Source organism: Tenrec ecaudatus, chromosome 14, assembly GCF_050624435.1.
Source record: "Tenrec ecaudatus isolate mTenEca1 chromosome 14, mTenEca1.hap1, whole genome shotgun sequence".
NCBI lineage: Eukaryota > Metazoa > Chordata > Mammalia > Afrosoricida > Tenrecidae > Tenrec > Tenrec ecaudatus.
Genome location: NC_134543.1, coordinates 8821734 through 8963951, shown reverse-complemented (window position 1 = coordinate 8963951; position 142218 = coordinate 8821734). Strand labels below are relative to the sequence as shown.

The 142218-nt window shown below is 54.5% G+C and overlaps 1 protein-coding gene across 2 annotated transcripts; it reads right to left on the bottom strand.

Annotated features, from left to right (window-relative positions):
- Nucleotides 1–39452: 39452 nt before the first annotated feature.
- On the bottom strand, nt 39453–122556 carry SYNE3 (spectrin repeat containing nuclear envelope family member 3). Of its 2 annotated transcripts, none has more exons than XM_075530538.1 (18): nt 122374–122556; nt 80235–80383; nt 76534–76706; nt 73842–74151; nt 70642–70803; nt 68261–68608; nt 66779–66915; nt 63398–63572; nt 60963–61145; nt 57716–57859; nt 55490–55624; nt 52136–52297; nt 51348–51520; nt 50905–51034; nt 47682–47876; nt 46559–46777; nt 45433–45471; nt 39453–44885 (listed from the first exon to the last, which is right to left on the bottom strand). In XM_075530538.1, the coding sequence occupies exons 2-18, from the start codon at nt 80376–80378 to the stop codon at nt 44676–44678; spliced, it is 3039 nt and encodes a 1012-aa protein (XP_075386653.1). In that variant the 5' UTR covers nt 80379–80383; nt 122374–122556; the 3' UTR covers nt 39453–44675. The 2 variants fall into 2 exon arrangements, with proteins under 2 accessions (XP_075386653.1, XP_075386652.1); XM_075530537.1 differs by lacking the exon at nt 122374–122556 and adding an exon at nt 99136–99494.
- Between the last annotated feature and the right edge of the window lie 19662 nt (nt 122557–142218).

Genomic DNA, 142218 nt, shown 5'->3' with positions numbered 1-142218 from the left:
CCTGCTCCCATAAAGATGCACAGTCTCGGGAGCCCTGAGGAGCAGGTCTACGCTGTCCTACAGGGTGTTATTATGCATCAGAATCAACTCAATGGCATGGGCTTGCTTTTCAGCAGCGTCCGCTTGCCTATTAAGTTGTGGCCCCTTGAGTCAGTTCTAACCAAATTGTACAAGCTCTGAAGATTTTCCTCAAATACGTCTCGTCAGGTACGATGGAGTCAGTTCTGATGCACAGTGATGCTATGTACAACAGAACGAGATTTCGCTTGGGTGGTCCTGCGCCATCCCCACATCATACGTAGGTGTGAGCCCACTGCTGCCGCCACCGTGTCAATCCGTCTCATCAAGGGTGTGCCTCTTTTTCGCCGCTCCTCTCCTTTACCAAGCATTTATTCAATACAGCCAATTCTTCCCATGGACTTCGTGTTATGGGGTGAGTATCTGAGACCATGCAGGCCATCAGAAGTGAGTGGGAGTCTTATCTAACCATTTACTCTCATCAGACAGTGGACAGGGTGGGGTGACAAGATCTGACCCCCTTAGGGTGCAGCTTTGGGGAAGATGGGGATGACTCACCTGTCTTGCATGAAACTTAATCTCCAACGGACCAAGCATTGCCCAGCTGCCCAGGGAACACCAGACACCTGCAGCTCTGGCCTTGGACTTGAATCTGCTGCGCAAACCTGCCTGCCTTCTCCACCCCTCCCCGGAAGACTTGCTAGAAAGTCGATCAGGGCGGGGGAGTCACTAGACCTGGGTGTTTTCAGGAATTATCTGCAACTCCCTCCAAAGGGATGCTCTTCAACGGACAGGGACAGGATTAGGGAATGACAGTCCTACACATGTGAGAATCCGGGTGTGGAACTTGATCCGAGGGAGAGCTGCCTTGCTGGGCAGAGAGCAGCTCGGCAACTGTAATGAGCGGGGAGGTGTTCTCACAGAGCAGTATGCTGCTCGTCCATTGACCAACGGCTCATCCATCCATTCACGCACATGTATTCATTCAACTGCTCACCCACTGAATGTTTCCTGAGGACCTGTGCTGAGCCAGACACTGAGGTTGCTAAGGTGAATCATGTGTGTGTGTGCGCGTGTGTGTGTGCTTAGCTGCATCTTGCCTGCTCAGTACCCACTCTCCACCCTGCCAAAGTACCCTGACTCTATTTAGGGGACAACCCACCCCAATGGATAGTCTTGGTAGGACTGCCGTCACGTGTCCCTATCCTCGTGGGGCCAATTAGAAGCCTTGTCCTCTGGAATTTGAACTTTGGATTCCCACATCCAGTCTCTCCCCAAGGGACTTCCAGCTGCAAGGTGGCTGGGTTTTGAGAAAACATTCCAAGACCCACCCAAGGGGCCCACCCTTTGACCTAGGCCTGCAGTTGTCAGTAGGTTCTGACTCACAGGGAAGACACTGCCCGGTACTCACACCGCCCTGCTGAGCTCCCAAGACTGATGTGGGCATCAGGGGCCACATGGCAAGGTGGGGGAGGGGGTGTAAACCTGATGGGTTTGTAAACCTGTGGTTGAGACTCCCGTGGAGGAAGCCCCATCCGGGCCAGCCACTGCCTGTATCTTCCTCTCCTACAACCCCTGCCGGGCAGATAGCATATTCCTAACCAAACTCCCTGCCATCAAGTCAAAGCTGACTCATGACTCATGGTGACCCCCTGTGGGTTTCTGAGACTGTAACTGTTGACGGCAGTGGAAAGCCCAGCCTTTCTCCCATGGAGCTGCTCATGGTGGTTTCGAACCACTGACCATGAGGATCACAGCCCAACATGTAAGCACTACACCACCAGGGTTCCTCAGGCAGGTGTCATTACAGGGAGGAATCAAATGCAGCAGGATGACTGGTCTTGTCCAAGCCACTTCCTCCAAGGCCCAAACCAAACTCCCTGCCACTGAGTCGCCACCAACTCATAGTGACCCTGTAGGTCAGGGCAGAACTGCCCCCGTGGATTTCCAACACCGTAACTCTCTATGGGAATAAAATGCCTCTTCGTTGTCCCTCGGTGCGGCTGGGGGTTTCAAACTGCCAACCTTGTGGTTAGCAGCCCAACATGCTACCAGGATTCCTTAGTCACTTCCTGGTAAGTGGAAACTGGAATCGCACACAGGCCCGTGGGCCTCGATGTCTGTCTCGCTGTTCTTCGTTGCCCATAACAGCCAGGAGGGGCCAAAGATCCCTCTGGCTGAATACGAGGAGACGCTAAATGAACAGCAGGTTAAGGGGCAGCCTGCATGCCTGTAGGAGGCTTCTGGACCGTGGAGCACTCGATGGCCCTCTCATTGCTCTGGATTAACTGACTTCCCTGTGGGCTAGAAGTACACCTTCCAGGCTAGTGGCTTCAGGACACCTTGGGATGTGGATCAGTAGGTCTTACTCTCTGGCTTTAAGCACCCGGCCATATTCCCATCAGGATGCCCACCTTCCTCCTTCCCCACCCCTATCTCTCCCTCTCTGTCCAGGTGGCGCTGGAGGTCAGGCTTTGGGCTGCTAACGGCAAGGCCCGCAATTCAAACCTATGAGCCGCTCCCCGGGAGAAAGGCAAGGCTGTCTGCTCCAGTCGAGGTTTACGTTCTCAGACACCCTCTATCGTCTCTAGGGTCACTAGGAGTCTCACTCGGCTCGATGGCCTTCCTTTGCAGGGAGTCCCGGTGGCACGGTAGGTTAAGCACCCGTGGGCTGCAGAGCCGACCACTCCAGAGGGCTTTCCAGGCTGTGAACCGTGCAGAGGCATTAAGTCACCTGCTGTCTCCCCAGCCCCTACCCCCCTGCGTGGGCAGGCACCACCACCCTCCTGTAGCCATGAGAACCACAACCTGCTTGGGAGAAGCTCAGTGCTGAAAGAAGAAGACTCTCAAGATGGGCCCACACAGGGCTGCAGCAGTGGGCTCAGGCAGCCCAATGGGGCTGGAGGGGTAGGGGCCGTGGGGGGGCGTGGCGTGAGACCAGGCAGTGTTTCCTCCTGTTGCACCTGTGACCAGGAGCCCTGGCAGGGTTATGAGGCTGCGATCTGCAAGGTCAGCAGTTGGAAACCACCAGCCGCTCCTCCGAAGAAAGACGGAGCTTTCCACTCCCATAGAGTCCCAGTCTCAGAAACCCATAGGGGACAGGTCTACCCCGTCCTGCAGGGTCATTATGGGTTGGAACTGACTCCATGACTGAGGCTTTAAAAAGTTTTTTTAAATACCTCCCCATGACTTGGAATGGGCAGCACCTACCAACACTGACACCAGTCGGCAGTCCCAGGCATGGCCCCTGGCTTCTAGACCATGTGCATGTATTCGTTGGCGTGTCTGTGGCTCTTCGCGGGCCCACTTCCCTCCCCGCGTCCAGTGCCCGGCACCATGGTTGGCCCTCTCCACAGGCCCGGAAGCGTCTGTCCTCCGGGAAACAAACGCTCCAGGGAATGGGTTTTGGCAAACGCTCACCGGCCAGTGAACATTGGCTGCAGTTGGAGGTCGCTGTGCCGCTGGTCCGGAGTGCCTGGGTCACTTACGCCCCATGAAGAAGTTTCTCTAAGTCCCCACTGCCATCGGGTGTGGTGGACAAGCCCCCGCAGGGGCTGGGGTCTGTGGCTGCGGAGGAAGGCCGGCGCCACCCCCACCCTCCCAGGAGTGACCTTGGCCGCACAGCCCCCTCCCAGGCGTGACCTTGGCCTCTGGCGGCCCCGGACTCGGGCTGAGCGCAGACAATGCCCCCACAGTGCGCCCGCTGGGCCGCTGGACGCTCTGCTTAGCCGAGCGGCTGCGCCGGGGGCGGGTCGGCTGGAGCCGCGCTATGAGGACGCTTTGTTCAGGGGCTCCGCCGCCCTCGCAAATATGTAACCCTGGTCGTGGAAAAAAACACAAAAACAACAAAAAACCTGCCCAGCAGCCCGGACCAGACCACTGCTGCGAAGAGGAGGAGGAGGAGGAGGAGGAGGAGAGGGAGCTGGGGACTGACCTCTGCTGGGAAGAAGGGACCTGGCAGGACTGTGGGGAGGGGCGGGCGCCTCCCAGCGACCAAGGAGTCCCTCTCCTCGTCCCAGAGCTCAGAGCCCTCATTCGGTCGGGGAAACTGAGGCTCAGGTCAGAGAGTTTGGCCAACGCCTCCCGGCGAGGGGGACAAAGCCAGCAAACCAGAGCTGCCGGGTCCCTTCGACTCAGGGCGCCCCGTGAGTCGCAGAGCAGTACTGCACCATAGGCTGCACGCTCTAGGGAAGCAGGCCGCCAGTCCTTTCTTCTGCGGTTCTCCCGCATGGGTTTGAACTCGCCACCTCCAGCTTAGAAAACCCACTGCCACGGAGGCTTCTCCAGCTCATCGAGACCCTCTAGGACAGAGTACAACTACCCCATAGGTTATTCCAAGCTGTCATCTTCGCTGAAGCAGACCAACCCCTCTGTCACCAACCTCGGGCCTTTGGGGGAGCAGCTGCGTGCCTCACCACTGGTGCCAGCCACGCTCCTTGCTGGGAAGACAAAACCCCACAAACTCACCCCTCTGAGCCCGTGCCGACTCACTCACGGTGACCCTATAGGACAGGGTAGAACTGCTCCTCTGAGTCTCTGAGACTGTCACTCTTTACTGGAGTAGAAGGCCCATCTTTCTCCCCAAGAGGTTTTGAACTGCTGCCCAACATGTAATCACTATGCCACCAGAGCGCCCAAATTAATGTTTCCCCAAGCAGGAGACACTGCCCTCCCTTGCAGGGGAGGCTGAAGGCTGGATGCTGGAATGAATCAGGAGGGATGTAAAAAGCAGATAGTTGCACTTTTTAATTGCCTGGGGGCCGGGGAGAAGGCGTGAGGGGCAGGTCGGCCAACTAAGCTTGGGGACAGGAAGGAGCTGGAGGCCCAGGAGCAGCAGAGGTGGCGTTAGATTAGAGACCAAGGGTCATTTTGTGTGCGCTGGGAAAGAGGTCCCTGGTGTTTTTCTTGGGAGCTCCACGGGAGGTGGGCTGTGGAACGGGAAGAATGTGGGCTTAGCATTCCTTCACCTTCAGATCTTACCGCCTGGCTGGGTTTCCTGGAGCTCGGTGACCCAGGGCAGGCCAGCCAACCTCTCAGGATTCAGCTAGGAACAGTGCCTACCTGACAAGTGGCTTTGAGAGTTAAATAAATAGGAGGGGGGTGGGGTGGGGGGCGTCTCAGCCAATAGTTTTTGCTGATGTCTAGGTCACCCAGGGACCCTCAGGGCCATGCCATCCTCCTGGCATCTCCACCTCTGGGCTTGGGGTCCCCGTCTGTGAGGTGGCACGAGGTGGAGGGTTTGGGCTTCAGCGGGGCTCTTATCTGGTCACTACGGACATCAAGACACCAAGCCTAAACCTGCAGCCATCGAGTTGATCCTGACTTGTGGGGACCACATACAAGGCGCCCTGGTGGCATAGTGGGTGATGTGTTGTTGCTAACTGTAAGGTCAGCCATTCAAACCCACCCGCGACCCTGTGGGAGAAAGAGGAGGCTTTCTACTCCCAGAATGGTTTACAGCCTCAGCCACCTGAAGGGACAGTTCTACTCTAGCAGGGTCGCTAACCACAACGCCGCAGGTCAAACCCACCAGCTGATCCTTGTAAGAAAGATGAAGCTGTCTGCTATTGTAAGATGACAGCCTGGGAAAGCCTGCCGAGAGTCGCGATGAGTCGAAATGGACTAGCTGGCAGGGTGCTTTGTTTTGCTGTTTCATTGGGAGAAGGGTTGTGGGTGCCTTAAAGGTTCTGTAGCAGTATCCTTGGCCCCTCCACTAGATGACACCGGTGGCAGCTCGTCCAACTTCCATCTGTGACAACCAAAAATGTCCCTGGAGTGGTGGGGACAAAGGTGGGGAGACACCAAATAAACCGGGTGTCAGAGTTGACCCTGCCTCACAGTGCCCCAGGTGTATCGGCACAGAACTTCACTCTGGAGCGTCCTTTGCAGTAGAGGATTCTCAGGATGCAGATCACCAGGCATTTCCACTGCGTCACCTCTAGATGGGTGCACACCACAACTGAGTGCATACCATTCAGGGCCCCCATGGGGGACCCCCTAGTCCTATGTTCTCTCCCTGTCAGTGTGGGAAAGGAGAAACAGCTGTCCCTACTTTGTGCCCAGTACCTGCTGCCAGCTCTGCAGGCTCTCGCCCTGGGGTGGGGAGCGCCCACTCCAGAAAAGGCCCCGTCCTACCAATGTCCACCGAGCACCTTCGTCTCAGCCCCTAGTGGGTCCTGGGGCCCAGGTTGGAGGTCACCTTCTACACCCTCCAGGCCATCTCCTCTGGTCTCCCAACCACTCTTGGAGGTGATGTTTATCAGCGAGGTGCCTGAAGCTCAGCCAGAGATGGGCATGACCTGCCTGAGGTCCTACCGTGACCTGACCTCTCCCCACAGGGCCCCAGAGCATCAAGGTGCTGGTGACCGGTGTGTTGGCCAAAGAAGTCGCAGGTCCCAGAGGAGAGGTGGCCCTGCTGGAGCAACATGGGGGAGGATCCGGGACTCCCTGGATGGGAGCAGGAGAGGAGCCCAGCTTTCTGCCCATGTGACTTCGGGACTCTTCCCTTCTCTGGGCCTCATCCTTGGTGTCTGGACGACGGAGTGATTTTACAAACCCCAAAGTTGCCTGTGTGTTTCGCTCAGGTAGCAGTGAAGGCTCCTGGCACATAGTGGGTACTTAGCAAACAGCAGCTGAAATGGTGCAAGTCTCCAGGTGGGTGTAAACTGGACTGGAGGCTAGAGTCCACCCCGAAGTACCATGGAATAAAGGCCCAGCAATTTTCTGGAAAACAACAAATGCACCAATGGCCACTTAAAACCCTGCAGGGCTTAATTGTAGCCTGGAACACACAGATCACCGGGAGTCCCGGGGGGCTTGACAGCAAGTGGGTGCTTTAGTACATGGCTGTCAGGAGACTTAGCTCGGCCTGGGCGGCTGGCTCTACAAAAAGCCAGGCTTCCCCAGCCCCCCTGAGCCTGGAGGTGCCTGGCCAGGTGTACACCCTGAGCCAGGTGGCTAAGCTGTGCTCCTGGGACAGGGACATTGCCCCCTGGTGGACAGTCTGCAGAATCAGGGCACCTAGACACCGCAGCACCACCGGGCAGCTGCTGGGCCTGCCTGGCACCTTGGGAGCCAACTTGACAGCTACCCCAGCTAAGGAGCCTCTCACGAAGCTCCTAGCTCTGAGGCTGACCACTCCCCAAGGGGCTCCCTCTGTGCTGGCCTGAGGAGGCCATCCTGCCAAGAAGGGCTGTCCGCACTTCAACTGGGTACCTTCTTCTGCTTATCCAGCCGTGGTGGTTGGAGATCAGTCATCTTAACTAGACACTCCAGGGTAATGGTAGGGGCAGAGCTCAACCTATCAATTGTGTCGCAGTCTGATAACCTCTCCTGGGCACCATCAGCCTTTTTGTATAGGAGAGTGAGACCTGGGACAGGTGGTTCCTCGTTGACTCTTCACCTTCTCCCAGGGCTGCATCTTGGGTCTGGCTCCTCAATCCCCTGTCACGTTGCCCGCCTGGTGATCCCAGGAGCCATCAGTGGACTGTCAACAGCGGATTCATTCTGCTTAGAACTTCTGCATCCACCAGCCTGTCCCCCTGCTGTTCCTGCTTGGTCATCCTGATCTGGTTCTGTAGCTCTCTTGTTGTGTCTCCCGCTGACTCCCGGGACTGGTGGCAGACTACCCTGTCTTCATCCAGACTGGACTTAGCTGTTCCTACAAGTGTGGGAACCATTTCTTGGTAACAATCTCTTCCTGGATACAACACATAGACACGTCCCTGGTTTTGTTTCACCAGAGAACTCGATCTAACGCACCAGCCCAACTCTCGCATCAGGCCTCTGAGGAAAGAGGGCAAGCTGGTTTGTCTCTGAAACCTACCAGGCCGGGGGCTGAGTGAGGGTGACAGGCAGAGCAGCGCCCTTGTCCTGACCCAGCTGCCTGACTGGGCTGTGCCTGCTGCTGGGCTTCCTGCCTTCAAAATCCCTCCAGAAAGATGGAGACCAGCTGCGTCCAAATGTCCAGTGTTTAACCACTACGGAGCTCAGTGGCCTCCCAGGTAGTCCAGTTGTCTCCTGTCCTCTGGTGGAGCCTGCCTCTCGGCAACACTGTGTACGGAGAACATAGCACGGCCCGGCCCTGCGCCATCCGCGTGACTGTTCGTATGTTGAAGTCCCCGGCTATGCTGAGCGAACCCACGGTCCACCCCAATATTCTTTCCATCTTTTTTATCAGCAGCTTTGTGGCGATGTCATCCACGTTCCAGACCATTCACCCACCAGCCGGGCACAAGCCAATGTTTTAAAGCTATAGTCACAGTGCTGGACAACCATCACCACCATTCCCTTAAGACCAGCACTGTGTTCTCTGTAAGGAACCCCAAGACGTAGTGCTTCTCACTGCAAAGGCAGTGGTTCAGAATCACCAACTGCTCCAAGGGGACAAGATGAGGTGCTCGAGCACGCCCCCCGGGAGGAGTGGCAGCCTCAGAAACCCACAGGGGCGGTTCTCCCCCGTCTGATAGGGTTCACGGTGAGTTGGTCTCGACTCCATGGCCGTGATCTGTGAGGTTGTAGTCTCTGTGGTCTTCCTTGTCTTGGTGTAGTCCGAGTGCGTCCCTGAAACCTTACCATCCTGTGTGGCCCTGCTGGCACTTGAAATACTGGGGGTGGGGTGTCTGCCTCTGGTAGCACAGCACAGGAAAACTGCCTTGGCGTGTCCCCTGGGGTGAGGGGGTGGGGGGGCTTCCTCTGGGGTGGCCATGTGCCCAGGTGGGAAGCGGTGGCATCCTCTTAAGCAGTTTCATAAACCAGGTGAATATGGTCCTGGGGCCGGGGGACTGGGCTCTGCCCCTCGTGGCCAAGAGGACTACACTGGGCCTCATGAGCCTGCTGGGGTGCTCTGGCCAGGGGCTGCCCCTGGAGACACCAGCTCCGATTTGCAGCAAAAGTTTGGGCTGCTAAGTTTGGGGGTCTCTGGTTGGTGCCCGGGGTTAATATGCTCAGCTGCCAACTGGAGGCGTGGGAATGGGAATCCTCAGCAGATGGACCTGACAGTCCTGTCCAAACGAGCAGCCACTGACACGTGCCACCCCCCACCCTGTGGGGCACAGCTCTCCCCTGAGCCCTACGGGGTCCCCAGGAGCTGGAGTCCACTCAGTGTGAGTTTGGAAACAGGGGGACAGGAGATCAGGGGACCAGTAGCCTCCGTGAACGTCCTGCCAGCCTCTGCTGCTTGGTGGGTGTGCCCGGTGGAGGGTTCGCTCCGTCTTGGCCCTCGCTCAGATCTGTGACTAGGTCCCGCATGTGAGTGTGTCCTCACTGGATCGTGGGGGCTTATTCAGCCCAATGTAGGTGGGAGGCACCCATCCAGATGCAGGACGCATTCGGTCAGTGCGGTTGGCTTGCTTCTGACTCACAGAGACCGGGTGCACAGCATAACAAAGCATCGCCCGGTCCACGCCGCCCTCTCACCACCCTGATGTTCGAGCCCACGGTTGCAGCGACCGTGTCAGCCCATCTTGAGGCGCTTACTTTCTCTGGCCCTCTGCTCTATCAACCACGAGGCCCTTCCCCAGGGACTGCTCTCTCCGGACAACGTGTCCCAAGGACGGAGCACTGCTCCTGCTCTGCACCCATTCCCTCTGTCCTCTGAAGGGCCCCACCCACGTTCACAGAAACTCAGCCACTTCCATGAAGACAGAAGCCCCTGGCGCCCCCTACCGCCCACCCCTGGTAACTGCTAACCGGCTGTTCTCTGCTGCAGGGTGTAACCTCAAACACTGGGTGGGCTACCTGGGGGTGGGGGCCGGATTCCAACTCTCCCTGTGGCTAGTTGGCGAGAGCAGTCCACATGAGTACAGCGAGCCACCAAGAAACCCCAAGGGGCAGATCTGCTCTGTCGCACGGGGTCCTCGTGAATCTGAATTGGCCCCCAAGGACAGACACTTGCCTATTTCATTCCGGGGAGGTTGTACTGTATTTGCCCCTTTTGTAAGTTTCGCTCAGTCCATCCCTGTGGTGGCGTTGTGGGAATGGTCAGCAGTTCTAAGCCACCAGCCGCTCTGCAGGAGAGAGACAGGGCTTTTGACTCCCGTCAGGAGTCACGGTCTCAGAAACCCATCGGGGCAGTTCCACCCTGTCCTACAGGTCGCTGTGAGTTGGCATCGACTCTATGGCCGTGTGTTTGGCTCTGTGGGGACACCTGGATGGCTAGGTGCTGCTTCGTGGCATGTGGGCACCACGTCCATTCAGCTGGTGGGCTTCTCGGCTTTGTCCACAGCTCGACCTTTGTCATAAGGGCTGCCTCGAGCCCTGGTGTTCCCTTCTATGCTGGACAACACAAGGTATGCACTGCCTTGAAGAAGCCAGGCCACTGCGTGGCTGGAGTGTGGGGAACTGGACCAGGGAAGCTCCAGGGCCTGTCAGATGCCAGGATGACCCTCTACTCCCAGCAAGAGAACGGACCTCGTTTTTCCCTCTGCCACTCACCTGCCCCAGTGCCAGGGGAGATGCCTTGATGACATCAAAGCTCTGCCCTCATTTCCTCTCCCTCTCTCTTTTGCCCTCATCCATGGTCTCCGCTTTCTGATTGCCCTCAGGACTCAATATCCCACAAAAGACAGGGCAGCCCGCCTGACAGAGGATGCTCCCAGTCTGCCTGAGACAATGGCCTGTGAGCGGGAGCGTCCCCCTTCTGTGACATGACCACTGCTGAAACATGGTGAAGCAAGATGACCTCCTTGCAGGCAGAGTCGGTGAGAGAGGCTTCTCTCTACTGATCTGGCTGCTAGTTCTGACCAGCACAGCCCCTCCATCCCCAAGCCTTCTGGGTCCCTGTGGCAGCAGTGGGGACAGCTGGGCTCAGTGACCAGAGAGCAGGATCCCACACATTTCTGCTCTTTGACACAACCAGCCCCAAACCTCCCAGAGCCCCAAGGAGCACTGTGCCCATCAGCGCTCTGTGTGTGTCTGCAGAAGGGCTGGGGGGCGGGGGAGGGGGGGAGGGAGAACGCGCCTGCCTGCAGAAGACCAGGAGATTTGCCAGTATGGGGACAGTGGCCCCAGGAATTGGGGACACAGGGTTGAAATGACATTCTCCAGCCTCTGGTCAAGGCAGCAGGGTCTCCACTTTGGTGCCTCTCTGTCGGGGACATCTGTTTTCTTATTTCTCCCTTTGACCTGGGAGAGGCAGGCCTGGGGCTCTGAGGCAAGCCAGACAGTGACAGATAGATGCTGTGGCCTTTCCCCACATGGACTGGCTTCCCACACCTCCTAGGCTCTGGCTAAGGCCTCTCCATGTTGGCATGGCCGGGTCCCTCAGCAGGGCCATGGAGGTGCAGTGAAGGGCAGGGCGGGCTGAGCCGCAGTCTGCCAGATAACCCCCCACCCACCACTGCTGTGAAGTCCACTGATTCAGAGAGACACTGAGGAGCTCTGGTGGTGCTGAGGGGTCCCTGTTGGGCTGCTAACTACAAGGCCTGAAGTTCAAAACCACCAGCTGCTCCTCAGGAGAAAGAGGTGGCTTTCTACTCCTATAGAGACTTCAAGTCCCAGAAACCCACAGGGGCAGTTCTGCCCAGTCCTAGAAGGTCACTACCAATCAGAGCCAACTCGATAGTCAGGCTCCCTGCCCCCATGGGTTTCTGGGACTGCACAACTCGACGTGGTAGAAAGCCTCAACTTCCTGCTGCCAGCCTATTGTTACTAGCCCCGTGGTTAGCCAGTTGTGCTGCCAGGACTCTTTCCCCTGTAAAAACTCACTGCCAAGTCCCTGCCATCAAGGCAGCCCTGTGGAACAGAGTATCACCGTCCCGGTGGGTTTCCCACACCAGAACTCTGCAGGAGTGGAAAGCCTGCTCCTTCTCCCATGGACCAGCTGGTGGTTTCGAGCTGCTGGCCTCGTGTTTAGCAGCCCACAGCATCGCCTGTGGCCCCACCAGGGCTCCAAACCCTTTGGCTTGTCCTGGCAAAGTCGGCACACTTGTGGCCTAGGCACCTATGCCAGGTGGAAGGAGCAACAGCTTTGGAGCTCCGGGTTCAAGTCCCAGATGAGCCACTGGCTGGTCAATGGGCCTCTGAAAGCTCCTATGAAATGAGAGAATTATAACTTCCCCGTGGGTGACGTGAGGTTTACAATGATTGTATGTATGTATCTATCTGGATTACTCCAATGTGTAACCACTATTCCACCCGGGCTCCATGGATAGATAGATGATAAATAGATAGATAGATAAAAGAAATTCATATCAAGAGAGTGGCTCACACAGTTGTAAAAATGTGTAAGTCCAGCCTGGTTCAAGTGCGTGGGTCAGATATTGGAGGCTTTTCCTGATGAAGCAGGAAGACCATGCTGGTGTGTGAAGATGCGGATGAATCCGTGGGTCCGCGGGTGAGATAGCAGGCTCTGATGACTCCCAGGATCAGCAGACAATGTGGCAGGCCATGGCTCAGGTCCACAAAAGGCCGAGGCTGGCTAACCAGCTGCAGGACCCAGACCAGCAAGAGGAAGAAGCATGCCACCACATCCACTTATGGATGAAGCAGTCCCCACCCCACCCCGCCGTCCCCCCAAGGAAACATCATCAGACTGTGGCCTGAGGGACTGTGTGCTCTTCCCACCACCCCTTGGCTGCTTGCCAAACTCTCTGCCAGCGAGCCCATGCTGACTCATCACGACCCTGTAGGACAGAGCCGAACGGCCCCTGTGGGCTCCCAAGGCTGTGACTCTTTGCAGGAGTGGAATGCCCTATCTTTCTCCTGCCGAGAGGCTGGTGGTTTCAAACTTCTGACCTTGTGGTGAGCAGCCCCACACGTAACCAGGACACCCCCAGGGCTCCTTGGCAGCTCCAGGTGCAGCATAATGTAAACGCAGTCTTGGCGAGGAAGGCTGTGGAAAGGTTTGAAGTGAGAAAGAGGAGTGACCGGATATTCTGGGGGTGGGGTGTGTGTGTGTGGCACGTTCCTTTGTCGTTGACGCAGCAGAGAGGGCTTCAGCATGTAGAAAACACGGGCTGGAAACACGTGCTTTGCGCGTGTGCCTGCGCCACGCCTCCTGCTCAGACCCAGGAAAACGGCGATCTGCTTAGGTGAACGAGCTGTGAGTTTGGGGGGCCCTGGGGTGCTGCCGGATGTGGAAAACCTGGCCAGAGGGACTCCCTGTGCCAGCAGGGCCCTCCACGGTGGACAGGGTTCAGTGGAGCCTGCTGACTGGGACCCACTAGGAACATGGGACAATAAAAACGTACAGATCACACAGAAAACTCTGCGACCAGGTGCTGGAGTTTTCTCGTGATGGGCCATCAGCCCAGTGCTGAGCCACAGCGTCCCATGCACAGCAGAATGAGGCACTGCCCGGTGCTGCCGTCCTCGCCATCAGGAAGTGTTGTTGCTAGGTGCTGCGGGGTCGGTTCTGGCCACAGAGACAGATGCACGACAGACAGACCTAGTGCTGCGCCGTCCTCACCTCACCGTTTCTGCAGCCACCGTGCCGGCCCATCATCCCTCAAGGGCCTTCCTCCTTCTCCAAGCCGCTGTCCTTTACCGAGCATGAGGGCCTTCTCCAGGGACTGGTCTCCCGACCGCCCGTCCATATATGCACCTGCTCTGTTCTTCTTTGAGACAGATGGCAGACCGTGTATTCTGCTGTCTCCACCGGCAGCGTCATGCAAAGGTACCGGTTGTTCTTCAGTCTTCCATATTCAGTGGCCTAGTTTGATGAGAGCACATCAGTGACGGTGACCCTGGTGCCCACACGGGCAGTGTCCTCAGAGTGAACACAACTAACAGAAAGAGCAATGTCTTCTTGGCCCCTCCTTACTTCATGGGTTCCATGAAGTCTCTGACTTCCCGTCATCTTATGTTTGTGCACGTGTCAGTTTTCCTCTGGAAGCAATCCCGTGGCCACCGGTCTTATGAACATGTCTCTGTCACTTCCCTAAGTCTCAACAATCAACCAAGCACCCAGCCGTGACTGCCTGCGTAGCCCATGCCAATCTCCATGGTGTCAATAGTCCCACCACGACCGATGGCTAGCTACCCAGGCAAGTGGCATGAGTCAGCAAGGAGCTGGAAAGAGATGCCCAGGGACAGACACGTCACGGCCCTACTGACCCCACACAGGCACTCTGACTAGAAATAAATACCCTTATTTGTCCCTTTGTAACAACCAAGCGTAGTGGAATTAGGACGTGAAGAACAGCCAGCAGTTAACATCTCCGTTCTTAATGAATGTATCCAATCCCAGCTCATCTATGTTCTGGGCTTGACCATCGCTACATCCCTGGAAACTTACCAGCTGGCTGTCACGAGGCTGCTTGGTGCCAAAGGGCATCCTCTCGGGAACGGGAACAGAGGCATCCTTACTATTTTGCAGAGGTTGGGGTCCGGAGCAGGGCTTGTGATGAATGAAAGGACATTGGTGGCGGTGGCATCAGTGTGGAGAGGGGCTGACTCCAAGAGACCCTGCAGGACGGAGTGGAACGGCCCCATAGGCGTGCCTAGGCTGCTATCTTTATGGGAGGAAGGACTTTGGGTTTTTTGGTGGGATTCCATGGGATCTCCAGGTCTTTCTGCCTGTGGCACCCCGGGGGCCTCACCATTAGCAGTGGAGCGCTGTAACCACCGCACCACTGGGATCTGTGTCACCCATGGGCTCCCATTTCTTCAGATTCTAGAGCCTGGTCTCCCAGCTCTCAACCTGCTGTGAAGACTGCCCAAAGGGGTGTGGCTGGGGGTCGTGCCCCTCCCCCCGGCACCCCTAGGCGGCTGGATTCCTTCTTCGCAGGCCTGGGGGTTGGCAAAGGGGAATGGACTGGCTTCATTCTCTAGAGCTGCACAAGGGGCTGGCTTTAACCAGCCGACATGTATTCCCTCGTGCGGAGTGGAGACCCGAAGCCTATCTGTAGACACTGGGCATCCCCTTTCAGAAGGTTGTGGGGAGGAGACGACCCAGTCAGGGTGCAGTGCAGCACCAAGGAAACATACGTTACTCTAGTTCTCTAATCCTTCCTCCCCTACCGCCCCGCTATCATGACCCCAACTCTACTTTACAGCCCTGGCTAGATCAGAGCATGTACACAGGTACAGATGAGAGCTGGAAACACAAGATAGATAAACCCCTCAGGACCAATGAGAGTAGCGATACTAGGAGGGTAAGGGGAGGGTGGGGGGAGAAAGGGGGAACTGATCACAATGATTTACATATTACAGCCCGCCCCTCCCCCCGGGAGACAGACAACAGAAAAATGGGTGAAGGGAGACATCGGTCAGTGTAAGACATGAAAAAATAATAATTTATAAATTATCAAGGGTTCAGGAGGGGGGAAGGGTGGAGGTGGGAGGGGGAGAATGAGGAGCTGATACCAAGGGCTCAAGTGGAAAGCAAATGTTTTGAGAATGATGATGGCAACAAACGTACAAATGTGCTCGACACACTGGATGCGTGTGTGGATTGTGATAAGAGCTGTATGAGCCCCCAATGAAATGATTTTGAAAAAGAAAGAAATGTATTACCTCGCAGTTTGCAGCTTCGGCTCCGCTGCGGGAGGACTTTCTGCCCCAGTCTGCACGCCCTGTGGGCACATTCCATGCACTCCGGCCACGTGCGTCCTGTACGAGGCAAATGGCCTTCCTCACGTGAAAGCTGGCCGGCCACCTGCTAGGCCTTCTGAGCACGATCATGTGGTGTCATCAGGTGCCATCGAGTCCGCCCCGCCCCATAGCAACCACGCACACACAGGAGACCCAGCCAGTCCAGTGCCATCCTCACCATTGTTCCTGTACTTGCGCCTGCCCAGCACGATCATACTAAAGTCACTGATGTGCACACACGCATCCAGGTACTGGTGTGCGTATAGGAGGGGTACGTGTATACGTATAGGAGGGGCTCCATGGGAAAATGGACTTAAAAGATAAGAGAATTCCACCCCCACCCCCACGAGCTTTGTGAAGCCCTCCCCCACCCTCATATTCCCAGGTGGTGCAAAGATAGAATGCATTCAGGTGCTAACGGAAAGGTTGGTCTTTTGAGTCTACCTTGGAGGACAGGCCTGGCAATCCGTGCCCCCCCCCCCCAAAAAAAATTCAGCCATCCAGGACCCAATGGGGCACAGACCTGCTCTGGACCCCTGCCCACAGGCCCCATGCTGTGAGCTCAAACCCTCACGATCAATGCCCTGTTACACTTGAATTCCAAAGTGAACACCGTTCAGGCTCTGCAGGCCCCATGCGGCATTTGTGCCTCTGAGCACTTCCGGGCAGAAGGGCGGGGCCCAGTGCACCCACATCTCTGTGCACACACAAGGACACAGACCCTCCACTCCCCTCGGTCGCTGCGCTCCATTGGGTCCCCAAGGTGCCCTTAGGTTGGCTGTACAGCCAGTGGGGCCTGGGGTTCCTTCCTGGGGTCCGTCCTGCATTTCCTTCAGAACCTCCAGTGACCAGGTGGGCTTTCCTGTTCCCGAAGCCCATGGAGTTTATAGCTCGGGGTCTGGCCCAGCAGCCAGCTCTGCCTCCCTGTCCCCGAAGGCGTCTCCAGGACTTTATGGCCGTGGCCTGGTGGTGGTGGGCTTTCTCTGGAGCAGGCCTCTTCCATCTTCCCTCAGGCTCCCCAGCAGCTCATATCCGGTTTACAGCCATGGCAGGGCTGAGGTGGCCTTCAGGGGGATATGCTGAGCTTTTTATTGGCATCTCCTGGAAGCAAGGGCTGTGGGGGTTCTGGGCCCTCCGGAGAATCTGGTTTCTGCCTGTTTGGCTTGGCAGCACCTCGGCCAGGCCCGTGCTGATCCTGCCCTCACGTTGGGGTTTTGTGGCCCGTCGGTGGTAGCGAGGGCAGCCGTTTCCTGTGGCTGCCAGTGGCACACAGACAGAGCTTTGTGGCGGGCGGGCGGGCAGGCGGCAGGTGGAGTGGAAAGAGTTCAGGCCCCTTCTGTGCACAGGGGAAACGCTCTGGAGGCTGAAGACGTTAAAGTACACAATCCCCACCCCCCAAACGGGCTATGTCTTGGAACCTGACCTGCCTCTTGAGGGGGCAGGCTGGCTGTCTCGCCATTATAGCCCACCCCTCGGGGGTCCTAGAGAGGAAAGGGGCTGGCGGAGGCAGGTGGGCTTCAGATTCTGCGAGGGGATTGGCATTTTAAAATCCCCCGTGGAGGTTAACTTCACGCTCTGTCTGGAGGTCCAAATGGCCAGGGTGTCCCGTGCACTTGAGACAGGGCTGGCAGCTGTGTAGGGAGTGAGTGCTGGACCTAAGGGTCTTCCCTGGCCAAACTATGACCCTCCCCAACGTAGGGACCAATAGTTGGTTCCCGAACCAACTAACTCCCAGGGACCCCGTGTGTGCTAAGAACCGCTGCACTGTCTCCAAGGCTGAAATTCTCAAGCAGACCACCAGGCCTTTCTTCCGAGGTACGCCTAGGGCGGCACGAATGTCCACTTGTTCCATTAGTAGCTTAACTCTAACCATCCGCACTGCCCAGGGACTCTGCCGTCCGTGGAGAAGGACATCATGCTTGGTGAAGTGGAGGGGTGGGAGAAAGGAAGGCCCGCATGGAGACGGATCGGCGCAGTGGCTGCAACAGTGCGTGCAACTAGAAGAGCAATTGTGAGGACCACGTGGCACGGCTGGGGGCGCGGGCGGCTGGTCTTGGTTCTGTTGCATGCACATCTGCTATGGGAACTGGCTCGATGGCACCCGGACAACAACATTAGCTCCAGGTTGGTTCTGGAGCGGTCCAGCTGCTGGAATCGGTGATACCGGAGAAGAGACAAAGGGGTGGCCTACAGGGGCAGGCGTGGCTGAGAGAGCGGGGTGGGGCACGAAACTTTTCTCCTTCCTGCCTACCACCATTATTTGTGGAGCACTTGCTCTGCACAAGGTGCCCTGGTCGTGTAGCGGGTCAGGCACTGGGCTGTGAACCTCAAGGTTAGCAGCTGGAATTCTCCAGCCACTCCTTGGGAGAAAGAAGTCCTGTTGCTCCCGTAAAGATTTAGGGTCTCAGGAAGCCTAAGGGGCCATCTTACTCTGATCTATAGTCTCTATAGGATGGAGGGCTCACTTGACCGCCTCGGCAAAACCAGACCAGACCAGATCATACCACTGTCTGCTAGATTAATTCAATTCCAATTAATTCAACATCCCCTGGTCATGGGTGGGGGAGAAGCCAGCGGGTGGATGTTCTTTGGGGCAGAGCCCATGGGGCATGTTGGACGATTCTCAGGGGGTCCCAGGAGCTTGACCCCCCACTTCCAGTAGCAGCAATGTCCCTGGGGCACATAGTATTGGGGAGGGATATCGAACACACCATGTGCTAGAAGAAATACAACCAGAAGGTTCCTGAAAATTGGGACTGGTGAGGCCGTGTCTACCTTAGTTTGGACATTATCAGGAGGGCCAGTCTGGAGAAAGATAGCATGCTTGGCCATGTAGAGGGTCAGCAAAAAAGAGGAAGACCCTGAACGAGATGGACTGACAGAACGGCTCACTAATGGGCTCAAACATAGGAACAATTATGAAGAGGGTGCAGGACTGGGCAAGGAGCCAGGTGGCACTGTGGTTATCTGTTATGCTCGTGACTGCCAGGTCAGCAGTTCAAACCAACAGCCACTCCACAAGAGAAAGATGGGGCTTTCTACTGCTGTAAAGGGTTGCACTCTGGGAAATCCACAGGAGCAGGTCCACACTGCCCTACAGGGTCGCTATGAGTCTGCATCGACTCACTGGCAGTGAGTTGAAACCGGACCAGCAGAGTTTCGCTATGTTGTGCCCGGGGTCCTTATGGGTTGGAAGTGATTTGGAAGCATCTACTGCCAACAACAAATACTTAGGAATGGCATTGCTGGGTCATATGCGAGTCCGTTACCAAACAATGTTCCATAGAGGCTGTCCCATTGCAAGTCCCACTCTATGAGCATTCCAGTCCCTCTACATCCATAGTAGCACTTGCTGTGATCAGAAATTTTAGTTTCAGCTGTTCTAAGGAGTGTATAGTGGTATCTCATCTTTAATGGCTGTGTGTGTGTGTGTGTGTGTGTGTGTGTGAGAGAGAGAGAGAGAGAGAGAGAGAGAGAGATCTGTCTGAATTTTTGGCCCAGTTTTTAAAAATGGGTTGTTTATTTCCTTTTATCTGTATATTTGAGTTGTAGAAGTTCTGTGTTCGGGGTGCGTGCATTGCAAATGTCTCCTCCCCATCTGTGCCTTGCCTTTTCAATTTGTCAGTAGTACCATTTTGTTTACCTTCGATTTTATTTATTTGGGCTTTCTCATCTTTACAAAAGTAGTAATAATAAGGTTCTTTTTTTGACATCTTAATAGCTTTCTGAGCTATAACTTGCATTGAGTTGATTCTGACTCATAGCGACCCCATAGGACGGGGTAGAATCGCCCCTGTGGTTTCCGAGACTGTAAATCTGTACAGGAGTAGAAAGCCTCGTCTTTCTCCTGAGGAGCGTCTGGTGGTTTAGAACTGCTGACCTTGAAGTTACCAGCTCAACTCATAACCACTGCATCCCCAGGGTTTCGTTAGTCTATTTTCTTCCAACATCTTTAATTTGCTTTTTCTTTAAAAAGAAAACTAAATAGTCTTTTGAAGTGTAATTTACATGCCGTATATTTCACTTAATTTGAGGTGCATGTTAATGGTACCTTTTAAGAAGCAGAAGGCTTTAATTTAGTGAGGTCCAACGGAGCAATATTTCCTGAGAGGGTGGGTACATTTTCTATGTCCTGTCTAAGAAACTCTTTTCTACCCCAAGATCACAAGGATTTTCTTAGTGTTTTCTTCTAGATGTTTGATCATTTTAGCTTTTACATTTAGGGATATGATTTATTGTGAGTTAACTTTGTATGGGGTGACAGGCATTGTTTCTAATGCAAAAAATACCTCGTGAGTTCATCCTGATGGTTTTAATTCAAAGCAGGATGGCAGGGTTGGTTTGTTTTTTTTTATTACATGGCTGATTCTCTGTGTAATCTGTATCCTTTTTCTTCCTCACTGGACATCCTGGTCCTCAAGGACAAGAGGGGATGTTAGAATCAAAATATTCCACAATTGCTCAGTGTATAGTCACCTCAAGTTAATCATATTAATACTCCCACCACCAATTATGATGGCTGAAAATAGTTTAAAGCATTTTAGCATGCGTTTCCCTCTTCCTTCCCTGCACATTTTTGTTGTTGTTGGACTCTGTGTTAGTCTGGGTTGACTTGAGTAACAAATCCAGAGTCACTCATATATGTATAAGAGCGAATCGTATCAAAAAGTTATTATGCACCTATAAAACATCCCAATCCAGATCAAGCCCTCGTGTGTACCTTAACTAAGTTATTCTGTGACGTACATGTTTGCGGTCTTAAAAACAGATGACTCAGATTTCTTCACCTTATAAGTCATGTTCCCTCTCCCTAAAGCCTGTGGTCTTAGTAGACGATGTCTCAGTGCTGGCTACTCTCAGTCAGTACTCAGATATATCACGTTTTCTTGTACTATGTAGCTTCAAACCTTTGATTTGTCACCGACACATTCTTGAGTTATTGATTTCATATCTGTTCTATTCCTTCACTTTGATTTTCTTTGGTGATCTCGCCCCTTACCCAGAGCGTGGCTATTCTCTGCCTACTTTCAATATTTTCACTTTTAAAAAAACTTAAAAAAAGTTTTATGTTTGAAATTTACTTGCTTTTCCACTTCTTTCTCTCTTAAGGCACTTTCTGTTGTATTATTTGCTATCGTCTTTCTTTCCATTTTGTCTTCAGTGTTTTTTTTAAATGGCCTTCTCTGCTAGTTCTAGTTTTCTAACACTATATTTTTTATTGGCATATGCTTCACCTATCATCCAATGCAAACACTTGATTCTATTAAGAAGATTGTGTAAGCACCACCACAATCAATTGCAGAATCGCTGCCTTTGGTACTCGCTGTCCTTAGTCCCTCATTGCCCGCCCGCCCTGCCCAGCCTCCCCTGCCAAGCCCCGGGGCAATCATCAAGCCGGTTGCTGCCCAGAGCTCCGACCTATCTTGGCCTCGATACGCAGGAAATCATAGAAAACACTGACAGGAAGCAGGCAAACAGAATTTTAAAACCTCAACGACTAGACAAAAGAGAAAAATCTCCTTGAATAAGAAACATAAGATATTAGAAACAGAAACAAATTTAAGATGAGTTGAAAGGGAACTGCAATGATAAGGCATCGCATTTTAATTCAACTGCATCTGCCATGTTGACGTTACAGTGTTCTGTCGAACAGCAGGCGACTCACATCCCTCGAGCGGGGTCAGAGATTCACCTTGAACCGTGTCACCGCATGCCCTTTGTGTTGTCTTACACCCTTTGTGTATGTGCCGCTTTCCTAATGACACTGTGTGTGTGTGTGTGTGTGTGTGTGTGTGTGTGTGAAGAGGTTTCATTTGAGATCATTTGATCATTTTCATCATTCGGTGTTTCTGATATGCTTTCACTCTCTATAGGGATGACGTGGCCCTTCCTATTTTCTGATTAGAACTTGGTAGCCGTGTTAGTCTAGGCAGACTGGAGAAACAAATCCACAGAAACTCACATGACAAGACAGAGTTTTATATAAAGGGTAAGTGCACATCGAGAAAGCATCCCAACCCAGTGCTGCCCAAGCCCCTAAGTCCAACATTAGCCCATGTGTCTGACACCAATCTACAAAGTCCTCCTCCATCTCACAAAATACATGCAATGATGCCGACTGCAGGAGGAAAGCTGAATCAGTGAACATGTAAGCATCTCAGCACTGGCAGGGGTCTCCACATGGCTGCCCCAGCACCCATGGCAGCATCGGGGTAGGTCCAAGTGGCTTCTCCTCAGGGATGTCTTGCAGGAAGTGAGCCTTGCCAGCTGAAGCAGGGAACTGGCTAAGGCAGCTGCACTCTGGTCTGACCATCAGAAAGCAAGAGACCCGAGAACTAGAAAGGCGAGGCCCACTGAGCCATTTATCTCCCCGCCCTTCAGTTAATCCCACATGTGTGTATCAGCCAGGCTGACACGATAATCCTTAACTACCTCAGAGTGGACTTTTCCAGCCACTTTCCTCTGGTTCATTTTTATAATTATGTTTTCCTGCACTTAGACAAGAAACCTGGTCTAGATCATCTTTCTAATTCTCAGGGCGTCTGAGAGGGTGCCTGCCTGGCTGAGTTTGCTGACCCTGTTGCCCCACTTCTTGCTGGCTTTCTCTCTTTTCCCATCAGTTCAACGATTCCACCACGACACAGCTTTGATTGTATGTCTAGCAGTTTCTCTCGCGCGACCTGCTCTTGACTGCTGGAGCTGTTGAGACCTCTGAATCGGAGTCCTTCCTAGGGAGTAGGTAGTTTCATTTCTGCAGGCACGGTGCCTACAGTGTGGCTGAGGTGGGCTGTGTTTCCTACATGTGTAGATAAAGGTGGCAGCCGCTTCATTGTGTGTGTGTGTGTGTGTGTGTGTGTGTGTGTGTGTGTGTGTGTGTGTAGAAATGAGAAGAAAACAGAGCCACAGCAGGGAGACAAGAGACTCTTTTCCTGCTCGCAGGGACGCTACAGTACAGAGTAGACACTCCCACCCCCGCCCAGGGGGCTCCTGAGATGGGAAATCTTCACAGGGGTAGAAAGCCTCCTCTTCCTCCCCGGAAGCAGATGGTGGTTTCCAACTGCCCACCTGGAGAGTAACAGTCCTCCCCTCTGCCACCAGGGCTCAGAGTTGACTTGATGGCAGCTAAGTTTGGCTTCGGGATTGTCTGAAAACTGGGACCATTTAGGAGTTTCCACCGATGTAGGGGCGAACACGCATCACGATTCTAAAATGTTAGGAAAACGGAGGTTGATGCTTCCGATTATGTTCGCAGTTAGCTTACTAGTAATTCGCTGACTGGGCCAGTAACGGGCGAGGGTCTGCCCCGGCGTCGTGGATGGACACGGTGGCTGCATCGATGGACTCAACAGAAGAACCGCATGAGGCTGGTACAGGGCTGGGCAGTGCTTCCTGCTCTTGGCCACACGCTGCTGAGGTTGGAACCGCCTCCACTGCACCCAACACGAGAATCATCTGCCACGAGTCAGGGCGGCAAGGCAGACAGACAGTGTCTGCTCAGAGGTTCCCGCCCCCTTTTTATGTTCCCCAGCCTGCGAAGTCACCATGTCCTTTGTCCCTGAGAGCAGGGGTCCAGGGAGACCCTGAGCCCTTGTTGAAGGGAGACTGCGCTGTCAGACACACGACGGAATCGAACCGAGCAGAACTGGGCGCTCGCAGCTCTGGTTCCTGGCTTTGTTCTCTGGGATTCAAATCAGCTTTGAGCTTCTGAGGAGGCTGATGAGGCAGCGCAGTGAGGACTTCATACGGCACAGACCTCTGCCCTTTGGAGCCCGGAGCCCGAGTGTATTAGATTCTGCCCTCAAGCAAACGTATCTGTGGTCTCCAAACCGACCCAGCTCTGGATCCCGACTCCGTGGGGAAGTGTGCTAGGTGAGGTCAGAGGGCCACTGTCGTTGCTCCAGCGAAAGGTGAGGTGTCGCTAGAGAGCATGCTGGCAGCGGTTTACAGCTGCGCAGGATGAGCGTCTTCGAGCTCATGTGCCCATGATTAGTGGCACAGAAATTCCAGGATCCGGTGGTTTGTCTGTCCGTGTTCTCTGAGTGGTTCGTGTCCCCCGAGTTGGTTTTGTTCAGCTCCATCTCAGCACCTGGCACCCAGCTGCATGTAGGCTACAGGAGGAGGGCCACATGCACTGGCCGGGCTACACCCACCAGGTCGGCAACTCGAAATCACCAGCTCGAGGCTCTTTGGGAGAAAGACGAGACTTTCCCCGAAAGGCTTAGTCTCGGGAACCCACAGGTTTCTCTGTTCTATAGGGTCCCAGTGAGTCAGAATGGACTTCATGGCAGTAAGGGTTTTTGGTTTGGTCTTAGTGACAGGGATTCCTGGTAGCGCAGTGGGTTAAGTGTCGGGCTGCTCACTGAAACGTGGCCTGTTCGCGACCACCAGGTGCTTCTGTAGATGCACAGCCCCATAAATCCTACAGCTCTACAGGAAAAAGCAGAACTGCTTTGTGGATTTTTCTGGGAGCAGACAGACTCGATCATCATTTTTCTCCCTCTGAGCAGCTGGTGGGTTCGAACCACCAACCTGGCGGTTAGCAACCCCAAACTTACCCATCGCCCCGAGTAGGCTGTCCTGTTGGCCACTACAAGCTGGCGTGCACTTGGCAGCACTGGGTTTGGTCTTGGTGACTTAGGGTCGTCATGACAAAAGAATGCCCAAGAGGGGCGCTTTAAGGAACAGATCGTTATTTTCTCACAGTTCTGAGACAACGCAGGCAGATCAGTCTGCGAGCCTCTCCTAGTGTCTGCTTTGATGAAGTGAGAGTATCTTTCAGTGGCGTGTGTGTGTGTATGTGTGTGCGTGTGTGTTCTGTTCTGCGCTATTCATCAGGCACCTCTCAGAAGTGACCAGGCTTGGGACTTCCCTGCTTTGGTAGGTCCTCCGTCACATCCCCAAGGAAAAGGCTTTTATTTCCCCAAAGGGTCACATTTGTGGATACACCAGTGGGGACCAACCCACATTAACACATGTTTTTGGGGGGCACAGTTCAGTCTGCGGAGCCGGCCTGGGCAAGACCTTCACACACACCGAGCTTCCTTCATCCCTCACAGCAACCCCAGGAAGGCCCGCACGCAGGTGAGGGACGGCGCTCGGGCGGTCTCCGAGGCTGGAGAAGGTGAAGCCTGCACTCGCAGTGGGCCTCTGGGCAGGGGCAGCCGCATCGGGCCTTGCGAGTGCAGGTCGCGTGACATGACAGGTTGGGCCTTTTGGCCTGGAGCGCCTAAACAAGGGTCTTTCTCACACGGCAACGTTGTGTTGTGGCGAGAATGCCGTTGCTGTTGGTAGAGGCCATTGAGCCCATTCTGACTGGGCCACCCGGGCCAGTCCGGGCATCCTGATCACTGCTCCTCCATTTGAGCCCACGGTTGCAGCCGCTGCACCCACCCATCCACCTCACCGAGGGTCTCCCTCTGCTGCAGACCCTCCACTTTGTCAAGACTGGCACCCTTCTCCAGAGACGGGTTATTCCTGATGACCTGTCCAAAGTGGTAAAACGACACACACCCGAACACTGTCCAAATTCGCACTTACAATTCAACGGCGTGGCTGACGAGTTTGGGTGGTGTCCCTATCATGCTGACTTTCTTCAATATATTCCACCCCTGTTGGGCTGCTAACCTCAAGATCAGCGGGTCGAATCCACCAGCCGCTCCATGGGAGGAAGACGAGTCTTTCTAGTCCCTTAGAGAGTTACAGTCTCAGCCACCAGGAGGGGCCTTCTTCTCCGTCCCAGAGGGTCGCTCCGAGTTGGCATCGACTTGATGGCAGGGAGTTTGAGTTTGAAATTAGCATAAGCTCAGTGTCATATAATGACCCGTATATTTATATGTATTTCTTAACACTATCATATGCCAATATGGGCAAACACACGCCCAAAAATACTGATGGTGACCCTCAAAAAAAAAAACAACAAACCAACTCACTGTCATTGAGCCGATGCTGACTCATGGAAACCCCACACTACTGGACAGGGCAGAGCTGCCTCTGTGGGTCTCGGAGGCGGTAACTCCTTACTGGAGTGCGTTGCCCCGTCTTCCTCCCTCAGGGCGGCTGGTGAGGTCTGGGAGTGCTCTCAAGGTTCCGTTAGGTCTGTCACCAACCAGGAAGCCCAGGAGCTGCCAGGCGCAGAGCCTGTACTGCAGCTTCATCATGCAGACATTTATTCCCCTTGACGGGAGTGGAAAGACTTACCTTTCTCCCCAGGGGTGGCTGGTGGTTTTGAACCATTGATCTTGTGGTTAGCAGCCCAATGCGTAACCACTACACCACAGGGTTCCCTGAACTCAGTGATGCGGCTCCATTTTCAGGCAAACAATAGACAGTCTACATGAGGAAGAGCAGTATTAGCGGGGTTCATCTTCATCTGCAAGCTCGGTGGAAGCCGGGTCTGTGTCCTACCAGCATGCAAGGCTCAATCATTGGCTTCGTGTGATGTGTGCTGGGCAGGAGTCAAACCCAGACCTTCCGCATGGAAGGTGAGGATACCACCTCTGACCCACCACTGCCCTCTCTGGTCCGGAACGCCAGGCTTCCTGGTCACATGGGTGAGGGGAGATAGCAGCTTACTTCAACCGGGGACCTGAGTCAAGGTTCCACATTTACCTCCCATCCACTGCCTCTCATCATGTCCTGGTGGAAATCCACTTTCAGCTCTGCATCACACTCAATGGAGGGGAGAGTCACATTCCCAGAAGACACTGGGAGTCCAGCCTGATAGGACCAGCCCAGCGGGCCCACGGCCTTCCCCTCTCGTTATTACCAGGTGCTACCAAATCTACTTCGACCCACAGCTACCCTGTGTGGCCACGTGAGATGCCCTGTAGTTATCTAGTCTGTGAGCGGGCGATGACCAGCCGGGAGTGCTGGGATTGAACCACCAATTCTTGATTGGCAACTGAGGGCTTAACCATGGTACCACCAAAGACCTCCCCATACAGCCTCAGCAAAACCCCATCCCAAGCTAGGCCCCAGGGAACTGAGCTGCTCAGGCCCACAAGTCGCCTGCCTGTCCCCAGCCTCTGTTCTAATCCGGCTCTCCACGGTTCTCTGGTTGCCATGGGCCTGCTCCTTGCGTCAGGCACTTTGACTGTCAGAGGCGGCGGCGGAAGGATAGTTTTATTTTTGGACATGGGTCACAGAATCTCTGTGTCTGCTGCCAGCTTCGCCCCCGCACAGGGGCTCCAGGGAGTTGGGCCTCCGGGCTGCCTGGGAACTGAATGGCTATGGCAGGAAGTGGGTGGGAGGCTGTCTGTGGGCGCTGAACACCGAGTCCTGGGGCAGAGCCTCTTGGTGCCGCGGCAGAAGATGGGATGGCATTGGTCTCGGCGAGTGGCCAGGCTGGCATGGCAGGCACCCCCAACTGCAGGGGCTGGGCGGGTGGCCAGCTGGTTAGAGAGAACGTGCCAAAGTGGACAGAGAATACGTGTCCAGACCCGGAGTCAGGATTTCAACAGAGGGAATAGGGTGGCCGGGGCTGGGAGACAGAGCAGGGGGCCTCAGGAGTGAATTCCCTAGGGTCTAGGGACAGCAGAGCTCAGAAGAGAGCCCTCCCATGAGGGCCTGGACAGCCCAGCAAGAACAAAGCTTCCAGCAGAGGTTCTCTGTCTGACCACCGTTGACCTGAGGCTGCTCCCGGTTGCGGGGCGGCTGTCCCCTGCACTGCGTCATGATGAGTGGCATCCCTGCGGGCCGGCCACTAGACGCCAGCCCCATGCCCTTCCTACGTTGCAACATCACCAACGGTCCTGGGAGGGGCTGGGAGGAGGGCTGTCTGTGGAGACTGCGCAGGGCTGGGGCTCCAAGGGCAGACTGTCATGGTTAGGTGCGGTCATGTCAGCTCCTACTGGTGCGTCCCCCGTGCACAACCAAACCAAGCACTGCCGCCCTCGCCAGCCTCACGCTTCCTACCTTGGAGTCCACTGTTGCAGCCACCCTGTCAGTCCATGTCATGGAGGGTCTGCCTCCATTTTTTTTTCTTTTGGCTGACCCTCTCTGCGTGACCACGCGTGACCCCCTTCTCCAGGGACTGGTGTCTCCTGACAACATGTCCAAAGTCAAAACCCAACACAACAACACTCCAACTCACTGCCACGAGGTGGTGCTGACCCACAGAGCCCTGCAGGACAGGGTAGACCTGCCCTTGTGGGGTTCTGAGACTGTCACTCTTTATGGGAGTAGAGAGCCCATCTTTCTCCTGAGGAGCGGCTGGTGGTTTCAAACTGCTCGCCAGGGCTCCTTGAGTCGAAAGCACGGGATTATGAATCCCCTATCCTTGCCTTCAAAGAGCACACAGGCCGGACTTCATTCGAGAGAACTGGAGACTGAACAGGCGCGAGGCTTGGAAGGCACACTCGGTGGCTGGAGAATGAAACAGTGATCTGATGACTAGGAAAAATGGTGACTTCTCGGCGTTCCTTGCACTGTCCAGGGCAGCGGTTCTCAACCTGTGGGTCATGACCCCTTTGGGGGTTGAACGACCCTTTCACGGGGGCTGCCTGATTCATCACAGTAGCAAAATGACAGTTTTGAAGTAGCAATGAAAATAATTTGATGGTTGGGGGTCACCACAACATGAGGAATTGTATGAAAGGGTTGTGGCCTTAGGAGGGTTGGGAACCGCTGGGCTAGGGTCTTGGGTGGCCAGCCACAAACGTTCCTGGAAGGAAAGGTATTGGGAGGATATAGTAAAAAGAAGTAAAAGCAAAACAGAGGAGGTCAGAGGATCTCGCTTACAAGTGACAGGCACCGAGCCAGCCTCAGCTTCCCAATCTGTACAACGAGATTAGTCATACTGCCTGCCTCAGGGAGATACACTGGGTGTGGTCATGGGTGCTGTTCTTAGGGGCAAGGAGTTGGTTCTGACCCATAGCAACCTTCTGCACAGCAGACACAAGCACTGCCCGGTCCTGCGCCCTCTTCACAGCTGTTCTCATGTTCAAGTTCATTGTTGCCACCGCCGTGTCCATCCACCTTGCTGAGGGCCTTCCTCTCTTGTGATGCCCCCGCACTTGACCCAACATGAAGTCCTCTCCTGACACATGTGCTTTGGATACGAAGTCTCCCCATCCTTGCCTGCCAGGAGCATTCTGGCCGCACTTGTTCCAAGACTGATCTGTTGGGTCTTTTGGCAGTCCGCGGTACGGCAATGTTCTCCAGCACCGTCACTCAAATGCATCCATTTGTCTTTGTCCTCCGTGTTCACTGTTGTCAGATGCTGTCCTGTTGGTTCCGACCCACAGCGACCTTATGCACAGCAGACGGAAACACTGGGCCGTCCTCACCATTGTTCCTGTGCCCAAGGCCCTCGTTACAGCCACTGTGTCCATCCCTCTCCTCGAGGGCTTTCTTTCCTCTCCTTCGCTGCCCTTCTCCTTTCCCCCAAGTGATGTCCTTCTCTAGGGACTGGTCTTGCCCGCCACCTTGTCCAAAGTAGGTAAGACGTCTTGTCTCCCTTGCCTCTGAGGAGCACGCTAGCCCTACTTCTTCCAAGACAAAGTAAAGTCCAGGGCACGTTCAATACTCCTCGCCAGCACCGCAATTCACATGCATCGGCTCTTCTTCATCGGGACTTTACAAAGAGCGATCACCTTTGCCAGTGACTGGTCTCTCCCAACAACATGTCTAAAGTTCATGGGACAATCAATGTCAGTAAATATCACAGGCCACCCAAGCCAACCCACCGTCACTGAGTGGACTCTGACTCACAGTGACCACATGGAGGGCTTCCAAGGCTGGAGCTCTTCATGGGCATGATCAGTTTCATCACGCTCCTTAGGAGCAGCTGGTGGGTTCGAACTGCCGACCTTGTGGTGAGGCCCAATGCCCAACCTACAGCGCCGCAGCTTCAGGAAGCCTGGTGGACAAAAACACCCCAGGTGGACACAGCCTCCAGCCACTGTGCAGAGCCGGCTGCCTTCCTTCTCTTTGGGCTTCCAAGAGGGAACCAAGTCTGGACAAGGCGTGCAGGTCATGCAGAGGGCAGCTCAAAGCACGCCTGAGCCCGGCTGTGGGGGGAACCCCACCACCTCCTCTCACCTCGGACAGGGGGCCCTCGGGCTCCAAGGGCTTGTGAGAGTAAAACAAAAAACCAAACTCACTGCCATTGAGTCGATGCTGACTCAGACCCTACAGAACAGGGAAGAGCTGTCCCTGTGGGTTCAGAAACTGTCACTCTTTATGGGAGTTGAAGGCTGCATCTTTCCCTTGAGGAGTGGCTGGTGGTTTCAGGCAGCTAACTCATGGTTAGCTGCCCAACATGTGACCCACGATGTCACAGGGGCTCGTGGGTGATGGTAAGGCGGTGAGATTGTTAAGGTCAGGGCCATTAGTGGTCAAGGGCTGTGGGTGGGAACCTGGGCTTCTTGTCACTCGGGAGTCTTGGGGTGGGGGGTGGGGGTGGGGGGCAGGGGGGAGACCTGATGGACGGCCACCTTGGAATGTGCCTGCCATGGATGCTGTGTCCCCCGGGCAGATGTGAGAGTGGCGCCCAGGTGCGGTGTTGGCTTCAAGCTGGCGCCATATTGACTCTGGACTCGGAATTGTTATTTGAAGGGCAGTGCGGGTGGCAGTTAAACATTTATGCTCTGACTTAACGACTCTTTCCATTTTAGCCGGCTTCATGGGTCACCTCTGCCCGCAGCAGGCCCCGGCCTCAGGTGCCCCCAGAACAACTTCTCGGGAGGCCCTGGGGGGAAGCTGCTAGAATGTTGGGCTCAGAGCAGAGAGCTGTGCAGACACATTCCTCAGCGTGGCGCTGGCTCTTGGTGACTGGCTGAGAGCCTGGCCTTTGATGACATGGCTTCCGGTGCTGGCTCTACCTCCAAGGGACAGGCTACATGTCTCTGCGCCCCCCTCTGCTTGCCTGTGAGACCTTGAGACTCTCTTCCCTGGAGGCAGGGGCCTGCTGGGAACTGCAGTGATAGGAGTGGGAGTGGGTCCCCATCGTGACAGCGAGCAGGGGGTCCCGGGAGACCTGACACCCATGCAGACACCCAACGGCTCTGTGATTCTTTCCGGAGTAAATGCAGTTGAGGCTCCGGGCTATTTTGGCAGGCTCTCGGTGGGCTTCATCGAGTGGTGTTGGGCAGAACCATGGGTGCTTATGAAGTGTGCCGTCCCGAGCCTACTTCGGAGAAAGTCCTGAGTAAGGCTCATCTCTGGATCCGTTAACTATCATGACAGTGTGTGGCAAACTGTCCCCAGATTGGGTGCCTAAACAAGTCCTGTAGCCTGAGTCCTGAGATCCTCGCTGTTCACAATATAAACGGCTCCCCACTCCCCCACCCCCTTGCTAAGGCTGTGGCAACCTAGAGAGCATGGAGGGTGGGGCCTCCGTGACTCGGGGTGCAGCAGGAGAACTAGAGCGTGTGTTTCTCCTCTGCACTACGTCCGTCCCTGATGATGGGCGTCTCTCTTCGCACCGCCTGAGCCTGGTACCCAGAAGAAAATGTCTGGTACGTGGGCACCCTACTGAACCGATGGAACGCTCCAGAAGCAGGAAGACTGGGTTCCAACGTGAATCCTCATGCTCAGATCCTGTGACACTCTGCTCTGGTGAGCTCCTCCTTAAAGGGCCCTGGGCTTATCTAGGGGCTGAGCTGTGGAAAACTCACAAAACAAAACACAACCCACGTTTCCGTCGAGTCAACTCGGACTACTGCAGTGGGCAGCAGTGCCTGTGAGTTCCTGAGACAATTCCTCTTTACAGAATTAGAAAGTTCAGTCTTTTACCTGTCGGGGATGAATGGATGGGTGGTTGCATGGCTGGTGACTGGATGGATGGATGGATGGATGGATGGATGGATGGATGGATAGATGGTTGGATCAGTTGGTGAGTGGGTAGGTGGATGGGTGGACAGATGAGTGGGTGAATGGATGGGTGAAGGGATGGTCAGATGGAGTGGGTGGGTCGATGAGTGAGCAGTGGGCACAAGTGGATGGATATATGAGTGGGTAGGTGATGATCAGTTGAGTGGACAGGTGGGTGGGTGGGTGGATGGATGAATGGGTGACTGGGTGAACTGGTGGATGAGTGGGAAGATAGATGAGTAGGTGGGTGGGTAGATGAGTAAGTGGTGGGTGGATAAGTTGGTGATTGGGTGGATTGGTGGATGAGTGGGTGGGTGGATAGATTGATGAGCGGGTGACTGGGTGGACTGGTGGATGAGTGGGTGTGTGGGTAGATGGACACACAGGAAGTCCCGTCTCCTCTAGGTTAGCGTTTCCCACAGGGGCATAGCACCCTGCAGGGGCGGCACTGGCACCATCCAGGGTGCTACAAAAGCAGATACCCACACTTGATCTGGGTTATGGGTAGAGTATGAGAATTTTTAATTGCTGAGGGGTGGGGGGGGAGAGTAATTTTTTTCCCCTGAAAAGGAGGTGGTCATCCGTGTAAGTGTCGGAGCCTCTGCTCTAGGTTCTTGCAATTACAAAGCATCTCTGCCATCGCTCCCCTCCCCCACCCCCTACACCGAACACCCACCTCCCAGAGCTGTCATGTCCTCCCTCCTCCACCAGCACGATGAAGCTTCTCACCTAGCTTCATGAATGAGAGCCTGTTCCTTTTTCAGTCCTCCCTCGGAACCAGTTAGGAGGAAGTAAGTATACCACTTAATCCTAGCAATGTCAATCAGGGAAACTTAAACAAAGAGATCTGTTCCGCTTTTCTTTGTTGGCACAATGGAGAGCGTGAAATATTGAACAGCGAGCGTGGTGATGAGTAACAGATGGGAAAGACGCCGCCCGTCAGAGCCTCTTGCTCGGTAAATGCCCTGCCTTCTACCTACCGACAGTGAAAGCTAGATAGCCACTCAGAAATGAACACAGCTGAATGGAGCTCCAGGCCGCAGGAGCTCTGGGAATGCCACAGCATCACCCACGGTGACGTTGGGATCAAGTCCTCAACCGCCCGGTGACATTACCATTGTGAGCCAGTACCCAGGGGAAAGGTGTGGCACGGAGAAGTACACAGAGTCGTGGTGCCCCAAGAGTGGGGGATTCTCCGCCATGTCAGGGGATGGTTGCCTATGATCAAGAACGGATGGCGTTGAAGGGAGCCGTCCTGCACCTCTGAAAGCACTGCTCAGAGACAAGGCTCCGGGACCTGGGATGAGGTGCACCGGGTCCAACCCAGGGGACTTGCAATCGATGGATAGGGAAGACCACAGAGGAATGGAGACATCTGAACTATGGGGCTGGCAAAGCCTATTAAACTTGCCACAGACTGCCAGAATCAACAGATCTTTCTGGGAGGAAGTACAGCCAGAACGTGTGCTCTGTAGGATCAGGCATGGCAAGACTTCATGCGTCTCACATACTTTGGCCATGTTATCAGTGGGGAGCAATTCCTAGAGGAGGACACCATGTTGGTCAACCCACAGAGGTTCGGCAGTAGTGACTTTTATGGGGCACTTAGATGCCCACTTGGGGTGGCTGCTGGGTTTGAACTGCCAACCTCTGCTTAGAAGCCAGGTGTGAACCACTGTGCAATCAGGGGTCCTTAGCTCCCTGACACCCCAGAATAAAACTCTCTCTCCTTGAACCAGGGAGAGTATATTCTGTGGTTTGTCTCTGAACCTTGACTGATACTAGAATCTCCCTTCAACAAGTATCCCAAGAGGACACCCCAGATCCATAGGGGACACTCCAGGTCCCTAGAGGGCACCCCAGCATAATCACAGGACAGGGTAGCCAGTGATGTGGGATGCAAGTAAGCCTCCCAGAGAACAGGTGCTCAGACGGCTAAAGGGAGACGCTTTTTCAGAACCAAGGCGTGCCGGTGGCGTCGTGGGTGACGAGTTGGCCTGTGGGTTAGTCCGGTTAGACTAGAGGGACAAATTCATAGACATGCATGTGTGTGTCAGAAAGAGTTTTGCACAAAGAACAATTGTGCATTAAGAAAACATCCCAGCCCAGTCCAGCTCAAGTCCATATGCCCGATATTAGCCCACATGTCTGATACCAATCTAGAAAGTCCTCTTCAGACTCACGAAACACATGCAATGACACTGAATGTAGGAAGATCTCAGTGCTGGCGTGGGTCTCCATGTGGCTCCTCCAGCTCCAAGGCAGCTCTGACTCCACCAGTGTAGCTCCATGTGGCTTGTCAACAGGAACGTCTCCACAGCAGGAAAGGGAAAGTAGAGAGAGACCGGGTCTGGCCTCCAGTGAGCTATTTATCTCCGTTGTGCCTACAATGAGGTAATCAAACTGCGACCTGATGGACAGGCTAGCCTGCACCGCTTCACTCAAGTTGACAGGAGGTTGTGTAACAGACACCAGCTTATAACCACAAGGTCTACGGTTCATACCCACCAGCCACTCTGTGAAAGAATGACGAAGCTTTCTGCTCTCACAGAGTTGCAGTCTCAGAAACCTGCAGGGCAGTTCTACTCTGTCCTACAGGGTGGCTGTGAGTTGGAACACACTCAATGGCAGTGGGTTTGTTACATATAAATATACTTTAGATGCACAGGTACATACATATACATCTCTCGCACACACACACATACACACACACACACACACACACACACACGAGGGGGCTTGGAAACCTTCATGGAAAAATGAGCTGAAAGAGCATGGCATATCTCCACAAATGTTCAGAAGTGCCTCCCATCTACTTCCTGTTTCTTTTGGTCACCCCATCCCCTCATTCCGAAATAAAAGGGGTTCAATACTTCACACATGCTCTGCGTCTCAGGCTGGGCTGGCTCGTGGGTGGGCTGTTGGGAACAATTTCCCTGGACGTCACCCGACAGAGGAGCCCTCTGCAGAGATGCCGGAGGGAGAAGGCCCCGGCGCAGACCCAGTTGGCCTGGCAGGGGGACTAGGATGCGTGCCAGTGTGCAACAGTGCTGGGAATCCCCTGCCACGCCAGCCTCCCAGCCCGCAGAGGCCCGAGCCCTGCAGCCTAATCCAGGGAAGCAGGGCAGAGAAAGGGCAGGTGCTGGGGAAATAGGGGCCCCGCAGGCGAGATGGTGACAGAGGAGGCCGCCAAGGCCACGCAGCTGAATAACATTGTCGCCCAGGGCTTCAACAAGATGATGAATCTCTCCAATTAAATGCGTCACCTTTGGGCTGCAAAGCCAAGGATGGAAACAGAGGTATGATAATTACTTCCATAGGATGCCTGCTTGTGAAGAAGGGGGAAAAAAACCCAACACGACATAGGCCTAAACGTGAAATTAACCACCGAGCCAGCCCAGGAGGAGGGTGGGAGAGCCACAAAGACCCCGACCCATGGCAGGTCTGCTCAGTGTCCTGCTTCCAGGGAGGTGAGTCCCCTGAAAGGCGCTAGACCAAAATGAAGATGACGGGACCCAGCAGTCCTGCCGAGACGGCTTCCACGCCGCCGCCCTTCTCGACTCAGAGCCTGCGGAACGAACCTGCACAGGACCACGTGCGGTTCACGTGAATGGCACCCGACACACCTACACATGACACGGATTAAGGCTTTTGAGAGGCAGTTACACCAGAGTAACACCACCACTGGTTTCAGACACACACAGACCAAAACCAAACTCACAGCCATCGGGTCTCTTCCGACTCATAGTGATCCTATGGGACAGGGTAGAACTTCCCGGGGTGGGGGTGGGGGGCGTTCTGTAACCCTTTACAGGAGTATACATCCTACAAGGGGGCAGGGGAGTGGTAAGGGACTAGGGGCCACTCATGGGCTGCTGACTGAAAGGTCGGCAGTTCGGAACTACAAAACTACCAGCTGCTCCAAAGGCAGGCAGACAGGCTTTCTACATTGTTTTGTAATCATCTTATTGGAGGCTCTCTCAGCTCTTATCGCAATAATCCATCCATCCATTTTGTCAAGCACACATTTTCTTTCTACTTGAGCCCCTTGGTCAGCTCATTCCCCCCCCCCCTCTTTCTCCTCCTGTAAAAAGTCACAGTCCTGGAAACCCACAGGAAAGTTCTACCCTGTCCTATAGGGTCGCTGTGAGTCAGCATCGACTCAATGGCAGTGAGTTTGTTTCTGTGGTTGTTGGTTGGTTGGGTTTTGTCTTCCTTTACAGAATAGTCTCTATTTGGGGGACAATTCATGAGAAGGAGCCCAGGATCTGCCAGGGTTCCCCGGAGGCCACTGAGTACTGTCCTAAGACTGTAACTGGAGTCCCCCTACAAACAGGGAATGAGCTAGCTGTCAGTGCCTACGCAGAAAGAACTGGCAATGTCCTTCTGGAAGATCAGCCAGTGGAAATCCCATGGGCACCGCTCCTTTGTCATGCCTGAGGGCAGCCTGAGTCAGGGACAACCTGGCAGGAGAGAACTGGGTTTTAAACACTCGGACCGAGAAGTGCTTTGCGTCTCCCTTCCTCTGCCATTCCTTGCAGTGAAAGTCAGACTCCCTTGGAAGAGTAGCAAATGCAGTGAGGTACTCACTCCCTACCCTAGCAAACCAGACTGTGGATGTGCGGTCAGCAGAGGCCAAAAACCACCAAACTTACTCCCATCAAGTTGATGCCGACTCACAGTGACCCCGTAGGCCAGGGGAGAACTGCCCTGTGGGTTTCAGAGACTGTCACTCTTTATGGAAGTAGAAAGCCTCATCTTTCTCCTTTGGAGTAACTGGTAGTTTCAAACTGCTGACCTTGTGGTTAGCAGCCCAATGTTTAACCACTACGTCACCAGGGCTCCTCTGGGCAAGACAGGGTCATCGGTAAGAGAACCTTCTTGAAATAAAGGAAAGAACTAGGAGGCAAAGGGAATTTATAGAGATCTAAATTCAGGAGTGTACATATGTAAATTTATTTATATATGACGATGGGGAAATAGATCTATGTACATATATTTATAGGTGTAGTATTATGGAAGGAGATGGACATTGGGCCTCTACCCAAGTACTTCCTCAAAGCAAGAACACTTTGCTCTAATAACCTGGAATTCCCCGATGCTTACCTTCCCAACACGATCACTGAAGACAAAAAGGGTACATAAGCAAATGTGGTGAAGAAAGCTGATGGTGCTCGGCTATCAAAAGATATAGCATCTGGGGTCTTAAAAGCTTGAAGGTAAACAAGTGGCCATCTAGCTGAGAAGCAACAAAGTCCACATGGAAGAAGCACACCAGCCTGTGTGATCACGAGGTTTTGATGGGATCCTATAGAACAGGGTACCCCAGAACAAAAAATCATGTCAATGTGAATTGTGGCGAGTACGGAGTGGAGACTCAAAGCCAACCTGCAGGTAACTGGACATCCCCTTCAAAAGGGTCGTGGAGAGGAAACGGGCCAGTCAGGGTACAGTACAGCATTGATGAAACTTACAGCTTTCCTCTGGTTCTTTAATGCTTCCTACCCACCCACCCCCACTATCATGACCCTAATTCTACCTTACAAATCTGGCTAGACCAGAGCATGTACATGGGTACAGATAAGAGCTGGAAACACAGGGAATACAGGACAGATAAACTCCTTGAGACCAATATTGAGAGTAACCATACCAGGAAGGTATGGGTAAGGTGGGGAGGGGGGCGTGCAGAGGGAAACCAATCATAATGACCTACATATAACCTCCTCCCAGGGGGATGGACAGCAGATAAGTGAGTAAAGGGAGACATCGGTCAGTGCAAGACATGAAAAAAAATAAGAATTTATAAATTATCAAGGGTTTGGGAGGAAGGGAGGGGAAAAATAAGGAGCCAATACTAAGGGCTCAAGTAGAAAGAAAATGTTTTGAGAATGATGATGGCAACAAATGTACAAATGTGCTTGACACAATGGATGTATGTATGGATTGTGATAAGAGTTGTAGGAGCCCCCAATAAAATGATTTATTATAAAGAGAGAGAGAGAGAGAGAAACTTCTTGAACTGGCAATGAGTTCTGGTTTCATTTCTCAGCTCCTTGGACCACTGAACAAGCAGGAAGGCACCCCCTTTGTCTGGCAGTTAAAGGGTGTCCCCCGCCTTCTCGCCTGCAGCTTCCAGTATACCAGATCCCCAACAACAACAACAAACATTTGTTAGACAAACTCCCACCTTAAGGTTTTCATGGAGGAGCTGTGAGTGAAGGAGGCTGACAGTGCAGGTTTATCTCCCGGTGCCTTGGTGTATTTGAGGAGCCCTGGCTGCTAAGGGGTTACCGGATGGGCTGCTTACAGGAAGGTCAGTAGTACGAAACCACCAGCTGCTCCATGGAAAAAGTAGGCTTCCTACTCCTGTCAAGTTACAGTCTTGGAAACACACAGCCGGTTCTATCTTGTCCTGCAGGATTGCTGTGAGCCAGTATCACTCGATGAGAGGGAGTGAGTTTGAGTTTGAGGCTCAAACTGTGGATGGTGTGCTGCCTGCCAAGCCCAAGGTCACCAGCTTGCATCCATCAGCCGCTCCGTGGGAGTGGGATGAGGCTCTCTATTCTTGTAAACATGTACAGCCTGCGATAGTGACATCATCTCTTGTCAACTTGAGGGGATTAAGTGTAAAGGGGTGGGGTCTACCCTGGCAGGTTATCGTCTGATGACGCCTCCTTGTGGACATGGCCTTCTCATGAGGGCTCTGGGAACACTTTGTCTCTCTCTCTGCCTTCATCTTCCTGTTGACAAGCCACACGGAGACTTGCTGAGCCCTGTAAGAGTATCTCTCCATGCTTTCCCTTCCTGCTGTGGAGTCACTCTCAGAGAGCTGGAGGAGCCATGTGGAGTCCCATGCCAGCGCTGAGATGCTTCCATGGCCACTGGATCCACAAGACTTTTCACCCACCGGCCTGTGATCTACGGTGTCATTGCATGCGCTGCATGATTCTTTAGAAGAATTTATAGGTTGGTCTTGGACATATGGGCTAATATGGGAATTATGGACTTGATCTGAACTGGGCTGGAATTTTTTTTTTAAAACATACAATCGCTCTTTGATATAAAGCTCTCTCTTATACATACATGAGTGTCTCTGGATTTATTTCTCTCGTCAACCCAGCCTAACACAGAGCCTTAGAAACACCACCGGAAGTTCTACCCTATCCGATAGGGTCGCTATGAGTCAGAATTGACTGGATGCAGTATAGTTGGTACAATGAAGGTGCTCAGCTGCTGCTGGGAAAGGTTGGAGATTAGAGTTCTCTACAAGGCGCCTTGGAAGAAAGACCTGGAGAACAGTGTGGGGAAATCACCCCCAGTAACCGGACGGCGCACAGTCCTGCTCTGACTCACCGGGGCTTGACGCCCTGAAGGCTCAGCTCTCCCTCAGAGGACAAGGCTGACAAGGTCTGGGAGCCCCTGGGGATGTTCCGAAGTGGCCGCCGCGCGACCTTGCTGTCGTCATGCACTGAGAACCCCCATTCGTCGTTCCCAGGAAATCCAGCAAACACCTGTGGGTCGGTTGGTCTCCGCACTTTGGGCATGTAATCTCGCGAGACTTGGTTTCCTGCGCTTTGGGCATGTCATCTCGCGAGAGCTGGTCTCCTGCCCTTTGGGTATATCATCTCGCGAGACCCGTCCCTGGTGATCAAAGGAAAGAGGCCGCCCGCTGCCCGGTGAAGACTTGGTGTTGCAGAAGCCCCTGAGGCAGTTCTGCTCTGTGCTCTCACGTGGCTGTGGGTCAGAACTGACTCATGGCAGCGGGATGAGTCCCTGGAAAAGGAACCTTCGAGGACGTGGACTGGCAGGCACAGTGGTCTGCAACCACGGGGGCGGGCGGCTGGCACGGGACCGGGCAATGTTCCATCCTGTTGTCCTGAGTCGGCCCCAACTGCACGGCACCTCACAAACACCACCTGCCCTGAGCTTGGCCCGCCCCCGGGACAAACGGGTTTCTGGTTCCACCGGGATGATGGTAAAGAAGGCTGCCCGGCACACGCCAACCTGCCGGGGTTGTGCCCCTTCCAACCAGCGCCTCTCCTTCAAAAGAAGAATTTTCACACCATGCCACGTTTTATAGACCAAAATATAGATATTTTTTATTTCCAAACATAAAGCAAATGCATTTTTACAAAACTACAGGAAGAAGACAACTACGGAAACATTTCCCGGCATTGTTCATTACTTCCCATGGGGCCAGCAGGGGATGAGGAGACTCCGTGTCTCCTGTACAAATGGCACTGAGGCCAGCTGCAGAGAGGGTGGCAGCCACCAAGTCATCTGTCTGGTGGCTCTGGGCTTGACGGGACTCGAGATAAGACACATGTGGGTTGGGAGAGTCGCCTGTGCTCTCCGCCTTCCCTGGGAGCTCAATTGATTGACAAGGCATGCCTCGCTGTCACACATCCTGTGACAAACCAGGGGGTAGGGGCCCCTGTGCCCGCTGCGCCCAGCGTTGAACGTCTGGGGCAACAAAGCCAGTCTGCTTTTGATCCCAGAAAGCACCTGTGTGTGTGTGCGCTCGCGCACACACACACAAATAATGAACATACATAATATGCACATATACACAGGTGCATATGCACATGCTCACGCTATCAATGTGCACATACACTCACGGTAACATACATACACATGCATGCACACACATCCACATATGCACAACTATACACACACCCTAACACAGACACACACACTGATGCACCGTAGCCTGGTTCATCCGGATGAACCTGCCCATCTCTGTCCAGGTTAATAGCTACCAGGTTGGCAGCCTGGGAGGCAAGCACAGAGCAAACTGGCAGGTTGGCTCAGGTGAGCCTGGTCTTCTGGTGGTGGGCGTGTAGGGTTGAGTCTCCAGGTGGGCCCTGAGGAGGCCATGCCTACAGCTGAGGGGAGACTGGGGATGGGGGAAACACCAGACTTCTCACCTGGCTTCTGGGTGCCCCTCACTCCCCACAGGTGGGATAAGTTGCTGCATTGTGGGACAGCAGCCCTCTCATCATGAGAAGGTTGATCTTCGGACTTGAAGTCAGGTAGAAAACATCCATTGTCCCTGATTCTGCCCCCTCAAATGCAGGGCAAGCCCGCTTCCTTGCAAACAATTCTGATTCAGTGTGAACCAACCAGCCGGGGCCGACCTGCCCCCTGAGCTTCCCAGACTGCCACTTCAGTTTCCCTTGGAGCAGCTGGTGTGTTTGATCCGCCAATCTTAGGGTTGGCAGCTGAGTGCTTTTCTCACACCTTACCCCCAAACCCAACCCACTGCCATCGAATCAGTTCCAACTTAGGGCTACGCTATCCAGGGTTTCTAGGACTGTCCATCTGGAAGTGAGCAGACAGCCTCATCTTCCTCCCAGGGAGGGGATGGTGGGTTTGAACTGCTGGCCTCTCTGTTAACTTCTTAGGTGCTCAGTAAATGCTACCAGCGTCAAAACACACACACACACACACACCATCCACACACAAGCAAGAGAGATCTGGGCAGGTTTAGGACCCATGGAGCTGAGCAGAAATTAGCTGCCTCTGCTTCTACCCTGAGATAAAGAGGGCCCTCATTTCCAGGCCAGCCCCAGACTTTTCCAGACAGATGGTGGAGGCTGAGGCCCGGCTGGCCCCGCCTTCCAGGCAAGGAAGAAGGCCAAGAGGCCCCCCAGTAAATCCCATAAGAGCCGGGTTCCTGGGTCCAGCGCTGCCCACTGTGTTGTGGGCTGGAGATGTCAGTGAGGGACACAGTTGCATATGTAAAAACTCACCATACCCACACAGTCCTACCATGTGCACACAGGCATGCACACTGTTCACATGCACATGCACCCCCATATGCACACACCCTTGAGCACACACAGGCTCACACGCAGCCCTGTCCACAAAGCCAGACCCTCCTCTGTCTCCTTCAGCAAGTGGGTGTCTGTCTGTTATTCCTGGGGCTAAGGGGGCCCAGAAAGGAGGCAAGCGCCTACCTCCACTCCCTCCCTGACACTCCCTCCTGGCCGTGACAGCCTTCAAGGGTGGTGGAAGTGGAAGAGGCCCCAGCAGAGGTGAGTGAGGAGACCCTTGGAGAGGAAACCCTGAAACCTTTTTCCCTGCCCAGGAAGGCCACACCACCCCTGCTATCCCCCCCCACCCCAGCTTCCAAAACAGCAGTAGCCTCAGGTCCCCCAAGGACAGAAAGGCCAGCAAAGCAGCTGGAAAGTTCCACATGGTGGCAAAAAGAACCTGAACTCAGCCCCCACTTCCCCTACCCCCCACCTCCGCTCCCATTCAAGTTCCAGTGGCCCCACTCTGACTGCTGATGGTTGTTAGGCAGCCGCTCAGCCACACCATGCTTCTGCAAACAAGGTCAGGGCTCGGCAGCTGTGCTGTTGGAAGGAGTGACCAATTCGTTCCGCAAGAGGGACAGAAAGGCCGTCCTACATCCCAAGGAGAGGACCTGCTGTCCCTGTGAACCCAAGTTCCTCCCAGAGCTGAGGTCTCACCTCAAGGAGCTCCAGGCCTGTCTGAACAAGGAGCTTGAGTACCAAGCCCTAACCAGTGATGATGTTACCATGACAACCAACAGGCTCAACGTGTTGGTGTACCAGGGTCAGGACTTAAACCCAATGGGCTAGCCAAACCAGGCCCATGCCCAAGCCAGGAAAAGGGCCAGATAGGAAGAGGCCCTGCCTACCGGGTCCAAAGAGACTCCACACTCAATGCCATTGAGTTGATGCCAACTCATAGTGACCTAACAGGACAGAGTCAAACCACCCCTGTGAGTTTCTGGGAGTAGAAAGGACCCGCTTTCTCCCAAGGAGTGGCTGGTGGTCTGGAACTTCAGACCTTGCAGATCGCAGCCCAACCTGTAAGCCACTACCAGGGCTCTTGCCTCCCAGGTCAGGGCAGGAAAATGGCCCTTTACCTGACAAGCCAGGTTGGTGTCTGTCTGCCGTGATGTTGTACTGGCACAGGAGCAAGACTCCCACTGTGGGCCAGTCTCATGCCCCAGCCTGCAGGGTGGGCAGGATTAGGGACCTGCCCCATCTCTGGATGCAAAGCTTCCCCAGCCCCCTTCCTCAGTGCTGCCCAGGGAGGGGTGTCCTTGGATCCCCGATCCCCACCCAGGACAGCACTGTGCCCAGGAGATTGAAGAGGTCATGTAGGGACCCACTGCTTTAGAGTCTATGTGGGGCAGCCGGTTTCAGAAACCCCCTTCGCCTCTGGGAGCACAGGGGAGTCCCCTGCCCTGGGTACAAAGCCCTGCAGAGGGGTGGAGGTGCCTACCCCCATAGCTACCCCAAAGACTAAGAGAGTGACTGGGCTCCTGGTGGCTGCCCTTCTCTGCAGAGGAGCAGTCCCTTGGAGACTGACAGAGACAAGCCCGGGAGCCCCTCTTGCCCGAGCACTGGCCAGAAACCTGTCCCCAGGGTTGGCAGCCATTCTGCCCCAGGCATGGGCTGTGGAGTCAGACAAGCTCCGTTCACACCCACCGCTGCCACAGGCCATTCTCTCCAAGCCTCCCTTTCTTGGCACAGAGCAATACCAAACCCAGGCTCGTGGGGGAAGAGATGAAACATGGCTTCTAGAGTGATTGTCAGGGGCTGGCTGACTCCCACAGAGGCCAGGGACAGGCAGGCTCTGCCCCAGCCCACAGAGCTCCCTTGCCTCCAGCACCTCCCTGGATTTCCTGGCCGTCCCCTGGCCACTCCCCACCCCACCCATCTTTTCTGTAGAAAAAGAGGGACCACCAGTAGCGACACTGTGTGTCTCTCCCTCTCCCTCCTCCTTGCCCAGTTAGCTTTCTTCTCTTTCTCTGCTCAGTCTCCCTCCTTCCTTCCTGCTCTGTCCATCACCTTCTCTCTCTCTTGCTCTCCCTCTTTCTGTTACTCTCTCCTTTCTCCCTGCCCCATCTGCCACCTTCTCTATCTCTCTCACACTGGTGTGTGCCCACATACCTGCACACGAATACACACAGCTGGGCACATTTCTGTCCTCCACTATGAGGCCACTCTCACTCCCCTGGACAGAAGAGCCACCTGTGGGGTCCCCGACGCACTGCCGGCCTTCAGTGGTGGCGGCCTCAGGGCTGGAGCAGAAACCGTGAGACTCCCCTCCTGCGTCCGCTCAAGCAAAGGCAAAGGTTAGTTAGGTGGGAAAGCACCTGCAGGCGGACTGTGAGATTCCGACTGTATTTATAAAAAAGCCATGAAAATAGCAATTTTCTTTGGTAAAAAACACAGGTATGCAAACAAGCAGAATCCAGGGCTTAAAAAGACACAGACACTCTCTTCCTACCTGCCAACCACAGTCCCTGGTCCCCAACACGGGGCCCAGGTGGCATGTAGCACGGATGCTGATGAGCTAGTGACATGGGGGGGGGGGGTGCCACATGCGGTCCAGGTGACCGAGCTGGGTCCTGGCCTTGCTGCCTCTGGCCATGTTGCTGTGACGAAGCTACTTCCCTGATTTGGCCCTGCCGGGCCTCAGCGCTCCCCTCTGAGAAGTGGGTGGATGGTAGTGGGAACACAGAGCTCTGAGGGGGCCTAGGCCTGTGCAGGGTCTCCCTCTGCCCTTCCAGGATTCCCCAAGCCTGAGCCCAGTGCCCTCTGGCCCACTGAATACCCAGAGGGCGGCAGGTGGACCAAGGGCAGGGCCCTGGGGACCTCTTGGGCTTCCATTTTCCCTCTGTGTCTGTATTGCTTTCATTCCCAAGTTCAGGACCGGCACTGGGGAGACCTTCCGCTCTCTCTTTTGTAGCTGAACAGACAAAACCCCTTGGTACAGAGGGACACTCAGGCCCCGTTTTTAAGGGAACACAGTGCTGATGGAGGGGCATGTCCAGTCGCAAAGTTTTCCGGCACCATCTTAGAATTCCCTGGCAAAGGGGAGTCCTGCTCCTGCTCTCAGATCCCAGGGAGCGTGAGCCCAGTTTCTAGGTGGTGGATGGAGGGCCAGGGGCCGGGTTCCGAAACCAGGGTGGCCCTCCGTGTGAGATGTCATCCTTGCTGATTTCTGGGATGGCTTGCAGACCACGGCAGAGAGGCTGTAACGCCGCAGGATTTCCCCGATGACGGAAACACAAGCACTGGGCATTTACAGATGGAGCCGCTAGCTCCCAGTCCTGCGCTTGGTTCTGCAGCCTCCCCACACAGTTGCTCAGTATAAAGAGACCAAGATGACCCGGCACAAACAAACGAAGCTGGTTCTTGGAACATGGTCACGGTACACCTCCTGTGCTCTGGTCTTCCCCGGACTCCAGCTCCCTGGGCATCCTCTGCAGAGGCCCAGGGCTGTCGGGGAGGCTGGAGAGGGCAGTCACCTGAGTGGTCCGGGGGCTAGATGGGCGGGGGCCCATTGTGGCGCAGCATGAGCTTGAAGGAGCGGGCGAAGTTATTGGCCAGGAAGCAGCTGCGGGTGTCCTCCCCGACAGGCAGCAGGAGCAGCAGCAGCAGCAGGAGCAGCAGCAGCCCCTGCAGAGGGAGCGCCACGCAGCACACCTTCCGCAGGAGGGCGCAGAGGCCTCGCCGCCGCCTACCACGCCGAGCCTGCCAACCAAAGTGAGGGCTGTGAATGGGTGCAGGGGCACTGGAGTAGGACAGGATTGGGACAAGGACAGGGGCCGGAGCAGCTGGGCGTCAGGGCTGACTCTTGGAGCCCACCCAGCTCCGTTTTCCTGCCTGTGCAGCGGGGCCAGGGCAGGTATTCAGAAGACCCAGGCTGGGCCGCCCGAGGATGAGGCAGACAAGGAGGGGGTGTGATGGGCCCCCACATGCTGCTGGCTCTGAGGACCACTCGGGCCCAGGTGAGGCTCTGGTCTGTTCTGCTGAAGGCCACTGACAGGCAGACAGGGCTCCACAGCGACATTCTAGCCACATGAGCACATGCCACCATTTCCCCACCTGCCCCCCACACTGGGACTCCTCCAGAGCACAAGGGCCTCTGGCCTGGCACAGGACAGCCCAGAACCGGTCCCCCCCCCAACCCCCCTACTACACATGCCTCAGACTTCACGAACCTTCCAACAAGCCCCCAGCGCCATAGGCCCCCAGCCCACCGGCCTCCCTGCCCTCTAGCCAAAGGCAGACAGCCTACCTTTTGGAATTCACTCAGCTCCCCAGGAGGACCCTGGGCCTATTATTTTGGGAAAGGAGAGAGAGGAGAAGGGGGAAAAAAAGTTAACTGAGTGAAACTTAAATTCCCACAGAGCCTGCAACAGAACATTCATCTCCTCGGGGGAGTGTTTCTCTAAAAGTTCTGGTCATCTGGACAGGCTGAGCCAGCAGGTGATTCGTTTTAATGAGCTTTTTAACACACTCCCTGCCCAGGTGGGAGTCTGAGCGGCAGGAAGGCCTCCCCCTCCCAGTCGTCTGAGGCCCAGGGGCTGGCTGGGGCTGTGCTGGCCTCTAGTGGTCAGTGTGGCTATTGCAGGCTCAGGAGAACCTGGGTTCTCAAGCTGGGCCCCTGGGGCAGGAAGAACGGAACGCTCCCAGAAGGAGGCCGCCTGGTCCACTGGACTAACGACAAATCAATCACCCCCGTGCCTCAGTTTCCCCTAACAGGGAGCAATAATAGAATCTCCCTGACAGGGCTTTTGTAAAGACTCAGCCCCTATGAGAGGCTCAAGCATCCCCTCCCTGCCAGTGAGACCCAGACTCGATTTTACCAGCGCCGAGCCTCGGCTGCCCCCTGCACTGGGCTGATGGTCAGAAAGTCCCAACCCCTTGCACTTCAACGACTACTGTTGTCCTCACGGGGGGTCAACCTCATGGGGTGTATAAAAGCCAGCCAACCCCAACTGTGGAGCCTGTGCTGACCCCTGATGGCCCCGGGCACCAGCGTGGTGTTTCTTAGCTGTGCTCTTTGTTGAAACAGAATGCCCGGCCTTTTCTCCATGGTGCCACTGGGTGGCTTCGAACCGCCAACCCTCAGGTCAATGGTTGTTAGCTGCTCATGAGTCGGTTCCAACTCATAGCAACCTGATGTATGAGAGCATGAGAGCGACATCTTGCCCTGTCCTGCTCCCGTCCTCACAATTGTTATTCTGTTTGAGACATTGTGTCAATCCGTCTCGTCGAGGACCTCCCTCGGCTGCAAGCTGTTTGCATTGCCCACGGACCTTTAGGTGGCTAAATGGCATGACCCTAGTGGAGCACCCCTGAGTGGTCCGCTCAGCCTGGTCCACGCAGGCCCAGGGGGCGGAGGGGGTGGAGCCAGCTACCTTCCAGGTGAGCTTGGACGCGCGTGGCTCCTCCTCGGGGGCGGGGCTGTGGCTGTGCCGGGTATCCACCAGCAGGTGGCAGGCGTCCTGGAGCTTGGACTTGTACAGCATCCACCGATAGCGCAGCTCCTCCAGCTCATCCTCTTTCCCCTCGGCCAGCCCGACACGAATGAGCTCCTCAAAACGCCGCTGTTCTTCAGGGACCCGGGCCTCCAGCTCCTGGGGATGAGGCGGCATCATGGGGTACCGTCCAAGAGACCCCGATGATCCCCACAACGGATAAGGAGAGATCAACCCAATTTCACCCCAATGAGCAGATCCCACCCACCCCAGCCCACAGCACGGCTGGTGCCAGCAAGGGGCACCTGGACCGCTGGCCTCCACCGATGGACAGCAGACACACAAGGGAGCCGGGAAGTCCAGCCCAGCTGAGGTCATCCTTCTGAATCATGACTGTAATACATGGCTGCTACTTCGGCACTTGCAGGACCCATTACTTTCTATTTGTGTGTTTGTGTGGGGTTTTTTTTTGTTGTTGTTGCAATCATGCATTTTGGGTAATGGAAGGCATTCTGAGTGAAGTAAAAAAACACCAACTTTTTTTTTTTTAACTTTTCTTTTTTTAAGGTCCTATGGCTGCCTCAAAAACAAGACAATTAGTGGGACACATATGTCCCGAGGGGGTGCTGGAGGGGTGGTGGAATGAGACCAGCGTCTTCAAGTGCACACAATTATATAAGCCACCACCAGATGGCAACATTAAGAGTGGGACAACAGTTTCCCACTAAACCCCAGAGGTGAAAAATATAGGTGGGCACTATCTGTCCCATGGGTCACAAGCAGGTTCGGCGCGGAGTGTGGGGGTGGCTTGTTACACAGTAATAGCTAAGTGATCCTAGGAATCAAGTGGTTCATAGTGATGGTTTCCTTGAAGTTGATTGAATGAATGAGTGCCAGGAAGAGTTCCTAAAACATTTGAGCCCCCAGAGCTTTACAGCACTATTGATGATGCACGTGAGGTAGGCTCACGGGCTTCCAAACTGTGACCTCTTTCTGCAGAAGCCCCTGATCAACACCTCCAGCATGAAGCCCAAGTACAAGGGGCCTTTCCTGGGGAACAGACCTGCAGCTTCGTGTCTCTGGCCCTCAAGTCCTCGGCGGTGGCAGTTCTCATGGCAATGATTCTAGTCAGGTTGGAGTTCTCCTTCTGCAGCATCTGCTCAAAGTTCCTCCGGTCTTTGGAGAAATCCCTCTGGCTGTCTCCTTCATCCTGGGGCAACTCTTCCTGGCCGATTCCTTCATCCTGGGGCAGCTGTCCCTGCAGGGATGGTGGGAGCAGCCATTGGTCACACATGCTGGGGGGCCTGCTGGGGCCGAGAGGCTGGGATGAGGGCAGGATGTCCAAGAGGTGGTGGAGCGGGATGTGGAGAGCGGGGTGAGGAGTCTATCTCTAGGGCACAGGCCCACTCAGGGCCCAACATGCTCCCACCTCACTCCCTGGTCCTCGTGTGAAGCCACCATGACCCCTCACCCCAAGAGTTCTACCAGGGGGTCATCCTCTGTCCCTATTGTCCCTCTTCTAATTTCTGTGGACCTGGGGTGCCCTGCGAGCCTGACACCTACATTCCATCACCTGCTGAGCTACAGCCCAGCACAGAGCTGCCCCCAAGGGGCTCTGAGATAACAAATCTCCACAGGACAGAGGTCTGTAGCTTGGGGGGGGGTGTCCAAATCACTGCCCTATCAGAGACCCAATGTTGAACCCGCTGTCACAGCTCAGTAAACCACAGACAGCTCTGTGAGCAGTAACCCCACAAGGAGAGCACACTTCAGAACATGCACCGGTGGAGGGCTGGCAGGGCAGCATCTGCCTCAACTCGGAGCTCAGAAGGCAGGCAGGAGAGAGAAAAGATGGTGGGAAATGGGGCCCAGGAAGGAAGGAAGGAAGCGTGGAGGGTGACACTTAGCTCCTCAGGCAGAAGGTGGACAAACCATCCAATGAGAAACGCATCTGCTCTGCAAACGTTCCCCCCGGGCCGCAAGTCAATGAATGACCAGGAAGACAGTGTCAGTCTACCCCAGCGGTCCTTAGCCCTGGGTGGCTTCTCGCAGCTTCCCAACTGCCTGGAAACCTCAGGCATTCACTCTGCTGCCACAGACGTGTTGGGGTGCCCTCCCTGCCTCAGGGCCTCCGGCGGGGTCATGCAAAGGCAAGAGCTCTTAGTGGGCCCATCTAACCCCCACCCCTCTGGGGAGGTACTACAAATGCCAGCTTTCCTGCTGGTGGTAATAACCCCTTTGCGGGGCGAGTTCTCTGCTCTCTGGATGCACAGGATTAAAGTGGGGTGTCTTCTGAGTCTCCCTGGACTGGAGGGCGTGAATCAAGTCAGGACCCTCTGTTTCCTGGGGATACCTTCTGCCGAAAGACAAAAACCACACCTCCCTCGAGGCCACCCCCTGCGTCGAAGAGTCATCTCAGAAGCAGGCTCCGAGCGGTTTCCTGGGACCATCAAGGAAGAGGGGCTGCCAGTGGAGCAGGCTGGAGACTCCCACCCGAAGTGGCAGAGGTGAAGACCAGGGACATCAGGGACTGCCACAGAGGCCATGAGACGAGACACCCGACTGGAGGCTGGGGTGAGGAGGCCATGGGACAGGGCAGAGGAACAGCCCCAAGACCGTGAGACTGTGAGGCAGAGGGTGGGCTTCCCATGGACGCCAGGGCTGGGAGAGACGAGGAGGGACTTAGCTGCTGACTCAGGAGAGGTGTGACTGTGGACCCATCATTGTATCCTTACTGTTTCCTGATCCTAACTTGTGGTCACCTGCGAACTCCCCCTAAGAAACCCCGTCAATCGTGAGTATTACCCGTGAGCTTTGTGTGGCCAATGAAACAGATGATTGAAGCCAACACAGAAGGAGAGTGCTGGGGGGAGGGGGTGGGGTGGATGTTGTCAGAATTGGGCAAGAGATGGCTGCATGGTGGGGACACATCTGACCTCTGCTTTGTGCCCGTCGGCCTCCAGGGGAGGTCAGAGGTGGGCCCCATGCCATCTGCTCACCTGTGATGACTCCTCCCAGAAAACACCCACCTGCCCCAGTTTCCTGCCCCAGCGCTGGGTCCCAGTCAGTCACTTAGGTCCCGGGTGCCCAGAGCGGCTGTTCTTTTTGCCAACACTGCCTCACTGGCAAGCCCCTGTTCATCTGCCTTTGCGCCCACTCCCTCACTCTTCCAAGACCTCTGGTGACCGGCCTCGAGTTAAGCAGGAATACAGGTTCTCAGGCCCTACCCAGTCCCCCCGGATTCAGACGGAGACCCCATGGACTGAGAGAGTCGGCAGAGCACTGTGCTGAAATCCAGGCGCCCGGAGTGTCTCAGGCTGAGTTCCAGGGTGACCCAGCTCCAACACAGCCCTCAAAAGGCCAGGGGCCATCAGAAAGGTGTAGGAAAGTGGTAGGGCCTTGGAATGCCATCACCCCACCAGAGCTTTGCAGCCCCTCTGCCCATAGAGACAAGGCTGGGTCACCAGGTGACGGGCTCACACCGCCCCACACAGCTCTGGCAGTGCCGCCCCACACAGCTCTGGCAATACTGGGTTTGGTTTTCAGGAGCCCCTGGCCAGCCTTTTCCCCAAAGTGCCTCTGGCTAGACTCGAAGCCCCAACTTTTGGGCAAGCAGTGCCTGCAGCATCCAGGGACTCCAGGACCCCAGGCCCACGGGAGGGCAGGGGGCTGGGGAGGACTGTCTCCAGATGTACCAACAGCAGGGAGCCTGGAAGAAGGCACCAGATTGCTGACTTTTCTTTGGAGAACAAGGAATGAGGGCTGTTTGCTGGGGCTCCAGACTTCAAAGGCCATGAGGACAGGGCAGGGCTGTGATGGAGGACACACCCTTACTCAGGTCATTTCTTTTCACCAAACAAAACCTATATACACACACACCTCTTGGGAGACTGCACCCTCTCCCCTTGGCCAGGAGGAAGCTTTGAACCTGGAGCTCTGCCCACAGGGCTACCGCAGCAGCGTCTGCTTAAGGATGTCCAGACCCCCCAGGGGTCACCGGGTTCCCTGTGAGAGCCCCTGCCACAGAAGCTCCACGGCTGGCTGTCTCCGGAGTCCAAGGGAGCAGTTCTGCTCTGGCCTGGTGGGGGCTAGGCGTCTGGATGGACTGGTTGGTGGGCTGGGGTGTGTGTGTGTAGGGTGGGGGGCAGGTTTCTGGTGGTCCATGCATCCTCAGTCACAGGGGCAGCTCACAGACTTAGGTCAGCCCTGGATGAGGCGGGGGTGTGGGGAGGGCAGAGCTTTGCAGCAGAGTCCCCTCCCAGAAGCGCCCCCCTGGGGAGACTCACCCGGTATCGCAGTCTGAGAGTGGAGTGCAGAGGATCAATGAGGAAGCCAGACTTGGGGATGTTGTTGGTGATTACCACCTTCTTCGCGTGGTCGTTGGTCAGTCTTTGTAACTTCCAGTCACTGAGGAAGCTGGGAAGCAATGTCCCCGCCCATTGGGTCAGCATGGCCACGCCATAGGCTGGGCGCCCCGAGCAAGGCCTACGGCTGCAGCACTGGCTGCCTGTCCGGGTTGCCCCCAGGACTCACACTGCCCACCAGGACGGCGCCTCCACCCACCGATGCAGGTGGGAGACTGAGGCTCAAGCCAGAAGGGGCATCTCCACACTCCAATGCCGCATCCCACACACACACACCAGAAGGGGCCATGCCAGTCACTGGCAGAACTCCAGCCCTTTGCTCTCTGAACCCTGAGGGGCAGGGTCCCAGGGCGCTGTCTGCTCACCTCAGCAGGCGGTCCTCCAGCAGTTTCAGGGTCCGCCACGCCTCTGTCAGCTCCGCCAGCTGCTCCTGGACCAGAGCGGCCCCATCTGGAGATGAGGTCTCCACCACCAGGCGGCCACGGGCTTCCAGCAGGGGCAGCCGGGCCTCCCACTCCGGGATCTCTGCCAGCAGCCTCTGAGTGAGACACACGTGGGCACATGTGGTCAGTCACAGATAGGTTGATACACGTGCACACATGAGCCCACATGAGTACACACACAGTCACACATTAATATCTGCATGCACACACTTGGGCATGTGGGTGCACATGCACACAGGGACATGCATTCACACATGAACTCTAATGTACACACATGGGCACACATGCACACACACACAAGGATGCACGCATTTTGTAGAGCATGTGTACATACCTGCTCAGGCACACAAGAGGGTACACACATTCATGTGCACATACACACGGGGGCACACATATGTGGATGCACATGCAGGGGCTCACATGATTATACATGAGCACACATGCACATACAGGCACACATAGGTTGATGCATGTGAGTGTATGTGCACACGTGGGTGCATGCATGTGCACACAGGCACACAGTGGGGCACACATACACACTGTGTGTATGGGCACACAAGTGGGTGTACACACGTGTACCTGCAGGCAGGAGCACACACATGCATGAGCAGGCACACACGCACAGAGTGGGGCTCCCCAGTGTAGGTCTCTGGCTGCTTTTTGGGGTGCAGGGCAGGGGATTAGCACCTCTACACTGAGAGCCAGCTTACCTCGACCTCAGCCTCTGGGACGCCCGCCTCCCATGGGCCCGAGGCTCCCCGCAGGGCCTCCAGCTTCTGGGTGAGCAGGGAGGTCCGCATCTGCAGCTCCAGCAGTTCGTGACTGAGGGCGCCGTGCTCCTGAACTGCCTGCCGACTCCGCTCCAGCAGGTCCTGGGGCACAGCAGGGGGTGCTCAGCCAGAGAGACACTGGGACTCCAGGACCAGCAGTCCTCCAGGAACCACCCCCCCCACACACACACTCATAAGGGCTCAGGCTTCTGCCCCCATAGAGGGCATTCACTTAGAGAATGCCTGGTTCCTAAGGAGCCTGCTAGTATGGGGGCTGCGGGCTGGAAGCCACCAGGGGCCATGCGGAGAAAAGACCTGGAGACACACTTGCTTAAGGGAAGCCTACAGGCCATGCCACCCTGTCCCACAGTGCCACTGTGTGAAGGAGTCAGGGATACAAGGCCACCTGTATCCCTGTCTCTGGGGGAGTCCCTGGGTGCTTAACACACTCGACTCTACCCCAGAGGTCTGGGAAGGGTTAAAGGAGCCCCAAGCTATGATAATGCTCACCGCTTCATCATTGCATTGCTCGGATGTGGGCAGTGAAGGGCCCAGGGAGCCCCCAAGGGCCAGAGGTGCTGTGTCCAGCCTCTTTCCCACCCACACCCACCCCGCCCCCGAGACTCTAACAAGGCCTGACCAGCAGCTCCCCAGTTACTGGCACTGAATGGCTGCAGCCCGATGGTATCACTGCTTCCGGGATATATGTCCTGATGGTGTGGGACTGGGACATGCCGCAGACGCAGAGAGTGGGCTCTCATGGCACCTGCAGAACTACCCCATGCCCTGCGGGACTCGGGTGTCCCACTGAAGCATCCAGGGAGAAGGTCACTGTGCAGAACCCCAGTCCTGACTTGCCCCCTGGCCTCTCCAGGGACTTGTCCCATTTCGGACATTCACGTCTGCTGAGGTCATGCTGGCTGTGTCACACCTGTCACTCATGGCTCCACCTCGAGGGACATTCTCGCCACCTCAATCTCCAGTGGGGCCAGCCTGCAGTACTTCCATATGGAAAGACACTGTCTTAGACGAGCTGAATCCACTACTGCCGTGACTCACAGAACCCCACTGGACAGAGCAGAACTGCCCCTGTGGGCTCCCGAGGCTGTCCTTCTTTATGGAAGCAGGCAGCCTCATCCTTCTCCCTCAGAGTGGCTGGTGGATTCGAACCTCTTACCTTGTGGCTAACAACCACGGTGAACCCATTGCACCTCTATGGCTCTTAGAAAGAACTACTTTCTTTCTCCTTCCCCCACCCCACCCTCAACCTTCGATGACAAAAAGGCCACTCTGTTGTTGGATCAATTGGTCGAGTAAGATATTATCAATGAATTTCTGGATCATAAAGAGGACTGTGGTAGCTATATAATCTGTTGCCAATTTGAGAGGATTAAGAGTGAAGGGGTGGAGTTTAGCCTGTCAATCAGGCCGCAGCTTGTTGATCTCATTTGGAGGCACTAAGGAGATCAATAGCTTGCTGGAGGCGGGAGACAGGCTCACTCCCTGGCAGACATTGCAGCTGACAAGACACATGGAGCCAGGCTAGTGCTCTGAGCTGGAGGAGCCAGGTGGAGACCCCTGCCAGCACTGAGATGCTTACAAGGCCACCGGATCCACAAGACTTCCCACCCACTGGCCTATGATCTTCCTGCATTTGGCGTCATTGTATGTGTTTCGTGAGTCTGAAGGGGAATTTATAGATTGGTATTGGGCATATGGCTAATATCAGACATATGGACTTGATATGGACTGGGCTGGGCTGTTTTCTCAATATTCAACTGCTCTTGAATATAAAGCTCTTTCTCATATACATATGAGTGTCTCTGTGAATTTGTTTTTCTGGTCTCCCCGGGCTAACAAAGGAGTGTTAGGAATAATTGTTATTGAAGTGGGAGGCAGTGGAGCTGGTGGCACCCCTGGAGTTCTGCATCGGGTTGCTGATCATGAAGCGAGGTCAGCAGTTCGAATCCACCGACTGCTTCACAGGAGAAGGATGAGGCTTTCCTCACTCCCTGAGCAGACTTTCTCTGAGACTGGGAAGACCGATGGTCTCAGAAGCCCACGGGGGTGGTGCCACCCTGTCCTACAGGGTCACTATGAGTCAGACTCAACCCAGTGGCCGTGAGTCTGGTTTGTCTGGAGTCCGGTGGGACTGGGCAAGTGAGGGCCTGGGAGCCCCTGAGACATAAGACTTTTTGTTGTTGTTTTTGAACTCCTGGGGATTAGATCAGAGTCAGGTGAGGCTGCAGGCCCCATTTCAACAAGTCCTAGCAGCGGATTAGGACGCCGGCTCAAATTTCATTCCCACGCTCAGCTGAGAGCAGGGCGGAGCCAGTGGGGAAGCGAGAAAGATGCCAGAGGGCCACCAGAGGGCACTGCAGGCCAGGCGCTGTGGCCGGCGGGCACCCTCAGGACGCCAGGCCCACTCTCAGGAAGGACCTTCAGCCAGGCATTCATGCCGCACGGGGATGGGGGCTGAAGCCCGACAGGCGGGTCCTTACTGGGACAACAGGACCCCTCTTCTGCCTCTGGGCCTTGGCTACACGATGGGGTTACATGCTGCCTTTCTGTAGACTGCTTCCAGGTCACTTAGAGGAGTAAGGTGTGTCTGACCCGCGCCTCGGTCTCTTCAATCACTTCACAAGCAGGCGGCCCAAAGGAGAATCAACATGCTTGGCCGATGGTGCTGGTGAGAAAGACTGACAGCCCCACGGACAGCCAGAAGAACTAATACGTGTATCTTGGAGGAGGCGCGGCCAGAGAGCTGGATGCATCCAGAAAGCAAGGATGGTGAGACGTCAGGGTCTCGCATGCTCTGGACACGTGGTCAGGAGAGACCAGGCCCTGGAGAGGGACGGGATGCTTGGTAAAGTGGAGGGGCGGCGATAAAGAGGAAGCCCCTCCCTCGACAAGATGGATTGTACTGACACAGTGGCTGTACCCCCGAGCTCAAACAGAAGAACAGGTGTGAGCAGTGGGCAGTGTTTCGTCTGTCGGACACGGACGCAGGGTGGCTGCGAGTGAGTGAAAACAGACTGGGCAGCATGTAACTGCGTGGTGCACCTCGCCCACCAAGGCAGGGTGACTCTCAGTGGACTTGCTGGTGCTGCCTGGCGACCGGGAGGCGCACAGTAACCAGGGAATGAGCAGTTGAGTGAGGACAGAGGAAGACAAGGGAGAGGAAGGCAGGAAGGGGGGTGCAGAACCCCAGCAGGGAGACCCGTGGGCCTGGTTCCCTACGCACCCACCCCACCCCACCTCTGCCCATGCTGGCCCTTGGCTTGAGCTTCTTACCTCCAGAGACTGCTGCAGAGCCCGGAAGTGGGAGGAGAGCTGGTCCATTCTGTACTGGTGGCTGGCGTTGCCCTGAATGAGAGGCCTCACGGCCTCCATCTGCACCCCCAGGTCCAGCCCCTCCTCCTGAAGCCCCTGTAGGAGGATGAGGACCAGAGGAAGGTCAGAGCTGGGAACTGTGGGGCATTTGGGCTCTGGGATGGCGGGTCAGCTGAGGTCCACTCACAGGGCAGGTGGGCATTTTCTAAATCCAAGGAAAATATTCTGGGACCTCCCCAAACTGAAGTGGGTTAAAGATGGGGGGAGGAAGGGGATCTTGGGGTGGGGTGCACGGCCATCCTGGATTCTTGATGATCACATCTTGTTATCAAGAACCACACCACCGTGTCCGTTTTATAGTCAAAAGCCCAAACTCAAAGCCACTGCCGTCCACTTAGCTGCCATCACCGCGGTCCTCCAGGATGGAGGGGAGCTGCTCTCCGGGGCTTCTGAGGCTGTCTGTCTTTACAGGAGCAGACAGCCTCACCTTTGTCCCATACTGTAGCCAGCGGGTTATGTGGTAGGATGCTCAACACGAGGTCTGAGACTCAAACCCCTCAGCTGCTTAGTGGGAGAAAGAGGAGGCTCTCTGCTCCCATAAAGACGGGCATTTTTCTAAACCCACAGGGGTAGGGCTAGCCTGTCCTAAAGGGTCACTGGGTGTCAGTGTCGGCACAATGGCAGTGAGTTTGGGGTTTCTCTTAGAGACCACTAGCTGGATTTCCATGTGAGCACTGCTTGTTCTCAAACACCAGATCCCCAACCCCCCCAGCCGCCATGTCTAGCACTTACACATCAGCTATCAGTCCATTAAGGAGCCCTGGTGGCGTGGTGGTTACACCTTGGGCTGCTCACCGCAAGGTCAGGAGTTTGAAACCACCAGCCGCTCCGCAGGAGAAAGACGAGGCTTTCTGTTTCTGTAAAGAGTCACAATTCTGGAAACCCACAGGGCAGTTCTACCCTGTCCTATAGGGTCCCTGTGAATCAGCATCGACTCAATCGCAATGAGTTGTTGGTTGGGTTTTATCTTCCTTTACAGAATAGTCTCTATTTGGGGGACAATTCATGAGAAAGAGCCCAGGATCTGCCAGGGTTCCCCAGAGGCCACTGAGTACTGTCCTAAGACTGTAACTGGAGTCCCCCTACAAACAGGGAATGAGCTAGCTGTCAGTGCCTATGCAGAAAGAACTGGCAATGTCCTTCTGGAAGATCAGCCAGTGGAAATCCTATGGGCACCGCTCCTTTGTCCCACCTGAGGGCAGCCTGAGTCAGGGGCAACCTGGCAGGAGAGAACTGGGTTTTAAACACTCGGACAGAGATGTTTGGGAACAAGAGAGAGGTACCGGCGGCCGGGCATTGTGAGTGAAGGGAATTCCACCCTCTCGTCCACTTTCACATGGTCAGCTAGATGCTACACAGACTGTACCCCCAAAAATCCTTCAAACAAGCACAAAAGACTTGGCCATTTAAGGCAAGAAAGACCTGGCTGGAGCCAGGAACCTACAGGTAAACAGGTGGGCACGGGGGCAGCTGAAGAGGTTAAAAGCCAGATCTGAAGTGGCCACCTGTAGCTGGGAAGGAGCTGGCTACTGCCCGGCTGTCGGCTGGCTAAGGGAAGGGGGAGAAGTCCTGGCAACGCAGAGGTTTAAGCGCTCACTTAAAGATCAGCAGTTCAAATCCACCTGACCCTCGGAGGGGGGAAAGGTGAGGCTCTCTGCTCCTTGAAGACCATCTCCTCTCTGTCTCGGGGTTGCTATGATTCAGAAGGGGTTCCACACCAGTGGGCATAGGCTTGGGGGCAGTGGCTACCGGGCTGATCAGTAATAGCAGTGACTGTCCCTCCCAGCTACTCCATGGAGAAAGTCGGGGTGTCTGCTCCCTCAAAGATGAAGCCTGCTGCCCCTGAGTGGGCTCTGACTCACAGCTACCCCCCAGGGCCGAGCAGAACTGGCCCCAGGGTTTCTGAAAACGAGGTCTTTACAGAATGGCATCTTCCTCCCACCGAGCAGCTGGTAGGTACAAGCCACTGACCTTTCCGTTAGCGGCTGCATGCTTAGCCCGGCGTGTCCCCAGACGCCTGCTCTCTCTCTCTCCTTAAGGATGACAGCCTGGGTTCCGAGTCTACTTACAAGAAGGGGAGGGGCGGGGAGGAGGAGGAGAAGGGGACGTGGCTCATAGAACCCTCACCTGCAACCTGGAGAGTTGGGCCTGCTTCCCCAGCAGATCCCTCTGCGGCCAGTCCTCAGCCTGCAGCCTGTCCTCCAGAGCTGCCAGCTTCTCCTGCAGGCGCAGGAGCGCCGCCCCGAAGTCCCTGTGCTGAGAGAGCAGGCTCTGCAGGGACAGGATGAGGATGTGAGGGGGGGTGGGTCCCTACAGGGCCCTGCTGTCAGCTTCACATTCCACGATCCTCCGGACCAACTCCGTGCCAGCCCCTCCAGGAATCCTTCCCTACAGGGGGTCTACACATACCACCTGGCCTGGGGGGCAGGGGGGTCAACTCCATCACCCACCAACCCACCCAATCCCACCGGAGGTGTTCTTATTTACAGTCTTATTGGGATTCAGCCTTGCCTAATCCTGTACAGCAGCGGTTTTCAACCTGTGGGTCGCGACCCCTTTGGGGGGGTCAAACGACCCTTTCACAGGGGTCACCTAAGACCATCGGAAAACACGTTGTTTCCGATGGTCTTAGGAACCAAGACACCGTTCCTCTACCTGTCTCCAGGTGGGTCTGCCCATGTGCAGATACGCCCACAGATGAGTACCCGCGTGAGGACTGTTACCCATGCTACACCATGCTTCAAGACAGAATTTCATGTATTTGTCATTAAAAATAAATATTTCACAATATATAATTACATATTGTTTTGTGATTAACCACTATGCCTTCAATATGTTCAATTTGTAACAATGAAACTACATCCTGCAGACCAGACATTTACATGACAATTCATAACGTAGCAAAATGACAGTGATGAAGTAGCAACGAAAATCATTGTATGGTTGGGGGTCCCCCCCACCACATGAAGAACTGTCTGAAAGGGTCGCGGCATGAGGAAGGTTGAGAAGCCCTGCTCTACAGCGTCTGCCGAGCCACAGGGGCAGAGACATAACCCCTGACACATGTGCTGGCCGCCCAGAGTGGGGACGCCTAGAGCTGCCCTCCACCAAGTCAGCAATTCCAGCCGCTCCAAGGGAGGAAGTTGGGCCATTCTGCTTGCTCACAGAGTGACCGTCTCAGAAACCCACAGGGCCAGTTCTACCCTGTCCTATATGGTCGCCACGAGTTGGCATCGACTCAGTGGCAGTGGGCTTTGGAGTAAATCCGTCAGAGGAAACCACTTGTCCTCTCTCTCTTGAGAATAACCTTCGGTGGGCAGCCTGGTCAGGGTCTCCACGCAAGCCTGCCAGCAACCCCAGGCAGAGCCCTGGCTTCCTGGCCCTGCCCCCACAGAGCCGAGACCTGTGCCTGACACTGCTGGCGGAGGACCCCCGAGTCACACAGCCTTGCTGGAGGGTGGCCCCCCTGTTAGCTGTGCTATGTTGAATTAGGGACATATGAATTCCGAAGCCCTGGTGGCATAGTGGTGACCTGTCAGGATGCTGACCACAGTGTCAGCCCACCTAGTGCACCCTGGGAGGAAGATGGGGGGTTCTGCTCCTGTAAAGATTTACAGCCTTAGTAGCCCACAGAGGCACTTCTGCTCTGAGCATCCATTTGAGCCGACTCAGGGGCAGGCAGTTTGAGTGACAGGAGTCGTGCGTGTGACCATGTTTGGAAACAGCCTCTGAAGATAGTGACATGAGGGCACTATGGGCAGGGTGGGGCCTAATCCCGTGAGCGGTACCCTATATAACAAGAGACACAGGCAGAAAGGTGCAGAGACACCCACAGAGATGCGGAGACATGGTGAGAGATGCAGACACCCACAGAGATGCAGAGACATGGTGAGAGATGCAGAGACAAACACAGAGATGTAGAGACACACAGAGATGCAGAGACACACAAATGTAGACATATACTCAGAGACCCAGAGACACACAGAGATGCAGAGACATGGTGAGAGATGCAGAGACACACACAGAGATACGGAGACATGGTGACAGATGCAGAGACACGCAGAGATGCACAGATGTAGAGACACACATAGAGACCTAGAGACACACAGAGATGCAGAGACATACACAGGGATGCAGAGACATGGTGAGAGATGCAGAGACATGGTGAGAGATGCAAACACACACAGAGATGCAGAGACACAGATGTAGAGCCATACACAGAGACCTAGAGACACACAGAGATGCAGAGACATGGTGAGAGAGATGCAGAGACACAGAGAAGAAGATGCCAGTGGGGACAGAGATGGGAGTGAGACGTGTGTCCATAAACGTAGGGCCTTCGAGGATGAGGGGCTGCCCCCAGAAGCTGGGAGAGCAAGTGGGCAGCGTGTCCCCAGGGCCCATGGGAGGAATCGGTGTGGCCACCACTGTGCCTGGGCCTGTGGGCTCCAGAATTGGGGGCAGCACACTTTGGGGTTTCACATCAGGAAGCTAATCCTGTGCAGTCTCAGTCCCCGACTTGACAAGCTCCACCTCAGCTTCCCCATCTGTCAAAGGAGACGAACCACAGGGCGCCCCTCCAGGCCTGGGACCCGGAGGAGCCGAAATTGTGGGTGGGAAGCTCAGCACTTAGTGTCCCATACGATACAGCCACCCCCCACCACCACCACCACCACCTCCACCACCTCCACCACCACCACCACCACCACCACCACCACCACCACCATCACCTCCACCACCTCCACCACCATCACCACCACCTCCACCATCACCACCACCACCACCACCATCACCACCTCCACCACCACCACCACCACCACCACCTCCACCATCACCACCATCAGCACCACCTTCACCATGATCATCATCAATAGTCAAGAGCAGTGGTTCTCAACCTCCCTAATGCTGTGACCCTTTCATATAGTTCCTCATGTGGTGGTGACCCCCAACCATAAAATGATTTCGTTGCTACTTCATCACTGTCATTTTGCTACTGTTACAAATTGGGTAATCTCTGTGAAAAGGTCGTTTAACACCCCCCCCCCAGGGGTCGTGATCCACAGGTTGAGAACCGCTGGTCAAGAACCATTGATTATATTGACGACTAAATTCCCATGTCACGTTTTTGACATGCTGTAACCATGCAGAAATGCATCACTAATAAGTTAGTAAAACTTTACTAAGGTTTTCACCTGAATTTTTTATCCACTGTGGGGTAAAGAGGGCATGTAAGGGGACCCAGGAGGCAAGGGCTGGCCGGATTGGCTGGAGGCATGGAAGCTGGGTGGGACAAAGGGTTTGGGGCCACTGGGGCAAGGGGAGAGCTGAGAATTGCACCTCCAGTCCCACCTGCCCTGGTGGGCACCACACTCACCTGCAGCTTGCTCTTCCTCTGCAGGAGGCTGTTGTGCAGCAGGTCCCGGGCCCTCAAGGCACTGGCCACCTGCTCCAGGAGGCCCGGGGCTTGCTCCTGGCCCAGGATGCTGTGCAGCAGGCCCGCCTTCAGCTGCAGCATCGTCAGCTGCTCCTTCAGGCGGGAGCTCTCAGCCAGGGCCGCCTGCGAGAGACAGACGGGTCAGCCCCAGGCTCAGGGTAGTGCAGCAAGAAATAGGCCATAAATGGACCTCGGTCTCTGGCTGGGGTCTCAGAGAGCTGGGGCCACAGATCTTCACGCCCAGACTCCTTCCACAACCCCGCTGGCAGGGGCCTTGGGAGAGGCCTGAACTTGAGGGTCTGCTTGGAGTCCTCATCCCCTCCCCTCTAATCTAGCTCAGAACACTGAGAGCAGAGGCTGGAGGCTTTGTTTATTCCGTGTGTTGAGTGAGACGCAATCCAAATGGCAGTGGGTTGGGTGTTTTTAATGCATTTCTGGGACCCTGGTGGCATAGTGGTTATGCTTTGGGCTGCTACGCTCAGGTCAGCAGTCTGAAACCACCAGCCACTGCTCGGGAGGAAGATGAGGCTCTCTACTTCTGTACGGAGCACTAAGTCACCGGGGCAGTTCCTCCCTGTCCAGTAGGGTCGCTCTGAGTCGCATGGACCGGATGGCATGAGTTAAACACGTATGCATTGCTAACTGTTTCCTAGGGGAAGGAAGGAAACAAGCCCACTGTCAGCGGGTTGATCCGGCTCCATACATTCAGTACGTGCAGCCAAAGGAGGAGAGCCTGTGCGTGCTTTCCAACGGGGCTGAGAAAAAACCTCGGATGTCAGGACACACTGCTGGATACCAGGGCCCCAAAGACACCACACCTGGAGAGCATTCATGACACACCTGCCTGGTGGTGACCTAGCTCAGGACAATAGCCACGGGGGGGGGGTCTTCCTGACATGGGGGGGATTGTGTGGTCTGAAAGTGAGGTCTGCGGCACTTGTGAAATTCGTTTTGGGGAGCCTGAGGGAGCGCCCTGAAAAGATGTGGTCCTGGCTTGAACTGAAACGGAGCCCGCAGGGGTTACAGGTCCCTAGAGAGGAGCAGTTCGAAACCACCAGTTGCTCCTCAGGAGAAAGACGGGGCTTTCTACTCCCACCAACAGTTAGTCTTGGGAACTCACAGGGGCATTCCGCCCTTTCCTGCAGGGTCACTAAGAGTAGGCACTGCCTCAGTGGCAGTGAGTTTGGGTTTGTTTGGTTGGTTGCTTGAAGTAAGTAGGACTTCTCATCAGAACTGAAAACAGTGAGATGGGAAAGAGTGAAGGCCCCCGCTCTATGCGCTTGGTGTTTCTTACCACCCTGCAAGTCTGAGAGGAGCCGCGGTGGCCTGGTGGTTATGTGTTGGGCTGCTAACTGCAAGGTTAGTGGTTAGAAACCACCAGGCAGCTCTTGGGAAGAAAGTCAGGGCTGTCTACTCAGAACTAACAGGGTGGCGGGTTTCTCTGTCCTGAAGGGTTACTGTGAGTCAGCATTGCCTCGAAGGCAGTGAGTTTTTTTTGTGTGTGTGTGTTGTTGTTGTTTAAGTAGGTATGACTTGTCATCAGAATGAAAATTAACAGGTAGGATGGAGAAGGGGCTGAGGCTCCCTCCGCTGCATGTCCTTGGTGTTCCTTAGCACCCGGCCATGCTGAGGGGCATTTGAGGCGGACACTTGGCTCTTTACCCAACAGCCATTTCTCTCTTCATCGCCGAAGGACCTGGTTTTTGTTTCTGTGGCAACGGGGTTGGCCGAGAGCTAGGAATAATATTATGAATGCCAGCCTCAGCCAGAGGTTGAGCCAGGGTGGTCATAGACCCTGCTCTGGTCAATGGGCTCTACGGAGATGTCAGCTGGGGGGTTTCTGGGAGGACTTGCACTCTCATCAGGAGTGGTGGGCGGCCATCATTTTGAGACCTGAGAGGGAGGCAGCCCTCTGGGTGGGTCCCAACCATCAACCTTTGGATAAAGAGTCAAGCCACCCAGAGATGCTTCATGAGGCATTGGGAATTCAGAAAGCGTCCTTATGAGAAAGACCCACGGCCCCGGGCATCTGAGCTGATGCCCCACAAAAGCAGTGTTCCCTATGCTGCCCTCTCGAGGCAGTGTTCTTTCCTCTGGCCAGGGCGGCTCTGGCTTTGAGGTGGCCCAGAAGGGCGGGGCGAGAGTCCAGGGTGGGTGAGGGGGTGGTGCAGGACCCTGGGGCCAGCTCAGCTCATGGACAACTCCTTCAAGACCTGTGGGCTTCTGTGGCTGGCATCATTTACTACGAGTTTGACACTGGACAGATGTGTGCAGGACTGGGGACAGGCTTTTCCCAGTGAGGTCGTGGGAAGGCACAGGGGACTGGCAGCCCATCCCAGCTACCCCTAGCTAGCCCCACTGGCCCCCGGGGTTACCTCGATCTGGGGCAGGAAGGTATGGATGGAGGGCAGGTCTGGCAGGCTGGCGGTGATGTCCAGGAGTTTCAGGGCCAGCGCCCTCCACAGCTGCAGGTCCTGCAGGGGTCGCTGGAAGCGCTGCAGCAGCTCCGCCGAGGTGGCATTGCAGAGCCTGGCGCTTTGCCCCTTCAGGCTGCAGGGGACGGGAGGCAGTGGGCACTGAGAGTGGGGGTCAGTGCAGAAGGGAGTCCATCCACCCAGAATCCCGGGTCCCCCAGGAGAACTCTCTCCTACTGCACCAGCTGAAGGGACTATCTACGGTGCTATGGATTTACTAGGAATGTGGAAAAGGTATTAGGATTGTGGAAAAGCATTGCCCAAGGCCTCGGGCCTTCCCAAGGGAAAACACTGGGTGGGTGGGTTCCCAGGATGGGTGGGTGGGTTCCCAGGACTTTATAGACACGGGGTATGTGAGTATCCTGGGGTTCTGAAGTAGCTGGCAAGAGTGGAGAAAGCCACGTCAGACCAGGTGTGTGGCCTTAATTAGAGCCTTCAGCCTTGCTCAGGTTTGAGCCTCAACTCTTTGGAGCCTCAGTTTCCACACAGGGACAGAGCAACCTGCCCGTGAGAACGGCATGAGGTGGCAGGTGGAGTGGTCATCCTCCGGGGATGGAAGACTAAGTCCATTCCAACTAGCCCTCCCACCAAGGGCCACTGAAAACACGATCTGTGGAATAGGTCAAATAAAACCCAACCACATGCATCGGCTACTTATCCCGTGAGGGCATTTGACAACCTGGGAAAAACAGGTACAAAACTAAACAACACTTCTGGCAGAGCTAGGGGGCAAGGGTCACAGGTCAGAGTCCACCAAAGGCCTGGTCCTGCTAGCCACGCTCCAATTTCAGCTAGGACCTGGGAGGTCTGGGACTTCACACCAGAAGTACGCTAACCTTTAGACAGACTTACAACCCAGCTTCAAACCAGGGGCCCTCAGAGTCCAGAGGCCTCAGACTGGACAGTCCAGTCCATTAGCAGCAGCAAACAAAGCCCTTCCTGGTGTGAGATGCCACCATCCCAGGTCCACATAGTAAGCAACTTCCCCAATCCTTTTCCACACGATGCCAGCCAAGAGTGACAAAGCACCGGGCGCATGAGCAGGCAAGTCGCCACCAAGGGGAACCCGGACGAGAAGCAACAGAAACAACAGCCGGCAGAAGCAGACTCACAAAGACCCTGAGACACTCGACTGACCAGAGGCCGTCCATCAACAGCTGTATTCAGAGACGGAAAAGTCAAGTGCAAACAGTTCTGCAGAAAAGAGGACCCGACGGAATGTAGCAACGTCGATTTATGACAACATACGAGGGTGCCTGCTAAGCATCCCGTGCTGGCAATGAGCCCCCATCTCAGCTGGCGCTGGCATTTGAACCTGCTACTCACATACCCCGCCCCCCACAGGTGCCCCAGGGAAGCTCTGTAGAAAATCAGAACAAACACCAGCCCCTGGTACAGCGGCGGGCCCAGGGAGAGGCTAGACCTGCTATAGGATCCTGCTAACCAGCTGCCCTGATGGTCACTACCAAACGAACCTGCGCCTTGCTGACTCTGGAAAAAACCAAAACACCAAACCACGTCCACCACTAGGGAATCCATTCTGACTCACAGTGAGTGACCCGACAGGACAGGGCAGAACGTCCCCTACCATCCTTTGTCAAAAATCACTTTATTGGGGGCTCTTACAGCTCTTATCACAATCCATTCATGTGTCAAGCCCATTTGTACGTATACTGCCATCATCCTTTTCAAAGCATTTTCTTTCTACTTGAGCCCTTGGTATCAGCTCCTTCCTCTCCCTCCTCCCCCATTAACCCAGGTTAATTTATAAATTATTATTTTTTTCATGTCTCCTTTCACCCACTTTTCTGTTGTCCGTCCCCCTGGGCGGGGGTTGTATGTGGATCATGTGATCTGTTCCCCCTTCGCTCCCAACCAGGCTATCACCCTTATAGACACAGACTGCCACACCTTTTTGCTGCTGCCCTTTAGCTGGGTTGGAACTCCCAAGCCCTCCCCCCGACCGCACCCCCTCCCAACACCCTCAGGGCCCCTGACCAAGATAATTCCCAACCACAATTCCACCAGTCTCGAGGGCTCAGCAGCCCCTGCCCCAACCACAAAAGCCTCCCCAGCGCCCCCTCTACACCCAGTAGAGACCAGCAGGGACCCCGGGTTGTTCTGAGCACAAGAAACCCAGCCCACCTCCGGAGATCCAGACTCTACCAGGATTCACTGCACAGAGAGACAGAGAGGCGCCCGGCAGGGTGCCTAGGCTTGGTGCCTAGAACCAAGCCCCTGAGTCAGCAGAGGACGGAGATCGGCCTAGTTCTGGTGACAGTGCTGAGTATGTAAAACACCTGGGGCTCCGCACCCCAAATCTGGACAGATTCCAAACGTACCTTTCACTCAGTCCAGCCCCGCAGCCTCAGCTGGGAACTCAGAGGCCCTGCCAAGGGCGGAGCGGGGCCAATGGGGGTGGGGTCGAGGAAGGCGTCCGGCCTGGCTGAGGTCTTGGAGTCTCAGTGCCTTCAGAAGGCAGGACGACGCTGTGCGTCCACTAAGATGCCCTCCCTTTGCATGCTGTGTCCAGCTGCTGACCATAGGCTGGAGGTTCCAGTTTCCCTGGATATGCTCAGAAGACGGATCTACCCAGTCACACCCGAGGTTTGTACAAGTCAGTGTCCACTCGACAGACTGTCAAAAGGGGGACCCCTCCCCAGTGCGAAGGAGATCTGGTGACATAGTGCTTACATATTGGGCTGCTTACCACAAGGTCAGCAGAGCAGTTCAAAACCACCAGGTGCTCCCCAGGAGACAGACTAGGAGGTTTTCTACCCCTGGAAAGAGTCTCAGAAACCTGAAGAGGCAGCTCTACCCAGTCCTGTACAGTCAGCCTGAGTCAGAACTAATTTGATGGCAGTGAGTTTGCGTTATACATTGGGCTGCTAATCACAGGCAGGCAGTTCAAACCCACCAGCCACTCCTCAGGAGAAAGATGAGGCTTTCTATTGCCATAAAGATTTACACACTTGGAAACCCTCAGGGGAAGTTCAACCCTGTCCCAGAGGGTGATAAGGATGAATGGGCTCAATGGCAGTGACTTTGGTTTGGTTTGGTTCCCCCGGGCCATGCCCTACCCCATCCTCCCACCAAGTGCTCAGCTGCAGAAAAGAGGCCAAGGCCAGGGTTCTTTGTGGGAGCAAAATGCTTAGCCAATCAAGAGGCCCAGGAATGACTATCAGGTTGCTGGGCTGCAGGAAGAAGCAGGCTCACCTTCGGGGAGGGGACAGGTGGGTGGGAGGCCCCGCAGTCAGGCCCACAGTCTCCCCCACCCAGTACCTCTGGTACTCCTGCAGGGCGGCCACCACGCTGTCCAAGAGGGGCTGCAGGTCCTGGGAGAAGATGAGGAGCTTCTTTATCTGGGCCTGCAGCCGGGCCACCCGGGGCTCCTCGGCGGCCAGTGCTGCCCGGGTTGTCTGCGAACAGGACGCACCAGAGTCAGGATGACCACAGCTCGCAGCTTGGGTGAAACTGAGACCCCCATGCAGGGACTGAAAGCCCCACTGTGGACTAGGCCCCTGTTCTCTGTCCCTCCAGCCCCCACGCCCGGCGATGCAGAACAAGGCATGGACTCTCTTTGTTTCTGATGGTGGTTAGGAGATGCTTCATCTCGCTGCCTATGGACATGCTCTCGGGAGGGACCAGTCCCTGGAGAAGGACGTGCTCAGTGCAGCAGAGGGTCGAAGAGCTGCCCGGACACAGCCACTCCAACCCTGGCCTCAACCCTCGCACTGACGGCGAGGATGGTGCAGGGCCAGGCAGCGCTTCGTGCTGTTCTAAGTAGGCTTGCTGGACTTTGACCTTGCTGGAAAGGCTCACGCTCCATAAAACAGGCAGAAGTGGGGACCGGCCTGTACCCCTGCCTAACAGTGCCCCGCTCAGCCGTGGCCTGGTCCTCACAGCGGGGAGCTCCTAGCGGCCTCAGGAGGTGCTTGGTGTAAGGACACACCTGGTGCACTCTGTACCCAGCACAGCCCAGGTCAAGGGGCAACAGAACATGGACTGCCTCTGGCCAGAGACCTGTCCACTGAGCCAGGCCGTGTCAGCACAGGCTATGCCAAGGCCAAGGGTCCGGGGGTGGCTAGGTCACTCAGGGGAAGCTGAGGTCCCACCTCTGGGCAACCAGACTGCCCTTACCCTCCGTTTCCCTGCTTGTGGAGGGCCCTCCGAGCCCTGAGGTGCCAGTGACTTCATCACTGGTTAGCTGGTGGCCCGGGATGCCCGGGAGGATGGGCCCACAGGATGGGCTCGCATTTCTGGACTGACCAGTTTGGCCAGAAAACTAGTCTGAGGTCTATGGTAGGTGCCAGGAGTCTCCTAGGCCGGTGACTCATCCAGCAGGGCCCCAGGATGGCTTCGGGGACAGATCGGCCTGTGGTCACAGCCTGGACAAGTGTCTGGTGACCCAGTGGCCATTCTTCCCATGACGGCCATTATCTAATATTGAGAGGGCATGGCGGCTGAGCCCGACCCTCTCGGGGTTCAAGTTCACGCCCACGCCTCTTCTGGTACTGGGCATGCATCATCTGAGCTGCTGGCACCTCAGTCTTCTCTTCCATGCACAGGGGTGATGGCGCTCAGACCACCCTCACGACGGAGACTCCGGGGTTAAGCCTGGCCCAACGCCACCCGCTTCCTTCCATCCAGCCATCTCTCAACGCAGGGAGGCCTCAGGGACCTGGGGCAGGTGAGCCACGTTGAGGAAGGCCGCAGTGAGGCCTGAGACAAAGCACAGACCACCCTGCACACAGCGTTGCTCACCGAGTAGCGTCTCCAGCGGGCCACCAGCTCATCCTCTGTCCCAGCCTCCGTTGCAGGTGGCAGGCCCTCCTCTGCCAGCCGCCTGAGCCCCTTCTGGAACTCTGCAAGCTCTGCCTCCAGGTGCCCAATCTGCTGCCCACTGGCATCCTGGGCCGCCAGGACCTGCCGCAGCCTCTCCTCTTCCTTCCCGCAGAGCCCGCGAAGCTTCTCCAGGACTCTGCGCAGCTCGCTCAGCTCCTGGGTTATCTTCTCGGCCCCCAAGGGAGAAGTGTTCTGGATGACGGCCCTGGACTGCTCCTCCAGCCTCCTCAAGGACCCCTCGCCCCTCGGGAGCTCATTGGCGATGTCCTAAAGGAGGTACAGGGGCCGGGAAAGACATGTGGGGGGAGGGAGGGAAGCAGTGGGGGACTTTAAAAACATTTGCTCTACTGCCCAGAGCGACCTCCCCCTCCACCCCGGAGGTCAGGCTGTCTGCTAACACCTGGAGTCCTGAGTAACCCTGTGGGGCACCTTCCCCAGGGGAGGACCCTCTGTGATAGACAGAACTGACTCAGAACTCGGGAGCCAGCCCTCCCCAAGTCGTTTTCCAAGAGAAAGGCTTTGCTGGATGCCTCTGTTGTTAATGCCTGGCACGTCTCTGTTTGTCTTTATAACCAGGAGGCCTGGCACAGTGGCTGCAATGATGGGTTCTGGAATAAGGGCAGTGGTGAGGATGGCGCAGGGCTGGGCAGTGTGTCCCTCTGCCGTACACAGGGTCGCTGTGACTCAGAACGATGGTTCTGCACCTACCAACAACTACAGCATCTGCGTGACTCTCTACTGCTTTTAAGTAGCCCTGCTGGCATGGCGGGTTGGGCTGATAACCTACAGCTCAGCAGTTTGAACCCGCTCGCTGTTCCAAGGGAAAAAGATGAGGCTGTCTGGTCCCATAAAGATTTACGGTCTCAAAAACCCAAAGGGGCTATTCTGTTCCATCCGACGGGGTCACTGTGGGTCAGTTTGGTTGGTGTTTGGTTCTGGTGGTAGTTACATAATCTGTTGTCAATTTGAGACTAAAGAGTGAAGGGGTGGAGGTTAGTCTTTCAGGTTGCATACAGTTTGATGACCTCATTTGGAGCTGCTAAGGAGAGGAATAGCTCGCGGAAGCGGGACACACAAACACTCCCTGCAAGACATTCCTGTTGAGAAGACACATGGAGCTATGCTAGAGCCCTGGAGCTGAAGGAGCCATGTGGAGACCCCTGTCAGCACTGAAATACTTCCACTGCCACTGGATCCACAAGACTTTCCACCCACTGGCCTATGATTTTCCTACATTTGGCATCATTGCATGTGTTGCGTGAGTCTGAAGTGGAATTTAAAGATTGGTGTCAGACATACGGGCTAATATCAGGCTTATGGGCTTGATCTGGGCTAGGCTGGGCTGTTTCTCAATATATAATTACTCTTGTATACAGAGCTCTTTCTTATACACATATGAGTGTCTATGAATTTGTTTCTCCAGTCAACCCAGACTAATCCACGGTATCCACTGATACCCCACTCCAGGCCTTGGGGTCAGCTAAGTAGGCAGTCGTCCTTGTTCACACAAGTGAGTTTGTTTAACTATGAACTGTACTTCAGTCCAGGCACTACTTGGCACGGCCAGCATTGTCAAGCAGGTCCCGTGCCATTGGAAGCCAGCTGCCCACTTGTTCTTCAGGGGCCAGCAGCTTCCTCGGGCCACACAATCAGTCAGAGAGGCTGGGAGACCCCAACGTCTCCTGCCTGAGAACCGAGGCCTCTGTCTAGACCAACCTTGGGACTGTTGACCTCAGGGGCTGGATAATTCTCTGGAGGGATGGCATCCTGGGCGTGTTAGGCAACCTGCCTGGCCCCCACCTGCTAGATGCCAGCTGTACCCCTTCTCCAGTTGTAAGCACTGAGGGTGCCACCAGATTGAGTCTTCCTGGTTGTGGGTAGGGTTGGATAATTGTCCTGTTGTGTGAGACCCACTGGTCTAGACAGCTGGTTAGTGACCTTGAGTTTGCCAATGCCCTGCTGGGGCAGAAAATCCAACCCAAATCCACTGCCATGGAGTTGATGGCCACTTATAGTGACCCTGAAGGAGGGTGCAGGGGGTGTCCCCAAGGCTGTCATCTTTGTGGAAACAGCGAGCCGCATCATCTCCCGTGGAGCAGCCAATGGGCTTGAACCGCCGACCTCACAGTCAGCAGCCGAGCTCCTCCCCCCTGCACCACCAGGAAGAGACGTCCACACAGCAGCTGTGGCTGACCACTGCTCACTAAGCCCAGGCTTCTCCTGCCATGGTGGCTCCCAGGACAGCCAGCATGGCCTCACTAAATAGACTCACCGCCCGGGACCTCCCAGAGCCGACTTACCTGCAGGGCGGCGAGGCACTGTGGGCTGGTCAGCTTGCATTGCCGCCCCATGCAGTTGTCCACCCTCTCCATCACTGCCTGCAGCCACTGCTGGAACTCGTCCACGCCCGCCTGGTACTGCTCGTGCTCCTGGGTCACCTCCTGCAGCAGGGCCACCCGGGCCTGTAAGGGGGGAGGGGCATCATGGCCATCCATGAAGGAGTCAAGCCCGACAACCTTCCAGACTAAGAAGTCTGCAGACTGCATGTGCCTGCGTGCGTGTGTGCCCGCGCGCACCCGCGCCCATAGGTGTGTGTGTCAGTATTTGCATGTGTGCATCTGTGTGTGGTGAAGGGACGGTGCTTAAGTATGGCTCCTCTGGCCGGGTCACAGAAGATCGCAGAAGAATCGCTGCATTTGAATGAGGGTGCTGGCGAAGACCATAGAAAGGATCGCGGTGGCCAAAGGAACAAACGGCTCCGTCTGGGAAGAAGTACGGCCAGCATGCCCCTGGGAGGCCCCTGGACATGCTGCCAGGAGAGACCAGTCCCAGCATGCTTGGTAAAGTCGACGGGTGGCGATCAAGGAAGGCCCTCAATGAGATGGATTGACACAGTGGCTGCAACCAGGGGCTTGCGTGTGACAGGGACTACAGGGCAGGACAGGGCACGGTTTTGCTCTCTTGTACATGGGGTCCCTATGGGTCATGACTGGCCCATTGGCACCTAACAACTCTCTCCAAATGATGGGGTGGCACCATGCAAGCAGGCTGTGTGACATACTAACGGAGGAGGCTGGTCACACTGGCATCTCTCTGGGTATAAGCCAGCCAGCGAGGAAGCAGGGAGAGAGAACCTCGTGACCATCAAGAAAGAAAATCCACCTGCAGAGCATGTGAGAACACCACCCCACACACACACACACACTGTGCCCTGTCCTACCTGCTGCCATCACCTCACCTCTGTTTCCAGCCAACCCCGCCAGGCTCTGAGAACACAGGACTGAGAGAGACTATGTCCTGGGGTGGCTGACACTTGGGGAGGTGACAGTGTCCCTGCTGGGGTGGCTGGCACTCAAGAAGGGACTTGCAGTGACCACGGCACACCTAGAGACTCCAGCTTTCAAAGCACCCCCCCATAGTGCCCCTCCTGAAGCCCCCCAAGACTTCCTACTTCCCCAGGCTCAGTCCAAGCCCTGAAACCTGGCATTCCAGGGTCAGGCCCCTCCTGAGCAGGTTCCACAGAAGTTAAGAGCATGGGCCTGGATGCTCAGCTGCCCGAGGCTGGTAATTCACCCCTCCCTGAGCATAACAGTGCCAGGGTACCAAAAAAATCCCACTATTGAGTCCATACTGACTCATGGGGCCCTATAGGACAGGGTAGACCTGCCCCTGTGGGTTTCCAAGACTGTATGTCCTTCCAGAAGCAGGCTGCCTCATCTTTGTCCCATGGAGAAGCAGCTGAGTGCTTAACCCCTGCACCACCAGGGCCCCCGGGGTGGGAGGTGCAGTGAGGATTAAATGAGTCAGGTCCCACAAAAGCTGGAGAGCAGCAGCTGGCAGTTCTGTGGCTGTGATTACGTGGCCTTGGGTCCGTTCCGACTTACAGCAACCCTGTGCACAGCCTAACAAAACACCACCTGCAGGCCCGCCAAGGGGCAGAGGCGAAAGGGCCTTCTGTCAGCTCTGACCCAGAGCTTGGAGCTTCTGGGGGCCTCGTGGGAAGCCGGGGAAGGTAGATGCTTCTATGGATTCTAAATGAGCCATCTGCTCCCCTCAGGAGTCTCTGTGTGGATCTGGCAAACTTGGGGCTCTCCCCAAAGGCCAAGAGGGAGAAAAGGCCAGGCACCCCCCACAGAGGGTGGAGACCCCTGCAAACAGGACACAACCTCAAAGGGTGGCCCCTCAGCCCAGAAGTGCATCAGAAAGAGCATCTCCCTGCCAGCCCAGGCTGGGCTCTGGGCAAAGAATGAGCTCAGGCCTGCTGTAGCATTCTGGCTCCGGGGTCAACGTGATGCTCCCCTAACGACTCAGGGACCCCCAAGTCAGAGCACGGTCGTGAAAGGAGAACACACTGACCAGCAGCCTCAGACATCACCGTCACTGGAGACGCTTCCCTGGCAGGGCAGGAAGAAGGCCCGACGGAACCCTGCATTCTCGGCACCCCAGGGCTTGGAGCAGCACCCAACATGGAGAAGGTGCGTGCGAGCATATGTGAAGGCGACCAGGGGAGGGAGGGGCCAGCTGTGAGGAGGGTGGGGGGTGGTTTTCTCCATGGGCACCAGGCTTTGGAATGGGGGAGGAGGGGGTGATGAGAGGGTTAGTGGAAGAGTCGCAGCTGAGTGATGATGGATACCTAGTGGGCAGGCAGACAGGTGATTGCTGGATGGAGAGCTGAAAGACAGGGGGGGTGCAGGGAGTAAGGAGGCAGATGGTAGATTGTAAATATGTGGGTGGGCACACGGTGGAGAATGGGTGGATGGAGAAGGGTTGATGGGAAAGCAGTGGGTTGGGAGTTAGGTGGTGGGTGGGCTGATGAGTGGTGATACTAAGTGAGCAAGGCAGGTGCTGGAGGAGCAGACAGTAGGGGGTGGGGTGGGAAATGGATATGTGAATGAAACCTTCACCTGGGTGGATGGATAGGTGACTGATTACAGCACTACATGAGCAAGTGGGTCACTAAGTGTTGATTAGACAAGCTTACTGATGAAATGCATGGGCAGGTCCATGGGTGGACAGACAGAAGGACACATGGTGCATGAGTGGGTGCTTAAGGAGATACATGGATGGGTGGTGGTGAGCAGGGAGGGGTGTGGATACCAGATTGGGGTGTTGGGCACAGTCGTGGGTGCGGGATGGATGGGTGGATGGCTAGAAATATGGGAAGGAGGTGGGGAGCTGGAAGGGTGGTGGATGGGCAGATGGATGAGAGGTGGGTGAGTGGATGGAAGGATGGACAGATAGCTGGGTGTTGAGTAGACAATAGGTACATGGGCAGACAGTAAATGGAAAGCCGGCTGGGTGGATGGTGGGTAGAGAGATGGGTGGACGGCTAGTGAATAGCTGGGTGATTCTGGGGGGCAGACAGGTGCATAGACAGAGTGAGTGAATGGCGGAGTGGACAGAAGGTGAGCAGACAGCGGATAATCAGCAGGCAAATGGGTGGCTGGCGGGGTAGACGATGGGTAGAGAAATGAACAGGTAAGGGCCAACCAAGCCTCACCTGGGCTTTGACCTTCACGGCGTCGTACTCAGCTTTCATCTTCTTCTGGGCATCCTCGTCCACGCTGGGGTCTCCGATCCTGTTGAACAGGGAGGCTGCCTCCTCCAGCAGCCGGTCCAACAGGGTGGCCCGGTTGTCCACGTTGTGCAGCAGCACCTGGGCTTGGCTCAGCTGCCACTGCTTCTCCTTCAGGCCCAGTTGCAGCTCCACCTGGGGCCCCAGCGTGACCATCACCTTCTGGAACCAGCGGTAGAAATCATCTCGGGCCAACAGGTATTCGCTCCAGTGCAGCCACACCCATTCGATGCGGCTGTGGACAGGGGGAGAGGAGGCCATGAAGCCAACCCACCTGGCTCCTGGGCAGCCGGGCCCGCTGACGCCTCCCTCCCAGCGCGACAGAGTGGGTGTGGGAGCAGCGACACCCTCTCCAACTTGAGAGTCCCCTGAACAGCGTGTTAATACCCAAGACTGATCCCTACTCCGTCCATCCTACTGGATAGGCCCCAGCAGGCTACGCATTGAGCTGCTTCCGCGAGATCGGTGGTTCAGACTCGCCAGTCTCTCCATGCGGAGGAAAGATTTCAAGTCTCGAAAACCCACAGGGGCGGTTCCACTCTGTTCTATAGGGCGGCTGTGAGTCAGAGATGACTCAGGAGGAGTGAGCTAGGTGTTTTTGGTTTGTGTCTTAGCAAGAAGTCCCAAGGGGGAGCCGAGGGGCCGGCATTAAACAAACAGACAAACAAAATGCAGTTGTCCTTGATTGATTTCAGCTCGTGGCCCCTCCACATTCAAGAGTACGGCTACACTCCAGAGGGCTTACTTTACAAAGCTTTTAGACGCACAGGGTCAGGTCTTTCTTCCAATGTACCTCTGGTTCAGTTCTGTTGGTGAACCTTTTAGTTAGTGATCTAACCACTTCACACACACACACACACACACACACACACACACACACACACCCCACCCCCGCAGGGACTGACTAATGTGCAGGCAGGACGTCTGGTGTCCAGAGTCACTCCAAGAAGCACCAGGCTTGGTGATGCCGCTCTGTCCAAATTCCAGCCCTGACCTCTCCCACGAATGACACCAGACCCCCAGCCATTTCTCCTTGGAGACGGCTTGCCAGGCACAGAAGGCTGCTTTGGGGATTCCGCAGATAACTGGCAGAGTACGATGGGATCCAGGTGCTTTGTAAGCAAATGGGATGGATAAGAGGGGCTTGGGGGCCGACATCAGGGTGCCACAGTGCTGTGAACTTGCTACATAGCCCTGGCTCTTCATCTGCCTCAGTTTCCTCTTCTGCAACACAGCGAGGATGCCCCCTCTCTCACATGCACCATGCCACCTGACCTGGAGGCTCTGGAGAAAGAATTTGGACAGCAGAGAGCACTGTGCAGGGTGCCCCTTGGTCTCCACTCACCACCTCAGTTTATGAAGACAGAGAAGGTGCTGGCAGCAGCTCTTGCCAGAGGGCCTGCTGAGTGCCCTACTTGGGGCCTGGCCTTTGACTTCTGTTACTCCTTTCCAGCCTCCCCTCAACCTGCAAGGGGCACTGTGTACGTCCGTGTCCAGATGAGGAGACTGGGTGTTGAAGAGGTCCCTCTGGAGTCACCCCCAGGTCAGCCTGACTTTCCTCTGTAATGTACCTGGTCCCTCCCACCACTTGGCGCCCAGGTACCAGCAGAGCATCTGGGTTAGCTTTCCGGCAAGGCGATGGGCGTTCATATCCCCAGACCCTGTTCTTCCGCCCAGGGATGAACACATAACAAGCTCATTAAGAACGGTTGGTGTGGTGAAGAAATCAAAGATGTCTGGCTATCAGATGTCTGGGGTCTTAGAGCCCTGTCTTTTAAAAAAGCAGGCATCTAAGTGAGATGACGGCTAAGTCCGTACAGCAAAGGCACACTTGCTGGTGTGCTCCAAGGATCATAAATAATAAAATCCAAGACCAGAGGAGGGAATGGTATTAGAGCTTAAATTCTGAGCACCCAGTTTGCAGAAGGCCATGAAAGACAGTGAAAGTCCCAAATGCCTGTGCGGGGTCCCCACTTGGGACAAGCCTCCAGCAAGTCCCTCTGACCAAGGGCGGGGCTGTCAGAACGTGCTGTCAGTCAAAGTGCACTGGAAAGTGATTGGTCCACTAATGCAGACATGGCCAGCTTGGAACCTAACACCTTATCTATCCTCTCTGGTCTCCCCTTTGAGCCATTGTGAATTTGTTCCAGTGTTTATTATTTTCTGTGATCTTTTCAACTGGATGTTTCCTATGTTTTATTTTGTTATTGTTTGTTTTTGTGTGTGCACTTTTGCTTTTAGTTTTTGTAAGTTTTCCTGTCTATGACATCCGGGATAGGTAAATCTATACAGACAGGACCTGGCGTAAGAGTTTCTTGGGGTGAAGGCAGTGGAGGTTGGGGGAAAACAGGGAGTTAACAATGAATACAAGAAAGAAGAAAATGTTCCCAGATGGATTGTGGTGAGGACCCCCCACTCTGTTTGCTATGCTTGGACCAGTGAATTGTAGGAGATGGAATGAACTGTCAATGACACTGTCCACATTAATAAGAAAAGGGGGAGGAAGGAGAATGGTTGACAAAGCCGTGGCAATGAGGAATTGCTCATCTCGAGAAAGAGGCAGGCAGGGCTGGCCCCAACCCTAGGAGGCTTGGCGTGGGTGGGGCAGCCGTCCTACCTGTGACAGTGAGTCATGTAGGTGACAGTCTCCTCCCACCGGGCCTTGACCTCCTTCAGCTGGGCCACGATCTCAGGCTTCTGGGCCTCCAGGCAGTGCCCCAGGAGGGCCTCTGCTGCACAGAGCACCAGCTCCACCTTCACAAGCCCCTCGGGCTCCAACTGGCAGATTTCCTGTTGGGAACACAAACACCACTTTCCTGGGCCAAGGTGCAACTCCAGCAGGCTGGGGCTGGGCAGACGGTGGCACCAAGCTGAGAGCCGAGACTCTGAGGCCAGAGCAGCAGCTGGGAGCCTGGGGTAGAGGAAGGAACAAAGCCGAACAAAATCACTGCGCTATGGTGACTTGAGCCAGAGCCGTCCCTCTGGCCCCGCCTGGGCCCACTTACGGCGTCATGATCTGAGGTGTGAGTAGTCCCCGGACCCGGGTTTGGGGGTCTTTGGGGGGGTTAGAGGAACACAGGGAGTACAGTGCCCTTGCTTGGTTCCCTCACAGAGGTTGGTCCCCTCCGCCAAAGCTGCTCACAGCCAGCACCAATGATGGGTACCCAATAAACAAGGTCACTCATTGGGCTGCTAACTTCAAGGTCCGAAGTTCGAACCGACCAGCCGCTCCATGGGAGAAAGACGAGGCTTTCGACTCCCGTAAAGAGTTATAGTCTCGAGGACCCACAGGGGCAGTTCTACCCTGTGCTGGAGGGTGGCTGCTATGTGTTGGCACCGATGGCAGCGACTTTGGTGCTTTTCCTTGAATTCACGTACTCATCTCTTATGAGCAATGCCCCCCCGGGGGGGGGGGGTTGCTGCATGGACCAGTTCATTACGGGGTACCGCACAAGCACAAGGAACCCATGCTGACTTGGCTTCTTGGGTGCTCAGCCCCTGCTGAGGATGCAGGAGTGAGAAGGCCCATCTGTCCCCGGGAGGCATCCAGCTCTCTGCTTGGAGGACTCCTTGCCTGGCCAAACTCTCCTTGAAACTCCAGCCCGCAGCCTGAGCGGAGTCCACTGCCCACCATCCTGCCCTGTTCCCTCACTTGGACTGGGCCCGCAGGCCTGGGTCACCGTCTCTCCCAGCCACTGCAGCATCCCCCTGAATAAATACCTGCTCCGTCGCAGCCTGGAACCAGCATCTCAGAGGCCCAAGACTCACACACAACCTCCACACAGACCTGGATGTCAATGACCAGGAGTGACTGTCCTCATGAGCACAGGACTGGGCATTGCTTTTCTCTGTGAAACACGTGCACATGGACGGATGTCCTGGGAGGGAGCTGAAGCCACAGCAATGAGCAAGAAGCTTCATCCAGTAGCCGGCAGCTCACGCTTGGACACTGTGGTTGAGGGGGGCTGGATTCCAGTACCAAATCCACTGCCTCCCCTCTGTGGCCTCCGTCGAGTTCCTTCACTGCTCTAGGATGATGGAAAGTACAGGGAGCCCTGGTGGCTTAGTGGTTACATGTCAAGTGGCTAACTGAAAGGTCAACAGTTCGGAACCTCCAGCCGCTCCTCAGGAGAAAGAGGAGACTTTTGAGTCCCGTAAAGAGTAACAGTCTCAGAAACCCACGGGAGCAGGTCTACCGTGTCCTACAGGGTAGCTGTGAGTCAGAATAGACTCAGTCGATGGAAAGCAAAAGCAAAGAGGACTTGAAGGGCTGATGGACGAAGGTCAAAGACCACAGCATTCCGTTTGGAGGACAGTTCCATGCCGAGCATCAGATGGACCTAGGAAGTATCCAGGGGGGCTGATGTGGGCTGGTCGATCTGGGGACCACTCCTGAGGGCCCTCCATGGAGTAGCATCGCCCACTTCCCACCGCCGGGCACTCTGCACCCCACGCAGGACTGAGAATGAACGTCTGGCCGCTCCCAGAGAAATCACATCATCATCATTAACCAGTTGTCATCAGACTCTGAGGCTGTCCTCATCCATCGAGACCGAGGTCTTAGAAGCCCCCGGAGGCCGCTCACTCGGTCCTGCTGGTCACCAGAGGGCTGGAATCGACTGGGTGGCAGTGGGTGGCGTGGGCTTGCTGGGTGTCTGGGGTCAGCGAGGCCAGAGGCTGTTTCTGGACTGGAAGCAATGTTCTCAGAGGTACTCTGCCCTCCTTCACTGCCCCATCCATCGAACTGTGCCCCCTGGCTGGCGTGAGCCCTCAATCCAGCTAAGACCAGCTGAGCACCTGCTATGTGCCAGCACCGTGCTGAGCTCACAGGCCTGGCAGGGGAGGGAGGGGAGCGAAGACAGAGTCCAAAGGCCTGTACAGTCGCAGTGCTCCAAGGCCAGTGAGCGGGTCTGACCCACAGCCCCCCCGTGCACAACAGAAGGACACCCGCCAGGCCCTGCGCCATCCTCCCGATTGTGAAGTTGGAGCCCTTCGCTGCGCCCGCTGTGTCAGTCCATCTTGTCGGGGTCTTCCTCTTTTTCGCTGCCCCTTCACTTTACCAAGCATGCGCTCCTTCTCCTGGGACTGGCCGCTTCTGACAACATGTCCAAAGTACGTGAGACGAAGTCTCCCCATTCTTGCTTCTAAGGAGCATTCTGGCTGTTCTTCTTCCAAGGTCGGCTTGTTCTTCTGGATACATGGCGCACTGTATATTCCGTGTTGTTTACTGGTATCGTAGTTCAAAGGCATCACTCACTCACTGCCATCGAGCCGACGCTACCTCCTAGTGACTGGAGGGACAGCGCAGGGCAGAATGGCTACTGTGAGTTTCTAAGACAGTAACTCTTCCTAATTCAGGAAAAGAGCCAGAAGAGCATGAAAAGAGGTCCAGGGAGCCCCCGGATCAAATCAAGAAGGCTTCACGTAGGAGCTGATGTTAGCACCCTGCCTTGAGAGGGGGTGCGGGCACTTGGAGGTGGGGACGGTGAGGTGCTCAGGGATGCGTGCGCTGGCCTTGGGGAGGCAAAGCCCCAGGAAATCCTCAGCTGCCCCTGACCATGGGGGTGGGGAGGGCCTAGAACCCAGTGCAGAAGTGGCCCGGTGGACACAAGCTCCTGGAGAAGGGCCGTGGGCAGGGACAGATGGCTTGAGATGGTTCTCTGCAGCCAGCATCAAACCAAACAGTGGTCTCCAGGGTCCACCTCGTGCCAGGCCCTGCTCTGTGTCAAGTCCGCCAACAGCTGGGTGCCCCTCACACACACGCAGACTTAGGGGAACTGGCATTCCAGGCAGCGGGAACTGCAGGATAAAGACTGGGGTGCTGGGAAATCCAGGAGGCTCTCTGCTCTGGGTTCAGTTTAGAGTCACAGGCTCTGAGTCCCTTCCTTGAGCCAGCTTGAGGGCAGAGCCTGGTGGGGGCAGTGGAAGGGGGCGTGGAACTCAGAGGGGAGGCATGGCCCCGCCCCTTCCTGGAAGGACGTCCACCACACAGAAGACGGGACCAGGCTCAGAAGCCACACCTGACCACACAGGTGTTCCTGCCCAAGACAGGGGCCTGGGGACAAGCTCCCGGGCCAGACAGAAAAGCGTGGTTCTGAGAGCATGTGAGAAATGAGGCCCCCATGCTCCTCTCCTGATCTGTACAGCAGAACTGCAGGGGTAGATCGTTCACACTGCAAACTTGACCGCCACTGGGGCTAGCCCACCCTGCCATCCAACTGAGAGAAGCCGAGGCCTGCTGGTGGCAGAGAACATGCCGGAGAGCAGAAGGGCAGGGCTGGGGGCCGGTGCCGGGCAGATGGCCTGGCCTCTGCCTACCTGGGTCTCACGCAGCCTTGCCTCCAGGGCGGCCCGGGGCCCCTGGGTGTTGTCATTGATCTGCAGGCGTCGGTGCACAGCCGCCATCCACGTGTGCGCCTCCTCCACGCTCTGATCAAAGGCTTCCTGGGGCTGCTGCGTCATGGTACCTGAGGAGCCGAAGAAAACACACATGAGACCAGGCCAGTCACGTGGAGGCAGCGGGGGGCCAAGCACTGGGGATGGGCCCATGCCACCTCAACCCCAACCCCGAGATTGAGCAAGTTGTCAGAAAGGTATATGGCTGGAGATGCAGCGAGCACGGAAAACAGGACTGGGGTTACAATTCTGGAGCCCTGGTGGTGCTATTGGGTCAGCAGGGGATGCTAACTGCAAGGCCAGCAGTTCAAAAGTAGGAGCTGCTCCATGGGAGAACAACGAGGCTGGCCTGTGAGGATGGATGGCCTGGACTACCGGAGGTAAGGGCCTAGGAATTGGAATCAACCTGACAGTGGCAGGGAGGTGTATGCTTGATGGTGTTTGTTTAAGTACAAAACAAAAATGACACAACACTGAAAGGCTGGAGACCTAGCAGTTAGAGGGGGCTGGGTCAGACCCAAGGGGGCAGTGTGGGCAGATGGGTAGGAAATGACACCTGGGACTGACCACATGCGGATCCTGCAGAGCCCCTCAGGCCTCTTGCACTGACAGGAACCCTGAGGGCCACTTGCTCTCCACTGGGTAGCCACGGGGTGGTGGGTACTGCCCCCCCCCCAGCCTGAATAAAACTATTTCTTTTCTTTTCAGATGAACTTGTCTCTAAAACAATTTTTTTAGGGTATCAAGAAAGAAGGACTTTGTTGGGTTGGCTGGTTTGTTTAAGGGAAATGGGGCAGCTCCAGAGGGCTAGTGGTTCTTGTCTTTGGTGGACTGATGGTTTGAGGTCCACCAGCAACAGTGAGGAAGAAAGGCCTGGACATGGGGAAAATCAGCCCCAGAAAACTCAGGGGGGCACGGCTGTGCTGGGACCCCGGGAACCGCCTCGATCCACATGCACCCCACAGCCCGGCTGGCCGCTGTTTGTGTTGCTACGGGAGACCAATTTCACGCTCTTTGTTGGGCGGTGCATAGTTGGAAGGGGTGGCTGACTGGGGGGTGGGGGCAGAGGGGACGGGCGGGGGTGCCCTGGGAAAGAGGCCCGAGGCGCTCAGAGCTGAGCTGCTTGCCAGTGTGGTGACTGCTGTTTTTGTTGTTCTCATGTAACAATTTAATCTGATCCCTGCGGCTGCCACTCCCGTTTTCCGAATGAGGCATCCCCAAAGCACGTTTTCCGTTGCTTCTCGGAGTCACCGTGTTCCCAGCGTGTGCCTTCACGGGTGTCCAAAACCTCCGCCTCTATTTTCATAAAGAGAAGGAGGGTCCTAAACAGCCTCCAGTCTCAAAGGGCCCGATGGGGCTGGGGGCGCTGCACGACCCCTCTGGCTGGAAATGCCAGGGGTATGGGGCAAGGAGTCCTTTGGAGACCCCCTAAGCACAAAATGGGTCCTTGGGACAGGGGTGTGGCTGGGGCCTGATGGCAGACTTGGCACGGTGCAGGCAGAGCTGGGCTTATGTTCAGGAGACTTGGGCCTCCCGGCCACTCTGTCAGACCACTGCCCTAGCCAGGCCAAGGCTGCGAACACAGTTGCCAATCAACTGCCACACCTCTGCCCTCCAGGGCCCACGGTGCATGCAGAAGGTAGACCTGGGCAGGAATGGGGGGAAGAGACAGGGAGGAGGCCATACTTCGAAAGCCAGGCTGGGAGGGACTGGGCAGTGGGAGCAGAGCCCCCAGGCAGCAAGATTGCTGCAGGAGACACAACCCAGGATGGAGAGGCGACAAGGGACACATGGGCCTCCCGGGTTTCCTGCCCCTCAGACTGCAGCTGGTGCCGTCCATGGACACAGCCTGGTGCAGCAGAGTGCTCTGACCCAGGCCAGTGCCCGGCCAAGACTGAACAGTCTGGGGCTTGGAGAGTAGCTGCGCCCTCTGCCCTGGTCCTGGATCCTGAAGCGCTGGCCCAGAGCTGGCCCGATGTGCTCTCTGGAGACCAGCCTTACAGAAGAGGGCAAGGCACTGGCACAACAGCCATGCCTAGCGCTGACCTTCCCCCTCATGCTGCCCACCGCCCTGGGAAGCCTTGACCCGGCTCTCTGATATGACCGGGGAGTGGCAGGCCAGCACCAGCTACCACCCCAGCCCCTCCAACACTCTCAAAGCAAGAAACCTACTTCTCCAGGAACACATAGACCCTGCTGCTGGGCTTGCCATCTGACCACCGGGACGTGCCGTGAAGCCACCGGGACATGCCACGAAGCCTGCTAGCAGGAGTCCACCCATCAGGGCACACCATGGCATGGGACACTAAACCCACCCCAAGCAGAGTCCGGTCACAGAGTAACTGTGCCTTCATCACGAGCCCCTTTCCCAGGTGGAGCTGGACACTGAGTCCACAGTGTCACCTGGGTAATGGCGATGGGAATAAGAACAGCCAGTGTTTATCAGACAGTTCCTACTGCCTGGCTTTATGCTGAAAGGCTTACAGAAAGTAACTCATGCACCCCACAGAATGCAAACTCACTGCCCTTGAGCCTCTGTCGACTCATAGGGGCCCTGTCAGACAGGGTCGAACTGCCCCTGTGGGTTTCTGAGCCTGTACCTCTTTAAGGAATAGAAAGCCTCCTCTTTCTCCCTCTGAGCAGCTGGTGGTTTCAAACTGTTGCCCTTGTTCTTGGCAGCCCAACACGCAACCATGACGCCACCAGCGCTCCTCTGTCCTACAAAGTGATGCACTTATTATTTTGCCCCTGCTTGACTGCTGTGCAGGAGACCCTGGGTGGGTCAAATGGCCCAGCTGCTGGCCATAAGGCTGGAAGTTCTAGTCCACCAGGAAGCACCTAAGAAGAAAGGCCTGGAAACCCCAGGGTTGGAATCGGCTCCATGGACACTGGCTACAGCAGAGTCAGTGGCGGTTCAGCAAGTCAGGTCATTGCCCAGGAGCACAGAGGCTTCAAGAAGCAGAGGCAGGACTTGAACCCAAAGCTGCCCAAGCCCAAAGCCTCAGCTTTGATGCCTCTTGGGGCTACACTGCAACCAAAGCCCCACCCTCACCCAGAGTAGCCCCCTTGGTCCTGGTGCAGGGTGTGAGCTAGGCAGGCCAGCCTTAGTGCTGTGTTTGAAGTGAGCATCCAAGATTTGGGAAGACAGAACCAGGGCGTAAAGCTGGGCTTCAGCTCAAGAATCCAGCTCCAAAACAATAATCAGAGGCAGGCGAGGTCCCAGGCCCACTGCAGCCCAGAGCCCCGCCCGCCACCTCAGCCTTGCTGGACCCAGAAGATCAACTCTCAGGCCCAGGGAGCAGCTCTGCGCCCCGCCCCCCCGCCCCCCTCTGCCTCCGAGGCCCCACCTCCCCACCACAAAATGCACTGGGGTCCCTGGAGTGCTGAGGCGGGTCCTGGCCCGGATGCTCTGGTCCTTCCCGAGTGACTCACTCCTGCCACCCTCTTGACTCGTCCCCCTCTGCTCTCAGGCATCAGACAGAATTCCAGGAACTGAGCTGGCAGCTGGTTTTAATTTCCAAACCTCTTCCGTGTGGATTCTGGAAACGTTCTTTGCTGCAGAGAGGCCTGCAACCTGAGCCCCTGGTGGCAGCCCTCTCACCAGACCCAGGCAGGAGGTGACACTAGGAGCAAATGGACCCCTGAGCCAGGCACCCCCATGTCCCTATGTAACCTGCAAGACCCCTCCACGGGGCGGTTCTGGATGTGGGGAATGGCTGAGTCGGCCTCATCTGAGACTTACAAGCAAATGTAGAAGCTTGGGGAGGAGGGGACTGTACCCCACCTGGTCCCTGTCATTGGTCTGCAATGTTCACAAAGGTAAAGGAGGCTTGGGGACCATTGGGTGGCATCCACATGGTCAACAGTTCCAATCCACCAGCCACTCCATGGGAGAAAGAGAAGGAAGCTTACAGGGGCAGTTCTACCCTCCCCCACAGGGTTGCCATTAGTCTGAATGGAATCGATAGCAATGAGGTTTGGGTGGGTTTTTTTTTTAGATCAAGGTAAAGAGGCCCCACTTTGCATCTGAGGTATCAGGTCATCTTTAAATGACAGCCATACAGGTGAGGGGCCAACGGCATTGCCAAGCAAGGCTCGGGCTCTGACCGCCACCTGTAATACCAGCCACCCCTTTTGACAACAGAGCGCCCGAGTTTGGCCTCCCAGATCACTTCAAAACCAAACTTGGAGCGCCCCCATTGAGGCAGGGTGGAAATGTCCCTAAGGCTTCCAAGGATGAATCTTTCCGGGGTCAGGGAGCCTCATCTTTCGCCCACAGAGCTGCTGGTGGCTTCTGACTACAGTTAACTAGATGCTTGACCCACTAGCCATAGGGCTCCTCTCCCCAAGACCGGCCATCTGAAACCCCATGTCTAGTCGCTTCGCAAGGAACTAAGCCCGAGCTCTGCAGCTCCAAGCCTCTCCCCCTACAACCCTGACCTGAGCAACATGGGGCCATCAGAAATGTGAGAGGTGAGGGGCAACTCAGAAAATCCGATGGGGGGAGTGTGAGGGGTGGCAGAGGAGCCAACGGTGCGAAGCTGGGTCCTCTGGAAGCAGGTGAGATGGCCAGGCAAAGAGAGACATGCAGGCTGAGCAGGGCTCCCAGGCTACAAAGGTGGGGGTCTTGAAGAGTCAGATCTGTGGATGGGGCCTGAGAGAGTAGTTAGGGTCTAAGGATTTGAGTGGACCCTGAGGTTGTAGGTGGGACCTGAAAGGTGTGGGTGGGGCCTAATAATGTGGGTGGAGTCTGAGGGCGCAGACAAAACCCAAGTATGAGGCCAGAGGGGATGGGTGGAGTCTGAGTGTGGGAGGAGCTTGGTGGAAATCAGGGAGGCGTGGCCTGCCCTTGTGTGGGACAGAGGGTCAATCCTGGTGTCAGAGCGGCTGGCTCAGTCCTGGCTGGGACGCTGTGTGCCCCAGACCACTCACCTGATGTTGGCCAGCCCAATCAGGAGGCCAGACTTGGGAGTGAAGATAGCAAGCTTTTGACTGTCATTTTTATGCCATTGGTCAGGCCTGCCTAGAAGGTTGTGAAATCAGTTTAGAGGTCTTGATCATTTTGTTGTTGTTGTAAGGGGGGGAAAAAAACAAACACAATAGGACACAAAATATCACAGTGCCCCTCAGGGGCTAAGGACAAGCGTTACTTTGAAAGGCTGTGTGTTTGTAGATGGTTCCGAGCTCCAAATGCATGCAGTGTTTCTCACTGTGATTCCACAAAGCGCCTGCGGAACGGTGTCAGGCCGGCGGCTATTGGCTGCAGGAGGGTTTGTCACACCGAGATGGGGTCACTTGTTGGGGGCCAACCCACCACGACCCCATGCACAACAGAAGGCGTCCGTCCTGCCTGGTCCTGCACTGTCCTCACAGTGGTTCGGTTGGCTGGGCTCCGGGTTGCAAGCCACTGGGTGTCATCATCGGGCACTATATCTGACAATGACCTGCTGCTACTCCTGAGGTTTAAGGAGAGCTCTTCAGAGGCCAGGATGGTGAGACGCCGTCATTGGATATGTCAGGAGAAACCAGTCCCTGGAGCAGGACGTTGTGTTGGGTCAAGTAGAGGGGCAGCGAAGGACAGAAGGCCCCCAAGGAGATGGATGGACACCGTGGCTGCCACGCTCGGCTCGGGCACGGCATGATTGTGAGGATCGTACAGACTGGTTAGTGCTTCCTTCTGTCGTGCAGAAGGTTGCTATGGGTTGGAACCAACTCAATGGCACCTAACAACAACAACACAAGTCTTCAAAAGTGGGCAGTCTTTTCTTAGTCTTCCTGCCGCATGGTCTGTTCTTAGTCTGCCAGTCCCATTGAGAAACCTATTCATTTTGGGTAGCCCCGCTGGCATTGAATACCGGGAGAAGTACTGGTGACATCGCCTCCAGGATCACACAAGCCACCACGGTGTGACCAACTGAGGGACAGGTGATGGCCGATGGAACATTATGGGCAAAGAAAAGGCATAAATCTGAGGGCTGCGGTGGTGGGTTTCAGGGAGCAAGCTTTCCAGGAGTTGGACTGACCCCCACCTTGGTCTCGTGCACAGCACACCTGGTAGAGATGGCGCAGGGCCAGGCGAGGTTCATTCTGAAAGGCCATCGTGGTTCTGAGCAGACTGAGTGACCACGGACCACCACAACTGCCATAGGCAACCACCTGGTTTACTGGTGTAGATCTACAACGAGTGGTTCTCAAACTGTGGGTCGCGACCCTTTTGGGGGTCAAACGACCCTTTCACAGGGGTCAATCGATTCATAACAGTAGCAAAATGACAGTGATGAAGTAACAATGAAAACAATTTTATGGTTGGGCGAGAGGGAGTCACCACAATATGAACTATTCTTATGGGTCACAACATTAGGAAGGTTCCAGAACCACTGGTCTAGACTGTTATCTAGGGTGCCCGGCCGAAATCCACATTGTGAGAGACGGAGAAAAGACCAGCCTTGCCACAGGAGTTGTCCTGCGGGCCTCCCCATCGATGCTCACGGAATCAGCAGGCAAGAGCTCAGGCGATGCATGGCAGGGCCTCAGTCTCTTCTGAAGGAGACCTCTTTAGAGGGTTACGGAGCAAGGCCCGTCCTCTGAGGACTAAGGTGCATGCGTCTGACCCAAGCCGTGCATTTTCCATCACCTCCTGTGCACATGCACGTTGGACAAGGAATGAGGAAGTCCGGAGACAAACATGCCGAATGGCGGTGCCGGAGAAGAACATTGTACCACGGAAGGCCGAAAGAACCAATCATTCTGTCTTGGATGAAGTACACCGAGTGCTCCTGAGAGGCAGGAGGAGGAGACTTTGTCTCACAAACGGTGGACATGTTATCAGAAGGGACCAGCCCTGGAGAAGAACATCACACACGGTAAAGGAGAGGGGCAGCAAAAAGAGGAAGACCTTCCACAAGACAGGGCTGGAAAGTCACAGAGCCTGGTAGATTTGTTTTGCTTTGTTTTTTCGACAAGATGGATTGACCTGGTGGCTGCATCAATGGCCCAAAGATACGCATGGTTGTGAGGTGGAGCAGAAACTGGGTGGTGTTTCAGTAGGTTGTGCACAGGGTTGCCAGAAGTCGGGCCCAACGCGATGGCACCCACCACCACCGGCCCCGAACCCCCAGCCGCTGGGGGCTCAGTGCAGAGCCTGGTGGCTGAAGGACAGCCAGAAGTATGGGTCGCAGGGTTGTGACGAGCCTGATCAAATGCCAAGGGGGCAGCCCACTCCTTGAGGACAAAACCAGGCACCCTGAATCAGCAGCCAAGAGCAGGTGGGGTGGATGCACCCAGGGACCACTCCTAGCAGGCTTCCATCCACGGCCCCACCCCTGCTGTTCCATTTACATAATCTGTCCATTGTGAAGGGGTGGAGTCTAGCCTGTCAATCAGGTCACAGCCAATGAGGCCTCTGTGTGGGCATGGCCTTCTCCTGAGGATTCTGGGAACTCCTGTCTTTCTCCCTGGTGGCAGGAGACAATCCCTCTGCTTCGTATTCCTGATGACAAGCCACATGGAGTTATGCTGATGCAGCCAGAGTCCTGGAGCTGGAGGAGCCACGTGGAGACCCACGCCAGCACTGAGATGCTTCCACCACTGGATCCACAAGACATCCCCCTCCCCTCTGGCTTGTGATCTTCCTGCATTCAGTGTCATTGCATGGCTGTGTGAGTCTAAAGAGGAATTTATGGACTAGTATTGACATATGGCGTAATATCAGACTTACGGACTTGATCTGGACTGGGCTGTTTTCTTAATTCATAATTACTCTTTGATACAGAGTTCTCTCTTATACACATATGAGTCTCCCTAGATTTGTTTCTCTAGTTAAACTAGACTAACACACCCGCCCTGCTGGGAGTGAGCCCGGTCTCTTGGGCAACAGCATGCCCACAGCCAGGTGTCTCCAAGCATCAGGGCTGAAAATCAACCACCTGAGCTTCTGGGTTAGGGCACCTGGGCCCAGTTCAGTTCTCCTGACCTCTGAGCTTCTTCCTCTTGCCAAACAAAGCCTGCATCTGCCACAGTATCTGTCTGTCTGTCTAGATCAAGGAACAAAGGACTGACAACTGACAACGATGCCTATATCCTTGTTTGTTTATTTGTCCTTAATTCACAAACAAGACATTTTATTTTTTAACTTAAATCATTTAGGAACCCCCCTCTTCAAAAAAAAAGCTGCTAACCTCAAGGTCAGCAGTTTGAAACCCCTAGCCACTCCCAGGGAGAAAGATGAGGTGAAGAGCAACAGTCTTGGAAACCCACAGGGGCAGTTCTACTCTGTCCTACAGGGTCACTATGAGCCAGAATCAACTTGACTTCAGCGAGTAAAGGCAAGTTATCTAAATGGAAGCCTTTCACAAAATCCATACATTTCATCGCTGGGCTAGAGAGCTCTGCTCTGTGTATCACGAAGTTCTCTGTGGATCAGGAATCCCGCCCGGAGTCCTGTAAGGGCAGTGTGAATCCTCTAAGGTAAGTACGCAAAGAGTCTTTACAAATCCGCATGGGAGATGGCAGCAATGCATATTTTGCTTTTGTGTTTAACTCTGTGCTCCCTTTGGGGATCTTTTTATAATTAAAAGCAGATGCACACACATTTTTGAGACTGGTCACATGAAGGACGATGGGTCTGTGCAGAGAGCATGCGGATTTTTCCGGTTTGAACTCTCTTTCCTTTCCTGTGCCCGCGTCCATCCTGATTCCAGGAAACACCATCATCAGGCTGTCAGAAAAGCGATCACACACTGTCGACCGCTCACTGCCACCGAGTGGATGCCGACTCACAGCGACCCTATGAGACATGGCAGAACAGCCCATGTGGTCTTCCGAGACTGGCACTCTTTACAGGAGCAGAAAGCCCCCGCCTTTCTCCTACAGAGCAGCTGGTGGTTTCTAACTGGTGACCTTGTGGTTCCCAGCCTAACACATGACCCCTGCCTGCACCACCATGGCTTTTTACAAAGACTACACAGGCCCTGTCTTCTTATTTGTTATCATCCATTCTGGGGCCATGTTATCGCGTGGACTGGCCATGGGCCGCAGGGACCAGCAATGCTGGACTAAGGGCTACGTTGTTCCAGGTTACAGTTCCGACCCGTAACCACAGCTGCTGGTTAGAGGCCTGGGAAGAGATTCGGGAGTTGTCATCCTGCCAGGCAACATCCCAAAGCAGTAGACAGAATGCTCTCTGCCCACATTACAGGTGAGGGGACACGGCACTTGGCTAGTAAATGACTTCCCCAATGGGATTGGAACTCAGACCGTCTGAATCTGGAGGCTTTCCTGTAACCACGGCAACCTACTTGGAAGTAAGAGTTGGGTGCACACCTGGCTAGATCACTGTAGCTGCCTGGAAAGCCAGGATGTGAGTGAAGAAAGTTTCTACTGAACAGCGGAGGAAAGAGCTGTGTAGGGTCCCACCGCCGTTGAATCAGCAGCTGCCACCCGAGCCAGGCACGCCTGTGGCCCCGTGAGCCCAGTCCAGTTGTGCGACCTGCTCTCCTTGGTTGCCTTCAGCCGTGACAGAGAGTGCCACCCCGCACGCCCCTGCTTGGCTCTGAATGTGTGTTGACGGGCCTCTCCCCGCATTCGGCTGTCATCCTTGAGGGCAGAAGCTGCGTCTCACCCCAGAGCACAGAGGCCAGAGAGAGGAGGACAGTGGACTTGCTGACTGATGAAAGCAATGCTGTTGTGCTTGGGAAGGCAGAGCCGGCTCTCCTGGGACCAGGGCCAGGGCGAGGGAGGGACAGGGCTGTCCTGGATTTGAGGCTGTCTTCAGCTATCAGACTTCAGGGCCGGGTCTCACAAGATGAGGGAACACCCCAAGGTGTGAGCAGAAGATCTCTCAGTCTCTTGGGTTCAGCAGTTATATGGTTCATTTTATATGTGTGTTTTTACGTGGTGGCGGGTGTTGGCTTTCAACGAGCACGCCGTGACAACTGACAGGGAAATCACAGGCTTTGGAACAAACGGTGCTCTGGATCACGTGGGGCCACCGGCTGCGGAGGTGCGAAGAATGAAGCGGAATCCCTCCCTCACACCTTACACACACAGGCACGCGAAGGGATCCACGACCTGGAGGTAGAAGTGAAAACGGCAAGAGACCGAGACAGTACCCGGATCAGGGCGTGGCAGGGGAGGCTGAAGGAATCAATCGATCTGTGAAAAGAAAATGTTCTGGAATTGATTGTGGTGATCATTGCACACATTTTAGTATGACTGAACAATTAAATTGTACACTGTGTGAAGTCTATGCCGATAAAATTATTATCTTTTTAAAGCAGCCACTATGAAATCCGGAAGAATAAAACAGAGCTCCCAAATCAAACTCACTGCCATCAAATCCATTCCAACACAGAGCGTCTCTACGGTACAGGGGAGAGCGGCTCTTGTGAGTTTCCAAGACTGCTAACTCTTTATGGGAGTACACAGCCTCTTCTTTCTCCCTCAGAGCGCGTGGTGACTGTGAACTGCTGACCTTGCAGTTAGCAGCCCAACTCATCACTGCCATGCCAACAGGACCTTGAAGAAGAAGACATGAATGTGTCAATTGGCATGACCTTGGGTGAGGTGATGGTTACTGAAAGGTGAACACAGGCAAGGAAGGGCAAACACAGCACCAGAAAAGCCAACCCACACAACGGGAGTGTGTGTGTGTGTGTGTGTGTGTAAGTCATGTGTCTGATAAGGGACTTGTGTTCACACATGCCTCTTACAAACCTATCACAAAGCACTCAAAATGGGATTTTTAACCTCATTTGAAACCGGGAAAAAGACACGAAGACCGTTCTCCAGAGGAAATACACAAATGTCCCAAAAACACCCCAAAAAGATGTTCAGCATCGGTAGCAAGCTGGCCAAAACCACAGGGAGACACCAATTCACACCCAGGGGGATGGTGTGCAACAGAGTCAGATCATGACTGGTGTTGGCGAGGCGCGTGGGCCAATGTACAGAGTCGCAGCCGTGCTGGAAAGTTGGCCAGGCAATCCATCACATGACCGCCACATGCCCCGGCGTCTCATTCCTAAGCATATCCTCAAGGGAATGAAAATGGGTATTCAGACAATACCGTGTGGGGGATGCTCATCATTGTTACAAAGTTGCAGCCAGCCAAGCCTCTACCAACAATACCAACCGATGAAGTGGTGCTCTGATATAGGGGACTATTGTTCAGTACCATGAATGTGGAAAGTGTCATGGACAAATAGGACAAACCGATCTGTCTTGGAAGAAGTCAGACCAGAGTGGTCCTCAGAGGCCAGATGGAGAGACTTCATGTCACATACTTTGGACATGTCAGGAGAGACCAGTCCCTGGAGAAGGGCATCATGCCTGGTAAAGTGGAGGGGCAGCAAAAGAGAGGAAGGCCCTCAGGCAGGTGGATTGGCACCGTGGCTGCAGCAGGGGCTCCGGCCCGGGAACCACTGTGAGGATGGAGCAGGACCTGGCAGTGTTTGGTTCTGTTGTGCACAAGGTCATTGTGGGTCAGAACTGACTCGATGGCACCTAACCACCGCGACACTGACACATGTCCCAACGGGATGAACCCCGACAGGCAGATGCTGAGGAAAAGCCAGTCACAAAGGACCACCTATGGCAGGCTTCCATGACTGTGCATTGTCCCAAAGAGACACACTGATGGAACCGGGAAGTAGAGTCCTTATTACCCAAGATGGGCGAGAGAGTGGGGGTGGGGTGGGGAAGCAGGCTTCTCTTTGGGGGTGATTAAACATTTTAAAGCTGATTGGAATGAGGTCTGCACAAGTTTGTGAATATACAAAAAAACCCACAATAAACCCAACCAAACAACGTGGGTGAATTATAGGGTAAGTGAATTATATTGAGTTGCAAGGCCAGGCTCACTGCTATCAAATGATGTTGACTCATAATGACCCTATAGGACAGGGTAGAATGAGAGATACACACACACACACACACACACACGATATTTATGTATTTGTACATATACAAATCTATCATGTATAGCTACATTTGTATTTTTGTTGTAACTCTATGGCAATAAGATGCTAAAAATATGTCAGAAACTCAAGTCTAAGAGGGAGGGACATTCAAAGAAATCAAATTCCTATAGGAAGACACCCCCCCCCTCCCTGATACAAAGAAACCACCAAGACTCCTGCACACCTCCAGGGGTAGGTGGCTCACTACCGACCACAGACAGCTGGTCAGGCAAGAAGCAAGTTCTGCCCATGTGGGAGCCAAAGCTGGACCTTCCCCAAGGCGCACCCTCATCAAGGGAGCAAAAGGGAGGGCTGGGGTCTGGTTTCATGGCTTCAGAACGGACAGGAGCACCTTCCACAGATGGGTAGCTGCTAGGTGGCTATGGTGGCAGCAGCAGCGTCTGCCACACCCCTCCTGGCACTGCGGGCCTGGCACTTGCTTGATCCCAGATAAGAAAACCAGGGCTGGGAAAAGAGGCGAAATAACTTGCCTTGAGAAATTTAAAATTGGCACCCTGCTGTTGCCCACACAGTGGTTACGTGTTGAGCAGCTAACTGCAAGGTCAGCAGTTCAAATCCACTGGCTGCTCTGCAGGAAAGAAATGAGGCTTTCTGCTCCTGTCAAGAGTTACAGTCTCAGAAACCCCAGGGGACAGTTCTGCCCTGTCCTACAGGATTGCTGGGAGTTGGCATCCACTGGAAGGTGGTGAGTGATTGCCCATGTGGCGGAGCTGGGCACTGAACTGGCAGATCTAGCCAGCCTGTGAGAGACTGACATCATTTCTGCTTCCAAACGGCCCCCCGGACACACCCCAGACTTTATATAAGCAGCGTGAGTATTTTCCTTTCCAAATCAAAACACAGAACAAAGAAACTGAGCCACCTTCCAAAAGAGTGTCTGGGTGAAGCCAACAGGGTGGGCCCAGGGCTGGCGGTGGGCAGGAGGTCTGGCCTCAGTGACCAGCATCACCATCAAAATCAAGGGTCCCCGGACAAGTCTGGGAGAAGAGTCAAGTTAAGCAAGACCCTCATAGGCATCCAAGTCACCTTGGAGACCAGCACTCCCTGGGTGTCTGGAATCAGATCCCGTGAAGACCCCGTGCTCCTTCCCTGAGCAGCTGCTCGGCCGAGCTGATAACATGTGTATTTGTGACCTGCTCAACATGGACTGCGTGGCTGCATCAGCCAGATGTACTGGGCTCGTCCCACGTCTCTAGGACACTGAAGACTCCAGGACGCTGGGAGGGCCTGTTAAAAGGGGCCCAAGATGAGGGAGTGGGGTGTGGGTCATGCCAGAAGCTTCTGGAACCAAGTGGCTGTGGCACCAGAAGACGATGGCACAGTTGTTAACGTTGACAAGTGCCATCGAGTGGGTTTCAACCCACTGCAACTGGATGATGTGCAGCCCACTCCGGCACGGTCCTCCTGGCCTGGTTCCGTTTGACCATCGTTGCAGCCACTGTCAGTGCCACAAGGGGGTGGCCCCCCAGAACAGAATTTTATTTCCTCGTTGATCTGAAGGGCAGACGTCTGAATGCAGGATATGGCTCTTGTGGAAGGGCCCTTCTTGGTCTCTGTCAGCCTCTAGTGGCCGTGGCAGTCCAGGAAGTCCCTGGACTTCTGGATGCACAGGCTCTACCTGTCTGTCTCCCACCCTCTTCCCCGTGCTCTCTGCGTCTCTTGGGCTCTGTTCAGAACCCAAAAGTGATGAGATTTAGGACCCACCTGACTCCAGGACTCCCACATGACTCCTGAGTATCAACCTTCACGGGAGCAGAGAGCTTGGACTTGCTCCCTCAGAGCAGCTGGAAGGCTGGCTTGGCTGATCTGGTGGCTAGCAGCCCAATCCTTACCCGACAGCGCCCCCAGGGCTCCTATCTGGTATGACCTCTTTATCAGAATGAAAGGGAAAGAGCAACGAAATGTTTCCCAAAAGGGTGGTGGTGAAGAGGTTACACATTGGGCTATTAACCACAAGGTCAGTGGTTCAAAGCGGTCAGCCTCTCTGGGGGAGAAAGACAAGGCTTTCTACTCCAGTAAAGAGTTACAGACTCCCTTGGGGGATGAACAACAGAAAGGTGGGTGAAGGGAGATGGGAGACAGCAAATGGTGCAAGATATAAAAAATAAAGATAATTGATAAATTATCAAGGCTTCACGAGGGTGGAAGGGGACAAAAGAGGAACGGATACCAAGAGCTTAAAAGAAAATGTTTTGGAAATGATGATGGCAACATATGTGCTTGATGCAATTGATGTGTGGATTGTTATAAAAGATGTAAGAGCCCCCAATAAAATGATTTATTAAAAAAAAGAGTTACAGTCTCAGAAACTCAGAGGGGCAGTTCTACCCTGTCTTATAGGGTCTAAAAGTTGGCATTGACTCGATGGCAGTGAGTTTGGGTTTTTGAAGGTATGCATTTTAAGGACACAGTTCACCCCAAACCCTGGGCAATGGAGCTGCAGTCTTGACTGATGGGCCCGTGGAGCGGGTTCAGCCTGAGACGAGGACATGGAGTGTGGATAATGTGCGAGGAGGGAAGGGCATCCCTGGCCGTTGGGCCAGCCTCTGGACAGGCTTGAACATGGGCAGGTATAGAGTCAAGTTCAGTTTGCAGATCAACCATGGGGAGAGCTTATCAAAGGTCAGGAAGGACGCAGTGCCAGGGGGCAGGTCTGGTGACCTAGACAGCTTAGAGCTCAAAACTGTGTGTGCTTGGTCCCCTGAGGGCAACAGGGAGCCAGCGGGGGGTTGTGGGTGATGGGCCCCACAAGCAGCTCACTCAGGCAGCTTCTGACCAGCTCCCTTGGTTCACTCTCATCTATTGAGGTAGACTCTAGGAAAGGCTTCCACCCTAAGGCATCCTTTGCCACACCCAAGAGGGTGCTTTAGAAAAGAGGAGAAGTTCAAATAGGCGCTTATCTCAATAACTGAGGAGACGTGCCAACGTCTACTGAGCTAGCTGTGCCGAGCAGCCCCGTGCCTCCCAAACGTGTTTCTGACGCTTGTCCTCACAGTCCACTCCCAAGCACAACACCCCCGCTCGCACAGTGGGCACCGGCTGCCCCACGCGTCTGTCCATCCTGGGATGCCATCACAAAGCACTTGGGTGGCCTAACAAGGCATGCATGCTCTGCCTGTCCTGCAGGCCAGGGGCCCTACATCAACAGGTGGGCTGTTGTCTTCCTGTCTCGGTGCTGCTGAAACAGAAATAGCCAGGTGGCTCGTTCTAAACAGCAGGATTGTACTTGCTCCCAGCTCAGGAGGCTGGCTGGCTGGCAGTGCCCTCAAAGTCAGTTCCAGCTCACAGTCATCCGACCTACCGCAGAACAAAGCACCACCCGGCCCTGCTCTACACTCACCATTGTTATGTTACGTGTGTAACCACTGCGTCCATCGGTCTGGTTGAGGGGCACCCTCTTCTTCAAAGCCCCTCGGCTTTATCAAGCATGACTTTTTCCAGGGACGAACCCAACTAGTCTCTGACTGGTTAAGCGTTGGGCTATGATCCGCATGGTCGGCAGTTCAAAGAAGCCTCAGCAGCTCCGTGGGAGAAAGACTGGGCTTTTGTGTTAGTCTCGGTGGACTAGAGAAACAAATCCATGGACACACATATGTGTATAAGAAAGAGGTTTATATACAAGAGCAATGGAATATTAGGAAAACATCCCAGCCCAGCCTAGATCAAGTCCGTAAGTCCCATATTAGCCCATATGTCTGATACCAATCTATAAATTCCTCTTCAGACTCATGAAACACATGCAATGATGTTGAATGCAGAATGATCACAGGCCAGTGGGTGCAAAGTCTTGTGGGTCCAGTGGTGTTGTAAGCATCTCAGCACTGGCAAGGGTCTCCATGTGGCTCCTCCAGTTCCCAGGGCACATGGTCTATCAGTGTAGTACCATCTGTCTTGTCAGTAGATCATCTCTCAGGGAGTGAGCCAAGAGAGAGACAGAGAGAGAGAGAGAGAGAGAGAAAGAGAGAGAGAGAGAAGTGTCTCCCACCTCCAAGGAGGAAATTCAGAAGTTCCCAGAATCTTCAGGAGAAGGCCTTGCCCACACAGATTATATCTTGATTGACAGGCTAGACTCCACCCTTTCTCTCTTAATCCTCAAATGGATAAACGATTATATAACCACCACAGCTTTCTCCAGTCAACAATCACAGTCTCTGGACCTCACAGGGGTCTCTGTGAGTCAGCATTGACTCCGTGGCAGTGAAAGAGTCTCTCTGATAATGGGTCTAAAGTTCATGAGATAAAGTTTCACCATTCTTGCTTCCCAGGAACTGTTGGCTGTCCTGTTAAGACAGCTTGATTTGTTCTCCTGGCAGCCCACAGCAGCTTGAATATTCTTCATTCACCAGCGCCATTATCCAAGTGCATCAAATACTTCTGCTGCCAGTCTGTCCAGCCGTGGAGTTTACCTGCCGGCTGGGAAGTTGGCAGCTAGGACACAACATCAAGTACCAAGAGGGCCACTCAAGGTGAACAGGTTTCAGCAGAGCTTCCGGACTAAGAGCAGACCAGGAAGAACAGACCCAGGCCTTGGCATTTTCAACAGGTTCCCACTAAGCACTAAAACTAAACTCACTGGCATCACGTCGAGGCTGATTCACAGAGAACTCCTGTGCGTTTTGAGACTGTAACTGTGTACAAGGCATAGAAAGCCCAGTCTGTCTCCAGCAGAGCTCCTGGTGGTTTCGAACTGCCAACCACGAGGATCGCAGCCCAATGTGTAACCACTACACTGAAGAGCATGCATGTGAAAATTTGACCCCGAGTAAAGAAGACCAGCGAAGAATCAATGCATTTGAATTGCGGTGCTGGAGAAGAATAGTGAGCAGTACCAGGGACTGCAACAGGACAAACTGATCTGCCTTGGAAGAAGTACGCCCAGAGTGCTCCTTAGAGGCCACGAGGGCGAGACTTCGTCTTACAGACTTTAGACATGTTGTCAGGAGAAACCAGTCCCTGGAGAAGGACATCATGCTTGGTCACATGGACGGGCAGTGAAAGATAAGACTCTCAGTGAAATGGATCGACGCAGTGGCTGCCACAATGGGCTGGGGACAAGGAGAGATTGTGAGGACGATGCAGGACTGGGCAGTGTTCTGCTCTGTTGTGTGTTCGGTCGCTATGGGTCGGAACCGACTCAATGGCACAGAACCACCACCACCACAGCAGGAAGAAGGAAGCGGCTGCCACAGTCCCTGGGCTCAGCCACCTGATGGAGAGCCGGGGGACATGGTCCAGGAGGTGGGAGGTCTGTCGTTTCCGGAGGTCTGTCGTTTCCGGAGGTCTGTCGTTTCCGGAGTTTTCCTCTCAGGATTGTCCTTGGAGATCTGCTCGGGGAATCCCTCAGGCCCCACTCTGTTCAGGCATGCTTCCCTGTACCTGGCCTGCTCTTCCCATATTCCCAAACTCGCTGTGTGCAGAGAACCCTCACCAGGACATAACCTCCTAAACCTCACAAAGGAAGCCCTGTTCCCAGATGGGGCTTCGCCCTCCCAGGCAGGAGTCAGGGCTCCATCACAGGTGTGAGGTTCCACAGTTCAATTCCCAATGGGCCCAGGTAGGTTACTTCGGAGGGCCCCAGGGAGCCCTGCTCTGAACCTCTCTTAGCTTCCACTGACCACCAGCACCCCTTGGCTTGTGGCCACTTCATTCCCATCTCTGCCTCCAACGTTCCAGGTCATCTTCCCCGGGTCTGCGTTGACCCAGCATCTTTTCTCCTTGCTTCTCAGGACCCCTCTCCTAGTGGGTGAGGACCCATCCTACCCAGTGCCACCTCCTGTGTATGTCACTGATCATGTCTGCAAAGATCTCATTCCCAAACCAGGTCACATTCACAGGTGCAGGTAGGCTGGAGGGAGGAGCATGAACCTATCTTTTGGGAGGGGCCATCGTCCGTCACAACAGGTCACTTGCCCCCTGCCTGCCCTTCCTCCACCCCTGACCCTGGGGCCCTGTTTGGGAGTCGAGGCCAGGCAGGGGCCTTGGCCTTTGAGTGCCAGAGGAGGCTCTGTGTGTTGGGCCATGGTCCCCACGGGAGGGCACTGGGCAGATGCTGTCTCCGTGGTGGTGCTGAAGGTCTTACTGACCATCCAGGCAAGTGAGGCCCCTCCCCCTCACAGATGAGGAAACTGAGGATCCAAGAAGGCTGTATCCTACCTCCCAGGACAGCTGCCGACTACGGTTCAGAGTCTCGGCAGGCCCGGATACTTGCTGGCACCGGGACCAGGATACCAAATGGCCGGCCGAAAGAGGAAGTGAGTCAGAGAGGGAGAGGGGTCCTTTCTGAGTCAGAGAACTTCCCACCACACCCTTTTGAGGGCTGAGCAGAAGGGATGGGCGAATCCAAGGGGCACTGGCAGCAGGGGTCCAAGCCCAGGCCGACCCAGGAAGAACACGTGGCTGGGCTTCTGCTGATGGCCCTAAAGGAAGCTGGGCAGAGCAGCCCAGACAGGGGCTCCGGCTCAGCAGTCCCATGCTCACTCTCACTGCCCCTTCGTGGTCGCCCGCCCTGCACCCGAGAGGCGTGGGCCCAGTGAGCCAGCTCAGTCAGACTGGGCTCACCCCCCCCTTCCCACCCTCATTTCCAAAGTGTGTGGGGCGGACACAGAGTTAACCCCATGTGTGACACGTGGTGTTTCCGCGCCCCCTCTGAGCTGGTCTGTCTCAAAGGGTGGACAGAGCAGAACAGGTCTGCCGCCCTGAGGAAGCCTGGGTCCTGGGCATTTCACATCTGGGAGGCCCCCTTCTCTTCCAGAAAACAGACACAGCCTCGGGGTACTCCCTACCCCTTCTCCTCTCCTCCCTCCATCTGCCCCCCCACGCGGCTTCCAGAAGCACAACTCACAGACCTCCGCAAGCTCTCTGTCCCAGGCAGACCAAGGCCGGAGCTGGCTCACCAAGGCCCCTGTGCTGGCTCAACCATCCACGATGGCCTGGCACTGACAGGGTATTTTTCGGACCAGGAGGCCTGAGGGTCCTGGTACCCCACACTCTCTCTTCGTTTCCAGCATCAGCAACCGCATTCTGAGAGGTTGGCAGTTCAAGTCCAGCCGCACTCAGATCACATGGCCATCCACTCATCTCCTCCGCAAAGGTCACTGCAAGCCATGCTCTACTGACACCCGGGGTCTCCACAGGTCAGGGTCACTTCCACAGAAATGCTCCCCCACAGAAACAAAGGCTGGGGGTCACTTGAGCTGACAGGCTGTGTAATGAGGGGGTTGAGGAAAGCCGCAGCGGAGTGCTGTGGGCTGTGGGCTGGGCAGGGAAGGGTGGGGCTCACCCAAAGAACCACAGTCAGTTCCCCACTGCCGGCCCCCACCCTCACCCAGTGACTCACAGGACAGCACTCCCTGGGACGCTTCCTAGAGGCCAGTGAAGGCCCAGTGCATCTCATCAAAGGTCTGCCTCTTTCTTTTTTTTTACTGACCCCATTTTTTTTTTACCGACCCCATTCTTTCCTCTGCGCCACGTCCTTCTCCGTGGACGGGTCTGTCCTGACATGTCCCAGGTGCACGAGACAAGCCTTGTCGCCTTTGCTTCTCAGCACCTCCTGGCTGTCCTTCTTCCGAGACCAAGAGACCCGTTCTTCTGCAAGCCCATAGCTTGCATCAGGCAAAACCTCAATCTTCAAGCTGCCATCTTTGTCATCACTTGTGCGGATTTGGTCAATCACTTGATGTCTCCGTTGCGGCTACTGTGGGTGTTGATGGTGGAGGCAAGCACAGTGAAGTCCTTGCCAAATCCAAGATCTTCTCTGCTCCTCACAGTGCTGCCTATGGGCTCAGCTGTGGGGGGCGTGGGGGGTGTGTGATGTGCTTTCTTTCCAATGAGGCACAATCCATACCGATGGCTTTGGTATTCACCAGTAAGTGCTTCAGGTCCTTTTTGGCTTTCAGCAAGCAAGATTGTGTCATCTGCAGACCACAGGTTGTTAATAAGCCTTCTGTGAGAGTTGGGGTTTTTGTGACAACGTGGCACCCGTGAGATGATATGGGTGGAGTCTAGCCTGTCAATCAAGTCACAGGTTGATGATGCTTCCCTGGGGGTGTGGCCTTCTCATGAGGAGGGTCCTGGGAACTTCCCCTCTCTCTGCCTTCACCTTCCTGCTGACGAGCCACACAGAGACCTACCCGGGCCCTGGAGATGCACCCACCGCCATTGGATCCATAAGACTGCGTCACCGGCAGGTGATCTTCCTGCATTTTGCCTCATTGCTTGTGGTTGCGGTGAGTCTGAACAGGGATGTATGGACTAGTCTTGGACTTACGGACTTGATCTGGACTGGGCTGGGCTGTCTTCCTGATATACAATTACTTCTTGATCGGAAGGTCTTCCTTACCATATATGAGTGTCACTGGATTTGTTTCTCTGTCACACCTTCCTGTGTGCTCCTCCATCGTCTCTTGATGCTTCCTGTCCTGCACAACATTGTGCTCATAGAATCGCTCACTAGGGCAACTCGAGGCTTGAATGCTTTTTCTTTATACATGATGACCGTGCAAGCGTGGCAGTTCTCCTGATGGAGAACACACACACGGCACCCAACCCTAAGAAGAGCGTGTCCCACCCGCTCCTCGGAATATTCTGGGGTCTTTACAACAAACGATGGATGAGTCACACCTGGCAATGCTGTGGCAGAAGAGAAGGCACTGGCGGGCTCTACACAGGCTCGTCTGGAGCAGGGTCTGAACGAGGCTGGAGAGGAACTGTCTGAGACTTTGTGGGTCCTGCGGGACCGGAACCACTACTCAGCTCCACCACCGTCGTGGGAAAGCAACCACGCGTGGTACCTGTGCTCACTGTTGCTGTGGCTCCCTTCCAATAAAACTTTATTTATAAGCACAGGGCATCTTTGGCCAGTGAGCAACCCCTGCTGTCCAAACTGCACACACGCGTGCACACACACACACACACACGTATGAAAAAAATAAATAAAAACTCTGTGAAGGTGCGCCAAAAAAAGAAATTGTCCCCAGGGTGCAGGGATCACCAGAACATTTTTGCAAGCTGAATTTCCTAAAGGTGACTCACACACTGGCATCGAGTCTACAACTGCCTCTCGGGGTTTCCGAGGCTGTGGCTGTTTATAGGACTAAAAAGCCTCATTTTTCTCCCATGGGGTGGCTGGTGGTTTTGAACTGCTGGACTTGTGGTTAACAACCCAGCATGTAACCACTGCGCCACCAGGGCTCCTCTAAAGGTGATCAAACCAACTGCCCTGCCTTCAGTTGAATCTGACTCCTGGCAGAGCTGCTCCGATGGGTTTCAGAGACTAGAAGTCTTTATGAGAGTAGAAAGCCAAGTGTTTCTCCCTTCTAAAGGTAACAGTTACCTCAAAAGACGACACCCACTCTCCCCAAGTGGGCCCCGACTCGCAACGACCCTACAGGCCAGAGAAGATGCCTCCTCTCAGTTTCTGAGGTTCTGTGTCTTTATGAAAACAGGCCAGCCTCATCTCTCTCCCCCGGGGCAGCTGGTTGGGTTCAAACTGCTGGCCTTTGGGTTGGCAGCTTGTCACTTAATCCACTGTGCTATCAGGGCTCCGCACGCAACCACTTCAGAGAAAATAAAAGAGATAAAAAGTCCATGAAGTCTAGTAAATGGGTGATTGCAGACTTCAGGGTCCCTGTCTCCCCGGGGATCAGTGAGGTGGCCCCAAGAGACCACCAACCTGGAGACTTTCCCAACCGTGTGGCTGCTGAGCCCATTTCGAGCCGTAAGTACTCCTGAAATCACAGGACAACCGCCCTGGAACAAGAAAGTTGTTTCTACAGACACAAACGGGCTCACCTTTCTCCCAAGGAGCAGCAGGTGGATTAGAACCAGGGCCCCTTCCAAGCAGTCCCAGTTTGGGGTCAAACCCCGCCTTTCCCGGGGCTAGTCCCCAAACCCGGGGGCGGTGCTTGTACTAAAAATGCTTCCCAGAAATCTGCCTGCTTGTGGGAGAGAGGGACGGGGGTCCTACCCTCCTGTCCTCTACAGCCCTCGTGATGCTTCTTCACCCTTCTCCATCAGCCCCCCCACCCCCCACACACACATCCTCCCACCCTGCCCCAGGCAGCAGGAGCTCCTGGGGGGCGCCCTCTATAGACCCTGCAGCTGCTCCCTCCAGACCTCTGGAGCGGTTCAAGAGCCTCCCAGCATGCTCTTTTCTGCCTGGCTCCACGATCCATCCATCGATCCTTCATCTCTGGTCTCCCCTCCCCCAGGAAGCCTTCCCTGGTTTGTGTCCAATCACGGGTCAGGGGCTCATTTCCCATGAGGTGTCTGGTCTGGGCTTGCCAGTGAGTGCGCCCGCCTGCTGTTAGCGAGACCCAGGGTCTTCTTTCCTGGAGGAAGAGCCCAAGGTGCCCAGGGCAGCCTGCCCAGGGTCACACAGGTAGCCATCCTGTGGCCTTAGTACTCCCACGAGTTTCAATCCCTCCCAGTCCCGCCCCGGCAAGGTCACGTCCTCTGAACTACCTGAGAGCCCCTCCCTTTTCTCTGGAAGTCTCCCTGCCCAGTCCAAGGTCGATCTGAACCCAGCTGGGAAGCTTATAATTAGGACATGCCCGGTCCTGCCCCGGCTCCCCGGCGCCAGCAGCACGTGTGGCCTGGGGCCTGTGTATGTGAGCACGCTGCCAGCACAAGGAAAGAAGTTTCTGGGCCTTGGCACTGGAGACTGCCATGGGCAGGCAGCTCTGAGCCTCTCTCTGCCCCGCTCTCCGCAGGCTGGTGACAGCCTACTCTGTAGGAGGGCCTGTGTCTGGGAGTGAGCTCCCCATCAGATGCAAGGACAATGGATGGCCCAACACTGTGTACAGAGCCTGGAAGTTGGGCAAGTACCCAGTGTCCTCCCTATCCCCTGACCCACAGCCCTCCTGTCCTCTGCACTCGGCTGGGCTGGGCTGCACTTAGTCCCCCGAATAGTGCCAAGGGTGGGGGTGGGACCCAGACCTAACTGGTCATGGGGATGATGGTGCAGGGCTGGCCAGTGCTTCCTTCCATTGTGAATGAGGGTCCCCCGAACTGAGGGGCTTGGGGACCACATACAGCCCCACCCTGGGCCTCTGTGTCAGTCACCCATGACTCTGGGAGGGGTGCTGAGCCCATTTTGCCCTCCACTAGGGGTCAGGGCCACCCATATGGGAGCTCCCAAGCCAGCGTGCAGCAGTGCCTGGTGTCCTGGGATCCTGGGTCCTTTCCTCAGACAATGCCAGCTTTCACTACGTCCCTGGCATCTTTGCAGGGCACATGTTTGCATGAAAGGCAAATGCCACAGCCCAGAGAGCTGACCACATGAACAGCACAGCTGCCCCCGCCCGCCCTCAGAGACACATCCTTTCTGCCACAACTGGAAGAAGGCCACAGAGTCCAGGCCCAGCCCTGCCCCCACTCACAAGGCAGCCACCACCCCACCCACCCTCAGGCCACTGGCAGGAGCCCAGGGGACACTCCTCTCTGTACTTCTCCAGAGCGCAGGCAACTCTTGTTTACTCCTTTCTTCCAGACAACTCTCCCGCCTTCTAGAAGGCCCGATCCAGCAAACAAACCCCGAGACAGCCTCCAGGCTCCTCCACTGCCCCAGCCAGCGCTACCTCCGGAGTGCCTGGTGTACAGGCAGCCCCCATGAGCAGGCGGTCAGGGAATAAAGGAAAAAATGAGTCTCTGCACTGGGTCAACTCCACTGTTTCTTCAAGAACCCTGATACATAGGCTGTTGCTTTGGGTCTGATAAGGAGAGGTTACAGGCTGGGCTGCTAACCTCAAGGTCAAGCAGTTTGAAACCACCAGCCACTCCTTGGTTTGGAGGTTAGTGGCTGCACTATGAACAACAAGGTCGGTAGTTCAAGCCCACCAGTTGCTCCACAGGAGTCAGAGGAGCCTGTCTGCTCCCGCAAAGACGTACAGCCTCAGAAACTCTGCAGAGGGTCATGCTCAGTCAGAATTGAGCCCTGGCGGTGTGGTTACACCTCAGGTGTTAGCCACATGGTTAGTGGTTCGAAACCACCGATCACTCTTCGGGAGAGAGACAAGGCTTTCTACTCCCGCAAAAAGTGACAGTCTCGTACACTCACAGTGGGCAGTTCTGCCCTGTCCTGTAAGGTCAGAATCAACTCAATGGCCGTGGGCTTGCTTTTCATGAGTCAGAGTCGACTGGGTGGCAGAGGGGTTTGGGGCTTGGGGTTTGGGGTTTGGGTTTGGTTTGGGTCTAAAGGAGAGAGAGGAAAGACACGCAGTCCTCATGGGGGAGCTGAGTCAGGTACAATCCCAAGGGGCTCAAGTCACGGGGCCTGAGTAGGGGTGGGCTCTGCTCACCAGGCAGGGAGGTTCCAGGAAGGGGTCCCAGCTGAGCCTTAAAGGACCACTGAGCATCTAAGGGTTACCTTCCGCTCAAAGCTCACTCAGATGACAGCTGGGCCCGCAAGGTGAAGGAGCAGAGCAGGAGGCCCGGCCCCCTGGTACAGGCAGTCACCGGAGCACAAATGCCTGGCCCGTGCTCAGGGGCATGCTCAGAAGGCAGGCAGGAAGAGGGAAGAGAAAGGAAAACTCCAAACACAAGCAGACCTGGGATGAGTGTCTTAAAGGGGCAGCCCTGTCTTCCCACAAGGGGCCCTGGTGGGGCCCTGGTTATGCTCTGGGCTGCCAACGGCACAGTCAGTAGTTCAAAACCACCAGCCAGCCGCTCCTCGGGAGAAAGAGTAGAGTCATAAAGAGTTAGGGTCTCAGAAACCCACAGGGGCAGGTCTACCTGTCTATAGAGATGGTCCCTGTGAGCCGGCATCCACTCGATGGCAGTGAGGTTGGTTTGAAGTTCTTGGAAGGGCAAACAGGATGTACACTCTGCCATTCACTGAGGGGTGTTAAAGTGTTAAGTCCACCAGCGGTGCCTCAGAAGAAAGGCCTGGTAATCTACTTGCGAAAAACAAAACACCAACCTTGGAAAACCCTACAGTGCCCTGCCCTACTCTGACACACATGGAGTTGGTGACCGGGCACAGGACAAGGTTTGTTGGCAACTGGCTGTTTGTCTCCTGGGATTTTCCATGTTCCAGGAATGCCTCGGTCACAGGTGGGCCAGGATTGGCTGATCGCCATGTCTCCCAAAACATCCCCAGCGAGCACCAGGGCTCTGAAACACTGGCTGGCCACCATTTTCCCTCTAACCGCAGTGGCCCAGGGTCTCAGCTCCCTCCAAGCTGCCCTGGCCTCAGGGGGCGGTGGGGCGGGGGAGGCACCTCGCTCAGGCCAGGCTCCCTCCCCAGCCTGCTTGCATGGCCTCTCCGGTGGCCCATGGCAGGAGCTGCCCTGCAGGTACACACCAAGCCACAGCCACATCTCTCTCCCTTGCCAGACAGGGAAGCCAACGCACCGAGGTGGCCCGACACTCACCTCCAGCATTGGTTCTGCAGGACCCCGCTGGGTCCATTGTTCCAGTCTGGTCTTCTAGAGCCTTCCCGTTGACCCCCTGGGGACTCAGAGGGTCTCTCAGGAGAGATGGAGGCCCCCGAAAGACCAAGCATCTCCCACAAACTCCTGCTCCAGGCTGAGTCTTCCAGGCATCTGTGTAAAGCAGTGGAAACCACTACACCAGTAGCCGAAAGCCCACCACACTGTGGGAGGTTGGTGAGCCCCTCAAAAGGAGACTGGTCTCCAAAGAATTTGAGGTGCAGCAAGGGGAGCTCTTGGGGCCCCCGGCTCCAACGAAAAGACTCCGGGGATTACATTAATCCCATCAGCAAGCAGCCAGATAAACTAGATTTAATCTCCCCTCTGGTCCCCTACAAGGGCATCCTGAGGCACACAGTCCTCCAGCTGCCTGAATGCTCAGCCTGTGACCTCAGGAAAGCTCCTTAACGTCTCTGGTAAGGAACGGTCATGGCTGGGGGCCCCCTTCTCTGTAAAAGCAATGTCTACTCTGCAGGGTTGTTGGCTAAAGGGATAGAACCTTCCCATTGAAGCTGGACACAATGAAAAAGGAAGACCGAAGAAGACCCCATGCATTTGAATGACGGCACTGGTGAAGAATTTTGGAAGGACCTTGCATGGCCAGAAGAACAAACAGGTCTGTCTTGCAAGGAGTACAACCAGAATGCTCTTAGAAGTGAGGTTGGCGAGACTTCGTCTCACGAACTTGAGACCAGTCCCTGGAAAAAGACATCATGTTTGATCAAGTGGCGGGGCGGCAAGAAAGGCAAAGACTCTGGAAGGATGGACTGCTATTGTGGCTGCAACGACGTGAGGACGACCCAGGACCAGGCAGCGTTTCCTTCTGTTGCTACCGAGCTAACTCAAAGGCCTCTAACACGTAACACCTGACACCTGTCACCTGTCCTGTACAGCCATCTTGTAAAGCTTTGTCCAGCTGGAAGGTGACACTCACCTCTCTTGAGATAGTTCTGTGTGCCAGGTGTACACGGGTTGACTCACATAAGGAATTCACTAGTATTGCAACTTTGTCACCCCACTTCCTTCTACTCTTAGCTGCTAGGCTACTAGTATTTGTGGAATGAATGAACCAATTGGCAGCACTGGCTTCATTGTAGCCAGGGGAGACAATTGCTGCTGAACAGTTACAAAGTTTCATTGGCACACAGCCATGGGGAGTCATTGACTTGCCCCACCAGACCACCACCACAGCAGGGCGGAGTATCTGCAACAGAAACCAATACGCTACACTAAACTCACTGGTCCTTCAGGGGAAAGGTTTGTGCGCACCTGTTTGAGACAGCCTCGGGGACAATGTTAATTGTCAGCCGGAGGGCAATGCCCTACCTCACCAACCCCTACCGATCAACCACAGCATTCCGGAGAGCCTAGACCATTCTATGCCATTCCCTCAGCAAACAGTGACTCAGTCCTGACAACCAGCTTGGGCTGAGGCAGAGCTTGTCCAAGGCCACGAGCTGGGTCTTCTTGAGACCCAGCCTTTGAGAGATGCTTACGGCATCTGCTATTAAACTGGAAGGAGCCTGGGTGGCAGAGCAGGTGGCATGCTGGGCTGCTAATCGAATGGTCACCAGTTTGAACCCACCGGCCACTCCATGAGCGAAAAATGCACCTCTCGACATCCATAAAGATTTACGTCGAACAGTGCAAGATATGACAAAATAATAATTTATAAATTACCAAAGGTTCATGAGAGAGGGGGGAGCAGGGAGGGAGGGGGACAAATGAGGAGCTGATACCCGGGGCTTAAGTGGAGATCAAATGTTTTGAGAATGATGAGGGCAATGAATGTACAAATGTGCTTTACACAATTGATGTATGTATGGATTGTGATAAGAATTGCATGAGTCCCTAATAAAATGATTTAAAAAAAAAGATTTACAGCCCCAGAAACTCACAAGGGCAGTTGTACTCTGCCTGTGGAACTGGATGAGTCATAATCAATCTGAGGCAATGAGAGTAAATGTCCCCCGCCTTTTTTTTTGGTCTTCCTTACACAGTCAGGGATGTCCTCTAAGACACCCCTTAACTAAGCCTTCCAAGAGTGTATGAGTCATGGCTGGAGCCTGAAGACCGGGCACCCCCACCCAAAGCGGAACTGGGTCCAGACAGCAGCAACCTGGCACACTCATTCATAAACTAGGTCCACGGGGCCAGTGCTCAGAAATGCCTCAGGACCATAGCCTCCCTCAGCTTGCATGGGTGCCCTGGATTCCCCCCTAGGGCTTGGGGGGGGGCGCCTTCTCCATCAGGGAGGCCCAGGCCCTGATCAGAGCACAGGCTGTGGCAGGCCGGGCCCCCTGTGTCCTCCTCATCCCCTTTCACCATGCTGAGAGGGTGCCCACCTTGGGCCTACTCTGGGTGGGTCGTGCTGTGTACCTTCATCCACCCAGCTCGCTCAGCAGATCCTGGATCCAGGGAATGGACCCTGATACCCGGACTACAGCAAGGATGCTCAGTGCCCTGTAGCTAAAGTAAGCATGGTCTAACTGTGCTTATGAGTGAACCATTTCTCGTGTTTTCCATCACATCAAAGACATGGTGACAGCCCCGTAAAACTGTTTGGGTAGAAAGTCGCGTGATGCCGTTGACTACAGATTCGTGAGCCAGTGCCAGGAAGCTCCTGCTTGCCTTGCTGACAAGTCCTGCATCCCAACCAAACCCACCGCTGTCGGTCAGGTTGATTCCACCCCATAGCGACCCTGTAGGACAAGGGAGAATGCTTCTACCGGGTTGCTGAGCCTGTCAATCTGCATAGCAGCGGATTGTCATGTTTTCCTTCCCAGAGCAGCCGGTGGGTTCAAACCTTCAACCTTTCATTTCACAGCCAAAAGCAGAACCTCTTGGGACCCTGCGTCCTTGCCAAGGACTGTAAACTGGAAGAGGGGCTTTCATTCTGTGGGAAGGGGCAGAGGGGGCTGGGAGACAGACAGGCAGCCTTACCCAGAAGCAGAATCTTTGGGGTGGAACGATGGTGGAACCCGCTGCAGGTTAATGAGTGAGCACGAGTCTGCAGAGCTTCCTCTGTGACTGGGAGGCCCTAGGGCAGCCCCTGCGGTGAGCTCGGGGAGACGAGAGGGACAGACACACTCTCAAACTCACAGAGTTCCCTGTGGCGGGAAGCACTCATGTCTGCACTCATGTCTGCGCAGACCACCTTGGCTCTTGGGGTCCTGGGTCCTGGTGGCTGGGCCCTGGTGGCTTTGTGGGGGTGGGGCGTGCTGGACAACACTCAGGGAGCTGCCCTGGGTCCTGCAGGGTGCTGGGCCTGGAACTGTCCACAGAAACCACCTCGTTCGGCAAGCGTTCCCTGTTTGAGCCTCACAATGGTGATATTTTTACCCACCCTGGGGACTCCTGGTAGTGCAGCGGGTCAGGCATCATGCTGCAAACAGCAAGGTCAGTGGTGCGAATCTGTCAGCCGAGCCTCGGTAAAAAGGGGATGAGGCCCTAACCAGATGCATCACAAACCAGAGCCCTGAGACTCAGAGGAACAGCCCTGAGACTATGGAACTGTGGGCGGAGTGGCGGGTGGCCTGGCTTCCTGGCCCATAGAGGCCAAGGGCCCGAGAGAGGAGCAGGAGAGTATTGGCTACCACATGGCTGAGAAGCTGAGAACCAGAGAGAGACTTGGCTTCTGGCTGCGGAGACAAATGACTGTTGCTGATCCTGACTTGTGGTAACCTATGAACTTCTCTAATAAACTCCCCTTCTGTGTGTGTGTGTGTGTGTGTGTGTGTGTATGAAGGTTGAGGCTTTCTGTGCCTGTAAAGATTTACAGCCTTGGAAACCCACAGGGGCCCCTGTGTGTCAGAATCGACGCCGCAGCAGTGGGTTTGGGGTGAGCAGTACCTGCCCTGTAAGGACGTTTCCCCCTGTACTTCACAGCTGGCCTATCTAGACTTGCATTGATTTTAAAGAAACTTCTGGCAGCGTAGTGATTACACATTGGACTGAGATCTACATGGCCTGCAATTCGAAACCACCAGCCACTCCCCAGGAGAAAGACGTGGCTCACAGTCTTGGACACCCACGGGGACAATCCTAGCCTGTTCCATAGGGTCGCTGTCAGTCAACATCGACTCAATGGCAGTGAGTTTTTTTTTCTCCTCTTTACTTTAAATAGAAGAGGAATTGGTGCATATGAACTAAGAGGCTGGGGAAGAACACAGAAAGTGCCTGGCACTGTCCAAAGGACAAACCATTCTGTCTGAAAGAAGTACAGTCAGCGTGCTCCCTAGAGGCCAGGATGCGGGACTCGTCTTACATATTTCTGACATGTCTTCAGGAGAGACCAGTCCCTGGAGAAGGACATCATGCTTGGTCAAGTGGAGGGGCAGGGACAGAAAGGAAGCCCCCTCATCGAGATGGATTGGCACAGCGGCTGCATCAACGGGCTCAGGCACAGGGACAATTGCGAAGATGGTGCAGGACAGGCTGGTATTTCACCCTTGTGTGCACAGGTCAGAACTGACTGGGTGGCACTTAACAGACATGACCTTAACTGGAAAACCAGGAGCGGGATTCGCTGCCATCATTAAAACACCATTAGTGCAGGGAATTAAAAAACAACTCCCCCCCACCCCACCCCCGAGTCGCCATGGCGTCTCGCTGATATCCTGAGACCAAGCAAACTGCTCCTCAGGATTTCTCCGCTGGCGTCCTCTGGCGCCGGGTCACCAGGCCTTTCTGCCACACACCTGCCAACCCAGAACTTCAGGGCCGATTGATCGCAAAACCACACACGTCCGTGGACCTCACGTCCTGAGAACCTAAGGTCTGGAGATGGAGGTGGGGCCCAGGTGCTTATGAGAACATTTGGGGGTTAAAAGAAAAATCCAGATTAAGATGCGGGATGAAGATGAGGACAGTCTGGCCCTCTGTGTCTGGAACCTGCACCCCAAAATTCATCTTGTCAGTCACTCGTAGCTGCCATCCCAACTCTGAATTCTAACAGTCAAACCTCCTCCACGCCTCCCTACTGGATGGAGGGGGACCCCAGGCCCAGGGTGGGGAAGAAGTGGACCACAGGGCCTGGTGTGATGCTGCCGCCCCCCCCCCCCCATAGCTAGTCCTAGCTAAGCAGAAGTTCCTTGGGCGATTAAGGATGGATGGACGGCTAGGACCTTGGTGGGGACAGGAGTGATCATCCTGTACCACCTGGGCATCACCATGAGTCAGAACCAAGCTGGTACATCCTGGCAAAGAGGATGCTGTCTATCCACTGGACGCAGGCCTGGCTGGGTCAACTACAGTCATTAGGCTCTGGGTACCAGCCAGGGGCCAGCCTGGGCCAAGAACACCTGAGCCAAGGGCCAATGCCCGAGCAGCTGTGCTGAGTTCCGTTCACACAGGGCTGGGGCAGAGGAATCTTCCAGTGGCCATCGTCCCACCCCAGGGAGAGGCAGCCCGTGACTGAGGCCCTTCATGGCCTGCACTGACTTCAATGCTGAGCCAGTCTGCTGCACAGGCCTCTGTCCAGGATCAAAAAGCACACAGCTTAGTTTTGAGCACTACGCTCACTGCATGCTCGAATCAAGCCATGGGATTTCCAGGGCCCTCTAGGCACGTGGCAGTTAGACACTGAATAAGGAAGACCGAAGGAGAATCAATCGTTTGAATTAAGGGGCTGGAGAAGACTATCAAAGTCTGCTATTAGGACAAACGAGTTTGTCCCGGAGGAAGTACGGCCAGAGTGCTCTTTAGAAGTAAGGATGGCGGTGGCGACGTACTTCGGACACGTCATCAGAGGAGACCAGTCCCTCAAGAAGGGCTGACCCCATGCAGCAGCCAGGGGCTCAGGCACAGCCACAATTGTTTGGAAGACGCTGCGTTGGGCGGGGTTTTGTCCCGTCGTGTACAGAGTCACCCCAGGGTCGGAACCAACTCGATCATGCCTAACAACAGGCCGGGAGGGCAGGCCAGCACTCGTCCCCACTTTCCAAGAAGCAAGTGAAGTCCCCAAAGACTGCGCACATAAGGGAGAACGAAACGACCGCCTGCCTCAGGGACCTGTGCGCCCCTCTCTCGGAGCTGGGGGAAGGCCCGGATGAGAAACTAAACCAACACCAAACCCGATACCGAGAGTCGGTTCTGACTCATGGTGGGTCACGTGCCCCAGCTGCAGGCCTTTCCCCTTCTGCACCCCTGGGTGGGTGGGCTTGAACTGCCAGGCTGCTCATGGCGTGCTACTAGCTGCCCTGCAGCTGATCCTGACTCATGTACCACAGCGTAGAACTACTGGGAGGGTTTTTCAAGGGGATCACCAGGCCTTTCTTCCATGGTGCAGCTGGGTGGGTTGAAGACACCACTCTCCCTGTGAGTCGTCAAAGGCAAACTGCTTGTGCCCCAGGTGGGATTGTCTGATCCTGGAAGTTTCCCCTTCACATCCCCAGACTACTATCTCCCACCGGGCCAGGAAAAGCCTCAGGCCCACTGCGGTTCCTGCATGGGCTTCTAGGGAAGGCAGTTGCCCCAGGCGCAGGACTACACGGAGGAGGGACCCAAGCCAAAGTTGACTGCGGTGATGAGCAGTATGATTCATCTGCCACTTCCTGCAGGGGACAAATATAGGAACTTGGGGGCCACTCCTGCCGGCCCCCAACCCCCACACAGGCAGCGGTTTTACCCAGAAGGAAGCTGGGGACCAGCAGGGCTGGCAGACCCCACGGTGGCATTCTATATCCTATCAGGGATTCTGAGCAACAAGGGGCCTGCAATCAGCAAACAGACACACGGCCACATTTCATCACCAGGTCCTTGTCCTGGAAAAGCGACAAGGTGGAACCTGGCAGCCCTCAAGGGCCCCCGCCCCACATACAGCTGCCAGTCTGTGGTCATCATGTTCTGGACAGCGGGCGGGGCTCCCCAGGGCCCAGAGAGAAAGGGCTCAGGTGGGGAGCAGGCCGGCAATGCTGAGAGGAGCCTGGCTCTGGAAAACCTTAGCCATCCCCAGGCCCCTGGGACACTGGCCACACAGCAAGAACTCCCTTAAAGCAGCGGTTCTCAACCTGTGACTCTCCACCCCTTTGGAGGTCAAACGACCCTTTCACAGGGGTTGCCCGATTCATAACAGTAGCAAAATTGCAGTGATGAAGAAGCAACGAAAATAATTTCATGGTTGGGCGGGGGTCACCACCACATGAGGAACTGTATTAAAGGGTCGCGGCATTGGGAAGGTTGAGAACCACTGCCTTAAAGGAATCTCTTGGCAACCAGTCACAGGGGCTGCTGAAGAAGCAGTAGAAGCCACATCCCAGGTCCAACTCACACTCTCCAGTCAGATGATCTGAGTCGAGACCTGTCGCCACTGCTAACCTGCAGAAAGCAGGCAGCTCCACCTTCCCGTCTGACCTGCCCTGTGGGAGGACAGAGAGACATACAGAGACCAGCGAGTGCCATGCTGGAATCCAGAGAGCGCCAACCAGACCGGAAATGTGTGAGTCTCTGACGGCCTCTGGTCGGCCCTGTGGGCCCACACACTCATTCACGTCTTCCTTCATACATTCATTCCGCACGTCCGTATCTACTGAACAGCTGCCAGCATCGTCCAGCTAGATAACCGGCTGTGGAAGACCAAAGGCTTCCTCTGGCTGGGGGAAGGAGCTCACAGCCCAGCTGTGTGGGGCCCACTCCCTTCTGAGTGGTGTCTGACAAGAGGGACCGCAGACCTGAGAAAAGTCACACACAGAGGGAAGACACACACAGAGGGAAGAGCGGCCCGAGACATAGGAAGCTACAGCCAACAGACACCAGGAAGGGCCTCACCACGGCCATATCCTAGAGCATAGTCCTGCCCGAAGGAGCCCTGAGGTCATGGGGGATTACACACTGGACTACTAGCCACAAGATCAGCAGTTCAAATCCACTGGCTGCTCTGCAGGACAGGGATGAAACTGTCTACTCCCATAAAGGTGACAATACCAGGTGCAGCTCTCTGCTCGGTCCTATAGGGTCACCATGGGCTGGAATCAACTCTATAGCAGTGAGTTTTGAGTGTGAGTCGTGCCAGTAGAAGCCCCGGTGGCATAGTGGGTTACGCAGTTAGCTGCGAACCACTAAGTCAACAGTTCAAGCCCCCCAGTCCCTTCAGGGGAGAAAGACAAGACTGTGTATTGCTGTAAAGAGTTAGTCTGGGAAACCCACAGGGGTCGCTCTCCCCTGACCTGTAGGGTTGCCATGAGTTGGGACTGACTCTCTGGCAGGGAGTTTGGTTTCTGAGGGAGGCCTGCCAGAAACAGACCCAGACTTCCAGCCTCGAGGACGGAGAGACCAGGCCGTGGCTCTCTCAACCCACCCGCTTGCGGTAACAGCTGCAGCAGAGACCCAAGACAGTTAGGTTCTCAGGTCTAAACAGCCCCTGCCCCGTGGCATCTGCACCTTGCTAGAGGAGGCCGGCCAGGCAAGCGCAGCATTCTCTCATTCTGCAGGGGAAACCAGGAGCCCTCATGGCATAGAGGTTATTCATTGGACTGCTAACTGAAGGGAGACGACAGCATACACACATACACCCCACCCACCCAGTCAGGACCCCGTGAGCTCACCTCTCTCCTAGGTCCTGTAAACCCTGAGCTCAGCCCTGTCCAGTGCCCGTGGGTACAGCGAGCACCAGCTCCCTGAAGCTTTAAAACCCCTCATTCGAAACATTCTATCTTTGCATGCCATGAAAACTCATGCAGATGGACCCAGAGGTATGGCAGGCACAGGCTGGGCCACTGCAGTCCAGTGAAGCCCGTAATAAAGAGCCACACGATTGTTAGGGTCCCCTCCCACCACTGCCCCTGAGCCAGCGCCCACTCTACGACCCGACCTGCGCAGGGTTGTGGAGACTGAATCTCGACGGCGCGGATGATGGGGCAGCCTCGCCTTTTTCTCCTGTGAGCGTGAATCCCTGACCTTGCACCCTTAACCCACAGCTTCTCCAGTACCAGGAAGCCCACTCAGGGGCCCTGGTGACATCGCGGTCACGTGCTGGGCTGCTAGCCTCGTGGCCAGTAGTTCGAAACTACCTGCAGCTCTTCAAGGGGAAGACGGGGCTTTCTACTCACCTAGAGTTACCGTCTCAAAAACTCATAGGCCGGAGGGGGGGCGGGGGTCCTACCCTGTCCTTTGGGGTGGCTGAATCGCCACGGACTCAGTGAGTTTGAGTGCAAGTGGGAAAGGCTCCGTTGACCCCAGTCAGAGCACAGCAGCATCGTGCGGAAGAAGTTTGAAAGGCCGCGAGAACGGCCAACAGGGGACTCACGATTTGGAGAAAGTGGCGCCAACGGACTTGCTCTGCGTCGCCGGGTTGTCATGAGGCCGCAACTGTAAAGCTCGCAGCGAGGGCAGGACATGGGAGTGCAGACACCTTGACACCCTGACCGGGCACTGGGCTGGGACGCTGCAAGCCCTGTGTTCCTGCCCACAGGGAGGCCACAGTCTAGGGGGCTCAGTGCAGGTGAGGAGTCATGCCCAGCCCCGTCGATGGGGAGTAGGGAGACGAGCCGTGGGCAGAGTGAAGGCCTGCAGGGGTAGGGCACAGGTGCAGAAGTTTAGGGAGGGGCTGGGGCCTCGGGGTGGAGGGCGAGCCCAGGTGGAGGACAACTGGGAATGTCGGCAGAGTAGGCCAGGGACTTTGGACTTAACCCTGGGAGCCGTGGAAGGTTAGGCAGGGAGCCAGCAGCTGAAGGGACCTGCCTCTGGTGCGGGGAGGGCGGAGCTCTGTGGTGTGGGAGCATCCAGACTTCAGGGCGCCTGAGGGGTGGCCTCACCTCCACCTGTGCTTTCACAGAGCAGCAATCCCGCATTGGCTCAGGGGCAGGTCAAGGGCTTCCACTAAGGTGTGGGCTCCTCCCTCAGGTCCAGAAGGGCCCCCAGCTTGCTGCAGAAACCAGGAAGAGGCGGCCGGAGTGAGTGAGTCAGCCGGGGGTGTTATTTCCACAGTGTCACTTGGGAAGGCTCAGCCCCACTCACATCTCAAATAAAGCTCTCGGGGTTAATTGTCAAGAAACAGGCCCCGTCTTACTCTGCCCGTGCCTGTGTGCGTGTGTATGTGTGCGTGTGTATGTGTATATGTGCACATGTACACCGGTCAAGTCCTGAGCAGGCTGGCACAGGAGGGCAGGACAAACAGGCTCTTAAAGCAGAGAGCACCTTCGAGACTCGGAATCACAATTTCTGTTTGCAGGTCCTCAGTTTCCCCAACGGTCAAAGCCTAGGTTCAAACGGGTCCATGGGGAAACAGGAGGCTTTCTGCTCCCACATTGAGTTGCGGTCTCAGAGTTGCCCCCACAGGGGCAGCTCCACCCCGTCCTGGAGTTTCTGAGTTGGGGGTCGACTCAATGGCAGGGGCTGAGTGCACGGTAGGCTCAGACTCAATCATCTCTAAGGCTGGCTCCTGGCATTCACTGAGCCTACCCACCCACACCTGGCATTCACTGAGCCTACCCCCCCACACCCACACAGACACACACATACACCCTCACACACACTCAGACTGACACATGCACCCCACCGTGGACACAAACACTCCGTCTTTTGTTCCTCGTCTAAGCCAGCAGGCCCATGTCCTGCTGTCTCTCACTGCCCAACAACCAAAAACAAAAGAGCCGTCTTCTCACAGATCCCGCCCCGGCCGACCCCACGTATGTCTGAGGAGAACAGGACTCTATCGCGGTTCCCCCCCCCCCCCCCCCCACACACACACCAAAGTTTAGGTTTTGTTGACATGCAGTTCACCTCCGCATCACTCAGGGACTGAGTGTACTAGAGAGTATGGCATCCTCATTGCAATCTCCATCCCGTTTTTAATGGCTGGTGTTTTGGAAACGGATGGCGTGGCCTTGCTTCTAAGGAAGCCTGGTGGCTCAGGGGGCTAAGCGCTGGACTGCCAGTTCACCCCAGACAGTCCCTCGCAGGGGAGAATGGCAAGGAGGCTGTCTGCTCCCATAAAGACTTCCAGTCTCTGAGACCCTGGGGAACCAGCAGCAGTGGGTTGGGGACGGGCCATTCTTCCAGGCATCTTGGAGGGACCTGGAATCAGCAACCTTTTGGCTAGATGCTGAGCGCTTCACCGTCGGCAGCGCCAGGCTCTCAGCAGAACCCACTGGGGCCTGGGTGTAGTCGGCCTTGTTTTTACGGTGGGAAATTGGAGAGGGCGGGCACACCTTTTGCCCACACTCACATGACAGCTAAGGCAGGTGGTTTGAGCACAAGGAGAGCTGATGAGACGGAAGTGTTTTCCTAAGCCTGCCGTAAATCCATTCTGACTAGCTGGTCGGGGAGCCTCCGGGCAGAGACGTCCCTGTCCAGGACTGTGCTCGCCAGCTGGCAAGGCACTGGGCGTCTGAACGCTGCTGCTGTGACAGCTGCCCTTTCTCCTCCTGCCCGGGCTCCTCTGCTGTGGTAGGCAGTAGTGCACCCAGCCTTGTGGGAATTCACCCATTCCCAGTCCTGCTTCTTCACCCCTGGCCATCCTTTCTCTTCGCAGCTCCCTCTGCAGAGGCGTCCGTCACACCCAACAGGGTTTAAAGGGACAAGGGTCATTGCCTGCTGCTGCCTCTGCTAGTTCTTCCGAGGCCAGCGACCCCACGGCAGCTGTCGGGGTGCTCGCCTGAGCCCCAGTTCCAGCCTGCCTGTGTCCTAAACCTAAAGCTAGTCTCAACCCTCTGCCCCTCCACCTTCCCTCCTGTCTAATGAGGGTGGAGATGTCTTCCCTTAAAAAACTAAACAAAACCTTGAAACTAACTGCCATGGGGTTGATGCTGTGTTGTTGAGACTCTATAAGACAGGGTAGAACTGCCCTTGTGAGTTTCTGAGACTATAACTCTTGACAGGGGTAGAAAGCCTCCTTTTTCTCCCAAGAGGAGACTAGTGGTTTCAAACTGTCGACCTTGCAGTTAGTAGTTCAACTGGTAACCACTGTGCCACCAGGGGTCCTATAGAAAGGGCTTAAATGGATGGTGCAATTTTTGTTCCCCTACTACCTGACTCAAACCATGGTGTTTTCAATTACCTCCAATCCTTGCAAACGCTGGACAGTGAATAAGGGAGGCGGGCGAAGAGTTGATGGGTTAGAATCACGGCACCGGTGAAGACCAGTGAAGGCTCCCAGAAGAACAGGCAAGCCTGTCTTCAAAGAGGACAGCCAGAACGTTCCGAATGTCACATACTCGAGACAGGTTATTGAGAGGTGCCGGTCCCCGGAGAAGGACCTCGTGCTGGGTGAAGCAGAGGGTCAGGGGAGAAGCGGCAGACCTCAATCAGACAGAGGAACACAGCGGCTGCAACCGCAGGCTCAAACACGGCCAAGGTTGAGGGGCTGTACCAGGACGGCGCGGTGTTTTCATTCCATTGTGTATCGGGTCTCCAGGAGCAAGAACGTGTCTCACAAGACGAACACAGGAACTGAGAGGTTGGCAGTTCAAACCTGCCAGGCAGTGCCAAGGAAGCCCTCTGCAGCCCGGTTCTTTTCCCATCCACCTTGGGTCCAGGTGAGTGGAGTCCACTCGGCCAGGGGATTGCGTTTTTAATCAGGTGTGCCGGGCAAAGAGCAGCCCGAGGAGGGTGTCCGTCTCCTACAGGGCCACGTAGGAGGACAGGGAGCCCACAGGGGCGGACTGCAAGTGTGAAGTGTGTGGTTCTGGGTGGTGGCGCTCTCCCTGCGTTGTGTCCTCAGTATCATCTCTTCATAGTACGAGCCCCGCTGTCTGCCCAAAGCTGCAGCCCTTGGCCCAGCCAGAATGCAGGTGTGGCAGGCCGTGGTGTCCTTCTGGGAGTCACACAGGTGTGGCAGCCCAGAGCACACTGTCTTCTTAGAGTAGGTGCCCAAAGCTGACCTTGGCCAGGGTCCTCCCCTCAGTGGTGAAACCTGCCCATCGGTCCAGGTGACCCGCGGTTCCTCCCCACATTTCAGGGTGTGGTGACTCTGGCATAATTCATTAGGCAGAGCTTTAACTCCCGGGGCTCTCTTTCCCCCTGATCGCATGCGCCCGAGCCACACGGGAGAGAGAGACGACTTCTCCGGAGGAGGGAGGCCTCATGACTCAGGGCAGAATCTGCCTTTGTTTCATTCCAATCAGATGAACATCTGACTCGGAGGAAAGCATCTGGTCTGATTTTCTGACGTTCTGCGTGACCTTTACATTTTTTATTGGTCTTTATTTGTTGCGTTGTAAGATGGGAAGTACATCCACTCCTCACTTAGCCACTATCTCACGATCCCACATTTCCTAGTGATGACAGGAGGGAAAGAGCTACTGTCGGATCATTTTTTCAAATGAACAACGTACGCCTGGCAGTAACAGAACGTCCAGGTACAAATGTGTTTGTGGATGGTGTGGACATTGCTATCTATTCATTTCATTACCCAACAAACTTTTGGAAACCTGGTGTGTGCATGCATGTGCGTGTGTGTGTGTTTAGTCACACTTGTTAGTCTCCATCAAATAATTTCCAACACATGGAAACCTGCTCCCTCTGTTTGTCCAGCCTGTGACCTTTCTTTGAAGATCACCTGTCTTCTGAGCGGTGGCTGGGTGAGCTCTGACTGCCGGCCTTTCACCTAGTCATTGAGTCCATCAGTGCATACACCAGTACACATCGTTTATAAATGGAATGCACATATAGATTTGTTTCTATTAGCAAAGAAATAAGCTTTTGTAATGCATTGGAGATTCATCTATATGCATATCTATATGTTCTATTTATAAATGGTGACACATTCTTAAAAATGTTACCGACCACAAGTCCTAGTCCATGGCTTGGGGGGAAAAAAAATCACAACAGAACATAGCAAATCCCAAGACGCCGCTAAGACTCCAGCAGCCCCTCCCTGGTCACAGGCTCCTGTCCTTAAAATCAGCACCTTGGTTTGGCCTTTTTTCAAGCCTGTTTAAGTTTGTGACACGGGATAGCTGGTTACAACATGCATGGGACAGACACTTTGGAAGCCCCCCAAGTGGCCCTCGTGATTGCCACCCACAGCGACAGAGTGGAACTTCCAGTGTCTTTGCTGTCCTTTACTTTGGGGCTGAGATGTACCCGGGTCCTTGCTGGCATGCTCATCCCCGTCAGGGGCTCACTGTGTGGTCGGTAGCTGTGCAGCCAGGCTGCAGATGCTGCTACACCGGTTCGGAGGTCAGGAAGGACATTATTCTGGAGTGCCTCCCGGATGGAGTTGTCCCCCAAGCATGCGATCACCCTCCCAGCCTCCCACAAGGGAAGTGTCTTCAGCTCTATTCGAAAACTCACCACCACTGAGTCACACAACCCTATAGGACAGAGTAGAACTGCCCGCCCTGTGGATTTCAGGGGCTGGAAATCATCACGGGAGGAGAAAGCCTCTTCGTTCTCATTCTGAATGGCTGACAGGTTCAAACTGTCCACCTTGCAGCCACCAGCCCAACTTGTAACCCACTATTGCCCCCAGGGCTCTTTTGGGGGGCCCTGTTGGGCTACTTTTAGTTGTAACAGGAAGAAACAATATGGGGAACATTCCCCGCCCCAAGCCCCACTAAGTACTAACAACTTTTCATGGTAATCAGGGTCCTGCGTGGTCAGTATGGGTTTCCTATGAAGTTTAACACACCCACACACCAGGGGCCATACAACAGTGTGCAGAACCCGGGATGAAAGGATCACCACCCTGGACTGCCAAGTACCAAGCACCTGCCTGGCGAAAAACCAGGCTGTCTACTCCCGCAAAGTTACAGTCTCACTCAGAAACAAGGCAATTCTGCCCGGTCCCGGGGTCGCTGTGAGTCAGAATTAACTCGAAGGCAGTGAGTGGCAGCAGCTGGCCCGGCACAGAGAACACTTTTCTGATGCTCATGGGCCCCCACCCCCTGCCCCAGAGAAGGAAAGCCAAGCTCAGAAAGGTGGAAACTTGTCCAAGGCCACACAGCAGGGACTGGAAGCTGAGTCTGCCTCTGCCACCCTCATGCCTAAGTCACAGGGAGGGACCCTGTCACCCCCGCAGCTTTCAGGGAGCTTTCAAGCAGTGGCTTCATGTAGGGGGAGACCCCCTCCCCCCTGGACCCCACCACCTCGGTCAACCAAGGCTCTCTCCTCGGCCCCAGTGGCAGGCTCGGGGTCAGGTGGTCAGCGGGCAGCTGGGCAGGGCCAGCCGGCTGGAGGCTGGTTCCCATGGAGTCGGACACAGGCACGCAGCCCACACTCACCCGGGAGGGAGTCCGCAATGTCAGAGGCCGACTGTACCCACAGACCCCAGACTGGTTCTTGGGGCCACTTGCAAACACCACGGTTTCCCCTCAGAACTCCTCGGGCAAGATGTGAGAAACAAGCCCTCCCACCCACGCCCCTGGCCAGCCTCCCCGAGGGGCCTCTCCCCTGAAAGAGGACGCCCCTGGCCAGCAGGCTTGGCACAGCTGCAGGGAGGGCTGGTCGGAGTTGTTCAGGCCCAAGAATGTGAAAGTGCAGATCACACGTGTCAGGGAGCCCGCTGGGGACAGTTACAGGAAGCAACAATGCGACAACCAACCATGGGCGTGGGCACGGGCCCTCCATGCCCCACTCCTGGGGGAGGGGGCTGCCTGACATCTCAGTTGTGCAGGGCCTGTCACTGGGCTGCAGTTCACTGTCCCCTGTGCAGCGCAGGGCAAATCACTTCTCTCTCTGGGCCACTTTCCTCCCCTTTTGTTGGCTGGGGGGTAGGGGGGGGGGAACCACTCTGCCCAGCCCCACTCAGGCTGTGAGTTGGTGACAGGTTTCCTTTTCTGGAGGGGCACTCACTTTCCCCATGAGTTCTCCCTGCCCTCACTCTCTCCGTGGAGCATGTGCCCCTCCCCACACCATGCTCCCCAAGCAGGGCAGCCTGGGACTGAGCACCCTGCTGATGTCCCCAGGTGGCTGGGCCTCCGGAGAAGAGGGCCAGAGGAGGGTTCCCGACAGGAGAAGACAAAAAGGAGACAAAGTGTGAATATTTCTCCATTGCCCCAGCTGGCAGGATTCCTTTCTGAGGGCAGGTGGGTGCCCTGGGGCACTGCGCCCAGCCGGGTTGATCCTGGCAGTGCTGGCAGCCCCACTAAGTCTGTCGTTTGGAGCAAGGTCTGAGTGCTTCCAGCGGAGCCGACGCCCCGCCGACTCCCCAGCTTTAGACTCGCGGCTACTCCAGAGAAGGGACCCTGGCTTGCCCAAGGCTGCACAGCCCCGGGGTGTCAGACTTCCCTCCCAACGGCCCACACTCAGCTTCCAGACCTTGTGGTCGCCCGCAGGGAGGGGGGGTTCCCGTCGGGGGGGTTCCCGGCGGGGGTTCCCGCCCCAAGTCCTGCGGAGACCAGGGGACATCCCTCGCACGCCAGCCCGGATGACAGCTACGTCGTCGCACGCCCAAGAGGCACTGGGAAGACGCAGGAGACGTCTTGGGTGCAGGAGGTTTGGGGCGCGCTTCCAGGGACTGGGGAGCTGCTCTGGAGGCTGGAGCTCTGGGGCTTTGAAGGAGGGCGGACTCCCTCTGCAGCGGGCGGGGAGCGTCTGCGTTTAAACTACAACTCCGCGCCCGCCAGCCCGCAGCTGTCACGGCGGGGGGCCCCCGCCCACGCGCCGGGCGCGCCTTCCTGGGCCCCGGGCCTCTCGGCGATCCTGGCGCCTTGGGACGCGCTAAGCAGGGCCAGGGGCAGAGGCCGGCGCGCCGGGTCCCCGGTGCCGCGCACTTACCGGCCGGAGCGTGGAGAGCGGGCGCTGCTGGCTGCGCGGGCCGAGCCTCCAAGGTCCCTCCCCTGCGTCCCGGGCGGCTCCGGGGCGGGGCCGGGGCGGGCCCGACACCAGGCCGCCCCACCCGGGCCACCACCGGGCCCTACGGGAAAGGGGCGCGCCCAGTGCCGCGTGCTCTCAGAGGAGCGGGCTCCCGCACCACCTCCAGCCCGGAAGGTGGCGCGGCGGAGGGCGCGCTGGACCGCGCGCGGTCGTGACCCGGGAGGCTCAGTTCGCGCTGGTGACGCTGTCCCCTTCAGCCTGGGCAGTCGCCCGCGGTCCATCCTGGGGAGCTGACACGGGGCTGACTGGCTCTGGGGCAGGGGCAGTCTCTCTGCGCGCCAAGACTTGGGGGTGGGGTGGGGGTGGGGGCAGCTGTCACGCGTGACCCTCACCGGGCCTAAACGGGCACCCTGCCTGAAGGCGCTAAATCCAAGAAGGAAGTGACACCCATCAGCCGCACTGCCTGTGGGGGCGCCCCATCCGGACCCTCTCATGCCACATTCCCAGGGGGGAACTACTAGGCGCCGGTTATCCAGCAGGGCTCCTTTTGGAGACCCCCAGGGCTGCCAGAGTGCGGTTGGCCCTGGAGGCACAAAGATGGTGAATTCCACCCAGATTCTGGACTTCCCACAAACCCAGGCCCAAGAATGTGTCCCGCCCCCTTACACCACATCCTCCACCCTCCCCAACCCCTGATCCTGCCTGCCACATCTAACTAAGAAGCCTTGTAGTGGAGCGGCTGCCTTATCTGCCTCTGTGCCTTTGCACTTGTGATTGCTGTAGCCTGGCCTTGGATGGAGCCTGCCAAATTCCTCCTACCACTTGAGGGCTGGAGCTAGCAGGCCCTGCCCGTCCCCTGGACCTTACCTCCCAGGGCAGGCCTGGCAGCTCCTGGAGTCCCTCCTTCTGGGGATTCCTGCACTTTGAATGCCAACAAGCCAGCTCTTACCTTTTTAGCGTAATTGCACATGTGTATGGTTGGTTCTGCCCACTCCATCCCAGGGACTCCCAAAAGACTCACTGCCCTCTAGTTGATCACTCATAGAATACGGCACCAGCTTCTGAGCCCGTACACCGGAGTAGAAAACCCTGTCGTTCTCCCTCAGAGCAGCTTGTGGTTTCAAACTGCTGACCTTTCGGATCACAGACCAATAGGTAAGCCTACACTGCCAGGACTCTTAGGGACTCTCAAGCTACATTCATCCCTGGTCTTCCTGGGTGCAGTGCCCTGCCTCCCTCTTCTACCTTAGCCTATCAATGCAGAGGACACACGTCTACCCCAGCACATATGCTCTAGCGGGTCCTGTTTTACACTGCAGTCTTTTCAGCCAAACCCTGTAAGAAGAAAACAGCAGAGCCCCCTCCACAAAGCATGAGAGCTAGGGAAGCTTCTAACCCCTCAGAAGGTCCTCTCCTGCCTCCTAAGGAGGCGGATGGGGCTGGCCAGATCCAGACAGGGAAAACCGGAGTTACTAAGTACCTGGCTGGAGAAAGACGGGCTTTCTACTCCCGTAGAGAGTTACATTTGCTGAATCTCATAGGGGCAATTCTAATTCTACCCTGTCCTATGGGGTCGCTGTGGGTTGGCGTTGACTCGATGGCAGTGTGTTTGGTTTGGGTTTGAGTCCTTGTCCCAGGGAACATATCCCTGCCGACTGTATGCATCCAAAGCAGCTGATAGTTGAAAGGCTGGCGGTCCCTGCCCACTCAGGGACAACTGAGAAGGGAGCCTAGCCCTGTGGTTCTGAAAAAAAAAAAATCACAGCCTTGAACTCCCCATGGGATGCCATGAGTCAGAATCTATCCCATGCCAACTCACAAGGATGTCTTTAGCTTGGATTAGAATGGATGTGTGGCAGTCACGCCCTCTTCGATGTCTCCTTGTTGTTGAGTGCCCAGAAGGGGTTCCTACTCCTGGAGACCGCCCCCCACCCCCACCCCCGACACAACACTGTGAGGCACCGCCAGATCCTGCCCCCTCCTCACAATTCTGTTGGAGCCCGCTGCTGCAGCCACTGCGTCCATCCATCTCATCCAGGCCTTCCTGGTTTTCGTTGCCCTCCGCTTTACAAAGTGTTCTTCTCCAGGGACTAGTCTCTCCCGACTACCCGTCCAAAGGACGTGAGGCGAGGCTTCGCCATAACCTTCCCTTCTAAGGAGCATTCTGGTTATACTTCTTCGGGGACAGATGGCTTTGTTGCTGCCCGGCCTTCCTTTGGAACCCACTCACTAATGGGCCATTATCCACAGCGTCCTAGGAGATGAGCACAAAGGGCCTCGCCCATCCTTGCCCTCACGGTTCCAGGTATCCTATTATGGCTCTATTATCATCTCGACTCCGTCACAGGTGGGGCGGCAGGCCTCGGGGTTACATCTGTCGGGCTGCAGGTGTGGAGGGTGATTACCAGTTGTCGTCATCCTTGGCGTTTGCTAACACTCTTTGTTGTGCAGACAGCTCTCTACACGCATGGTCTCCCGCAAAGATCCAGTCGGTGGTTAGGAAACGTTTAATTCCTTTTGTCTGACCCAGGGGAACCCACAGGGCAGGCAGGGCAGGTGGGGGCAGGGCCGGTGCAGCTGGAAGGTAAAGCGGCACTCCGCCCCATCGCCCCCAGTGGGTTTCCTCTAGGGACAGATGGCTCAGTGTCATTGGAAGTTTGGAGCTGGCCTCTGCTGTTCCACTACCTGAGTGTGCGACTTTGGGCAGCTCCCACAAGCACCCTCTGTTTCCTCTTCTGTGGAATGGACCCAATAAGGGGAAATAACCTTGAACACGTTGGTGCTTGGCATTGTGAGCACCCAACCTGTGTAAGAAGGAGCCCTGGTGGCGCAGGGGTTATATGTGGGGATTTATATCACAGGGGCAGCAGTTCGAAACCACCAGCTGCTCCTCTGGAGAGAGATGAGGCTTTCTACTCCCATAAACAGTTACCGTCTCAGAAACCCACAGGGCAGTTCTGCTCTGCCCTATATGGTTCATATGCCAATATGGGTTGGAGCTGAGTCAGGGGCAGGGAGGGTTTTGCTCATTTGTTGTTTAACCTCTGTTAACAGTTATGATTATGAGGTATTAGAACCTTGGTGGAAGAGTCCAGGGATGTGAATAGTCTGGTTTCCAGACACTATAGTAGAGACCAGTTTAGTAGATTCAATTGTAACATTTGATTTGGGTGGTTAAAATGTAACAACTGATTTGAGTGGTTAAAATGTAACCTCTAGAGGGGGAGAAATGAGCTGATGGGGGCAGGCGCTTACATGGAGAGCAAATGTTTTGAGAATGATGAGGGTAACGGATGTACAAATGTGTTTTATACAATTGATGTATGGATTGAGATGAGTTGTATGAGCCCCCAATAAAATGATTTTTTAAAAATGTAATCTCTAATCTGATCTTTTTTCACACATCTGAAGGTTTTAGCAATTAATTAAACAAGGGAAGTGGAAATACACAGGCATGCAGCCTCGGGTGAATCCCGTGAGCACAGACCCGGGACGGGAATTGCCGTGCAAAGAGGATGATGCCAGGCAGAACTCGGTTACAATCGAACACTGTATCATTTGATCATTTTAAAGTTGTTCTAACAAAAAATCAAGTTGTTCTAGCTTTTAATATTTTTCATTTTCTTCTCAACTGGGGGTTTCTCCCTGGTTTGTTTCATTATTGCCCTTGGCTTCTATGACTCTTTGTATTGTATTTTTGTAGTTTCCCGACATGCGAAATCCCGGATGGGTGGGATTTATAGAGGCCGTAACTGGGTTGCTCTTGGTGGGGCAGGGGTGGGGCTGGGTATGGCAGGGGAGGTTGGGGGAAAATGGGAGCCAATAACAAGGAGTAGAAGAGAAAATGTTCTTAAATGGATTGTGGTAATGACTGTACAACAATTCTTGATCTGATTGAATCATTGTATGATAGTTGGATTATGTCCCAGTAAATGTATATATGAAACAAATCCAGAAAGATACTTTTGTTGCTGGGGGTTAGGCTGAAAGATCAGTGATTGGAACCCACTAGCTGCTCCGCAGGAGACGATTGACAACATTGGGGACCCACCTGGGCTGTTCCACTCTGTCCTGCAGGGGCGCTCTGAGTCAGGGACAGGCTCCGAGGCAGTGCGGGGGAGGAGTCCCGTGTGATCACTAGACTTGCTGGCAGAGGGCTAGTGGGCTTGTTAGTGTTTCATCAGACTTCTGAGCTCCTGCCACGTGCTGTTCTCTGGGACCCAGGAGAAGGGCCCTAGACAACTTCCTGCAAGTAGCTGAGGGGTTACTGGAAGGCAAGTGTGACAAGATACAGTGGTTTTGTGTCTTCCAGGACAGGAGGCAACCTGGACCTGTGCTGCCCGTCCCTCCCCTGGTTTGGGAGCTGAGCCCCCTCCCCAGCCTAGGTCCTGCTCAGCTGCTGATCGAGCCCACTGGACCGTGGCAAGCCTCTTGGAAACTTGGTTTTCTGATCTGTTCAATGGGGGCGGCACTGCTAGTCCACGCTGAGAATCCACGTGCTACAAATATTTCATCAGTCACAAAAGGCAGTGCAGTTATTCAGCAAGCTCGGCGGCACCAAGTGTTCAGGCCTAGGCAGCTAACGGAAAGGTTGGCAGTGCAGACCTGGCATTCTGCGCCCACAAGGATGACAGCCTGCGGGGCAGTCCGACTCTGTCCTGTGGGAGTTCTCGGGAATCAGAAATCAACTCCACAACGTGCAACAACACAACTTTGAGCGATGGTGCCGGCGGAGAATATTAAAAATACCGTGACTGCCAAAAGAACAGAGAGTCCTCATGCTTAATAAATCATGATGAAAAATCTTAAAAAAAAAAAAAAAAAAAAAAGAAGTGAGGATGGCAAGACTTCCTCTCCTATTCGGATGTGTGGTCAAGAGAGACCAGTCCCTGGAGAAGGACATCATGCCTGGTGAAGTTAGAGGGGCAGTGAAAAGGAGGGGCTTCCACAAGGCAGGTTGACATAGTGGCTTCCACAATGGGCTCTAACTTAAAAGCCGGAGGTGCTTTGTCCTGCAGTACATAGGTCGCTATGAGTCGAGACCAACTTGCCGGTACCACACCACCCCCAGCACCACCAGCACCAACACCACTACCACCTTTAGCTTCACAGGGCTCATTTCTTTCAAGAACAACCCATCCCCCTACCCCCCACTGCTTCTCCAAAGCAGAACACAAACACCTTGGCTTCCCAACCCTCCTCCAACAAGAAGACCGCTGGGGAAACCCTGAGAGCCAGAGGTTTGTCTGGGAGGAAGTCGGCAGAAAGTGCCTCAAATTTTCCACCTGGAGCAATAAGACAAGGAACCGGAATGGAAATACAGCTGGAAACACCATTCTGGCAAAGGCTGGGGAATGGGGAATGGGGAATGGGGAAGGGTGGGAGGTGGTGGGCATGGGGAAACCCTCTCTGTCAACCTCCGGAAGTGAGCACAGGAAACCCTGGCCCCCGGCCTCCCTTTCTGGATGAAGCAGCCCAGAGGGAAACAGAAGAGTGACTCTAATTCTCGTCCTCCAGAAACCCGGCCTGACGGTGGGGCACAGCGTGTCTGTCAAAAGGCAGCGCCCCAGCCGCTTCCCTGTGGCCCACTGGGGAGCAGGGGCCAGCTGGATGCGCCTGGGGACCCTGTGCTGGTGGGCTTCACAGTTTCACAGGGTTCGCCATCAGCTAGCTTCCACGGCGACCGCACATCTTCTGAGAGCCGGACCCCAGTCCCCACGGTCAGCAGAAGAGGTGACCCAGAGCTGGATGGGCCCTGCGTGCTGCCTCCACCCCTTGTGTTGATGGGGAGACAGAGGCCAGAGGGAAGGGATAGGAACCGGGGTCTTGGACATTTCTTTTTTTGAGGGGGGTGGAGGGGTATCTGGGGCATGAGACCACCGCAGCCTGCCATGACTGAGTTTGACAGTGTCACAGGTGCCCCTGCAGCCCCCATTGCTGAGCGTGCTGGAGCTGGCTGCCGAGACCAAGACCAACAGCTTCTTTGCTCCTGGAAACATTAGTTTGCATCAAATACCTGTTTGGGGGCTTCACAATCTTCATGCGGCTCATTTTTTTAAAGCCACCGTGTTTTAATTTGTTCTTTTGCTTCACCCATTGACCTGCACGACAGGTTAGAACTATCTAATGGGGATTTGGTTGTAGGCCACACGTGGTCCCTAGACCCAGGGAAACATGGGGCAGGAGACATCATCGCCTTGTTCCGGTTTGGGCTTTCCGTGTCTTTCCAAGGCGGACTCATCCAGCAAGACGGTTCGGTTCTGAATCAACACCCAAGCCTAAAGGGGCGATTAGACGTTGCAGGTTGAAGGCAGATCCAGGGCTTCTGACACTCTCACGTGACTGTGGCTGTTGTTCCATTGAGCTGCCGAGGTTTGAACCCGCCAGGAGCCGCTCTGTGGGTCTAAGGCAAGCGCTCCCTGCCCCGATTCCCACTTACAGCCTGAAACCCCCAAAGGGGCAGCCATGCTCTGTGGTGCGACAGCATTAGGAATGGGCTCGATCGAAGCCGTGAGTTTGGCTCCTGGGTGAATGCCATCTCAGTCCGTCATTCAGTTACGCGCCTCTTTATTTTGGGGTCCCTGTCTGTCTTCTCCCAGCTTGGCTCCCCTTGGTGGTGTGTCGGAGCCATGAGGCCTGGCCATTACTTGGAATTTATTAGCCTGAACTCTGGGCATTCTTCTACCCCAGCCTACGTGACAGAGCACTGCAGCTGTAAAGCTTGAGCAAATAAGGGCTAATGCTCTTTAGATAAGCACCCGTGTCCTGCATCCCCTTGATTGGGCAAAAAGATCGTCTTCCCCTATGCTTGATTTGCATGTACATGCCACTCCTCTGCATACCTAATTGAAGACTGTAAGCCCTTACTGACTCGTGGGCAGGGCACGCTCCCCTGAACTCCCTGACTGGCCTCTTGCCAAGGTAGCCTAATCTGCATGTGCGGCTGAGGCTCCCCCCCTTGGCTGGCCGTTATAAGCTGTGACTCTTTGTTCATTAAAACAGGACTTGATCAGGATATTGTCTTGTCCTCATTCTCCATGCCTCTTGTACCCACCCAATTCCCACTCTCTCCTCCAGGACCCACGGTGAACATCCCTCGGGACGGGACATACTGGCGCCCATTGTGTGAACTGGATACGAGGGATAAAGTGAGGGATGAAGGCGCAGGAATAAGCCGGCGAGTTAAAGTGGAAGAAAATTCCTTCAGCCTCCACGGGAACCTGCTGCGGTGAGACTGAAGGTGAGAGTGCCTAAAGATGGGTCAAGAATTAAGCAGGCATCAGATTTTTGTGAAACAATTGAAAGAGGCCTTAAAGGCACAGGGAGTAAGGGTTAAAAGTTGTGATTAAAAACAGAATCCCATAACAGACACCACTGAGAAGCACGGCCGTGAATTTTAAAAAATTTTAAAAAAAGAGTAAGTGCTGAAAAGTTGGAAGTAATAAATTATGGGACAGATTTCTAATAAATGTATGTATGTAAATATGTTTCAAAATATGTTATAAGCTAAAGGAACAAAATAAGTTACTAAAGATTACAGAAGTTTTCAGATTTTGTAGCTAGAAAAGTTCCCCGTCCGCCACTGAAGCCGCTGCAAAGTGAACCTCAGGGCTTTGCAAGCGGGCAAAAGCAGTTAGAAGGCGGATCAATACATTATCGTGATAAGGATCTAGGACTTAGAAACCTGGTGCCTGGAGACTCAGACGTCCTGCTGGGATGAAACAATTGGCAAAGGGGGTAGCCTGGGATCAAGAGTATGAGTCATTAGCAACAAAAGGAGGAGTAGATTTAGGAATTCCAGGATGTTATTCCATTCAAAACTGTAAAAGATTTAAAATCTGCTTGTTCTCAATATGGTTCTGTGGCTCATTTTACTATGGAGTTAGTAAAAGCCGCGATAGGAGAAAATGTGTTTTGGGCAGAAGACTGGTAGTAGCTGGCTCAAATGTGTTTGTCAGGAAAAGACTACTTGTTGTGAAATTCAGAGTTTCTTGAGAGTTTTCAAAATACAGCAGATATAAGCTGTTTGTGTGAACAAAGTTTGTGTGAACAATGTGTGTGTGTGTGTGTGCGCGCTCACGTGTGTGTTTGTGTGTGTGTAAGTATTACATACTCTTTCACTTTGTATGTGCAAAAAGTTTTTTTCTGAATGTTTATTTTAAGGATAAAATCACTTGCTTGTGTTTATTACTGCTTAAAGTTGAGTCTTTTTTGAGTATTTAAAAAATAATTATACCAATGAAACCACTCTCTCAAGGAAAATATTGCCATCATTTGTAGACTATGTAACTTTCAAGTATGTGCTAATTTTTTGTCCATTTGTCTAATTAAAACCAGGACCCATTAAAAAATTAAACAATTGGGTTTTTAAAAAAATGAAAATACTGCCTGCTAGGTAGTGCTGAGACCTTTAAGATACAAGGGCAACTTGTCTGATTAGATCAAACTATGCTGGGACATTAAACCTTCCTTTACTCAGGGCTTGCTATAGCAGTTGCTTTGCAAGGAAAACAGTAAAAGAGGGTTAATGATGCTGTGGAATTTATGGAAGCCCTGCAGCCTGGGCTCCCTTCCCCCTCTGCTATTTCAGCCAATACATATAAAATCATTTTAGATTTAAAAGATTGTTTTTATACCATTCCCTTGGATTCAAAAGATTATAAAAGATTTGCTTTTAGTGTTCCTAATGTTAATTTTAAAGAACCTATGAAGTGTTATCAGTGAAAAGTCTTACATCAGGGAATGTCTAATAGCGTCATTCCATGACAAAAGTTTGTAACTGCACCTATAAAGTCAGTAAGAACTTCTGAAACATTGGTGTATATCATTCACTACATGGATGATATTTTGATGGCTCATAGGGACCAAAAGGTGGTTCTCTTTATTTTTTACTTATGACGAGAAGCATTAAAAAGGCATGGGTTAGTTATAGCAAAAGAAAAAGAGCAAGTTATTGAACCTTACAAGTATTTAGGACATATTTTACAAAAAGGTTTTGTGAAACCCCAGAAGATAGAAATAAGAAAAGATCACTTACAAACTTTAAATGATTTTCAAAAATTATTTGGAGATATTAATTGGTTTAGACCATATTTAAAAATAAGTACTGGAGAACTTAAGCCTTTATTTGATATTTTAAAAGGAAATCCTAATCCAAATTCGACTGGGGAAATTTCCCCTTTAGCAGAACAAACCTTAAATTTAGTAAATTTATGTATTCAAGAACAACAAATTATGTATATTAATTATAGTAAACCTTGGTACTTTTACATCTGGTGTGTTATGGCAGAAAAGATCATTATTGTGGGTATATTTAGCTTCTTCAAGAAAAAAGAGTTCTGAAACCTTATTTTGAAGAAATAGCTGAATTAGTGATGAAAGGTAGGTCCCAGTCTGTTAAATATTTTGGGAAAGACCCTAATTCTATACTCATACCTTATGACAGACTCCAAACTTCTTGGTTATGGGAAAGTTGTGATTCATGGGAATTAGCATTTGCTGCGTTTTGTGGACTGGTGAACAATACTTATCCTCCAGATAAATTGTTACAATTTGCTAAAAAAACGTTCATTATCTTACAATATTTACTGATGGTTCCTCTAATGGAACTGCAGCTACACACTATGGTAAAAAGAAATCTCCAGCTCAATGTGCACAGTTAGTTGAGCTACATGCAGTCATAGCAGGTTTTCAATTATGTCTTTGGCAGATGGATATTACTCACATTCCTTCATTTGGTAAATTGAGTTATTTGCATGTTACAGTGGACACTTACTCTGGATTTATTGTGGCCACTCCTATGACTGGTGAAAAAACGTCTTTAGTTATTCAACACATGTTACGTTGTTTTGCTGTAATTGGTATACATAAATGCTTAAAGAGAAATAATGAATCTGATTATATTAGTAAATCATTTACTCAATTTTGTGTCACTTCTCAAATTAAACACATAACTGAAATCTCTTATAATCCTCAAGGCCAATGTATTGTGGAACCTGCTAATGGGACTATTGAGCGACATTTAGATAAAATAAAAAGGAGGAGATATACCCTTCTACTCCTCAAAATTTAATTGATCATACTTTATTGTAACATTTTGGAATTTGAATGTACTCGGTCAGTCTGCTGTTGACTGCCTTTGGAAAAGGATTGCCAAATATAAAGACAAAGCATATGTAAAATGGAAAGATCCACTTAAGGGCAAAAGCCAGCTCCCCTCCTAATTTGGGGGCGAGAGCATGTTTGTGTTTTTTCCCACAGGATGCTGATGGAGCAAGGTGACTGCCAGAGAAGTTGGTGCAGTTTGCAAACTATGCAGATGGTAATTTGCCTGAAAGTGCTTCTGGGGACATTGCACAGTGAGCAGTACTAGGCTTAAGTTCCTGATCCACCACTCTTACATCCTGCTGTCTGGGGAGTCTGGAAATCACAGTGTGGGTTAATGACTCACGTTTTCCCTGTACAAGGTGAAGGAAATGTATTATCATCTACTGCGCAGTCTTTTCTCTTTTTGTGGACTAGAGACGTGAAAGAATAATAAAACCATATTGTGGAGATCATGTTTCATGGACAAGCCCATCCAGTATAACATCACAAAAGAGAGATATATCATCGATTGGTCCAGCAACCAGGACAATACTAAAAAATATTGCCGAATGGAAAATAGAGACTACTTTGGAGATGTGAAGCTTATGGGCCTTTCCTACAGACCGCAAGGAAACGTTACTGCCTGTGTAACATGGTCTTATGTACTTTTGGCAGGGAATATTATTATAGATCATGATGATTGTAAGTTTAACATGTCTTATAATAATTGTAATTTGTCCAATTGTATTACCTGAACCCCTGAGGGTGTTGTCATTGCTATTTTGTATCAATCTTTTATTATTTAAAAAGATGGTTACAGGTATTTGAAGAGATTGAGAAAACTAAGAGTTTTGTAGGTTTGCTTATAGCAAGTATTTTAGCTATATTGTTTAGTTGCTACTGCTATTACTAAAGCAATTGTACTTTATCCAAAAATGCGACTAATGTGTTGGGTACTCAAAAAGATAGAACGTTAGAACAAAAAGTTAATGCTCTTTATAACATGGTCACAGCAAGTGTGTGTATTGTTGATCTGATGCATACTTCCGATGACACTGTGCAAGGTTATGGTTAAATTATTGGCCTTAGGAACAAAACTTCATGAAGTGCACCTGTGCACCTCGCCCCCTCCCCAAATAGGGGTGTAAGGCAGAGGCTGGTTAGTCAATGACGGGTAAAGTCGAGTCTGAGTCTCTCAACCTAAGACAGGTCATAGTCGCCTGGAGGACTATGACTGATGACGGGTAAGGGAGATTTCAGGACTCGACAACCTAAGCCAGACACAGTCATCTGCTGACGTTTTGAGTGAAAACGTCTTCAGTAAATTAAAAAGGGGGAAAGAAAGATGTTAAAGGCCATTAAGACAACCTTAAAACAGCTGAAAATTCTCATGACTTGTGTCAGTGTTTGCTGATTTCTTCTGTGACTCTATCAAGAGCAAGAAAATATGCAAGGTCTGGAAAAACAGGTGTTTTAATTTTCTCAAGGATGTCTAACTTGGCAAAAGATAGAGTTGCTGTGTGTATCAAATGTGCTTGCTTATCAATGAGATAATTAACACTGGGTTGTTTCTGTATGAATATAAGGAATATAATGTTGTTAGCATTATTTTTAAAATTTTGAAATTTATTGCCTTGTTATCTGCAATGTCCTCAAACCATGCTAGCATGAAGTACTGCACAAGCTCATCTGAACAGCCGTGAGTTGAACCAAGTTCGTGGAGTTATCCCCCTCCGCAAAGCCTGAAGGACTGGCAGTCATTGACGGGTAAAATCGGCACAAGACATAGCAACCTAAGACAGACATTGGTTGGCTCTTATTTTATGAAGGCATTCCATTGATCAATGACGGTTAAGGATGATTCTTGATGCCTGACAACCTAAGACGCAGTTCCCGAGGGGATTTCTCTTGGCTTTGAAAAATATATAAAAGGGAGGCCCGGCCATTGCTTGGAATTTATTAGGACTTGCCTGGAGCCATGAGGCCTGGCCATTACTTGGAATTTATTAGCCTGAACTCTGGGCATTCTTCTACCCCAGCCTACGTGACAGAGCACTGCAGCTGTAAAGCTTGAGCAAATAAGGGGTAATGCTCTTTAGATAAGCACCCGTGTCCTGCATCCCCTTGATTGGGCAAAAGATCGTCTTCCCCTATGCTTGATTTGCATGTACATGCCACTCCTCTGCATACCTAATTGAAGACTGTAAGCCCTTACTGACTCGTGGGCAGGGCACGCTCCCCTGAACTCCCTGACTGGCCTCTTGCCAAGGTAGCCTAATCTGCATGTGCGGCTGAGGCTCCCCCCCTTGGCTGGCCGTTATAAGCTGTGACTCTTTGTTCATTAAAACAGGACTTGATCAGGATATTGTCTTGTCCTCATTCTCCATGCCTCTTGTACCCCCCCAATTCCCACTCTCTCCTCCAGGACCCACGGTTAACGTCCCGCAGGACGGGACAGTGGTGGGTTGGGTACACAGAGAGGGGAGGTTCACACGGGGCTGGCCGTTTTGGGGGTGTCCCAGCAGAGAAGTTTCCGAGTGCAGAGCCGCTTCTCACCAGTCCCCCCTTCCCATAGCGGCCTCCAGCGCAGAAGAGAACCTACGGTGGTGGGTTTGGAGGCTGTAAATCTTTACAGAGATGCTGTCCCTGCCCCTTTCCACGTGGGGCCTTTGCTGCGTCCCCAGCTGAGCCCACCGCTGTCCTGGGTCTTCCGCTGTCCTTAGGTGCCATGGGGTGGGTCCTGACTCGCAGGGACCCCATTGCAGCAGGATCGACCTCTGCCAGGTCCTGCTCCATCCCCAGCCGGTGTGCTTCCACCACCAGATCAGCCCTCCTCCTTGGCAGTCTTCCTCCTTTTCCATGACTCCCTGTGTTCCCAAGCAGGACGGCCGTTCCCAGGCCTTTTCTAGGCAAACCTTCCCCCCAGCAGCTCTCGACAGAGCCCACGGGTGTAAGCCATGCTTTCCAGGCTAGAGAACAGAAGAAAGGCAGGGCATGTTCCTTACGTGTGGGGCACGGCCTGGGCGGGGGTCAGTGCGTGTGAGCATGTGCATGTGAATGGGTGAGTTTGTGTGTGAAAGTCAGTGTATCTGAGCATGCATGTGTGAGTGTGTGAACGTGCATCGGCATGTGTTTGTGTGAATGTGTGTGAGTATGTGGGTGAGTGTGAGTGATCTGGGTGTAAATATGGATGAGTGTGTGTGATTGTGTGTCAGTGTGTGGGTTTGTGTTAGTGAAAGTGAATGTGTGCCCGTGGATCTGAGCATGAGTGTGTGTTTGTGTGTATCACTGTATGTGTTTCTGTGAGTGAATGTGTGTGAGTGTGTAGGATGTGTGTGTGTAAATGTGAATGAGTGTGTGATTGTATATCAATCAGTGTATGCATTTGTGTTTGTGTGAGTATGTGTGTAGGAGTGTGTGTGTGTTTGTGTGTGTAAGTGAGCTGCACATGTGTTGCTTTTACACAACCCAAACCAGAACTATGAAGTCTGTAGAGAGCACAGAAGCGACCCCTCGGACACCTGGGATCTGGGCAGATTCGCTGCATAACTGGTCACTTCTGAATCTATAGATGGGAAAAGTTAATCCTTAAAACAAAAAGGGTTAAAAGCTTCAATTATACTTAAAATGTCACGTGAGTCCCGATTGTAGCAGGCCACGATGCCGCGGAGCCTGGCTGCACGGTACTGTTGCTGTGATCATCCTGGAAGGAGGACGCGGGCGGGCATAGAACCAGGAGTGTCCCGGTGCAATTGATAGGCGCTGCTCCCTCGGTAAGAAGCAGATCACTAACTCCCTGCCGCCTTGTGGATCCCGGCTCACGGAGACGCCAAGGGACACAGTTGGAGGGGCCCCAGGGCACTCAAGGCTGTAAATCTCTTGGCAAGCCGTCAGCCACCTTTGTCTCCCGTGGAGCAGCTGGTGGGTTCAAATAGCTGACCTTTCGGGAGCAGCTGAGCTCCTTAACAATGTGCCACCTGGGCGCCCGATTGGCCTTCACATGATGGGGCCACTGCGAGCACCGGGGAAGCCGTGGACGGCCAGAAGGACAAGCACTGCAGTCGTGGGAGGAGCACAGCTGGAAAGCTCCTTGGGAGCGAGGACGGAGAGGCTCTGCCTCATGGACTTTGGGCGTGTTGTCAGGAGGGGTCCGTCCCTGGAGGAGGACGTGGGGGATGAAGCGGAGGGGCAGCGAAAAGAGGACCCTTGACGAGACAGAGGAACACTGGCTGCAACCACGGGCTCAAACAGTCCTGGTGGGAGGATGGTGCAGGACAGGGCAGTGTTCCATTTTGGTGTACACGGCTCATCCTGCTGTTGTACATGGATCATCATGGTGTACACGGGGTCATCGTGTTGTTGTACATGGGACCATCATATTATACACAGGATCATCATGTTGTTGTGCACAGGATCATCATGTTGTACATGGGATCACCATGTTGGTGTACACGGGGTCATCATGTTGTTGTAATGGCATCATCATGTTGGTGTACATGGGGTCATCATGTTGTTGTACATGGGATAATCATGTTGGTATACACAGGAATCATCATGTTGATATACATGGGGTCATCATCATGTTGATATACATGGGGTCATCACGTTGTTGTAAACAGGATCGTCATGTTGGTATACATGGGAATCATGATGTTGTTGTACATGAGATCATCATGTTGTTGCGCACAGGATCATCATGTTGTTGTACATGGGATGATCATGTTGGTGTACACAGGGTCATCATGTTGTTATACATGGAATCATCATGTTGGTATACACAGGCTCATCATGTTGTACATGGGATGATCATGTTGGTATACACAGGAATCATCATGTTGATATACATGGGGTCATCATCATGTTGATATACATGGGGTCATCATGTTGTTGTACATGGCATCATCATGTTGGTATACACAGGATCATCATGTTGTTATACATGGAATCATCATGTTGGTGTACACGGGTCATCATGTTGTTGTAAACAGGATCGTCATGTTGGTATACATGGGAATCATCATGTTGTTGTACATGAGATCATTGTGTTGTTGTGCACAGGATCATCATGTTGTACATGGGATCACCATGTTGGTGTACACGGGGTCATCATGTTGTTGTACATGGGATCATCATGTTGTTGTACACGGGGTCATCATGTTGGTGTACACGGGGTCATCATGTTGTTGTACATGAGATCATGTTGTTGTGCACAGGATCATCATGTTGTACATGGAATCATCATGTTGGTATACATGGGGTCATCGTGTTGTTGTACATGGGATCATCATGTTGGTGTACACGGGGTCATCATGTTGTTGTACATGGGATCATCATGTTGGTGTACACGGGGTCATCGTGTTGTACACGGGGTCATCGTGAGCTGAATTGACCCAACAGCGACTAACATCAGCACATTTGCCATAGTTCTTTCAGCAGCCGGCCACCCTAGGTGCTCGTTCTGTCAGCGGGGGTCTTCTTCACTGTGTGTGTGTGTGTGGTAAACTTTTTATTCTGAGAGAAAGATAACTTCAGACACAGCAGGAAGAAGGAATGGCGAGTGATTCACTGAACCGGGTACCCGGTCTCCGTGGCTACATTTCACAAAGCTGCAGCGCAGCACTGCATCCGACACGTGTGCAGGTGAGAGCGACATTTCCCTCTAGTGTGGCTGCTCTGTGTGTGTGTGTGTACAAGTATGGGTGTGAGTACATGTGTGTAACCGTGTGTCTGAGTATGTGTTGATGTGTATGAGTGTGTGAATGTACATGTGTAAGTGTATATCTGTGTGTCTCTGAGTGTATACGTGTGAGGGAATGTGTGTGTCAGTATGTGTATCTGTGAGTGTGTGTATAAATATGTGTGTGTGTGTGAGCATTGTAGGAAATGTGTGAATACGTGGCTGGATGTGTGTGTGCGTAAGCAAGCAGGTGAATATATGTGTATATAAGTGTGTGTGTGGAGATGAGATGCATGTATAGGAGTGTGTGTGTCTGGGTGCTTGTGTGTGTGCGCACCTGCGTGCACACAAGCATGTAAACAGCAGGGCGGGACCCTCCAGTCACCCGCTTACCTGTGGATGCAGCAGGGCCATCAGCGTGACGGAGTGTGCACTGCACGGCCTGAGGGTCAGGAGCCGGGGCAGGGACCGTGGGGTGTGGGAGTCCTCAGGGATGCCCTGGGTGACTCAGTGGCGAGGTGGGCTGAGCCTGCCCCACTCTCCATGTCAAGGCTGCTGGCCTTCGGAGTTAGTTCGTCAGGCGGCTCTTACCCACAAACAAGCTTGTTTGTCTCTTTTTCTTTCCAAGTCTTAAATGCTCCAAGTCTCCTGTTGTGGCATCCCGGGCCCTCACCCACCTCTCCAAGGAGGGCTGTCCGGGGGTGGACACAGGGGGACACTCAAGACTCGAAGGGCTTTGCCCTGGGGGTTCTGCAGCCACGTGTCTGACAGCGGTCAGGTATACCCCGGCTGGCTATGCACAGCTTTCAGGCAGACACCAAGTCCCAGGAGAGGTTATGCGCTAGGAAGGGCATCTCCATGGGAGAAGCAGAAATCCGCTCCTTCCCCCGGAGAAGCATCCTCGAAGCTTGCTGCAGCACCCTCACCCTGCGCTGGACAGGCCGGCAGTTCTGAGCACGATGCTATGAGGGGTGGGGGAGTAGGCTGGCAGACATGGTGCTCAGGGCGGGGAGCCCCACCCAGGCTAACACAACTGCCCACCCAGGCTAACACAACTGACTGCCAGATCAGGACAACAGATGGCGCTCTGATCTTTGGGGACAGCTGGTCCTGCAGCCAGAGTGCCCTGGACTGGCCAACATCAGATGGGCCCTCAAGTCTGTAGGGACGTGCTGCAGACCAGCTCACCAAACCAGGCCTGGCTCCCAGCAGCCCGGCCCCAACACACACACAGGAAAGCTGGCCCTGGTATTCCCAACAGCCGCCCACCTGACGGGGATGCTCCGGTCGCTGCCATCCTAAATTTCGATTCTGGTGGTGGAGAGTTGGAACACAAAACAAAGAGGCACTAAATGAACTTCCTAGTTCATGAGAACAACCCTGCCCCCACCACAGTGGGGGATAGTGGAGGACAGAAGCTGTCCCACAAACAGCTGAAGTGGGGGCAGTACTGCCATCTGTGTGTCTGGCTGTTCAAAGGTCCCACTGGTGTTAGGCCAAAGGGATTCCTTCGCCTGCTCCAGTTCACCCAAGCTGAACAGCCTCTTTCCTAGGGGACACTGCTGAGTCCCGCCCGCTGACGGGTCCCCACCCACTGGGCTGACAACATTGGAGCCACCTAAACTTCTCAAGATGGTGTTGTGCTTTACCAGTTGGGCTGCGAACCCACAGGTCAGCAGTTTGAACCCACCAGCTGCTCCACAGGAGAAAGATGAGGCTTTCGACTCCTGTAAAAAGTCACAATTTCTGAAACCCACGGGGCAGCTCTACCCTCTGAGTTGGCACGCACTCCGTGGCAGTGAGTTTAGAGAGGTCGCAAGGCTGGCTGAAATGGAGCGGTAGGAGAGATTGGAAAGGGCACAGGGGTAGCTCTGTGATAAGAGACTTGGGAGAGGTGCAACGAGCCCTTCCAGCAGAGCGACGTGGGAGAGTGGATTATTGCCGGCACAAGGAGCTCAACACCCATTCGGAGCAGCACGGCCAGCCGCCGTCTTTGAGCTGGGCACCAACTCTGCCGGGAAAGAGGTGTGGGTGTCTGCTCATACTTTCTACGTAAGAGGGAGACTGAACTCCTAGCAGGTCATCGACTCCTCCTTTGTCCTCTTCCAACTGACCACTCAGGCATCTGAGTATTACAAATTCTCGTTTGTCCCAGTTGTCCTTCATCGACTTCAGGGACCCAAAGGCCTGGATAGAATAAAGGTTTGCAGGGGAAAGAGAGCGGCCAGGAATCACTTCGCAAAGTCATTGGCCCAGCTCTGTGTCACAGAGACCCTGGGAGGTGATGCACATTGCCCAAGGTCATGACCTCCCCCCCTGATGCTTCGGAGTATGACTGGGTGTACGTACCTCTGTCTCCACATCCAGCCACCACTAGGGCCTTCACCTGGCCTCTGTTGACTCCTGACATGGTTAAAACCCCTCACTCAAGTGCCCCTCCTGCCTGGGGGTGCCTCCCAGCCTCCTTCAGGGGCTCCTTTCCTGATGTGCTTTTCCTCTCTACCCCCGCACCCCACTTTCTTCCTCTGTCCTCTTTTTCCCTCCCAACCCCCCTGCCTGGCCAAATCTTCTCCCCACACAGCTTTCTTAGCAACTGGTCCAGACCGAGGCCGTGACGTGAGAAGCAGTCATTCATGGCCTGTTGCCGGGGGACACAATGATGGAGTGCCCGTCTGCTAACCCTCTGAGGCTGGCAGAGACTCAGAACACGGGTTTGGTGATGGCATGCTCCACGACCAGCCTGTGGGAAGCCCATCGAGCACTGATGGGTGATGGGTGGGGGGATGGGGGGTAGCATGAGTTGGAATGGACTCAGGAGTCACTGGTCTGGTTTGGGGGTTTGTTTCAGACCCCTTGATACTCAGGGAATTCTTGTCTCCCTCCCCATCTCCCCACCCAAGCAAGTAGACGTCACCGGTGGCTGAGTCAGACCCTAGGGGTGAGCTGAAGAGGTCCCTCACCTCCCCAGCCCTCTCCCCACCTGCAGCCAGCCTCAGCCTGTCAGTCCGACTGTCCACTGTCCCCGGGACCTTGAGTGGCAGTGAGTTTGGTTTTTAGTTTCATCTGGCAAGCTGGGGGAAAGGAAGCATGCCTCTGGGGTTATTTTTGAAAAAGGCAGGCATGTCCCCCTTAAGTCCTGTGTGCAGAAGAGACACAGCATCAAGGTCCCAGGAGGCTCTTCAACGAACATCCTGCACTGCCAGATGGCGTGAGCCCAGCTTGTTGGAAGCAGAGAGGCCTTGAAGCACTTGCTGATGACGCTGAAGGACTGCAGGCTCCAGTGTCAAGGAACCACATCCTCACACTGGACCGATAGACGACATCCCGATAAACGGAGAGAATGCGGATTCTAGACGACATCCCGATAAATGAGAGAATGCGGATTGTAGACAACATTCTGATAAATGGCGAGAATGCTGAGTGTGGACGACATCCTGATAAATGAGAGAATGTGGGTTATAGACAATATCCCGGTAAATGGAGAGAATGCGGAAGCTGTCTGGGATTTCATGGTAGATTGAGCCCCATCAGTGCTCATGGAAGCAGCGGTCAAACAATTAAACAGCACATTGCATTGGACAAATGTGCTGCCAAAGACGTCTTTCTAGGGTTGAAGAGCAAAGATGTCACTTGGAGGACCAAGGTGGCACCTGACCCGAGTCATGACGGCATTTTCATTCGCTTGGTGTGTATAAGGACTGAGGATTGATGCAGTTGAACTATGATGTGGGTGGGGGAAATAATGAAAATACTAAGGGCAGCCAGAAGGACTAGTCCATCTGTCTTGGAAGAAGTACAGCCAGAATGCTCCTTAGAGGTGAGAATGGGGAGACTTTGTCTCATGTACTTTGGACAGGTACTCAGGACAGGTGTGACCTGTCCTTGGAGAAAGGACATCGTATTTGGTAAAGCAGAGGGCCATCAAAGAGGAAGACTGTTTACAAGGTGGATGGGCACCATGGCTGCGGCCGCGGGCTCACACGCAACCACAGCGGTGAGGATGGCGCAGGGCAAGGTGGGGTTTCCTTCTGCTGGACCACCGC

Bases quoted from the DNA above. Each gene is read 5' to 3' on its own strand.
- SYNE3 (XM_075530537.1), bottom strand. From the start codon at position 99,367: ATGAGTGGATGGCCATGTGATCTGAGTGCGGCTGGACTTGAACTGCCA. The intron at 55,625-57,715 runs GTGAGGGTTCTA...ATCCTCCTACAG, and splicing joins CCCAACTCTCCAGGTTGCAG to GGGCTTCAGGAGGAGGGGCT. The intron at 52,298-55,489 runs GTAAGAAGCTCA...GCTGTGCCCCAG, and splicing joins CTCTGCAGCAGTCTCTGGAG to GACCTGCTGGAGCGGAGTCG.